This window comes from Aulonocara sp. 'chitande type north' Nkhata Bay, linkage group LG9 (assembly GCF_057382095.1).
Source record: "Aulonocara sp. 'chitande type north' Nkhata Bay isolate Kocher_YH1m ecotype deep benthic linkage group LG9, A_spYH_male_GT1.1, whole genome shotgun sequence".
Taxonomy (NCBI): domain Eukaryota; kingdom Metazoa; phylum Chordata; class Actinopteri; order Cichliformes; family Cichlidae; genus Aulonocara; species Aulonocara sp. 'chitande type north' Nkhata Bay.
The window spans coordinates 33,049,514-33,177,388 of record NC_141352.1 but is presented as its reverse complement, the minus strand read 5'-3'; the positions used below and the strand labels follow the sequence as shown (position 1 = coordinate 33,177,388).

General features: G+C 40.8%; 6 protein-coding genes across 8 annotated transcripts in view; 5 read left to right on the top strand and 1 right to left on the bottom strand.

Annotated features, from left to right (window-relative positions):
• LOC147322573 (uncharacterized) overlaps positions 1 to 4,433 on the top strand; it is a 10,350-nt gene extending 5,917 nt beyond the window's left edge. The window contains exons 6-7 of the mRNA XM_086307037.1: positions 3,901 to 4,026; positions 4,128 to 4,433. Coding sequence (XP_086163163.1) covers positions 3,901 to 4,026; positions 4,128 to 4,186 — 185 coding nt within the window. The 3' untranslated portion in view covers positions 4,187 to 4,433. The remainder of the gene's footprint in view (positions 1 to 3,900; positions 4,027 to 4,127) is intronic.
• Positions 4,434 to 10,126: 5,693 nt separating this feature from the next.
• LOC147322572 (immunoglobulin superfamily member 1-like) lies at positions 10,127 to 15,234 on the top strand. Its single transcript, XM_086307036.1, has 6 exons — positions 10,127 to 10,350; positions 11,032 to 11,307; positions 11,415 to 11,708; positions 12,239 to 12,562; positions 13,822 to 13,947; positions 14,041 to 15,234. Exons 1-6 carry the CDS (start codon positions 10,242 to 10,244, stop codon positions 14,307 to 14,309), a joined length of 1,398 nt encoding a protein of 465 aa, XP_086163162.1. The 5' UTR covers positions 10,127 to 10,241; the 3' UTR covers positions 14,310 to 15,234.
• A 1,663-nt stretch (positions 15,235 to 16,897) lies between these two features.
• LOC147322571 (leukocyte elastase inhibitor-like) lies at positions 16,898 to 27,335 on the top strand. 2 transcript variants are annotated; one of them, XM_086307035.1, is made up of 9 exons: positions 16,898 to 17,254; positions 17,623 to 17,804; positions 18,858 to 18,998; positions 19,269 to 19,386; positions 20,710 to 20,852; positions 21,389 to 21,466; positions 21,594 to 21,683; positions 22,875 to 23,055; positions 24,941 to 27,335. In XM_086307035.1, the coding sequence occupies exons 2-9, from the start codon at positions 17,628 to 17,630 to the stop codon at positions 25,177 to 25,179; spliced, it is 1,167 nt and encodes a 388-aa protein (XP_086163161.1). In that variant the 5' UTR covers positions 16,898 to 17,254; positions 17,623 to 17,627; the 3' UTR covers positions 25,180 to 27,335. The 2 variants fall into 2 exon arrangements, with proteins under 2 accessions (XP_086163161.1, XP_086163160.1); XM_086307034.1 differs by having other exon boundaries at positions 16,898 to 17,264.
• An 8,708-nt stretch (positions 27,336 to 36,043) lies between these two features.
• Positions 36,044 to 44,946, top strand: LOC147322570 (leukocyte elastase inhibitor-like). Of its 2 annotated transcripts, XM_086307032.1 has the most exons (10): positions 36,044 to 36,170; positions 36,659 to 36,840; positions 40,420 to 40,518; positions 41,259 to 41,399; positions 41,575 to 41,692; positions 41,878 to 42,020; positions 42,711 to 42,788; positions 43,562 to 43,651; positions 43,740 to 43,920; positions 44,069 to 44,946. In XM_086307032.1, exons 2-10 carry the CDS (start codon positions 36,664 to 36,666, stop codon positions 44,293 to 44,295), a joined length of 1,254 nt encoding a protein of 417 aa, XP_086163158.1. In that variant the 5' UTR covers positions 36,044 to 36,170; positions 36,659 to 36,663; the 3' UTR covers positions 44,296 to 44,946. The 2 variants fall into 2 exon arrangements, with proteins under 2 accessions (XP_086163158.1, XP_086163159.1); XM_086307033.1 differs by lacking the exon at positions 40,420 to 40,518.
• A 545-nt stretch (positions 44,947 to 45,491) lies between these two features.
• pigm (phosphatidylinositol glycan anchor biosynthesis, class M) lies at positions 45,492 to 50,244 on the top strand. Its single transcript, XM_086305220.1, has 8 exons — positions 45,492 to 45,864; positions 46,690 to 46,863; positions 47,006 to 47,132; positions 47,216 to 47,465; positions 47,723 to 47,826; positions 48,039 to 48,193; positions 48,290 to 48,391; positions 49,199 to 50,244. Exons 1-8 carry the CDS (start codon positions 45,694 to 45,696, stop codon positions 49,364 to 49,366), a joined length of 1,251 nt encoding a protein of 416 aa, XP_086161346.1. The 5' UTR covers positions 45,492 to 45,693; the 3' UTR covers positions 49,367 to 50,244.
• Positions 50,245 to 55,958: 5,714 nt separating this feature from the next.
• Positions 55,959 to 117,977, bottom strand: LOC147322568 (uncharacterized). The gene is made up of 9 exons (XM_086307030.1): positions 116,715 to 117,977; positions 116,141 to 116,233; positions 114,117 to 114,298; positions 71,547 to 71,665; positions 66,549 to 66,638; positions 63,447 to 63,591; positions 62,414 to 62,547; positions 60,934 to 61,142; positions 55,959 to 58,754 (listed from the first exon to the last, which is right to left on the bottom strand). The coding sequence occupies exons 2-9, from the start codon at positions 116,200 to 116,202 to the stop codon at positions 57,611 to 57,613; spliced, it is 2,085 nt and encodes a 694-aa protein (XP_086163156.1). The 5' UTR covers positions 116,203 to 116,233; positions 116,715 to 117,977; the 3' UTR covers positions 55,959 to 57,610.
• Positions 117,978 to 127,875: the final 9,898 nt, after the last annotated feature.

Genomic DNA, 127,875 nt, shown 5'->3' with positions numbered 1-127,875 from the left:
TTGCTTGAAGACGTTTCACCTCTCATCCGAGAAGCTTCTTCAGTTCTAAGGTCAAATGGTGGAGAGTCCCAGATATAAACCTAGTGGGAGTGACCCCCCACAGAGGGACAAAAGGACCCCCTGATGATCCTCTAATCACCTGAGCCAAGGTGTGAAACTGGGCGTGGGTCCCAATCAGCCAGAGTTTCGGGTGTGTTCATTGTGAAACCTGGCCCCACCTTATCATGCGAATTCCTGAGGTCAGATGGCCCAGGATGTGAGTGGGCGTTAAGGCGTCTGGGGAGGGATCTCAAAACTGGATTATAGATGGCAGACAGTTGGTGTCGTAAACCCCCGCCTCTGTTCAAAGATGGTCGCTCACAGTGGACATAGATGGCTTCTTTCACTCCTCTTTCAAACCATCTGTCCTCTCTGTCCAAAATGTGAACGTTGGCATCCTCGAAAGAGTGTCCTTTATCCTTAAGATGCAGATGGACTGCTGAGTCTTGTCCTGTGGAGGTGGCTCTTCTATGTTGTGCCATTCGTTTGTGAAGTGGCTGTTTGGTCTCTCCGATGTAGAGGTCTGGGCATTCCTCACTGCACTGAACCGCATACACCACATTGTTAAGTTTGTGTTTTGGAGTTTTGTCTTTCGAGTGAGCCAGTTTTTGTCTGAGTGTGTTGCTGGGTCTGAAATGCACCGGAATGTCATGCTTGGAGAAAACTCTCCTGAGTTTTTCTGATACACCGGCTACATAGGGGATGACAATGTTGTTGCGTCTGTCCTCGATCGCTGGTGTCTGGTCTTCTTTTCTGTGCCTCTTTGCTGACTTTAAGAAAGCCTAATGAGCTGCTGGAATTACTAAAGAGGCTCAGTGTTTTGTAACTGAAAATTGTGAACAGGAGTATTTTTGCAGCTGGCCTTATGGCATATCACTTTAACAACCTGCTCAACCAAATGGTCGAGCACATTTATATTTCAATAAGAAGAGTGCCTAACTTCACTCCAACTAACTGAGCCATCTCTACTACTTAGTTAAGGTATGCAGTGCTGAAATAATCCACCAGATGTCACTGTGAATGTAAATGGTTGATTCTTCTTATCCCTCTCCCAACCAGGAAGTGAGAAACCAAAAAACCACCTAACATATTTTGAGTGTTTTTGATTAAACTAAGGTAGGAAGGTATAATGTTTTGGATATGTGATAGTGTTAGAGGACTTACTGAACAGATTTATGTGACTTGATAACATTAAAAAAATTCTTAATGTGTAATCGTTTTTTGTGCTCAAAATTTGTCACTTTATGGTGCTAATGCTAACATTAACCTAAATGTTATTAAATGTATTATTTGCCATAAAATAAACACATCTGGACCCATTTTGTTTATCCACTGCTGTTGATAAATCACATTAAGTGTTAGCATAGCAAGAATATGCTGAAAGAATTTCCACAGTAAGTAATTTTTGTAACTTTCTGAGTTAATATGGAAAACTCAGAAAGTTACAAAATTAAAAAGAATAATATGGTAAAAATCAAGAGTAACATGTGAAAATTACAAATATCACAACTAATTACCTTTTAACTAAATTACACTAGCTGGTAAATTAATATTACTAAGTTGTCAAAATTATAATTGTATACTTTACAAGTACTAGATGGGCGCTGAACAATTGAATGGCTCATAACCACATGCTCCAGTGGTGGATTCGTGAGTGGTGTCTCCTGATACCATCCACTTTCAAGCACAGTGTGTTTGAGGTCATGGTCTCACATGAAGCCACAAGGGCTGCCACTCTCCGCCAATATATTGCCAACAAACTCTTTGAGTGGGGTTTTAAATTGTTCTGCCAAGTTCATCTGGATTATCGATAACTTGGTGCCGTAAGGCAGATCCACATTCTTCAATGCTTCCCTCAGTGTAGAGGAACAGAAGCTACCTCTAGAAGCCAAAGTTGTAAAAAACATTGTGCAAACCCATAAAAGAACCACAGCTCTTCACAAGTTTCAGCTTGGTCCAGAAGTTGCACTCCTCCTTGGGTGTCAGGTGCACTGGTACTCTATGACCAAACTGCACTGGGTGGAGCTCCCCTGATGGCAGGCAAAGACCTAATGAAGAAGGGCCATGGAGGTCTGAAGAAGGTCTGATTGCAGTAAAAAGGTTTGACAACAAATATGTCAGCCTTCTAAGCAATGCCTGTGGGTTCATGCGTCTTTCATCTGTTATAGGATGTAGCAAAGAGTCCAACGCAAAGATCACCATTTCATGCTCATCACTCATCCCTGCAAATAAGTAGCATATGGACAGAATTGACTTTTTTCAACTGTATTTTCTACTGTACTTGTATTAACATTACATTTCATAGGTAAACCATTAAGTGACATCTCAACTATTTGGTAGAGATCAATATTTTAAAATGGCCTGTATTTATATAGCGCTTTACTAGTCCCTAAGGACCCCAAAGCGCTTTGCATATCCAGTCATCCACCCATTCACACACACATTCACACACTGGTGATGGCAGTTTTTAAAAACTATAGGGTCTTAAAAAAATATTGATTGTGGCTATTACTGACCCAAGTCAATAAGAAATGCAAACCAGTGGTCCTCCTTGGGCTCTTGCACTCTGGGGCCTCTGGAAGTCTGGGGCCTGGATCTCCTCCATGCCTGCTTCATGCCCTGGGGGACGAGGCTATGGCTCCCCACACCCTCTAGCAGATCATTACACGGAGAAACCTTTTGAATACAAGCGCACTGATCCACACAGGTGTGCACACAGGTGTACACACGGGTGTTAACTGTTCATAGACACAAACCACATCTTCCTTGGCTGATACCTCAAAGCACATTGTGCGCTGTCGGTCCTGCGTGCTGCACTACAACAATCATTATTTAGTATTTACTGTTATTTACACTTAGCTGGATTAATGAGATGGTGTTGTGTTTACTATGCTGCTTTCTTTTTTGCTTGTTTTCTCTTATTTTTTCTGTTTTCTCTTTCTCCTTTTCCTATCCCCCAGCCATGTCTGTCCCATCTGTAACAACTGAAAATAAAAATAAAATAAAATAAATGACAATAACAACAAAAGTTGATCAATTGGACCAATATGGCAAAGCCGTGATGATCCACTTGGTAAAGTAAATCCGTTGGGTATCTTTGTTGGCCTTCAGACAAACAAAACCAAACCGGACAGGCAAAAACCAAACAAACAAAAAAGAAAGAAATGCAAACAAAAAAAATTTCCATTGCTTTTTTTTCTTGGTGGGTTAGCTAAAGGGATATGTAGTTGTAAGAGTTTCACTTTCAGGAGCAGAAGATTTAAATGAATTGAAAATTGAAAAGTCTGCATCACACAATTTTTGCAAATTGCACAAACGCTGAAGCTCAAGTCAGATCATCCTGTCATTGCAGCATCGCAGTTCCTGGGCGGCCTTTCCTCATAACAGCCATCCCTCAAGCTTCTCTTCATTTAAAGCAATGCATTATCAGAGATTGTAACATCTAGTCCTTTTACTGAATTGGAAAAATAGATAAAACAAAGATTATAACATTAGAAGACAAGATAGAAGGATCAGAACAGGAACGTAAACAGGGGTTAATAAACTAAAGCATTACCTAAAATGGGGAACTTAAGGCACAGATAACAAGAAATTCATAAGCACAAGGAAAGTAAACATAATACAATAAATAGCAGGTAGTGGAGCTTGAATGTAAACCGTTACCCTAATCCTGTATCAGGCTTAGGTAGATAAAGCATACATACATACATCAATAAGAACGATTCAAAGATAATCAAAAATAAAAAAGGAGAGAAAACCAAAACATCCCCAAAACCCTGAGTCAAAGATGCAGGGACAACAATAACTCATGCAGAACCACTTTCTATCTTGCATATTTGACAAAAACCTTTTCTCTCTTAGTTCCTTGGATGCGGCTGGTCTTGTCTGCAGTTACTGTGGTCCTGTTGCTCCTGCTGGTCTTGTTGGTGGTCTTCCTGGTGCTCAGGAGAAGGAGGCAAACACAGCTGGGCTACGTCCACAACAGAAGTCTGTGCTCACCAGAACAAACAATATATTACATGAAAAAACAACAGCTTTGTTTTGAATATGATGTCCACATGACAGAAATCTGCTCTGTTGTCTTTCAGTGACTCTAACAATCTGTGATGAAGATGATGACGTCAGTGACAAAAGATATGGATTCTGAGAGACTGAACACCAAAGAAATCACACTGAACAAACAGGAGGAGCAGAGAAAGAGAGAAGAAAAGCAGATGAAGATCAAAGCAGTAGTGATGAAAATGATCATGTATTTGTAACTCGGTCATTTGATGAACAAACTGTGGACCTTTGTAGAGAACAAGAAGATATTTATCAAAATTATTCTGCTTGCAGCCCTTTTGAGCAAGTAACAAGTGACAACAACATTCTTCAAATCTCCTAATAAAGATTGCTCTCCCAAACTGAGTGATGGCACACCCCTTTTTTTCAGGCCAAGTCATCCTGAGTTAGAAAGACTTCGGTTTGGCAACTAGAAAAACAAACAAACAAACCACAGTGGCACTCACTGTGGTTCGCTGGACTCCAGACTGTGAGATCTCAATTACTTTATTTTTCATTTGTTCCTGAATTTCCTTGGATCACGGAATGAAGTTTGCTCCGCTTTGTCAGGCAGGTCCTATTTAAGTGATTTCTTGATTGAGAGCAGATGTGGCAGTAATCAGTCCTGGGTGTGGCTAAAGAAACTGAACCCTGCTAGTGATAAATACATTAAGTGTCATCTAACAATGCTCCAAAGTCACATGTCAGGAGTGTTTCACGTGTTCCCTCTTCAAGCGCTCCAGAGAGGTCACAAGCATTCTCGCTTTTTAGATTACATAACTGAGTGGGTTTGTAATTGTAACACAAAAAGTCAATATGAACAAAAGGACGAGCCATCCATCCAATCACGGGCAACTCTGCTGAGAAGATGATGTCTAACGATATTATATATGTATTACTCTTAGACTGATCTAATAAGTATTTTTTTTAACTATTTTCCTACCTGACAAATTTCTAATATTTCCAAACTAATTTTGAAAAAGTTCCAATACTTTGTGAAATGTGATGAAAATTGATAGACTGTCCCAGTAATAGTGAGTTACACTCAACAAAAATATAAACGCAACACCTTTGTTACTGCTCCCATTCCCCATGGGATGGACGTAGAGACCTAAAATTCATTCCAGATACACAATATAACCATCCCTCCCAAACAGTGGTCACAAATCAGTCCAAATGTGTGGTAGTGGGCACATCTGCTATATTGAGATAATCCATCCCACCTCACAGGTGTGCCACATCAGGATGCTGATCTGACATCATGAGTAGTGCACAGGTGTACCTCAGACTGCCCACAACAAAAGGCCACCCTGGAATGTGCAGTTTTGTCTCACAGCAAAATGCCACAGATGCCACAAGCAATGAGGGAGCGTGCAATTGGCATGCTGACAGCAGGAATGTCAACCAGATCTGTCGCCCGTGCATTGAATGTTCATTTCTCAACCATAAGCCGTCTCCACAGGCGTTTCAGAGAATATGGCAGCACATCCAACCGGCCTCACAACCGCAGACCTCGTGTAACCACACCAGCCCAGGACCTCCACATCCAGCAGGTTCACCTCCAAGATCGTCTGAGACCAGCCACCCAGACAGCTGCTGGAACAATTGGTTTGCACAACCAAACAATTTCTGCAAGAACTGTCAGAAACCGTCTCAGGGACGCTCAACTGCATGCCCGTCGTCCTCATCGGGGTCTTGACCTGACTCCAGCTCGTCGCCGTAACAGACTTGTGTGGGCAAATGCTCACATTCGATGGCGTCTGGCACGTTGGAGAGGTGTGCGCTTCACGGATGAATCATGGTTCACATTGTTCAGGGCAGATGGCAGCTGAGAATGTCCCAGTTCTTGCATGGCCAGCATACTCACCGGACATGTCACCCATTGAGCATGTTCGGGATGTGCTTGACCGGCGTATACGACAGCGTGTACCAGTTCCCACGAATATCCAACAACCTCGCACAGCCATTGAAGTGGAGTGGACCAACATTCCACAGGCCACAATTGACAATCTGATAGACTCCATGCGACGATGTGTTGCACTGCATGAGGCAAATGGTGGTCACACCAGATACTGACCGGTTCTGGGTCCCCAGACCCCCAATAGTGCAAAAAACTGCACATTCCAGGGTGGCCTTTTGTTGTGGGCAGTCTGAGGTACACCTGTGCACTACTCATGATGTCAGATCAGCATCCTGATGTGGCACACCTGTGAGGTGGGATGGATTATCTCAATATGGCAGATGTGCCCACTACCACACATTTGGACTGATTTGTGACCACTGTTTGGGAGGGATGGTTATATTGTGTATCTGGAATGAATTTTAGGTCTCTACGTCCATCCCATGGGGAATGGGAGCAGTAACAAAGGTGTTGCATTTATATTTTTGTTGAGTGTAATAAAAAAAAGAGAGTTTGTTCTGTTTACAGTATTAACAAAACCTTTTTTAAATTTTGCATTCCTAAACAATGAAAGTTAATGTGCAATGACAGCTGTCTAACGAGAGCAGGGATGTCGAACTCGATTGCCGGTGTGCTGCAGGTTTTAAAGGTCAGGTCAACACGCCTGAATCATTCAATTAGTTCATTACCAGACCTCTGGAGAACTTCAAGACATGTTGAGGAGGTCATTTAGTCATTTAAATCAGCTGTGTTGGATCAAGGACACCGGCCCTCGAGGACTGCAGTTCGACACCTGTGAACTAGAGCATGGGTCTCAAACTCCAGTCCTCAAGGGCCGCTGTCCTGAAACCTTTCCATGTGTCCCTGCTGCAACACACCTGCATAAAATCTGTAGGTCATTACTGGATGCCGAGGTGGCAACCCCTAACCCTACTCAACTAAATTTAAATAAAAGTGTAAGTTTAAAAAAAAAAAAAAAGAAGTACTTCTAAATCTACTTTTATTGCACGTTCATTCCCTCATGAGCTGCTGTGACATTATTCAAATGGCTGAAATGCCACCTCAGCATGCAGCGAGGTTCTATAGAGTCTTACTAATGACATACTAATTGTATTCAGGGGTGTTGCAAGAGGGACACATGGAAACGTTTCAGGACACTGGCCCTCGAGGCTTGGAGATTAACTCCTGTGAACTGGAGTAAAGTAAGACAAAAACGTTATTGGGCTGTGTAACATGGAAATGAATATAATGGAGTGATTCAAGTCAGTCCAATGGTCTCCTCCCATACACAAAGACAGAGACAAGAAAACAGTGAAAGACAGCGAGAAATTGAACACAGAGGGAACTAACTAACACAACTTTACAAGTCATCAGTGACTGAAACCAACAAAAAAAAATGAAGACTCAGTATTTCAAGGAATACAAAAGAGAACAAACTCAACAAAACAAAACAAAAAAACAATTAAAGAAGAAAATAAAGACATCTAAACCTCAAAAAACACAAGGTACTTAACTAAGGTTACAACTCTTACAAATAGTAAACTATTTGTAAGGCTAACTAAAGAAAAACAAAGAACCCAAACCAAGAGACAGCCTGTAATACTAAACCCAAAAGACAGACTAAACATATACAGAGGACACAGGGGAGTCATATTAAACAACAAACAAAGAGGAATATGGACAATACAGTCACAGTTAATGGAAGCTGACTGTGTGGAGTGAGTAGGACCCAAGGGCAGACATGCGAGAACAAAACTTAATGTTAACAGAAAGCGAGACGTTTATTAAAGGCAGGTTTTAACAGCCCAAAACAAAAGCGTGAAATCAATTCAAAGCTAAACAATAATCTAAAATCGGGAAAACAAGAAGGAAAACATGAAATACCCTAAACATGACAACTGGGCATGCATACATGAAGACCTGGAAACATGTCATGACGTAGCAGACGCTTGGACATGAAATGAATGAAAACACAGAGGATAAATACACACAGGAGGTGATCAGGGGGAGTGGAAACACATGAGGAAACAGCTGATACGAATGAACATAGTGCTGCCACAGGGGAAGTGAAATTGAACACACGCTGAACATGGAAACACAATGGGAAGCAGACATGACAACATGAGCTTGACAACATAGGAAACGCAGAAATGAAGCAGAAATGAACCGACGAGGAACACGCACACTGTAACTACACACAGAGGGGAAAGGGGACTGGAGATGAGACATGGACATAACTAAGCACAAACAGAACGTAATGTGTGGGGGGAAACACACATGACAGATGGAACAGGTCACAGGGGAACTTGTAAACAAGAGGAGGGGACAGGAGACAAAGACATCACTGAAACAGATGAAGGGTGAAGGAGACTTAAACACAGGGGTGAAGACACGAGGGGAATCTAATAAACAATGAAATATAACAGGGCAACGTAGGAGCTTAAGATAAGTAAATGAACTTGAACATAAACCATAAAGCATCAAAATATATGAAAACTCAAAACTCTGGATCAAACAACCCAGGATCGTGACAAATACAGGCTAAATACTCTAACATAAAGAGGAACCAGAAGCACAAATCATAAAACTACAATAACAGTAAAAAATAATAATAATCCATATTTCCACAAAACTCAAAACTCTGTTTCTAAGACCCATGACATGACAACCTGAGCTGGCTCGACTGAGTTCCTCACTGGCTTTGCCCAGCTACCCTATGGAGGAGCTCGTGTTGTCGACTTGTATTTCATGAACTGTGTCTTTACTTTTGTAAAGTGTCATCATATTTACTATAAGTGTGTCTGAGTGTACAGATGCATATGTGTCCATCTATGGTCAACAGAAATTCAGTTGGTCATCTTGCAGCATCGTTTGCCAGATACATAAAAGTATATACACATTCATATACACGTGCACACTAAAGCAGCTGCACTGTGAAACTTTAACCACTAGCTTCTCCTTTCCTGGCACTGAACCACCTCCTGTCTGTGAACTTTCTGTGAAAAACCAACACTGATCGTTTTTACTTCTTTGACATTTTCCTGAATATACAGAAGCAAAACTGTTATCAAACCCTTTAATGAATTAAAGATCACGTTTTAGTTATGAGTGTTTATTATATGGAAACACGTGTTGTTTTCAGTCATTTAGTTTATTAAAAAGAAGAGGAACCACAGCTACAACATGTGAAGCTCAGACCAGGGAAGCTGGTGGAGGACAGAAAATAAAATGAAGTAAAATGCTCAAGAATTGCTAGAAAACATCAGGATAAAATGTTTTTATTAGTTTTTAGAAATGATTGATTAATTACACCGTAGATTCGAGCTCTGTTACTGTGTCTTTTATTTTTTATGTTTTTTGTAATTTTTTCATTTTCTATTTTTTTTTTCTTTTTTCAGGCAGAGAGAGTAATGCCAACATTCAATTTTCTTACACATGATACCTCAGAAGTTTTGATGCACATACATTCACACTGATGTACATAAATAAATCAGGTGCATATAAGGAAAAGGTTTGTATGTATTTTCAAGTCCAGAACTGGTAAATTTGTTATTTGAGTGCTGCCGTTTGCTTTTGTTGTTCAGTATTAGTGCTCTGTTACTTTCAAGTAAGAAAAAAAGAAAGAAAGAAATCAAAAGGAGAAGTGTTTCAGAAGGATAACCAGTGCAAAGTGTTTTTGTAAACCACAGGTTTTAGTTCAGGTTTCTGTCATCTGTTCTCATAAATGACATGAAGCAGCAGCCTTTCTTCTCAGTCATGGAGGGCAGAGAGAAGAGAGCGCTTCATTTCCTGATTCTTGGTAAAACAGATTTTCCATAATTTTCAGTGCTTTTATTTATCTATCACAGAGACAGTCTGGATAACTTTACAACAACTTTTCTTAAATTATTTTTAGACTGAATAACTTTATGTCTTGATAACATTCCATGGTTTAATTTTCCCATAGTTGTTTATCTCGTGGTGTCACCTTCACCTTCTGCAGGTCAGTCTGTTCTAACCTGTCATACTTACATTTTCAATTTAAAGCCATTTTTGCAATATAGTTCATATTTTCTTTTTCCTCATAGGTCGGATCAGATTAGCTGGATCTCGGTGCTCTGGAAGAGTTGAAATCTATAACTCTTACTCTTACTCCGGGGGAAGAGTGTGTGATAATGGCTGGGACTTAAAAGATGCCGAGGTGGCCTGTAGAGAGCTGGGCTGTGGGATAGCTCTGCAGGCCGGTAGGTCTGCTTACTTTGGTCAAGGTACAGGGACTATCATGCTTGATGATGTGGACTGTTCAGGAAGTGAAACTTCTCTAGATTATTGTAGGTACAGCATTAGTTATTCCTGTAACTTTGGTCGGGACGCTGGCGTCGTCTGTTCAGGTAAGAAAACTTTTCTATAGTGTTTATGGTCTTATCACTTTATAATAGCTGTTTTTTTCTTGTACTTGTCAATACTTAGATTCTAGTAAGATCTCATTCCATCATATTTTACTTTCGCAGAAAAGATGTTCAAATGTTTAAAACACACATTTAGTTGTTGTTTTATTACACTCAGTCTTTCTGTTGAACATGTTTGCAGTTTGATGCATATTTAATGAGATAACTGATTTGCATAATTAAACATACCATGTTAACACGTTTCTTACTGAAGGCTTGTGAAGAACTTTGAGCTCAGACTTCACTTAAAGCCTAATTTACAGACTTTTTATCTTGAAAAAGTTTGCCATCCTAAGATCCTAAAAATGTGACTGTTGACAGTATTTTTTAATTCATGTAGAGTTAAGAGAAAGTCATTTTTCTTTCAGGCAGCAATGTGTGCAGCACAGTATTTTCAGTGCTTGTCCAAAAAAGTGAACTCTTTAATTTTTAGCAGCAATAACCTCCAACAATTGTATTCAAAGAGCAGCAGGGTCAAAAAAAGCTTCCACTTAAGCCCCTCAAGTATTTGAGGTTTTTCATTTGCATACATAAAATGGTATCAGCTAAGCCATCAGCCACTAAGATTATCTGATCAGATCTTGACTGTGTCCTGTCTTATCTAATACTGTATCATTTCTTTAGAAACCCTCCCAGAGCCCACCATCTCCTTATACAGTAATGAGGTCACCTGGGGTCAGGACGTCAGCATCACTTGCTCAGTTTCATACAAGTTCTCAGGTGGAACTTTTATCCTCCAGAAGACTTCAGGCTCATTCAGCCAGAGTCAAACATCCTCTATGAGCTCTGTTACATTCAGTCTTCACAATGTGAACTTTGATCATGATGGACTGTACCAGTGTCAGTACATGAAAACAAGTAGAAGGTTCAGCTCTTCCCCTGTCAGACTCTCTGTTACTGGTAAGAAAAAAATCCACTTTGCCAAGTTCTTTGTTTCATTCTCTTCTTTCAATAATAGAATCAGTAACCTGGTGAGATAATGCTTTGATATGTTGATATTTTTTCAGTGAGGTTTCCAAAACCTCGTATCTCCATTTACCCTGTTGGTGAGGTGACCTGGGGTCAGACTGTTGAAATCACATGTTCAGTCTCAACTCAGGTTTTAGGTGGATCGTTCACTCTGAGTCAAATTCAGGGTTCATTCAGGAGGAGCCAAACCTCCAACACAAACTCTGCTACCTTCAAAATTCCTAACGTGGACTTTGATAACGAGGGATCTTACCAGTGTCAGTATAAGAAAAGAGGCTCAAGTCGTGAATTCAGCTCCCCATTAAGTGATTCTGTCAGACTCTCTGTTACTGGTAAGAAAAACAAAAACAAGTATGGAGTAACTCTTGGAACAAAGCGAGATAAGAGTGACATGAATAAGAGAGTACTGCATTTTTATCACAGATCCTTTGATTTTTTTTAAAAAACTCTGTAACAAAGTAATTGAAAGAGTTTTTCAATCATAGCTTTAAACTTATTTAATTGTTACATATAAAAAGAGTGTATTAAAGATGGAATCTGCTGCTCTATATAGTTTTTAGTCACTTTATTTATCTGATATTTTTACTGGTTCATGTTTTTTGGCCATTATCAAAAATGCTCTCAAAGCCCACTGTAGCAAGCAGCAACTATTAGAGGTTAATTATGGGAGACTGTGGAGCGTTTAGCAATGAAAGAATCAAATCCAGAGTTTGCAAAGACCTATAAGATCATTCATCAAATCAAATTCAGCATAACAATAATATGTTAATGCTGCTCCATACCTACTACATTTATGAACAAGAAACTAAGTGTTGTGTTTGATTCTGCTTCCTTCTTAATCCTGGTACCTTTTATTCCCCAGTGAGACTGCAGACACCCAGCATCTCCCTGACCTCTCCTGGTGCAGGTCTGGTCTGGGGTCCTGAAGGTGCAGAGATCACCAGGGGTTACAGTTTTGTCTTCACCTGCTCTGTTAACTCCACATTTTCCAGTGGACGGTTCTTTCTCATCTTCTCTGACTCCAACATCACAGAAAGCGAGCCAGCAGTCAACAACTCAGCCTCCTTTAGTTTCCCTGTAGCTGAGTATGAACACCAAGGCAACTACAGCTGTGTGTATGAAGTCACAGAGTCCACACGGACATTGAGTTCTACTGCAACAGCACCCATTACTGTCATCATTAAATGTAAGTATAGCATTGAATTTATGTTTTGTACTGTCCTAGAAGGACAGTCTTAGCCCAGACTGACCTTCTAGGTCTCAGCTAAGGGACAAACAAAAAACGTTGTCTAATCGTGAGAACCTTCAATTTTGTGATTTAAAATATTCAGTCACTGAACCTTCATACAGAGTAAACATTTCCAAAATCTGAGGTAAATATAATTGTAAGTCATCTACATAGCAGTGAAAAGAGATATGCAAAGAAAAAAACCCAACAAATTTCAAATAATGAGATCATAACTGCTGATGCAGAGTATTTTTTGATGTTGACTGAGAATGTCCAGTGTTTGTTAAGCTTTAAACCCATTTAGACCTAAACCTTAAACTACAACGATCCAAACACTCTGTGAGCAACTCATGATCAACATTGTCAAAAGCAGCACTCAGAAGCACCAGTAATAACAATCAACACAATCTGGATTAAGAAGAGAATCATTTGTCATTTTAAAGGAGCAGACTCAGTACTGTGAACGGCCCTGAAACCTGACAGAAAGGACGAAATGTTGTTCTCATCTAGGAAAGACAAGAGTTGATTTAAAACAACTTTTTCTAAAACTTTAACAAAGAGTGACAGTTTAAAAATGGACTGATAATTACTCAGGACACTGTCTTGTGAATAGATTTTTGGGGATTATCGTACATTTTTTTAGCTTTTTGACACATTCATCCCTTACTGCTTTTGCATTACAGCAAAGGTTCATGCTTAAATCTTTAAACTGGTAAATAGTAGCCAAGTAAAAGTAATAAACCAGACTTCGTAAATGCTTTACAAATTATTTATTTGATTTCAATATCGGAGTCTTACAAGATTAATCCAACGCAGTATTAGACTGAGGAAGATCATATTAAATGCTGGCAGGTGATATGATAAACACTGTTGTCTCACAGAAGGTTTGGGGTTTGTGTGTGTTTGTTACCTGAGCTAACTGTGTTTGCATTTAGCACCTTTGCCTGTGTTTTCTGTGGGTGCTCAGATCCCTCTAACACTCCAAACATGTTAGATACAAATGTCATTCTAAACAATAAATAAAAGACTCCATACGACTGTAGATTCATCAAAAGTCTGTAATTAGTCTTAAACTCATTTCTGATTAACACACGTTTGCCAAACAAGAACCTCCTTACTATGTAGAACCATGATTACAAAGGAAATAGGAAGTGCCAATAAATAATACAAAACCACTTTCTATCTTTCATTTTTGACAAAAACCTTTTCTCTCTTAGTTCCTCGGATGCTGCTGGTCTCGTCTGTAGTTCCTGTGGTCCTGTTGCTCCTGCTGGTCTTGTTGGTGGTCTTACTGGTGCTCAGGAGAAGGAGGCAAACACAGCAGGCCCACATCCACACCACAGGTCAGTGCTCACCAGAACAAACAACATATTACATGAATCAGCAGCTTTATTTTGATCATGACATCTAGAAAAATCTGCTGTGCTGTGTTTCAGTGACTCTAAAAACCTGTAATGAAGAAGATGACGTCAGTGACGAGGAGAGGATCTATATGAATGTTGAGACACTGAACACCTACAGGAATTTTACCAAACAAACAGGAAGAGCGAAGAGAGAGGAAATATATGAGAAAGAGAGAAAAATGGAAGCAGACGAAGAACAAAGCAGCGGTGATGAAAATGATCATGTATATGTAACACAGATGTTTGCTGAACAAACTGTCGACCTTTATGAAGAACAAGAGGACATTTATCAAAACATTTAGATTTATAATGATTAACATCGATCCATTCAGATTAACACAGTCAGAATAATATTTAATACATTTTAAGATTGGAAGCTAGAGGCTCCATCATTGATCAGAACATTGCAGCCTTTCTGGCTCGTCATCAGTGTAAATATTGTGGGGGGATCTAGTTTATCACAGATTACACATTTTGAATTTCTGTCTTTTAATAATACCCTCTATAAAATGTCCGTGTAGATGAGTTGGTGAAATTATAGTTCAGAATTGGTTTTAGTTAAAAATAATTTCTTTTTAAGCACATAAACACAGTGTGGTGATAAGTGTAAGTATAAGAACGTTGAAAAGATGGTTCAGAAAGCTGCATCTGGTCAGACACAAACTCAGAAAAGCTGGATTTGTACAAAATGAAATGGCTTAGCGATAACTTTTGTGCTGGACACTGGTTGTTAGTTTATTAGTTTAGAGGTGGTGCAGAGGTGCACCTGTGTGTTTATGCTGTTGTTTGCACTGAAGACCGTGAACGCTTAAAAAAGATGTTCCTGAAATCATAGAAATTTCACTTTGGAGATGTTTGAAGCAGCTTATTCATTTTGTTGTGTGTAGAAATGTAAAACAGTTTTTCAGGTACAATTCAAATATGTACAAGTGTCCTTCCTGAAATACCAGCAACAGGGAATAACATGTTTTTCTGGCCAATGTGATGTGTTGAATTTTCTCACAGAATCACATCAATTAAAGGTTGCATGTGATTTTACTCTAAATTGAGCTGAATGTCAAGAAAAATGTAAAGTTAATATTTCATTTCTTGCTCATTTGATTTATTTTAGTTGTATAAGGCTGTTTTGCTAAAACTCAGTGTAGCACTATTGATGCAGAGTATGTATATTTTGTATATTCTTTTTAAGTATAAAGTAAAAGAATACATTAGGCAAGTTTTTATTGTGAAGCCAAGCTAATCTTTGTATTTCTGATGATTATTTAAATGATATAATGCAAATAAATTTGCAATAAAAACAAAAAACAACTTGTTCTTGGAGTATTTGGAAATTAATTACACAATATAACTGCAACTATCTCCAAAACAGTGACCTACAGCGCACACCTGTATTTATCATTTAGCCACTGACCTGTCTGACTGTTACATACATGCATTAGCAGTCTCAGTCTTCCTATACGTTTTGTAGAATGTATCTTTAACTTATTCAGCATGAGCTCTTACTCAGTATTAACCACATATTTCAACACATATACACAGAACTATTCACACACGATGACTTGTGCAATTGCATTATGAAACCTTTCAAGCATTAGCTTCTCATTTCCTGGCATCAGATCAGGATTTGTCTGTGAATCAACAGTGGAAACCCAAACTGCTGCTCTTTGCTCTTTTGTCATTTTTCTATTTTTTAAAGAGAAAAAGAAAATGTTAACCTCTTTAATTAAACATTGTGTTTGCTTTATTATTCGTTGTGTATTAATGAGAAACGTGACTGTTACATACATGCACTAGCAGACTAATGTATCACTGTGATATGTATGTAAGTATGAATGCACAGCACGTATCTGTATCTATCTGTAATCAACAGAAATTCAGCTTGCTCATATTTCATTAGATATACATACACATATTCACGCATGCATCCCCATATGATTGTGATACACACTGTGAAACTTTCAGCAACTAACCGCCTCTTACCTGTGAACTAGCTGCGGAAAGCTCTGTGGAAGCTCCCCCACCCAAAACAAAAATATATGAAGACATAAGTAAAGTTAACTTGCTGTAATTCTTAAAAATCAGACTTATTTTAGTAATCAGTGTGTAACGTGTGTGTAGGAACAGGTGTTCGTTTTTATCTTTTTTCTCATTTAAAGAGAAGTGGAACAGGTGGCTTTGGAGCTTTAAAAATTGTCATTCGTAAAAACACAAAGATGAGATATCGCACACTGACCATGTAAAGCATTAATTAAATAATTAATTAAATATTAATTAAATTATTATTATTATTATTATTATTATTACGTTTATTTTGTCTGTGTGCCTGTAAAGAAACAGGAAAAATCTGCAGGTAAGTTTTTAGTGAGTATAAAATGTGCCAGCAACTGGCATTGCCCTTAATGCTGTTTCGGGCTTGTAGCAGCATGCTTCTATACAAAATACGCTCACCTGTTGAACATGAAGAGGAGGATAAATGGAACATTCACAAATAATATTACTTCCAGATTTACACAATGGTTATTAAATCTCAAAGACATAATTTACACCTGCGTAAATAAATAACTGACTATATAATTAACATGCTTCCCAAAGACCTTTAAATAGATAATGAAGAACTGAGGTAAACGAATTAAATTAGTTGCTGTTTAAAACCTGGTTAGTGTCATTTGACCCAGCGTTTTGTGTTTATTATTATGATCTTATGTTCCAGTTTATTCTGTGTATGTATTTGGGTTTAGACTTTTTAGTTGTTAGGGTTTTGGTTCTGTGCTCCCTCTGTTCCTTGTCTGTACCGTGTCTCTGAGTCCAGTCTGTGTATTCTGTGTATTTCCTGTTTTACTTTGAAGGTCCGTTCCTGATGTCAGTGTATTCAGCTTGCGTCCTCCCTGTCTCCTCGGATTAGGTTCAGCTGGATCTCCCTCCTGTATGCTGTTTCCTAGTTTCCTCTGTGTGTATTTATAGTATGTGTCCTCTTGTGTGCGTTATTGGTCCGTCTTTGTTCCTCCATGCTGTGTTACCTCCCTGAGTCACTCCCTCCGTGTCTTCCTGCGGGTTCAGGTTTCAGTTTTGTTTTATTAGTTTTCCCAGTTCGGAGTCGTTCTTAGTTCTGTTTCTCGCCACCCTCGCTTTTGGTTGTATATCACTCTGCTTCAATAAAGCATCTCGCATCAGCCTCTAAGAATTTAGATTTCCTGCTAATCATTTACTAAGCCAGAAAGAATCCTGACCGTCTGACGACGAAAGAAAAGTGAGCGTCAGTAAGTCATGTAACTTTATTCAGTTTTTACAAATCACGTCTACGTGGCGACTACTCATAAATTACCCGTAAACAGTGTTTATATCTTGTGTGTATAACTATAATCCTGTTGCAGATTTTTTTTCCATGTGCGCTCAAAGAGTAATGCTAACCCTTTCAGCTGTTTATAACTCACTGACTTCTCTGGGAGCTTTGTGACTAAATCTGCATACACACCATGAAGGATGTCGTTTTAAACAAAAACCCTGAATAACAGCCACCATAGTTTTTGTAGTTTTTAGGTAAAGTGAAGCTCAGTTAGATTTAAATAATCTTACTTGGTGCATTAAACAACTCACTGCCCGACTTCTTTGTACCAGAAACAATGGGATCTGCAATCTCTCTGTCAGAGGCAAACAGTGCCTTCTCTCTGGCTTTGCTCAAACAGCTGAGCAATAACAACAAGACGGGAAACATCTTTTTCTCCCCGTTCAGCATCTCTTCAGCCCTGGCTATGGTGATGCTGGGGGCCAGAGGCAACACAGCCACACAGATGTCAGAGGTACAGTACACATGCTCACACACTAACACTAAAATTATAGTGCAGAATAGTTGTTGTAGTGGTACTCATTTAACACATGCAGGATGCTCTGGTGTTAATCTGGGCAGCTGCTGGAAACCACTGTGACCATTATAACTGTATAAATGACCCTGACTTGTCTCCAGTGTATCAGTGTGATATTATTATAGTCTGAAACCTAATGTGAGCGACTGAGCTGGTTAGACATGAGGGCACAGTAACTCATACAAAAGTGATAATGTCGGACCCTTAAAAGAGGTCAAATAAGCTAAACTCAAGTCAACATGACAACCTAAATGAGAAAGTAACTCCAGAGTAATGTGGAAAAATAAACTGAGACTGAAACCAAACCAGTTTTCTGAGATTTATTAACAGAAAGTTCAAATCTTTCCAACAGGATCAATGCTGCACAAACAGTCTTCCTACTAGCTTTGAGAAATACACAAAATAATAACAGCTCCACTGTGTGGATACAGTCTTTGTCTGTTCATCTTTAAGGAGCTGAGTTACCACAGCCTGATATGAATGAAGACACAAAGTGCATCATGAGCTTGAATGCAGCTTACAATTAGTTGTTTTTCCCGTTTTCACACACTCACAACGTTTTAAAAGGAAGTTACAGTTACATACTGTTACTACACAGAGGTTAGGAGAGTGAAACACATACTAAGAAAACCTTGTCAATCAATAAAATTAATTTCATTTTCTTTGTTGAGAAACTAAAGTTATTTCTGTCTCCTTTAGGCTGTGACACAGTAAGCTCCGTTTTTTGTTATTTGTGACTTTTATTGGATAGTGAAGATGGAAACGCAGGGCTCATGTGAGCACTTATTGCTGATGTTAGGCTAAGTGAATCCAGATAACAGAAAGGTTCCCTGGGGATGTTGAAGAAGCTGGGCACTGAGAGGAAACGAATAATAACAAATCATCTAACAACAAAGAAAGAAAATCAAAAGTTAGTTTCTTTGTTTTAGATCCAGTCCAGAATTTTCTTCTGTGTCCTTCTTTGAATCCACTAAAGTGTTTTGTCCACAGTGCTTGCAAACCGAGGATTGTTGGGGTGATGTTCACAGCAGCTTCGCCCAACTTCTCACTGTACTCAACAGGACAGATGCTCCATTTACCTTCAGTGTTGCTAACAGACTGTACAGAGAGAAGTCCTGCCCCTTTACTCAGGTCTGTTTCTTCTTTTTATGTAGAGTGTGATTCTTCATGAGCTCGTGTGTTTTGGAGTAAATGAGAGGCAGAGAGAGAAATGCTGTGAGTTCTGACTGATCAGAATCTAAAACTGTGTTAATGATTGAAATGAGGCATGTGTGATTCAGCATGTGTGTTCATGTAGCTATAACAGTCTTTTCTTATCATGTCAGCCTGAAGAAAATCAGAATCAGTGATGTCAGACACTTTGCTGGAGTGAATTTACAAATGTGTCGTCTGTGGTTTCAGGAGTTCTTAATACAAAGCAAGAAACATTACAGAGCAGAGCTGGAGTCTGTGGACTTCAAGACCAGGTCTGAAGAAGTCAGGATTGATGTCAACCACTGGGTGCAGCAACACACACCAGGTGGATCACATTTACACATGTAAATGGTCCCAGTCCGTGAGTCGTTTGGTACCGGGCCGCGAAAGTTGAGGCTCAGGTGTGAAATGTATAGTTTTCAGGGTTTTTATCGGTTTTCAGCGTTATTTTGTTATCATTTTTATCGTTTACTCTGTTTTCCTGGGTCTTTTCACGTGTGTTATGAATAAATTTTCTTTTTTTCGGTACCGGTACTAGTTTTATTTTGTTGTATTTATCCGCGACACCTTAAAGGCCGGTCCATGAAAATATTGTCGGGCATAAACCGGTCCGTGGCGCAAAAAAGGTTACTGAATTTCTTTTCTCCTTCTGGTGTTCAGAAGTGATGGTAGCTGTACTTAACATAGTTTTAAAGAGTGAAGAAGCTTTACAGACCTGTGACCAGGGTTTGTCAAAGGGCTCCTTCCACCGTTAATCCTGATTTAACCCACAGTGATTCAAGCTGTTTCAGCAGTGATCTCTGGATCCCAGAACCACCTTCCTCAGTGTCTGCACAGTCCTGTTCACTTGTTTCTTTTCAGCCAAATATGCTTCTCATATTTTTTAATCTTCTTGTTTATGTATCTTTTTATATTTTATCTGTCAAACTCTTCCTGTCCCAGTCTCTCAGGTCAATATGAGTTCAGGTAGTTGAGTTTAATGAGCTCTGTGAAAGTTAGACTACAGCACAGCTTAAAATACCATCAGATTTTAATATTAACTCTTTCCTTCTATGAAAAGCGTTTCTGGCTCCCTGCCTGTTTGTGCTGGCACAGCATTAATGGTAGTCTCATTCACTTCCAAGGTGGCTGCCAGGCACTCCATAAGGCACCAGAATACTTTGTTTACATCCAGATGTGTTGACCTTGACTGAAGCTCAACTCAAGTATATGCCGAGCGTTGAGAATTATGAAGAAATATAGGGAGGAGCGCCATCTTGTGGAACAGCACATTAATGTAACTTTACCTGCTTATCTGATGTCCCTTGTTTACCTCATTCATCTTATCTCGTGTAGAAAAGCAGGATTTATAAGTACTTCAATAATGAGTTGTTACATGTGTGCTGTAGTCATTAGCCAGAGTGGCTGTGCATCCTTACTTGTTCTAAATATTCACATGTTGTGCTGATGAATAATATCTTCGGGTTTCACTAATAGTCAAAGAATATATTAAACAGCATTTGTAAAACTCATCATGTTTCTCTGGCCTACAAAGGCTGAAAGAGTGTGGGGTCCATCGTGTTCTCATAGATTTGTGGATGAAAACTTTGCTGCAGTCTTTGAAGCTTTACTTCTCAATGTTTACATTTGGTTTTACTTTGGTCACCAGGTAACATCACAGAGGTGGTGGATGAAGATGATTTGAATGAACTGACCAGGCTGGTGTTGTTCACTGCCACCCACTTCAAAGGCTACTGGATAAATAATTTCTCGTGGTCTGAAACTTATGATGCTCAATTTTGGCTCAACAAGGTAAAAGTGCTCATCAAAACAGAACACTGACTATGAAACTATAACCTTGTAAAGTCTATTGTCATTGCAGTTGTGGTTGTTCAACATGGACAGTTTCAAATCATGAGCAAATATACAAGTAATATCTGTGAGCCAAAGCTCAGATTTCAGACTGATGTTAAGGACCGGTTTCAGTTTCTCTGCTCTGCATGATGTCAGAAAGATCAGCCCCTCCCCTTTTGTTAAAGAGGGACAGCCAATCAAAATGGCCTCAAGAGGAGGGCGCTTTAAAGATGAGGAGCCAAAATTATTAATGTGAGACTGCATTAAGGCCAAGTGTGAGATAAATAAGATTTATTTGGGAGTGTACGACATACAAAGCTTCTTTACGAACTACTTTAATTAAAAGTCATGAGAATACATCTGTGACTGGAAATGAGTCTTCATGACACACAGCATCAAAGGCAAAGTTTTTCAGAGTTATTTAATTCATTTTTGCATCCAAGACATATTTCAATGACTATATTAAAAATGCTTTTAATTTCTTTTGTCTTCAGAATGACTCAAAGCCTGTGGAGATGATGAAACAGGAAGAAGACTTTGCGTTTACCTTCATCGAAGAAGCAAACTGCAAGGTAACCATCATATTTATTATATTTGTATAAATCACTGGAATAATCAGATTTCACTGACAGAGTGATTGTAATGTAAATGTATCAGTAGATTTATGTGCAGTAATGCTTGAAACCCTCTGCTGGACAGATTCTAGAGATGCCTTACAGTGGGAAGGAAGTGAGCATGCTTATCTTTTTACCTGCAGAGATAGAGGATGATACAACAGGACTGGAGAAGGTAGAACACTTACACACTCGTGATGTTCCTGGTGACTCATTTCTAAGTCAACTAAACGAAGAAAACAAATCAGACTGACCAAATAGTCTAAAACTGACAAACACCCAGATATTAAGTCAAATCTGAAAAGTGCTCGACGTCCAGAACTGTGTAAACAAAGTGATTTGAAACTTTTAATGACATTCTTGAATGAATCATGTTGCTTAACTGTGCAGCACCTCGCATCGCACGTTTACACTACACGTTAAACTCCAAACAGACGACAAAGAAGAAAAACATTTTAAATATATTAACTATGATATGAAAACATGTTTCTACTAAAGATGCTCATTCATTACTGAAATATGAAAAAGTAACAACTGAAAAATAAATAAACTGCAGCTGAAAACTGTGGCACATCGTGCCGTGCATCGTGAATGATGGATGCCGTTCGAGAATTCATGACAATCACTTGAATAAAAGTTTACATTTAAAATAACAAAACAATAAATCATCCATCAATTTTCTTGTGCTTATCTGATGTTGGGTAGCAGGAACAGCAGCCGAAGCAGAGAAGTCCTCCAGCTTATCTGGGGAAATGTTAAGGTGTTCCCAGTCCGGCCAATAGATTTATTCTCTCCAGCAGGTCACAGTGTATGCCTGGTGGGAACACCTTACCCTGGAGGTGCCCCCTCAGCTGTCTCCTTTTAAGCAGTGGCAACTCTACTCTGAGCCTTTTTTGAAAAACTGAACTCCTTTTAGAGAAAGCTATTTTCTGTCGGTTGCAGGTCCTATTTTTTCATCTTGTGGTGTCCTCGGGATTCCCATATGCTTGTTTGCCATTCACCTAGCGACCATTTTTGATCCGAGGACACCACAAGGGTTACGTAGCAATAATAGGTAATTAAATAAAATAATGTTAACAGAAAAATCAGGCCAAGATTAACGAATTTATGGCATTTCTCACCAACACTGCTCTATTTGGTGGCAGATGGCTGCATAACATTTAGGACACAAAAATGTAAAATTTATTGATAAATTTATTTTATCAATAAAATGTAAACAGTAAAACTGATTAAATTACTAGTACATCTGATACTAACTAGTGACAATAGCAATGATTACTTGACTAGTTGCACACACACACACACACACACACACACACACACACACACACACAATCTCTAATAAGTGATATTGTTTCCATCCCAGCTGGAGAAGGAGCTGACCTACGAGAAATTTGTGGCTTGGACTCATCCAGGCCAGATGCAAACATATCATATTGATGTGAGGCTGCCTCGATTTACACTGGAGGAGACGTATGACCTGAACACAGTCCTGAGCAGCATGGGCATGGTGGATGCCTTTGATCACACAAAGTGTGACTTCTCTGGTGAGACATACGTTTGCAGTTTGTTGGTGTTTATGAACAGAGTGTAGAGCAACAATGCTCCAGCAGTGAAAGAGTTCTCCAAAAGACCATGGAGCTGCTTATTTCAGCAGATTGTTTGTCTTGTTTGATGATCATACTACTGTGAGATTTTGAAAGCAGGATCTAAGCTTTGTTGCTGGGTTTTGAATGGACTGGTGGACTTTTACATGACAGTCCTGATACTTTTATTGTAGATACATTATCTGAATTTCAGGAGTGGGACCACACCTCTAAACTTGGCCTTTACGGTTCTTATCTATATATAACAGCCTCAGCTCTACAAGCTGTTCATTCTCTGCCCTTTTTCAATTCTTTCACGTCTCATTAGCACATGGGGATCTGCCTGGCCCAGGAGCCGCCGCCAGTCCCCTCTGAGGTCTTCTCCAAACTGCTATTAATATTTTTAAGTCATTTGCCTTTATTTACTAAAAACGCTGTCAAAAATAAAATGAGGAATTGGCCCAGCTAGTGAAATATTATAATACTGACAGACAGTCAGGGAGGTGTTCTGGCTTCCTCCTGCCTAAACTAGACGTACTCTCTGACACTAATCACCAGAGGTGGGACCAAGTCATTGTTTTGCAAGTCTCAAGTAAGTCTCAAGTCTTTATCCTTAAGTCACAAGTCAAGTCTCAAGTCACTGGTGTAAAAGTCCGAGTGTCTTTACTCGGACTTTGAATTTCAAGTCCTTTCGATTCTTTAAAAAACAAAAACAAAAAAAAGAATGTTGCAGTTATGCTAAATGTAAATATTAGACCATGTAATTTTTAAATCTCTATTTTTCTCAACACATGACAAAATAGTGAACTTGGAAAATATACACAAATTGTGAAATTGCACCTCTATAAAATGCAGCTCAATTAAACCTAGCTCCAAGAATAATTTTCACCGACAGTTCTGAGATAAGCTGCATGTTATTCTTGGATGTGCTTGTAGGACCGGCTTTAAAATAGCATGACAAAAATATCATACACATTAAAACCAAACAGTATCATCAACGTAGCCTGGACAACATTTGCTCGTTAGATGAAGTCAGCTATCCCATCGTAGCAAAAGAGAAGGACCACCTACCGTTCTTTATGCAACTTCAACTGTCGGAGAAAGTTGGAAGTTGTTCCATCTCTGTCTGTGATTCTCTTCTTGCATGTTTTGTATATTGCATTTCGTTTTTTTTTTTTGTTGACTACTTCATAGTTTATGTACCTGAAAAAAATAACTCCTTGCAGCATTTTTGAGCATTTTTTTTTTTTCTTAAAAAAAAATCTGGTTAATTTGATTGGCTGTGCTACAGCTCACGCACACATACGTACGGAGTGTGGTTTGAATAAATGAATGAATGAATTGAATTAATGGTGCACACTTTCTATATAATATGCGTGTTAAATTTTAGATTTGGGGTGAAATATCAAGTCTTTTCAAGTAAACCGGTTCAAGTCCAATTCAAGTCCCAGGTCATTGGTGTAAAAGTTCAAGTCAAGTCTAAAGTCATAAAATTAATGACTCGAGTCCAAGTCATGTGACTTGAGTCCACACCTCTGCTAATCACTAATGACAGGCTGTTGAAGTGACCTTATTAAGGTTTATTTTTGAGATATCACACTTTGACAGAATAGTAGAGAGGATAAAAGGGAGAGGATGAGGCATGCAGGAAATGGTCTGGAAACACTCAAACCCAGGATCCTGCAGATCTTTTGGTATTTTAGTTGTCAGCTCAACCAGGTGATCTATATCACCACCTAGCCTTATCAGAATTTAATTTGAAAAAATCCTCTCAGATAAAAAGAAAAAAATGAAAATGCAGCATTATGTTCATTTAAAATGTTCTCCTTTCACTTCTCTGTCACAGGCATGTCTGGGCGCAAAGATCTGGTACTTTCAAAAGTCATCCACAAGGCTTTTGTGAAGGTCCACGAGAAGGCAACTGAGGCTACTTTTGAAGTTATGGGTTGGTGTGAGCTTCAGTCGGGCAAGATAAGGCGGGCCAATTTAAAATCCTTCATCGCAGACCACCCCTTCCTCTTCTTCATCAGACATAACCCCACCATGAACATCCTGTTTGCTGGTCGGTTCTGCTGCCCTGTGTGAGCTCTGTGTCCTTTAGAGCAGCTCAGTACCAGAAGTCTTTAGTGTTTAGTTGGAGAACCTTTCAAAATCACTGCACAACAGCGCTGTATTCATATTAATATACAGCTCTATACTATCCGTTTTTTCTGTGTTTTGTATTTTCCTATTTTCAAAACTTTATCATCTTTAATGTTATCTGTTCCGATGTTTATATCATACTCTTCAAATGTCCCATCTCCTGATCAGAAATTTATCAAAGAGTGTTTAGTGGCTGAAATGAGACGAATTGCATGACGTATAATTTATGTTTGAATCTTTATTTCTCATTGACATCACACTGGCCAGTTAGGGACCACCAACAAGCCAGATGTGGTCCAGTTGCTAAAAACATCTTTAAAAAAAGAAAAAAAAAAGAAAAGTAAAACATGTCATGTTAATTGTTTCTGCTCTTACTGTCTTTCTTTAATAACAGTGAAACAAAATCACTATATTTATTTAAACATAAAAGGGACGCAGATTTATATATATGATTTGGTTAAACAAGGGCTAAGTTTTTCCAAATGTTGATGGAGGGGAGCCTATTGTTTTATTCCACTCATCTCGTGTCAGCCAATTGCTGAAGCTCTAGCCAGCTCTTGTCCCTTCTTAGCGCCAGCGCCCATGTTTTCAGTTTCTTGCTTTCTACAGCCGAGCAGAGCAGGCGGGCTTAAACGTTTTGAATTGGTAAGCTGGAGAAATGAACCTCTAGAGAGTGAAATACCATTTAAACTGGTATTGTTCACGAAGTACTTTTTTGCTTTTGTTGTCGTAAAGGACGGAGTGAAAACGAAGGGTTTACTGAGAAATGCCAGAATCTCAGGTTAAAGCTCACAAAACTATTTTGACAACCACCAAACAGCTAAAACAGTAAATGAGAGCAGGTAAACGGATTCCTCACAAAGGCAACGCGGACCCGACGCATCAGAATCAGTGAGATGGGGCTTTCTCACCCGATGGCGCATACGCGGACACGCCGTCAGTGCTGAAAGCCGACAGCTCACTGATTCTGATGCGTCGGGTCCACACTTTGTGTTTACGTCTTTGGGATTTTTTTGCACTAGATTCTGGTGCTGCAGGTTTTGTCTCTCTCCAACCAAAATTGACTGAACCAGCAGCAAAAGAAGATCAAAACTAAGCTTCACATTTGATAAACATCGTCATTAATTCCCTCTTACTTTTGCTATTTTGCTTTCACCATGATAAAAATCACACTTCCTGCACAGCTTTCTCTCTCAGTGTACTGCAAGAACAGTTTCCCATCCTAAATCTATTTTCTGCATTATTTGTTCGCTTATTACGCACAAGTCATGTAGAGTGCGTCAGCCACTGGTTTTGTTTTCCCCAAAAATGACCTCCAACAAGAAAGCCTAATTTCTGCTGTTTAATAGCAAAGAAACTCATTTTTAAAATTATGCCAAATTGCAAAATGCTTAGCTGTGTCTTTAATAAAACCTCTGTAACTTTGCTCTGCTTCACTTCAGCAGCATCAGGTCATGTTCATATGTTGATTTGTTCTGTTGCAGAATATTTTTAGGGCAGTTATCTGCTATAAAAAGCCAGGCCTGGAAAATCTCCTTCATGTTTTTCTGTGTTTTATCCTCAGTTACTTTGACACAAAGACATCTGCTGTGATGCTCACACCTCTGATGAAGTCTCACAAGTGTCAGTACTGATAAATGATCAGAATTATAATATTTTGGACTGTCTGAGGCAAAATTGAATCGAATCGGGACCTTGCGACTCATAATCGAATGGATTATAGAAATCCGTGACGATACCCAGCCCTAGTGAGGAGCCTAGGCCGGACAGAAGTGGATGTAGCTGTGGGTAATCAGAAAAGATGAAAAGAACGATTGATAACGTAAGTTAAGGCCTGATCCATCTGAAATTCATAGCCAGTGCTCTGACATGGAGCCATCAACCTCTGAATGGTGAAAAAGCACAGTATATCCAGAAAACACATAATATGCCGCAATAAATGCACTGCCCAAATGTCCCCTCTCCTCAATGCCTTTCAGCGGCAGGCAGCAGCAAACAAGTCGATGATGATTAAGTTTAACATTGTCTCAAATACTGCCAAAGCACTTTAAGCACAAGCACTTATTCAGTAACGTCTTTCTTGTAGAACTGGGCTCCAAATAAAGAACTTTGTGTTGACAAGATTGTTATTTAATCATTTACAAATCAATATTGTCTGTATGGACACCACGACAGGCACCAACCACCTTGAGGCCGCAGCTCAGTGAAGCAGCTTCGGCAATGGCAAAGTCCAATAATGAAAAACTACTCGGGTTCAGCTCAGGGAGGCCATTCCTCCCAATCACGCCCTTTCAGGTACTGTCGTTGCCCACATCAGCATTGAAGTCGGGCGGTGGAAGGAATACTTCGAGGACCTCCTTAATCCCACTTATGTGGAGGGAACAGAGTCTGGGGACGAGGGGGATGACCCACCAATCTACGGGGTCCATGGTTTGGCTGGAACGTTCTGTCAGGGTTGACGGAAACTCAGGTGCAGACTTAAGGAAAAGAGCAAGGAGAGTTTATTTCCATTTAAAAAAGCAAAACAAAAACAAAACTGATTGACTATATACAGAATGTGAGGGGAGTTCAGGGGTTCTGGGGTTCCACGGGGTAGGTGAGGGGAAATTCCACACATTCTCTCCAGTTCACTCCCAAGCTGCTCTTCGGCCACGCCACACACGCTCTGCTCCTGCCACACAAAACGCTCCTCTTCACTTCACTCACACTCGGGAAAACCAGGGACGAGAATCAAGGACCAAATTAAACCAGAGCCACTCTGTGCTATCTTTGATGTGGTCTAGAACCTGAATCTGCCCAACTCTAGACTCAAACTTAAACTTTTCATTACTGCTGGCCAGGCGAGCTATTTTGCTTTAGTGGGAAGACTCTTGCATGCGCAATGGGTAAAAGATATAATGTCCTGTATGGATTTAGAAAAAAATTTAATATACAGTTTGTGGGTCAAAAAACACATTTTATAAACTGTGGTCCCCTTTCCTGGGCTCCTTTAAGCTGAACACAGCTTCAACCGTCTGTTTGTTGTTAGTAACGCCGTTACTTGTAACGCTGTTATTCCCATCACTGTTCATATTTGACTAAAACCTTTTCTCTCTTAGTTCCTCGGATGCTACTGTCGCGGTCTGCGGAGGCAGACCATGCGGTGGTGTGTGTGGTGGACCCAGGTGCGAACACACGAGAGTAGACTCGAGTAAACTTAACTGAAAGCGAGCCTTTATTGTGGCTGGTGACAGGGAGTGCAGACAAGGCAGAAACGCAGTGACAAAACTAAACTGGGAAAGTAAAACTAGGAAAAAACTATGAATACTAAGACTGGCTGTGACAACATGGAGGGTGGAACACAGACGACGCGACAATGACATTCAGAAAACAGAGGACTTAAATACACACATGAGGTGATCAGGGGAAGTGGAGACACATGAGGAAACAGCTGACTAGGATAAACATAATGATGCACAGGCAAGAGTAAAACTAACCACATGAACACAGAACATAAGCCCCTTTTCAAAATAAAACAGGAAACATGCAGACTTAGACACGACAACACAACTTAACAGGCCTAACACGTATGACAGACTAGACAAGGAGCCAAACATAACCACAGAGACAAGACACATGAACCAGGGAAACTTAGTACAGGGGAGATGACATAACTAAGAAACAGGACTACACAGTAATCTAGAAATTAACTAGGTGCACTAAGCTAAGGCACAAAATAAATATAAAAGATACATAAACTCAACACTGGGTCGCTTGACCCAGGACCATGACAGCTGCTGGTCTCGTCTGTAGTTCCTGTGGTCCTGTTGCTCCTGCTGGTCTTGTTGGTGGTCTTACTGGTGCTCAGGAGAAGGAGGCAAACACAGCAGGCCCACATCCACAGCAGAGGTCAGTGCTCACCAGAACAAACAATATATTGGATGAAACAGCAGCTTTGTTTAGATCATGATGTCTAGAAGAATCTGCTTTGCTCTGTTTCAGTCATTCTAAAAACCTGCAATGAAGAAGATGACGTCAGTGACGAGGAGAGGATCTATGAATGTTGAGACACTGAACACCTACAGGAATTTTACCAAACAACCGGAAGGAGTGGAGGAAGAGGAAACAGAAGAGAAAGAGATAAAAATCCCATCAATAGAAGTGATTTTAGTCTAAATTGAGCTGTACCTATAGTGTACTTACATTTTTTTAAAGTGTAGAGTAAAATAATACATAAAGCAAAGTTGTTTTTATTGTGAAGCCTGAAAAAGATTTGTCTTTTTGATTATTAGTAAAAAAAAACAAAAAACTTCTTGGAGTATTTGGAAATTAATTGCACAATATAGCTGCTGCTATCCCTAATACAGTGACCTACAGCACACACCTGTATTTGTCATTCAGGCCACTCACCTGTCTGACTGTCACATACAGTCTCAGTCTTCCACATCATCATGCATCTTTAGCCAACTTAGCATGAGATGTTGCTCAGTATTAACCACATATTTCAACGGATATACACAAACAGATACACACAAGCCAGCGTGCATTATGGCACCTTTTAACCAATAGCTTCTGCTTTCCTGGCATCAAACCACCTCTTTTCTGTCTTTGAAAAATTCAAATTACTGCTTTTTGCTTCTTTGTAGTTTTCCCAAAATATGAGTAGATAAATAAGTTAACCCAGTTGAGTTATTACAAATCATGCTTATTTTAGCAGTCAGTGTAAATTATGTGTGCAGGAACAAGTGTTGGTTTTGACCATTTCTTTTTTTATATTAAAGAGAAGTGGAACAGGTGGCTTTGCAGCCTTAAGAAAATCTTCATTGATAAAAACACAAAGCTTAGCTGTAACACACTCACCTATGGAAAGCATGTATTTATTTCTATTATTGTAGTTATTTTGTCTGTGTCCCTGTAAAGAAATATGAAAAGCCAGTATGATTTTCACATTCCTTTTTGTTAACTAGAACATTCAAACAAAAATGTCAATTAGTTTTTAGGGAGCACAAAATATTCCAGCATGCAAAATGCTGTGAAAGAATTAACAACAAACCAATGAAATTCTACAATAACTGTAATATCGCTCAGGTAGCAGGTGAGGTATTTCAGAAAATCCAGCTGAGCATGCTGCAGCTATTATCCACCGCTAATACCTGCTGCTTACTGAATTTGACCAAGAAGCTATACTGCCCTCAAGTGGAAGAGAATGTAACTGTTAGGTCTACACTTATAGTGTCACGGTCCTGGGTCTCCTGACCCAGCGTTTTTAGTTCTTTGTGATGTTTGTATTATTGTACTTGTGTGAGTTATTCTATGGTTTCTAGTTTCGATCCCTTGCCCTTCATGTTTCTCTATGTCCCCTCTGTTCTGTGTAAGTCTGTGTCTGCATGTTTGAGTTCCCCTCTGTGTCTCTCGGTTCTTAGAGTCCTCTGCCTTATGGTTTATGTCTCTGTGTTTCTTAGTTGCTGTCTCCACTGTGTCAAGTTCGCGTCTCTGTGTGATCCTTCCTGTTTTACTTTGATGGTCCGCGTCTTATGTGAATGTGTCCTGCTTTCCTTGTCTCGTCAGTCCTGATTTCTCCCAGCTGTGCCCTCCTTCTGTGTCTCATTCCCCTCGTTACTTCCCAGTGTATTTTAACCCTGTGTTTCTCTGAGTCAGTGTCGCGTTGTCCCTCATGCTGTGTGGATCGCCCTGTGGCTCTCTGTGAGTTCTTAGTTTGTTGTTTCCCAGTTTAGTTTGTTTGTCCTACCAGCAAATAAAGCTGTGATTTTTGAGTTCATCCCCTGAGTCTGTGAGTCTTGCATTTTGGGTCCAACTCCTGCCTGCCGCACAGCGATTCATGACATATAGACCCTGCTAACTCAGACTTCTTCGTGTAAGTTCTGCACCCTGCTAATCATCTTGCACAATGACAATCATATTGATCCACAATTCTCCAACATTAACTGTTCTGCCTGACACAATGCTACGCTCGCTCGGAGTACCAATCAGGTGAATTTGGATAATCTTCCATGGCAGCAGTGGTTGAGAAACACTGCTCTATAGACACAGACCCTCTGCATTTATTTTACTCAAACTTTCCTATATATTTTTTATACAATGCCATTTGTCTAGACCTCACTTGTGCTCATTTGAGGTCATGATAGAGTTGACGCATGCCTTACATTTATGGCTTTAAAATAACAGCTATGAAGCAGTGATGTGTCATGTTAGCTGCTTGACTGGTGGGAGCTCAAAGATGCAACAAAGAGAGGAGGAAAGTAATTGGAGATGTAAAATCTGAGAAGTGAAAAGATCGTGAATGTTTTGTTTCCTGCAGTTGTTCATAGTTTACTGATAAATGTACACTCTTCGTGGAAAATTTGAAAGTATCAGAGGTCTGATCTGAGTGCCTGAAACATTTGCACAGTGCAGCATGTTTTTGGGACAAGTCTTTGCTTTTGAGTAAGTTTGTCGTCATTTCACACTGACTGGTCTGCTGAGCTTATGTTTTACTATAGACTGAGACGTTGCTGTGCATCGGCTCATAGTGCCAAACTTTGCTAATTCGTACCTCAATCATTACTTGTGCTAATTTTAATTATTTGTTAATTGCTGTCCAGTATCTCTATAAAGTAAACAGTTTGATGATGTTTTGATTCTTCTTTTATACTTTTAATATACTGTATTTGTCTGATTTGTGACTGGCCATATCAAATAAAGATATGTTTGTGCTTAATCAAAATATTTACAAATGAGATTTAAATGTCTCTATAAAGCAATAGAGACATTTAAACTGACTGATCTACTGATTCTTTACTTCCTTTTTTGTTAGCTAAACTATATTTCTCTAATGGACAGGTAAGGTAGAATGAAATTACAGGAAAAAAGTCAACATAACAAACCAGTGACCAATAACCTCTATTGGTTGGATGGTTTGTTTTAGCTCGGAGGCTCAATGACTCCAACAAACAGAGGCATGACAGTCAGAATCTGGTGTCAGTCATCCTACTGTGAATTAGTTACTGACACATAATACCAGACATCTACAAGCAGGAGGAGTAAGTTTTTCAGTGTCCTACAATACTGTGCCAAAGTCTGGAACCACTCTTCATTTTTCAGTATTTTGTTGATAAAATGGGAAGTACAGATTGTGTACAGCTCTATCAAGCTTGAATACCTTTATTCTTCAACACAGCCTGAAATCTCTTAGGCAGCTTTTTTATCATTTGTTTAAGTCATCGGGAATATTTCCCCAGTATGAAGCTAAATGTGTTGCAAAATATTCTTGAAGGACATTCAAAGCTCTTCTTTGGATGTGAGGTAACTCTTCAGCCATATAGTTTTTTGTCCTCAACAGTTTGAACACAGCAGCTCTTTTAGAATCACGTTTTTGTTGCAAAAAACAAAACAAAACTGTTTAATGTCTTTGTTATCTTTGGCATTTTTCATAGATTCAACCAAAGAAACTGTGACAAATTGTGTTTTTGTAAAAAGCTGCTAGGAACTGTCTAATAAAACAATTTAAAGCTGTTTCTTGTTCTGTGAATACACAACACTAGTTCATTCTCAATGCATGAATGATTCATAAGTCTGTGTTAACTAGCTTGAACATTTGACTACTTTGAGTTGGATTTGCGCCTCCTAGTGGTCAATTCAAAATCATGTTTTGGTAAATCAAGTTATTATGAGTGGAAGTAAAATTCCCCAAGTTAAGATTCAATTTGAAGCCACATCAGTTGCTGTTGCTGACTATGTAAACATCCTGCATTAACATGCTGTTCAGTGTTTCATTATCCCGGTTTACTGCCCACATTTTTTTTTTTGGGGGGGGGGGGGTGTAAACCTGACTGACAGGTTCTCTTTTAGCATGCATTGTATACAGTGACAGTAATACAGTGTGCATTCATCTGTTGAGCTCTTCCTCTGTTGAAAATGCAATTCGAGCTAGATGGAAGAGTAAAACAAAAGAAGTCTCTGAGAACCACAACATGGAAAATGAATGCATGAGGCAAAGTGTGGGAACAAAGAAATAGTTTTCTGACAGATGAGGATGCAGGAATTTGGAAGTTTGAACTTTTTGTCAGGCATAAAAAAATAAATAAATATAACAATAATTCTTCCATTGTTATTTCCATCCTGCAAAGTGAGTTATGTGGACAAAATCTATTAACACGATGAAACAATGAAACATATTTCTGCAGAGGGAAATAAAGGAAAGCATGATACCAGTCTGTGTAAGAGCAAATAGAAAAAAACAGGAAACAGCTTTCACATTTTCATCTGTGACATCTGTACAAATTGGTCCTCTTCATTCATTTAAATTCAGCATATCTGTTACAATAAAAATAAAATATACACTTTTAAAAATTGCAGAAAAACGTAACACAAAATGAAATCAGCAGGACGCTTTGACACTGTGCTTCCTGTTAATTACAACTTCTTTGCAGACTAATAAGAGGTTTATTCACCTGACACTAGTGCAGCTCCTAGAAGCAAAATATTAAGTATTTCACTCACAGCAAAGTACTCGATGGTAGTGTGTATGATCAGTGTTGGGGAGTAACGGAATATACGTACTGGTGTTACGTATTTAAAATACAAAATATGAGTAACTGTATTCCATTACAGTTCCCGTTTAAAAAGGTGGCATTCAGAATAGAGTTACTTTGTTGAAATAAATGATTACACGGCGGTCTTTTCCTGTTTCATATGTTAGGCTGTCCCCTCTCTATTTTTGGTAATTCCACACCAGAACAAAACACGCATTAAGAGGCTCTAATGCCTTTGTCTCAATCTCGCGGACCATGTTAGCTCTACTTGTGGCCCACATTATGACGTGACGAAATATTTTTAAAAATTATTTAATATGAAGGCAATAGGCAGAGTGTTACAGGCATAGACCTAAAGAATGTAAGTGCTATTAGGACTCGACTGTACACTGTGTTCGTGTACATTGCACATTGTTCTTTGCAGTAGGAAGAGTTCAGTCTTTGTGAGCTGCATGGATGACATGCTGTACAGGCTTCCTTTTATGGGCGTCTAGGTTAATGTTGGGTGATTCACATTAGCAACCACTGCATTATTATTTTTAGCCTTCATTCATTATACTGCAGGCTGTGGCGGTTGAACAGGTTAGTTGTGCTGCGCTGTGCACCCTTTGCATCTCTTCTTGGTTGTCATTGCTTGCCTTGAATCCAAAGAATCTCTCTTCTTATGTACCAGAAATTTGAATTTCGTTGCATAACTGTGTTTTAATATAGTGTCACTTGTCCAAACTATTTCAGAGCCTACGATGCAAGTTCAGTTTAGCTTGAATAACTTTATGTGATCTGGATTTACCTAACCTAACATAGGCAATAAGGATCATTTTCCACTGAATGCTAAAACGAGGGTAGTGCAGTGGTTGATACTACAGGTCCTGGATTTGAATCTAGTCTGCATGCAGTTTGAATGCTCTCTCTGGGTACTCTGGCTTCTTCTGGTGGTCCAAAGACATGCATGGGGTTAGATTAACTGTTGATTCTAAATTTCCTGTAGGTGTGAATAGATGTCTGCCTTTATGTATTAGCCCTGTGACAGATTGGTGACTCATCCAGGGTGTGTCACAGCTGGGCTTCTGCGACTCTGGATTGAATAAGTGGAAAAAAATGGATGGATAGAAGATAAAGCTACAATATTAGAACATATGAAGAGGTTAAATATACAACACAGACTGAAAGCAACACAGTTGCTACAGACAAATCACCAGTTTGTGAGTGTGTGAGAGGAAAAAGCACTGTGTGAATGTGTGAGCTCTTTAAGACTGGATAAGATCTGCTTTATGAATAAAGTCTTGTTTATGTGAAGCAAGGAAAGAAAGCCAAAAAAAGAGAGAATAAGATATCTGATTGATTATTACTGAATATTTCATAAATGTTGTAAAGATTGTTTTAGTTTTTATTCTTTCACGTCCTACCTCAGTCTGAGAGAAAGTACAGAAAAACAGAATTCAAATAGTCAAGATGCAAATTGGATGAAAGTGCAAATATAGATTGTAAGAAAATATAAAACAATGAAATTATGAAATTGTCTGCAACAACAAAAAAAAAATTATACATTAGAGAACTGAGAAATGTCTTGAGGCTATTGTAAGACTCTCCCACGCTGCACACAGATGTTTGAAGGATCTTTCAGGAATAGTGACACTATTTTCCAGACAACTGATTGTTCATTAGGTGGTATACCTGCTGATCCAGAATGAGTTACCATAGTGAAATACGCAGGCAATAAATCAACCACCTAAACCCAGGGTTAACCTTGAAGTTGCCTGGAAAAGACAAAATCCAGCTTCTTGCACAGGCCTCTGCTAGAGGTGGACAGATCACTCCAAATGTCCATAGTATTAAGAAAAATGCTGGTATTGGATTGATAGTTTGCTTCTGTCCTCTAAGTTCACTATGTTATCCACTGAGTTTTGTTAAAAGAATAAATGAATATTAACTAAATAAATATTATTATTGAATGAAGGAATACTGGCCTCATATCTACTTGGTATTGGATCGACACTAAAATTTGCAGTATCGCACAGCGCCAGCCTCTGAACTTTAGTCGTCAGTCCCTGCAAAACGTTTTCTCCTCGAGGTCGCATGCGCTGTACCTCACTGACTAAACCTCACTTTAAACTTGTACTTTAAAGTATTTTAACTGGAAAAAGGTTTCACCCCCTTGCATTGAAGGGGTACAATACAATACAAAATTGTATTGTATTGTACCTAAAACTCCCAGCAGGCGTTACCCCTGCTCCTGTACAGTAAGTGACGAAGTGGTTTTTCTCTGGAATTTTTCCATTCGGCTTCCGTACAGTGATGTTCGAGAACGCGGAAGTTCACGTGGGGCGTGCCGATTTGTAAATAAAAAGCGATGCTTCACGCAGAAGGCTTGCCATCACAGAAAGACTCCTGATCGCTTGAAGACCTCGACAAAAGTCCGCGTTGGTAAGTGACAGGCTGTGCACTATGGGACGCATTGTTTTTATCTGGTGTGCAGATGGTTGGTGTTACTTGAATGCAGCACAATAAATTTCAGATGACGTCAACCAGATATGTGGAAAAATCCAAGTTATATAGTCGCTCAGATTATGCAGTCCCTGTACTGAATTTAAATTCTGTGTAAAGAACTTTAATCATAGTAATGATCGATGATAGCAATATAAGATTTCTTCCCCCATGTGCACTCAAAAAAAGGGATGTTTATATGTGACTGACAAATGTGGAAGTTGAACTGTTGCTTGGTGTATTTGCAGTCTGCAGGTAAATCTGCATACACACCACCAAAGATGCACGTCATTCTAATTCCCGAAACAATAATCACATCTTTTCTGTTGTTGTGTTTTGGGGGTTTAGGTAAAGTGAACCATAATTCACTTAATTAATCCTACTTTAGTGCAATAATTAACACCTTTGCCCTCTCTTTTTTATACCAGAAACAATGGCATCTGCAACCCCTCTGTCCAAGGCAAACAGTGCCTTCTCTCTGACTTTGCTCAAAGAGCTGAGCAATAACGACAAGACGGGAAACATCTTTTTCTCCCCGTTCAGCATCTCTTCAGCCCTGGCTATGGTGATGCTGGGGGCCAGAGGCAACACAGCCACACAGATGTCAGAGGTACAGTCGTGCAGCTGCCTTTGTTGAAGATTGTATGCAGCTTGTTGAAGCTGGTTCAATTCTACCCTATGAAGCTTGTTAGCTTGCATTTTGTGATGTGTTTCATTGCTTTTCTGCTTTACGCACTTGTGGATTTCCCTCCAAACACCGTTAAAATCCATGGCTTCTGAAATGACCCCTTTCATTTACTTAAAGAGCTCTGAGAGGCCGTTTCAAGCAACGTTGAACATTAAAGCTCCATGATGATAGGGCGTCGAATTTGATCTTTTGAAAGCCGCCAAAGCTACTGTGTGACTCACCAAGCTCTGACTTTCAGTGTCAGGAAAAATGACAAAGATCTGTACTGTTCAGCCTTTATGAGGGTCAGCCCTGTGCTGCGTTACTCGGGGAACAGGATCCATAAAATGGAAGTGTAAGGGCAATAAAGCTTCAGGTAATCCGTACGGGTTATCAGTTCCCTTTGTGCAGCGGGCGTGCCCATTTGTCTGGCTGCCTGGATTTCATAAGCAGGCACTTGTCCAAGCTAAGGCACTAAATGGAAACGGCTGGAAGAATATTTGACGCAGTCTATGAAGAAGTAATACACTACCCTAACTAAGACATATCAGGCACTGAAGCACATTTGTGGAAACATAAAATGCATTTGAACTGTTTATAGAAATTAGAGCTGTGCTTTTAGCACCTTATGGAGAAGAAGGCTCACGCTGTGGAGCATGCCCTGCATTTCAAAGGTCTTTAGACGTGAGATTGACAATCAGTGTATTGTTAGAGTAAAAATTAAATAAGAGATACTGAGGGATTTTAAAGAACTGCCCATCTGGTTAAATAAACAGCAGAGAGGCCTTATATTCAGCAGGAGTAGCTGGTATGGAAGTGACAAAAGATTGTGACAAAAGGATTCCTGAAGTCAAGCCACACCCAGCTAAGTCAAGCTAGTGGGTGTGGGAGAGAGAGGGCCTCCACGTGTATCTGGTCATTTGAAATGATAATGCTCTGAAAGATAATGGATTTATTAGAGAGTACCTTGAACGAAAAGTTTGAAGAAATTCCTTGAAAACGATCACAGCAGTTGACATAGAAAAGCAAGATTAATGCAAGCTGTCTCTTTTCTTGTGTAGCTGTAGGTAAACAGCTACTTTTCACACAGATGTGGCTTCTGCAACTGAGCTGCACCAAGAGTCAAAGCAGGGAAGGAGCTAAAAGATAACTATCAAGGCTAATAAGAGTAGTAATTGAGATTTGATGCATAGTTAAACTTTCTGTGGGGTGTATTTATAAAAATAAAAAAAAAGCCTGCGGCAGAAGTTCAACTGGAAAAACAAAGTGCAATCACATTCTTCATTTTGTGAGTAAGTGTCAGTGACTGTACGATTGTTGGGCAATCGTTCGCTTGACAAATATTGCAGTCGATTGGAGTGCGTAAGAAACTGACGTTTCCTGAATTTGCACACACTTGTCATTTATCTCCTCAACAAACAACATTAGTGCAATAATTCAGTCCTGTTTAGCAATGCACGTACGTGGGCGTGATTACTCAATCAGGGTGTAGCTAGAGACCACCCACAATTCTGAATCTATGAAATAAAATATGTTTTTGCCTCACACATACTGGAATATATTGGATAGGCTCCAGTCACCCCACCCCTGCAACCCTGTATTGGAAGAGAATGGATGAATGGAAGCATTTAAATAAGTTTAAATTTTGACTGAATACAGTGACAAGCCACAACATTAAAACCAAGCCAAAACACTTCCATATCATCGACAAACGAACTCCATAAGACCTCTGAACGTGTCCTGTAGTAGGTGGTAGTTTTCAAAGAAGCATCCACATAAATGTCAGGATCCGAGATCTCCCAGCAGAACTTAAAGAACCAGTTAAGAACCATCCACATGATGGTGAAACCTCGTGAAACTGCACAGGCCAGACTGTGAGACACTCGTGACTCTTTCACTCGTTCAGTGGTTATCTTTACTGGGCCTCTCTTGGTAGGTTATTGAACTTTCGTAATTCTGTAAGAACATCAGGACAGAACTGTTTCTTAAGCCAAGTCACACCCAGTGAAGTCATGCTGGTGGGTGTGGGTGTATATGGGAGGGAAAGAACCTCCACCTTTATCCAGTCATTTGTAGTGATAACACTCTGAAACATAATGGATTTATTAGAGATTACGTGGAAGAAAAACTTTGAAGAATTTCCTCGAAGATTATCATGACAGATTATCATGATTATGATGACAGATGATATATCGGACATTAATCTGTGTGTTTTATGCCGCCTGTTTTCTTCGTCCAACACTGTTGCCTGACATTTCTTTTCTCTTGATAGATGTGATTGTGTTGAGATGATCTTGCCATACATAAGCCAGTGGCTTGTGGCTTATGTATGGATACAAGGTGTCCTGTTTCACAGTCTAACTGGGCGGTTCCCAGTTTACTCTGTCTGTTAAATCGGTATTTATTCAAATCATTTCAATAATAAATACATATTTGAGGAACTTTAACTCACCTCAGACTGCTCTGGTCATTGGCTGACTAGTCTGTTATTTAACATAACAATATTCCTATAAACAAGTTGCTCTTTTTTTTTTTTTTTTTTTTTTTTTTGGTTAGTTTGCACAGCAGCTAACTACAATCAGCCTTTCCAGAGCAGAGACACTTCCCGAGCTACAAGCACCCATGGTTAGGATTCATTGGTTCAAAACATGTGGCCAAATAACTTAAATTGGAGTTAATTATTGGTAAGAAACAAATCCATAACCAATTCTGTCATACATTTACGGAATGACGAGATGCCCGTTTAAATAATGATGTACCCCACAAAGTCATGCAGTAAATCCACTGCTGTCAAAAATGACTTATGTTAATAATCCAGATCTAACACAGTTGTTGTTTTTTGGCTTACATTATTTCTCTGCGAGTTGGTACAAGTAATTTTAAAAGAGCGACTTACTGTAAACGGTGTTTTCCCAAGCACAGTTTTATACACTACTGTGCTAAGTGCAACCAGACACGGCTGTTGGGTGTGATTACTCTGAGTCAGCTTGGCTCAGCTGTACCATCACAGAAAGATGAGCCTGGCTCAGAGGGGCATCTGGGGACCTACTGTAAGGACAGTTGGCTGCCTGTTACCTTATTTGAAAGACTGTATATTTTGCTGGTTTAATTTTAAGTAAGAGTTTATAACACAAAATAAAATGTTGTAATTACTTAAAATGATAATACTTTGATTCTGGCTAAAATGTTTTGGTTCTCAAAAAATTCCTCTGTAGAGGAAATATTCTTTATGCTTAAAGCAAATGAATGCAGGGAAGTTATGGTCATACTGTTTATAATTGTTTCTATTGTTTGTTTTGTTTTTTCAACTGAGGGGTTTGTCACAACTGTGTAAAAGTGTTTCATTGAACATTATCAGCGACTCATTAGAAGATTTCTTGTTCAGGTATCAGATTGAAGTCTACAACTCGGCCAACACATCAGTTTAAGGACAAGCTCATAAATTACTGTTTTGTTTTGTTTTTTAAAAATGGAAAAACAAACGTTGAACGTAACGGTGAGCACTTGGAATCGCACTTCTAGGTTCTCTGCTTCACCAAGGCAGAGAAGCCTAAGCACGCACCGGCGGGACAGATGCACATGCAACAGCAGGCCCAGTCTGCGCTGCCGAATCTGAGGAAGGTGGTAACAAAGCAGCAATACAGGAATTGCACACTAACAAAAGGGGAAATATTACTAACAGCTGATCTAACAGTGCCGTGTGGTGAGGGGATCAATGGAAACAAAGATGTTAGAGCTTCACAGAGCATTTCACATCTGTGTTTGTACTCTGTTTTTGCTTTGCTGATGTCCTTTATGCTGCTGTCTTGAACTGTCGGGTAAAAGCAGCAGTGATATGTTTACTGAAGGTTTAATGTGTATGTGGCGAGTCCAACAGCTTCAAACCCCACAGCATTACATAATGCATATGAATATAGCCGTGTCCTTTTATGACCTCTTTCTGTGTGTTTTCTTTCTTTTTATCTCTTATTAGCAGATGCTGTAAATGTCACTTGAGCCTTCAAAGTTTGAACCTATGACAGCGCATCACTTTTTCCATTTCCTGTTTGTGTAATTCCAGAGAATCACTCTTGTATAAAGAGAGAAAACTCTGTTAACAAATTGAGCACCCAACATTACAGCCGTCTGTGACTTTAGCTGTGGATGTGCACCATGTAAAAACACACTCTACTTCGTTCTTATTAAGCAGTTGGACTTGAAGATGACCACATAAATGATAACACGGTGGTGGGATGGTGTGGGTCTTTATGTGCTGTAAATGCTTTGTGGAAAGGCTTCTCTAAGCTTGGGTCATGGCTTCTCTGAATCCAGTGCTTTTTTTTTTGTTTTGTTTTTTGAACAGTTGTCTGCTTTGTTCACAGTGCCTGAAAACGAAGGATTGTCAGGATGATGTCCACAGCAGCTTTGCGCAGTTGCTGAGTGTGCTCAACAAGTCAGATGCTCCATATTCTCTCAGCGTTGCCAACAGACTGTATGGGGAGCAGTCCTACCAGTTTGTTGAGGTGTGTGTGTGTCTCTGTTCGTGTGGCTTGTTTTTTTTTCCTAAAGAATGAGAGAAATCTTTAAGCTGTGGAGGAAAGAATGAGGTAGTTGATTAGGCAGTAAAATCCCACAGAGCTAATAGGTTATTTTGTTTGGGTGTTCAGACTTTATAAGTGTGTCATTAACTGATTTCAGGATTTCTTGGGAAAAACCAAGAAGCATTACAATGCTGAGCTGGAGGCCGTGGACTTCATCAAAAGCTTCGATGCTGCCAGGCTCAACATCAACAGCTGGGTGGAGAAGACAACACAAGGTGGGTAACACACTAAACATGTCCACCTTCCACTGATATGAAGTTAGAAGTTGTAATGAAAAAACTTTTATAGTATTAGTGTGTTGGTTAGTAGTCCTGCAGAACTGTTCTTCTGTGAGATGTTAGTAGAGTATTTATTACATACGTCTGTGTCGCTGCTTCACACGTGTCAACGTATCCTTCAGGTAAAATTAAGGATTTGCTGGCTCAGGGTGTTTTGGACCCCATGACCAGGCTGGTGTTGGTCAATGCCATCTACTTTAAGGGCCTCTGGAACAAGCAGTTTAAGCAGGATCAAACACAAGATGCTCAGTTTCGAGTCAACAAGGTAATACAGCAGCTGCATGAATACTGCTGATTTTATTTTTTATATATAATATATCCTGACAGTGTTTGTGGTAAGGGTCTTTTTTTTTTCTTCTTTTTTTTAAGATCACATGGTGTTCAGTCACATTCTTAGCGGCACCTCTCGATCAGATATTTCTGTTAGCTGTGATGAAACACAGTAAAAAACACATTAGACTTTGCTCAGAGTGATAAAAAGTCATTATGCTTCGACTGGCTGACAAAATCCTAGAACTGCATGAAGTGATGTTAAACCGTCTCATGACTTAAAGAGAGCAAATCTAACTCAAGAACAAGGCTTGTTATATCTCAGCCTTTCCAGCTGTTATTATTAACTTGCCAGCAAACAGTTGGAAATCTAGAAGAAGTGGGCTGGCAGTGGCAGTGGTTTGCTCTTCACCTGATGAGTGAAAGTCACACTCTCACTGCTGTTTGTATTTCTCGAGTAGCTCAACAAGCCTTAAAGAAACAACTATTTTTAACATTATTTATTTGCAAGCCAATGATTTAAAACTTCACTTTTTCTCCTCGAGCAGGTTCGCTTCTAACTGCGGTTGCTCTCATACACTTCTGTATACACTCAACACCAATTTCAGGTTGAACTAGTACACTCGTGACAAAGTAAAAGATTTCAGCTGGTGATGTTTCACATGTTATTTTTTTCATATTTCAGAATGACACTAAGCCAGTGAAGATGATGTACCAAAAGTCTAAGTTCCCTTTGACCTTCATCCATGAAGTCAACTGTCAGGTAATTTGCAGTAAATCAGTCAGTATGGCCGGCAACCCATCACCTGTTAACTTGGCAGCATTTAAAATAGTTTGATTTGAGAGAGTGACACACACACACAACCATAATGTTGTCTGGTTGGCAGCTCAGGCTGTTTCAAAACCTTGGTGGGTTCAGCTTTAGTGGTTAAGTCATGTGGACTAATGCTCTCTGCATCATCATGGATGCTGGTTTGTGAACTGCACATACAAGATGGTTAATCGTTTTCCACTTCTCCTCAGTCCAAGGAAGGTAGAGAATAAAGTTGGATTTGCAGAAATGCAGGAATGAACTGTATTTACTGCCAACGTTGGTTTGAAGTCTTCCAGAGCCTGTGAACTTGTTTTTCTTGCAAAATCATGTCAGTTTTGTAACAGTGCAATCTGACGAGCCAAAGATTGTCGCCAACATCAATTTGTTTGTTTGTTTTTACCCTTGACTCTTGTGCACAGGGATTTTAGTGCCTTTTGAAAAGTATTTAATGGTGTTGTTTTTTTGTTTTTGTTTTTTTTGTTTTTGTTTCTTTTTTCTTTTTAACACCACACTGTTGTAAGCTTAATGGTCTACAAGTTATTTTAGTGCTATGTTGCCCCTGTCCCAGCTTTCTGGATTTGTTTTTGTATAAGTTATTGTATTACACGGCATTGCATGTTAACATTTTTGGAAGCAGGTTATAATAAACTAAGATGATTAAGTCTAACAGTTGCATAGCCACTATTATATATTCACGCTAATGTTTGAAACCTGTGCGACAGATCATCGAGTTGCCTTACAAAGGGAATGAGCTCAGCATGGTCGTCTTTCTGCCCCAAAATATCGAGGACGGCACAACGGGTCTGGAGAAGGTATAACAAGCACACTTGGATAATGAAACCTATGAAATACATAAACAGTGGATGATTTTTTTTATTTTTATTTTTTCCCCATCTCTAGCTGGAGAAGGAGCTGACCTTTGAGAATTTTGTGGAGTGGACTAATCCCAATATGATGGATGAAATTGAGGTCACGGTGGGCCTGCCTCGATTCAAGCTAGAGGAGAATTACGACATGAAGACTGTCCTGGTCAGCATGGGCATGGTGGATGCCTTTGACATGCAAAAGAGTGACTTCTCTGGTATGAAGTATTCTTGGAACATGCCGCACAATAAAACGGGAGCCCAAAACATGAACAGACTGCTGCTGTTCTCTTAAATCACCGTAATTTCCATCACCTCCATATTCTACATAAATCAAATATGTTATTTTGCTTTGTTTTGTGACAGGCATGTCTCCTGCCAATGACCTGGTGCTGTCCAAAGTCGTGCACAAGGCTTTCGTGGAGGTCAACGAGGAGGGAACGGAGGCTGCCGCTGCCACCGCTGCTATCATGATGCTGCGCTGCGCCAGGATTCCAGCCAGATTCATCGCCGACCACCCCTTCCTCTTCTTCATCAGGCACAACCCTTCCTCGAGCATCCTCTTCGCTGGCCGATACAGTTCCCCCGTGTGAGCGCGTTTAGAGTGGTGTTTCTCAGCTGGAGGGAGGTTACAACATGACTGGTGTAAAATCGAATTTGGTGTTGTTGCTGAGAGCTCCTGCTCAAGAGTTTCATTATGCTAATCTCACCCTATGTTCCTGGCCTGTATATCAACACCACCAGGATGAGGAATTAAAAATGACGGTGTGTAATTTTTATAAAAAATTTCACCCCTTGTTTGTGTCTCTTCTCTGAATACTGTCATCTTGCACTGTTTAACCTAATTTGATCTTTTGATTTATGTCGTAATGCACGTATGGCCCTGTTTGCTGCAGTCATATACCCTATTTTATCTATCTTGAAGACTAGATTGTTATCATATGCCTTACACCTTAGGAAAAAGTTTACAATGTGCCTCTATTAACCTGCTGTACACCAGCTGCACCTTTTTTGGTTAAAAAAATGTGCTATGCATTTTATCTGAAAACATGCAATATCATACTTAGCTTAGCCAAAGATAATAATTTTAACAGTGTAATACATTTTATATGGAATTATAAAATGCATATAATAATTGGAGAATTTATAAAAACGTACATAAATGCTTGAACTGGCATTGAGTCCAGGTCATTTTTATGTATTCCTTGACTTACATGTGGAATAAAGTGTGTGGTTTGCAACTGCTCCATGTTTAAAATGCCTTTTACTCACATTTTCCTTTACCTGGTTCAGCCAAGTGTTATAGGATGGGGTTTCTAATGCTGTTTAACCATTTAATGTAGAATTTTTGGTATTACACTTGTCACCGTCAGTCACTCTAACATCATATTAGTCCTTTCAAATGTTTAGGGGGGGCATTTTGCCATTGTTTTGTTCCAGTAGGAAAAAAGGAGACTTAAAGCAGTTTCGAATTGGCCACTGGATTACTTTCTACACTTCTGTTAAAAAATAAAAAATATTACCTATGTAACCAACTGAAACAACAAAAGTTGTATCAGCCAAGCCTTGGGCAGTAACTTTCAATCCTCAAACAAGTTATTCATTTTGTTTAAATGCAATATAATACTTATCTTAACCAAAGAGAGTAATAATAATAATAACTGTTAAAAATAGCTTCATAATTTCCAATTTTAAATAGCAGTCCCACTCCAACACAGTAGGTGGTGCTATTGCATTAACCCATTATTGCTCACTGAAGCCCTTTGTAGAATTTATACGAAGAAGACAATTTTGCTAATGCCACTTCCGGATAACTTCCGTGTTGTCATATTTGAAATTGGGGCATTCAAATTGGATTAATACTCGCTAGTATTAATGTTTGATAAGTCCGTAAACTAAATAGAAAGGATATGGACGCGAAGTAACGTTAAACATAGAAAAATAGCCAACGTAGCTCTCAGTCATACCTGCTAATCACTCCGTGGCTGGTGATGGAGAAGCTAATATCTAAACTCACTGAAAAGCATTTCCTTTTCACGGCTTCCTTCGTTATAAGACTGGCTTTGGTCGCTTATGGAGACTACCAGGACAGGACAATGGCGGTGAAGTACACTGACATTGACTACCATGTGTTCACAGATGCTGCGAGGTTCATTACTGAGGTAACAACTGTCTCAAAACTGAATGTCCTGCTGATATAACGCTGACAATGAAAAATAGTGAGAAGCACCAGTTGTATAAGGGTGGTAACATTACTTAATACTGAGCTAAATGGAGAATTTATGAACTAGGATTTACCTGGAATTGAAGCTGTTTGGTCACCAAACCAAAGCTTAGTATATTCAGTTCAATGCAGGTTTATTTTTATAACGTCAAATCGTAACAGGATTCCCCTCAATGTGGTATAAAGCGCAGTTATTCGGGAGAAAACAAACAACTCCCCAAAGCAAGCACTTGGAGACTGTGGGAAGAAAAAAATCCCGTTTGACAGGAAGAAGCCTCCGACAGAGCTAGGCTAGAGAGTAGCTCTATGGCACAAGATCGGTGGAAGGAGAAAAGAAAAATATTAAGACACACACACATCAACGAGAATGCCTGACTTTTAAGTGAAGTTCAGACAGTTTTGGACACCTGGATATTTAACACATGAAGTTAGTTGGAGTTGTATCAAATACAGCCAATTTATGGGGTTGTTGTTTAACTTTCCAGAGATGCAGAGAGTGAAACATAAAAATATATTATTTTTATGTTAGGATATTTTTTGTAGTGAGGTCCTTATTACATTTCTATGTTAACAAAATAAGCTATGTTTAAGATATGATATTTATTCTAGCACTTTAAGAATGGTGTATGAAACCGTCAACAGAAGACAAAATTTCTGTCAGGCTTTTGGATGAAATGGCTGTTTTAGCTGGTTATCATATATAACCCCTTTATTTAACCTAATATCACATTCAGCATTTTCATGTGGGGAATTCCTTTTACAGGGCGAGTCCCCATACAACAGGTCAACCTACCGTTACACTCCTCTGCTGGCCTGGCTTCTCACCCCAAACATCTATCTTAACATGGTTTTTGGAAAGATCCTCTTCATTGTATGCGATGTGCTGTCAGGACTGCTCATCTACAAAGTCCTCTGCCTGCGAGGTCTAAGAGCTGAGGTTTGTGACTGGCACTCTTTCATCATGTCTCTCTCTTTTTTTTTTTTTTTTAATTAGATGAGCTATGGGGGGGTATTTTTTTTCTTTTTCTTTTTTTTACAGATAAAAATACAAAAATACATTTTTGCTTGTTTATGTTCAGACTGCACGCTGTGTTTCTTCTTTGTGGCTTCTCAACCCGTTGCCCATGGGCGTGTCCAGCCGAGGGAATGCTGAGTCAATCCTGGCAGCTCTGGTGCTGGGGACTCTGCTCTGCATGGAACGCAGAGGTGTGGGTTAAATATATCAGCATTAATTTGATCATGTGTTTTCACAGCTTCTGTGTTTATTGGCTCCTTTTGTTTTCTTCCAGCTCAGCGTCTGACCTGGGCAGCGCTGCTGTATGGTTTATCGGTTCATATGAAGATCTACCCTGTTACGTATGCTCTGCCCATTGCCCTGACCCTTCGCACAGCTGAAATCAGGGTAGATGAAGCCAAAAAGGTCTCAAGATTCAAGAAGCTTGTCGGCTTTTTAGTTGGTTTCTTCAACCAAGATCTGCTCCTATTTGCAAGTGTGGCTGGCGGAGTCTTCTTTACACTCACAGCACTCTTCTATTACATGTGAGATGGACACCACAAACCATTTTCATGATTTAGAAATGACTGTTCTATTACTACAACTAATGCTATTGGAATTAGCATTAATGGTTAATATTCAGATGCCATAAAAATTACTTTGAAGATGATAAACTGTTGTTTAGGAATGACTTTCAACAATGCTAAGTACTGTTTTTGATTTGACTTAATGCTAGCCTCTTGTGACCCATTATTTGAACCAACACTCTTACTCACACGTGTGTCCTCTCGTACAAACGCAGGTATGGTTGGCAGTTTCTTTATGAGACCTATTTGTACCATCTGACCAGAAGGGACATCAGACACAACTTCTCTCCATACTTCTACATGCTCTACCTTACTGCAGGTATTTATCCATCCAACCATTCACGCCTGTATTGTGTAGCATGCGAAATGATGAAGTTTGAAGGCAATAAAATGCTTGTTAAATCTGATTTATAGGTGTGTTGAGTTATTTTCCTTTGTCTTGTGTGTTATACTGAGCAAACGTACAGCGGGAAATACAGCTTTATTTATTTATTTATTTTTTAAATGAGCACATTTCTTTCGGCCTTGCAGAGAGTACGTGGAGCCAGTGGCTAGGCTTGGCAGCATTCCTGCCGCAGTTTGCCCTGCTGTTGGTAACATCATGGATGTATTACAAAGACCTGGCCTTCTGCTGTTTCCTGCACACAGCCATTTTTGTTACCTTCAACAAAGTGTGCACTTCTCAGGTACATACCTAACATAATTTCACTTTGTTCCTCCTGTCCTAGACATAACACACAGACTTTACAAATTTAACAATGTTTCTTGTAATCCTTTCACAGTACTTCCTCTGGTACCTGTGCTTACTTCCTCTGGTCATCCCTAACCTGAGTCTGACAGTAAAACAAGGGCTGGGACTACTGCTCCTCTGGTTTGCTGGACAGGTAATTAAGTTAAGCACATTTAAAATTACAGTTAAATATGAATTCAGATATACATTTGTTAATGTAATCAGATTTCATACCATAGACTGAATCTATGGGCTCTCCATTCAAAATCCCAGACTAGTAGTTTAATATTCTAATTTTAGTGTTTTAAATTCTAATATTAGTGTTTTGTAGCCAGAAGTGACCATATTTGTACAAGAGGGAGGATTGTTACACTATTAGCTAACACCTTGGTTAGCAAGGTGCATTCATGGAGTGTACAGGTGCATTGCACAGACACAGATACCGTCTGACGAGTGCTTACACACTAGAAAAATACTACAGTTTTACTCACCACTTAGTGTCCCTTACCACTCACTACAATCAACTACACAGCAAGACAAAATTTTGGTTAGCTACAGCTTGACAACTAGCCACGGAAATAAAATTTTTAAGCCTCAGAACGGCTTGATAGGATGAGCCTTGTACAAATTCACCCACCTGTAGTTTTCACAAAGGGTAAAACTGTCTACAAGGATTTTTTTTGTGCCAGAATGAAAGCAGAAAACTGTGTTTCTGCCTTAAACTTGTGCGTTTTAATATGTAGCTCTAAGAGGATTGACTAATGTTTAGAGCTAGCCTCAAGTGGTCACTATTTTGTAGCACCTCCTAGTTGGCGGTGTTTTCAGAGCCCTAAAGTTTGTTTTCTTGATTGTGATCTTGATCATGCTGAGTTGAAAGTTATACGAGTGATAGGATACATAGAACTGAAGTCATCTGGCAATGTTTTTAAAATAAACTGTCATATTTTTCTCCCCTAAACAGGCCATCTGGTTGGGCCCAGCCTACTTCCTGGAGTTTGAAGGCTACAACACCTTCTTATGGATCTGGCTAGCCGGATTGCTCTTCCAGGTCGTCAACTGCTTTATTCTGATCCAGATTGTAACTCATTACAAACCAACAAAAACTCCACTGAGACTGAAAGCTGAATAAAACCCAAATGTATTCAAAGTGGAAGAAATTTTGTCTTTGAAACTTCAAAGGATGCTCTTTCAGATCATGCACTGTGGATCCATGTAGACCAAAGTTTAATCTCCCCAGACTTTAATTACTTTCTCTAATAATTTAAATCACTTTAGCAAAGAACACTACGTTTTCTGAGCGACAAAGGCTTAGGTGGATTTTCAGTTTTTCTGAGTTAAACCTTTGGATTATATGCTCACCACTGCCGGTCAAAACACTTAAATCCACAGTGTATGACACGTAGCAGAAACTGACTGTTGCCCAGGTTTTTTTGGATGGTAACTTTGAAGTCTGCTCCACCTGTGGCCAAGTCATTTGTCAAAAGTTTGCTGATGGGGCAAAACACCTGCTGCAGATCAGAGATCACAAACAGTCTTAATAAACAGCTCTGGGTCAAAGTATTTAACACACCCCTCGGGGATTTTTTTATTTTTTCTGGGGTGGCATTTTGACCTCGTGGTGACGGAAAGCATTTTCTAACTCCAGAGGGAGAAATAATCCAATTGTATGCTGCTAGGAATCGAGAAGCCTTCAGTCTGAGTGTCTCACTTTCATGTTGACATTATTGTTGGTACTTTCAGCACTTGAACTATGGATTAGATTGCACCGAGGAGAATTACCATTACAAAATCCAGCAAAATCTGTCCTAAATTGTGTCGTGTTTTTTGTCCTGACCGGTGTAAATTGAGGCTGACCTGCACATTAATCTGACAGGTAGGAGATAGTTTCTTGGTTTGAGGGAGAATATGTTAAATAGTTCTACTGTTAGAAACGGTAAACAAATGCACTGTTGTCTTTATGTCTATTTTTTTACAGTTTCACAAATGAATAAAATCAAATAAGTAATTTCCTGAGAATGCTGTTGTGTAATTTCAAATCCTTGGTTACGTCTCGGACCTAATGATTTCATCTGTGTTTACTATTAACACTGTAAGAAAACAGACAAGCACAGTATTTACAGTCTAGGCCACTAATGCATAATCTTCTGTCAAGGCAGCTGTTTGACTTGCAGCTTCTTTGGCTGCAGTTTGCAGCTGTGACCAGTAGGCAGGAGCATTTGCAAGCAGAAGGGACAGCTTGAGCAAACATCCTCATGTAACCCTCGCAGATTAATCAGTCAACTGGAGCATGAACACAACCTAAAACAAACAGAGCTGGCAGTGGCTCCATAATCTCACTGTACTCTCCCTCTAATCTCACATGGAAATTATTAGAGCATTCACTTTAGCCCTGTTGGTTCTGAGCGTGTCTGTTGATCCTGGGACTGATAGTGGAAGTGCATAATAATTATAATATACTGGATTCGCATTATGAATGCTTGAGATACACAGCAGGTTGGGTCAAATCGGTGGCTTTCCTTAGACATTTGCACATTGCTTTGCTTTTCTGTACGAGTATAAGGTCTTGGTTGTGTGTTGCATATGTGCATGCGTGTGAGTCATGGTCAGCTGCAGCCTGCATATCTAGTTTCTGAATCACCAGGATGCACCCAGTAACCTTTCAACTGGCTAGTTGCCCCCCAGGCACATGCATAAACCATCTTATTTTAAAACTGACGGCCACATTCGGGGGTTTATTTGCAAATTCTTAGGATTACAAATTAATACGAATATGTTTTTCCCCTATATTACAATTTCAGTTTTTTGTGGCAGCCAATCCAAATTACAGCTACTTGTCCCCTTAAGAGTTTCATCATACCATCATAGTTGGTGAACTATGGAGGCAAACTAAAACCAGTTCAGATGAACCTGATGTGTCTGGTGAGTGAAGGGTAACAGCACTCTGTAGGCACAACAGTCTAAAAAAGGTGGAAAGCACTGTTCTGCTGCTGGTGCGCTGATGTGGACAAATAAAGAAAACAAGGCGCTGCGTTCACTGTATATTTGTTAATTGTGCTCAGGAAGCAAGAAGTGGGAAGGTTGAGGGGGTTGCGTGACTATGTCCCATATGCTAATGTGTATATGTGTGTTTAATGAAGTGTATGCATGTGTATGCAGATGCCTGTTTGTGCCAGACCCTGAAGAATTCTCCTCATTGTCACTGGGGGGGATGTATGCATGTATTTGTTCATCTGCCTTTATCTCTGTGTGTTTTTTAAACGTGTATGAGAAAGATGGAGCAAGAGAGGGAGTGACCAGTTAGGCCAAATGGTGTGTGGAGCAGAGAACAGCAGGGTATGAACGGTCACGCAACCTTGTATGGTATAGGATTATAGGTTTTGATCTGCACGCACACACACACACCGTGGCTCACGGATCAGCTGTCAGCAAGCGTCAAACACGTTGGTTACACTACAGTTGCCTTAAAGCACTACTCCTTTTTTTTTTTTGCCCTTTTCCCAAATTGACTTCTGTTTTTTCTTCTCTCAAATTTATCTCACTTCCCTCTCTTTTTTTTCTCGTCCTCATCCTTTCCCCTTCCTGTACCGAACGAGCATTGTACAGATGGCGTGATCGAAGGTTGCGTGCATGCGAGTGAATATTAAACATTTAAAGTCAGCCTCAGCCGCTCCTCCTCCCTGTCATTGTCACAGCATCTGATATGAAGCTACAGTGAGACAAATGGCTCACTGAAATCTTGTAGCAGTATCAAACACTGCGTCACGAGTTACTTGTTACTCGTCATGAAGAGGACTTTATGCCTGAATGTGATTCCTGTTATGCAGTTTGATCCCTGCGAGACGAGAGCAGAATGCTTTATCGTTCAGAGTATTTCTAACTATTTAATTAAGGCTGTTTCCATTATTCTGTTTACAATTTAGTGTCAACAGTCTGAGTGCAAGTGGATATCTTAACATGCAGTGCGTGCATGATCTGCAAAGATTACCTGGAGTTTTGTGGTAATAGTATTGTGAGTAAAAGCCTCCTCAGTACTTTTGACGTAATATGCTTAAGCAGGCTTTGCGTACAGTAAAAGTGGAGAGCAAAAGGGAGCATGCATTTACAGGAAAGCAATCTTGAGAAAGACACTTGAGACTTTTTCAACATTATTATGCAGCACAGTCACCTCACTGCAAGATTGTCCTGGGTTTGAATCCAGTCTGGGGCCTCTCTGTGTGTAGTTTGCATGTTCTCCATGTGGGTTCTTTCCAGGTACTCCAGTGTCCTCCCACAATTCGAAGGCATGCAGTTAGTGGGGTTGGATTAACTGGTGATTCTAAATTGCCCATAGGTGTGAGTGGTTGTCTGTATCTATGTGTTAGCCTTGCGACAGGCTGGTGACCAGTTCAGATTGTGTACCCTGCCTCTTGACCTGTGGTAGCTGGGATAGGCTCCAGCCCTTCTCTGACCCTCAGTTGGATTAATGGAAGAGAATGGATTGGAGGATAATTATGGTCTTGAAGAGCATAAATGCTCATCTGTCACAGGTGACCCCCGACTGTCATCCATCAACTGTGAACACCAAAAACCTTCAGTGACGGAATAAAGGACTGAATGAAGAAAACATCAAACCAGTTGCTTGAAATGCTGTGAGAGCACAGGCATCTTGGAGGAGTATGATCATCAGTGCCATTTGGGAAGGTTCTTAGAAAAAGAAGAAGAAGATTAAAAATTAAAGGACAACAGATTGAACAGGAAGTCCCAAAACATTAGCCTGTGTCACCAACAAGGCTTTTTGGGGCCAAAGCTATTGACCTATTGGCACTCTGCATACACACTATTTATGAATCACAATGGGTTGTGAATAGCGTTTACACTTTCTCCTACACTGTAGTTCCTATAGTTCTGCTAAGTAAAAACATAAAAATCGCATTCATTTTCTCACAGCCAAAACAACCTAGCACAGGTGGCCCTGCACTTTTGTATGAAAAACATGTTGCAAATGCAGTTTCCTAGAAACATAAACACATTGTGTGTGAAGCACCAATGGGAAGTAGGATCTTAATTTGCCTTTTGTAAGTCAAGAGGAAGAAAGGCATTCTGTACAACTGTGCGTGTAAAACACATCAGTACTGACACACACATGGTAATTGCTCAATAGGACAGTATCAAAATACAATTCTTTAGAAGAATTTATGGGAAGTGTAGTTTATAATGTAGAAATACTAGTTCTGGAGACTGCTAATTATACACTTTCACAGTTATGTAAAAATGTCGAGTTATTTCCCAAATACAGTAAAACATACAACACTGGACACTTTATAAGATGCATCTTACTAGCACTGAGTGGGAGACTATTTTGCCTCCAGGACTGCCTTCATGGCACAGATTCAACAAGCTGCTGGAAACATTCTTCAAATATTTGTCGGCTGCAAATCTATGATGTGAATCTCCTGTTCCACCACATCCCAAAGGTGCTTTTATCGGATTAAAATCTCTTGACCGTAGAGGCAATTTGGATACAGTGAACTCACTGACATGCTCAAGAAACCAGTTCGATATGATCTGAGCTTTGAGTCAATGGACATTGTCCTGCTGGGAGCAGCCATCATTAGATTGGTCACTTTACGGTCACTTTTTTCCTGTTTTTTTATCTTTATTATCACCAAAAACCTAATAATGAAACAAAACAAACTGAATAACCATTATTCAGTGTTCTGGATCTGTGGTATAGCTGAATGCTGGCCCTAGACCTTATTTTTGTAAATACATAGTGGATAATGGTGGAAAGCATAATAGGATTTCTTGTGCTTTACAGACAAACATAGGATGTGACTATGTGGCGCTTACTTGATGTACTAGCATGCACACAAACATGCACAAATGTATGTACACACTCAAAATCATCCTACTGGCTGATCCTCGTGTATCCCGTAATTCCCTATAAGCTATACTCTCCCCACAGCAAAACAAACACAAGCTTCTGGGGGGGATTAGAGGGAGGAATTACGATACTGTAGTTGGCAGTGGGAGAAACTAGTTCTTTCTTACCAGTATGTGTATTTGTTGCACAAAATCTCAATTCTGTTTCTGTTTGACGTTTGCTTGATCTGGAAAAGTTTTTTCCCCCTCATCCTAAAAACTATTGGGCAGCAACCAGCTTGTAAACAATAACAAGAGTATCCAAGAAAAACATTTATCCACTGGCCAAGTGGACATACTAATATAATTTTAAAAAGTCTTGATATTTCATGATTAATTTTAATTAACGGACAACCTCTAAAATACTATCACTGATGCTTCAGATTGTGGAGTGATCAGCCATCATAGTGGTTTACATCCATCTTTTATATACAGTCTACACTAACATTTACTTTTAAGTATGAAGCGCGTATCATGAAAGTTCCCATGGTGTCCCAGGACCCAAAGGTTCGACTTTGGCCAGTTTACCAAATAGCCTAATTGTTTCCGGAGTATCAGTTTCTGTAATTTCTGATATTACTTTCATTTTTAGTTCCAGTGCTGCAATTGTTTGTCTGGTGGATTTCCTCCATTCTTGATGCTAAATTGTTGTGTCCCATTATCTGCAACCACTTGAATTCTGAGTTTGGCCTTCAAGCCACTTATTATTTACTCTTTAAATCTGACTGATTTTTGGACAAGCAAAAAATCCAAATACCACATACTGCACTTCTACAGTCACATTCAAAGGAAGCGACGCTGAATGAATACCTATGATAATTTTAGTAGATGAGCATAAATGTTCAGGGAGTACTTTAAACCATATGTGCCAAGTAAATACAATTAACTGCCTGGATGGACTGGAGTCCAGCTCTTCTGGGAATCCCACAGGGTCGGGATCTAACCACAGCTTTTAGGTTACATCTCTTTCCCCTCATGTCCACTGCCTCTTTTTCTGCCCTCCACCTTTTGGTGACCGCCAACATTCCCCTGGCTCTAGCCCTCATCCCAGGCAGTGGTGAGAAATGGGGAAGTTTCCCAGATCGTGTGAAGCAAGTTGTCGCGCCAACTTTGCAGCACATTAATCATACAGGGCATGTGGTTAGAGATACTCTGTATCCTGTTCTGCTGAATATTTATTATTAATTGAGAGACAAATCTGAAGGATGAAACCATATTTGGTGTGCGTGAAAAATTCAAAAGCTGCTAAAAAGACAAGGATGTTAACTGAACAGCAGAATTTGTGTTTTGATGATCCTAGAAAGAGCTGGAAATCATGAAGTCTGGTAAAATGACCTCTCACTGTACATGATTTCACATTAGCTCTGTGATGATGTTTGTCTGATGAGTGTAGCTAGGACATTTAATGTTATTCTTGCAGTAACTAAAAAAAATGACCACCTGGAACAAATTTTTCATATAAAGAAAAGATTTTTTAATAGATAACTCCCATTTGCAAAAACACTTAGAAACATTGGAAGACACTGCACATACATATATATACATACATATATATACATACATATATATACATACATATATACATATATATACATACATATATATACACATATATATACATACATATATATACATACATATATATATACATATATATATATATATATATATACATATATATACATACATATATATACATACATATATATACATACATATATATATATATACATATATATACATACATATATATACATACATATATATACATACATATATATATATACATATATATATATACATATATATATATACAAGCCATATTTATTTACGTTAGTAGAACAGAAACAAAAAAGCCTTCAAAACTGTAGTTTTTAAATTATTTGCGTCTTACAATAAATACAAATCCTCAAACATTTATTGAAATGAACACACACAAAGAGAGAGAGAGAGAAAAAGACAAATCCAAAACAGTGACACCATGTACAGTTGTGCGTGTCGACTCCAAAACCTTTCTGGATAGGCTGAACTTCAACTGAACTATTCCCAGTAGTGCAACTTAGCTTCACAAAACTGAGACTGACATTGATTTAATTTGGTGCTTTTTTTAAAAATTCACTAGTGCAAAAATACTGATGTGAACACAAGGTCCAATGTTTCGGGGCTGAAAGGACGACGTGAAAGGCGTCATAACCCGGAGGGGGGGTATATGAGCTGAAATGCAGAACTTGTCATGAACACTCACCTATGCTGTACAATATTACCTCCAAGAGAAGGTGCGACAGGAGTTTTATGATCTAAAATGATGACGTTTGAAAGATTTTAATTAAAATATTTTACTGTTTGACGATTAAAAAAACAGCAGTTACATCATGATTTCAGTTAGTATCACTTTTGAATTACCAGCCTTCTTAAACTTTGATCTTGTGCACTCTGAATTTCATCTTCCCGTTATCCTTTTTCACAAAGAAGCCCAGCAGCCAGTGCAAAGCAGCACACTCACAAGGTACCAATCAATGCCTTGCTCATGGAGACTTCAGCAGGACACACGCCACAGGGCTTGTGTTGGAGGTTTGATTCCCTGCTTGCTTCTATGTAATCTGGCTGATTGTAACATACAAAAAAAATATGCTTAAAGTTTAAAGCTTTGGCTCTACTGATAGTTTGACATGTTTTACACTATGCAGTATTAATTGGTCTCTAGTTTTCTGAACAGTTCTGCAGCAAGCAAGGATCAGTTTTTAAAACTTTCCAATGTTGCATCGAAAGCTACGCTTTTAGACGATTCAGAACACAAAACAAACGGGCATCAAAGAAGATTTTTCATGCATTAAAATATCCTCGAATGAATGAACAAGTGTTTTACGGTGCTTTAAGTATTATCTTGTGGCACCAATTTAACTTTGCTCACCCTATTTGTTTTTTTAAACTGCCCTGGCAGTAATTTAAAAGCATGAAAACATGCAAAAATCACCTGTTTTTCTCATACTCACTCGTCATCTCCCTTGAGACCAGCGTAGGCGTAAGTCGTCCCCTGTGTGCAAGGTTAAAAAAACCAAAACATTTCTCGACAGCTAAATCTTTGTTTCTTCCACAAAAGTCAGGTGTCCACAACATATTAAAAAAAATAAAATAAAACTGTGTTTCAAAAGTCTTGTCGTCGCTAAATCTAAAAGTGCTTGGAACCAGCTACAAAGTTTAATCCTTACAAACAAACGAATCTATGCATAAACTGGATTCGTATTAACTTTGATTGTCACAACACTAGAACCTGAGCTTCTTCGTCAAACAGAAGAAGTATGTGACATCCTGGGAATCCCTTAAAAAATAACTCTTCTCTTATAATGCTGGTGTATGAAAACGATAAGACAAAGTACTTTAATGCACACTGATTTCTTTGCGTGTACAGAATATGTATGTGTGTGTGTTTGTGTAGAGGGTAAGTATCTGCAGATGTGTTGACGTGTCACTTTCACGGCATGTAAATATATGGACTGGACTTGTGGTGTCCTGTGCTCATCACGCATGGCATAACGTTCCTGGAGCCGACCATTATGGACTGGTTCATGTCATGGCCGCGCTCAGGCCACGGCGGCGAGTCTATGGGCTCCCGCTTGATCGAATGGATCAGGCTGTGACCTTTGAACTCGTAGGTGCCATGCTTGTTGTAGTCAGACTGCATGTAGGCCTTGTGTGGATCCTGTGAGTAGACGTGCGAGTCCATGAGGTTGACGGATTGGCTGCTGCATAGAGAGTCTGAGTGTGGGAATCTCTGAGGACTAAACTGACTGGAGTCATTGTTACTGCCCAGGTCTTTGTCGCACTTTAACAGGCGTGCGTTGGCGTTCCCGTTGTTCACTGCATAGTTCTGATAGTTACCGTTGTTGTACGGCGGGCTGATCCCAGCCTTCCCCCGCTGGCAGGGCGAATACTGTGGATCGTAATAATCAGCTTCGGATTTCAGCTGCAGGCCAACGGTGTGGTCATATAGGCCGTTACCATAGCGACGGTCAACGGGCACTTGGTCGCGGCACGTCCAGGGTCGGCCGTACGCGTCGCAGCCGTTCTCCGAATCAGAGTCGTGCTCGATCTTTATGGGGGGCATCTCGGGCATCAGGTGACCATCGAAGCATTCTCCGTAGCCATTCTCGCTCTTCACCAGGTCCACGCAGTAGGCGTCTGGGTCTGTGGGAATCTGGACGTTGCCGTACAGCTTGGAGACAAACACCTCACCACCTCTGCCGCTGTGACAGCTGGGCGAGAGACGGTACGGCTTCCCGTACTGGCCGGTCTTGTTCATGCGGTTAGAGGGGATGTAGCTGACGCCCTGGCCTGCCCTGACGGGTCCTGAGTTCTGTCGCGGAGGCCAGCCGCCACCCACGCCTGGGCTCAGACCTTTATGGGGACCCACGGAGGACTTGCAGTAGTTTAGGGGCTCCTCCTGGTTATAGTAACCGTCCGGGCGGAACTTGAGGTTGTCTTTGGAGAGTGGGGTCCACGGAGTGTGGTGACCTCGCTGGGTTGCACCAGGAGTGGGACAGGAGAGCCGGAGAGAATCTGCAGCATCACCCATTCCTCCATTGAAGGAGTGTCTCCGGAGGTGTTCTCCACGCTCGCTGTGCAGGGGGAAAGAGTGGAAGTGGAAAGAGAAGGAAAAAAATAGATCATTAGTCACAAAACAAAGACACAAAACTTACAAAGTTTTACTGTTTTTCAACAAAGTCCACGAAGAGCCATTCTCTACCCATGTATCCATATGGCAACCACTGCATACTCAATGTTTTTGTTTCTTTTCTGCCGAATGACTCAAAGCATAAAAATTCTAAGTTTGGTTCAATTTAGTTCACGAGAGGATCTTTCCAAAAGTGACTCATCTTTTCCGGGATGTGTCTCATCTGAAAATTGAGAACAGAGTCAACATCCAGAACCCCAAAGATCAATGATGGCCCGGTCTCCTAGTTTATAGGCAGCACAATGCAATATATCTTCATGTTTACACAGTGCAGTAGCTGAACCCGAATGTGTTCAGTAACTGCATGAAAGTCTTTTCAAACTGTATTTTCTTATGATTTTAAGTTTGAAATTCATCTTGTTGAACGCTGAGTAAGCGATTGATCGAAAAAGATAAAAGAGCTCAATTATATTTATAACTATTACAGCATTCTGATTAATCAGCATTCATATGTTAAATGCCTTTTCCAGTTTTTCCCGTACTTGTTTGACTTGTTTCTGTGGCTTTCTTCGTGCCCCCCCCCACAAAAACAATAATCAAAATATGTTTTTTTCCCCTCTTCATCTTTTCAGTCTTTATATGGAAACCCAATTACAGTGCATGGCTACAGTGGTAATAACAGGGTTTAATTTGCGGTTCTGTGAGTGATTATTCAGGAATTCTAAAGGCAAATGTTTCTTTTTGTTTGTCTGCTTCCAAATACGTTTCTGCATTTTTCCTATCTTTCAAATATCTCTCAACCTGAGCACAGCACAGCTGAAGGTCTTTAATACAACCAAGCTGTGAGTGAGTATATTCTGTAGCATCATATGTGTAAAATGAGTCTTTTCTTAGCTCTTAGATTGTTCTAGCAGTAGCTACAATTTCACTATAACAGGCTCGCAAAGAAATGAACTAAGGGACATGTTTTCAGTGACATCTGCCGACTAGTGACACGAAATGACCAAAAAGAGAAGTATTGCTTTCTATTTTTTGTTATAATAGCCTGACGCAGTTTCACTGTGTTTCCTAGTTTTAAAAAAGTCTACATATACTCAGAATTTAGAGCAGAACCGGAGATCGTTGTGCAACAATAAAGTCAGCAGGCTTTCGGGAATCTGACTGTAAGTTTAATCCAAGTCATATTAAGTCTCTCAATATGGCAGCAGACCCAGGCGCTACATGTACTGTACATACTATACACTTAATTCTGAACCTTAACCCTAAGAAAGGTTTAACCAATCCAATCTGCTGTCAAGTTAACCGGTTTATCGTTACATTATCCACCATGTTGCCTTGGATGATGTGTGAAGGAAGAAAGAAGCCTGAACAGCAGGAGGGGTGGAGGAGCTCTGCTTTACTGACTACATCCCAAGTCTTGGCCTCTCTGACTCCCTAAAGTTGTTAATGATGCATGAATCACAGAGGGCCTTATCCAAGCTGAGACGCGTATTTGCTCCTAATTGGCCACAGGTAAGGCGTCCAGCGCTTGTTTGGTTTGGTATCAGATCCTACTGGGTGAGGAGAGGGCTTATGTTTGTGTTGGTAACTGGGTCTCAGTGTAAATGCTTGTGTGTTCATAAAACTGTTGCTGGGCAATAAGTTGGTATCTGTGAAAAAAAGACAAACCTCAAAAAATCAATAAATGACACATGAGGGCTGGAGCAAATGGATTTTCTCACAGTAACTCCAAATAATTACGTTTCCTGTGCCCGTGCGATGTGGACCACAACCGAGGCAAGAGGTAATCTTAGGACATGTAAAGTGTATAATAACAAAATAAACACGTCATCCCTTATGAACTGTGAGCTGCTGTGACCTATGGACTCTCAAATGTTGACCTTTACTCAGAGCTCCCATAAAGCCAATCAGTGTCGTTCTCTAGAGGCTATAACGAGATGCCAAAATGCATCAAACCTCAGTGTTAAGACTGTTAAAACACTTCACCTTTAGTTACTACATAGTACCCCTATTAAAGCAATCAGTGTCCAAAACTGTGACACAGTGTCAATATGCATCATCTCTCCTAACTTAGTTAAAGCTGTAAAGATGCTGCGCATGTGTGAGAGTTTATTCCTTCTTACCCTTGCTCCAGTCCGGAGATGATTCCTCCTACTGCTCCTTTATTCTTTCCCCGCATTAACATGTTCTTCATTTTCATCTCCGTGATGGAGGGGAGCAGGAGGGGAACAGCTATGCAGAACAAAGCCAGCTGTGGGGCCACTGGAGCACCAGAGGCTGACTTCTTTTTCTGCCCATGGAGGAACTTCAACCGACCTTGGAACTGCATCGTCTGGAACAGAAGAAAGAAAGGACCCATCCAAAGGCCTTGATTAACATATAATACAATTACACAAACATCTAGGCTTTATTTTTCTGCCCTTTTACAAAGGCTTAAAGGTATCGACTATTATAGCGACCATTTTTATGACCAATCAGTGGCAAAGAGGTTTCATATTGTTGGCTAGGCTTCTGCTAGGTTTCTCCTCTTTTAATCTGAGTCACTGAACTGAACCTCTCTAGCATATCTGCACTGTTAGTGCCACTTTCAGACAAATAGTATCGGTTCCTATAAAGTCAGTTGTGCCGACACTCCATCCATTAAAGCTAAATTCTAGTATTTTATTCGTAAGCTTCTTGGCTCAAATCAGGAGGCATCTGTGTCTGTGGCATGCACGCGTGTGGTCTAAACATTTAGCTAGCCAAGCTTGTTAATGTTAGCTAACTTAAACCTGGTAATCCTCCCCTCAAGTCCAGTTTAACCAAGTTTAATTAGATGTTGTGTGCAGTGTTCAACATCTTGATTAAACCTGTCAGCTAACTTTTATTAGCCAACACTGGTGGACATTTAATTTTTGGCTAACACTGTGAAGGAACTGACTGACTTTCCTGTCCATGAAATAAGGCTGCTACTGTGTCTGAAAACACTCGTAAGTGGTCCAAATGTTATGAAACCGAGACTTTCTTGCCAGATTATTTGTGAGCAGATTGAGCACTGTGCGTTACATTACAAATTGTTGTGTCCTAACTGTAATTATGTTGACTGATGAGGAAAGCCTCCAACCAGTATTTCCTCACTACTTGGCTACCAGCATCTACAGTATATGTAGAAAATTGCCATCTAAAATTTCAGTTGTGCGGCCAGCTTCAGTGCAACCAGAGAGGACTTGGTGACAGTAAACTTGACTGACCCTGATGAAACAGTCCAAACCCATATTCTCGTTGCTCTGTCATCAGGGCCTTCAGCTTTTCCACTGCTGGTCTCCAAACCACTCTAGTCACAGCCATGAGGGATGAACCACGCTCATTCTCTGCCACTGTGGCCATGCACCCAATTACCTTATAATTCTGTCAATACACCTATAAATAACTGCACATACTACAATTATATGTGAAGTCTTGCGGTACCAAGGGGTTATAACACTTTTTATAGCCCTGGGTCTTCTTCCAGTGAGTGGGCAACCCCTGCTCAGTTTTTATATTTTGCGTAAACTTTAATGAACTGAAAACTGAAGTAACGTTGTTGGGGTTTTTTTTTGAGTTTGAGTTGGTTCAATTACTCACCAAGAATCCAGAGGTGCTGTCCAAAAGGCATCGGACTCTGGCTATGAAACATCTGTTGAGAAAGCAGGAGAGCTCGGGAGGGATTTCCCCTGCCTCTGGAGAATGGAACAGGCTGCTCACTACAAAGTCTTCACCTGTAATTTAGTAAAGAAATATGGAGAGGGTATGAGTAATACAATTTGTACTGCAATTTGTGTAATAATACAGGAGAAAACAAGATACATATGTATAAATATGATGACGTTTTAAATGACAACAATATTTATAGTTAGCAAATGACTGGGACAGACTTCTTTTTTGTATTTTTATTACTTACCTGCTTTTATGAATAATACACTGCTGTTTAAAGCATTTATCTGTCAGCACTGTATCAATTTTAATTAATGAATCGTTAAAACTGTTAATAACGAGTGTAATGTGAGACAGACACCCTTAAGATCAGGCTTAAAACTTTCCTTTTTTGATAAAGCATATAGTTAGGGCTGGATCAGGTGACTCCGACTCCTCCCTCGGTTACGCTGCAATAGGCTCCTGGTGAGCTTCCCATGATGCACTGAGTGTTTCTTCTTCAGTCCCCTTTCTCACTAACTATGTGTTTATATGCCTCACTGCATTTAGTTATTAGTTATTATTAACATCTGGCTTATTTCCACAGCTCGTCTTTGACCTGTCTTTCTCCCCTCACCCCTAACCGGTCGCGGCAGATGGCCGACACTCCCTGAGCCTGTTTCTGCTGGAGGTTTCTTCCTGTTGAAAGGGAGTTTTTCCTTCCCACTTTTGCCACGGGGGGTCGTCTACTGATTGTTGGGGTTTTCCCTCTATATTTGTAGGGTCATTGCCTCAATTTGGCACTATATCAATAATTTTGAACTGAATTGAATTGAGATTGACAGAATAGATGGTTCCTCTCATCAACATCATACAGATCCAGGAATAGAAATCTCAGCAGCTGACCTCATCACCTCAAACCTATTGCATTGTTCGATAATAAGTTTTATATGTTCCCATACTAAATTCATAGTGATCTACCCACCAGTTCCTGCAGCTAGCTGGTTATCTTGGTGTGCCACCGTCCCTTGGTGCTGTGGAGGACACATGGCCCAGTGGAGCTGGCGTCTGAATTCCTGACGGTCGTCTATGTGGATGTAGTCAAACACATTCTGGTGCATCACGTCAGTCTGTGGGGAGGGGATTCGGACTGGTTTGGTTAATCAGTTTTAATTTTTAGTTTTACATCCGGTTTATGACTTTGGACGACCGAGTTTTGCTTCCATTCTTGTAGCTGACAGCTGTTCGCCGCTCTCAGGGCTAATTCTGCCCCACCATTCCTGGGGAGGTCAACGCTATACATACAAAGTCGATGAAAGTCAGACAACCAGAGCACTCGCACAGTTACATACACATGCAAAAAGGCAGGAGAATTGCCCCAGTACAGTAACAGTCTTAAGGGCAGCTGCGGGGCCAGCGAGGGCAGCTGTGTTTGTCAAACATCGCGTGACACCAGCTCCCGAACGGCAGTCCAGCCCAGCTTTCTCTCCACATCCACACAAACACACAGTAAGTCGGGTTCCAGCCCGCTCTCGTCATTCCTCCCTCTCTTTTCCAGCAATAGCTGTGTTTTCTGTCATTCCATGACAGATTCCTCACTAAAATGTTCAACCTTCTCCTCTTCCCTCTCCCCCTCCTCCCTGCCCTCGCTCCATAATTTCCACACTGGTGGCACGCGAGGCTTTTTGATCGCCTGCCTCTGCAAACACAATCTGTTCCCACTGTCTTCGGCGAGCGCTTCGTCCTGTGGTTGGGTTCCCTACCGGCAGTCAGGCAGACAGAAGGATCGAGTGACTATTGTTTATGTTTCTTGTAAAAAAACTCAGAGAGGAAAAGAAGAGGGGGAGGAAAAAGAGAATAAGTGATATTTTCAGTGACCTTCAAAGGCTAACTGCCCCTGTAACAAATTGGATCAAAGGCCAGTGGAGGTTTTCTGCTCTTCTGTGGCGCTTTCTTGTGGTGCTACTTAGCAAAGCCATGTCTTTTCTTCTTTATTTCCTGTGGTATATTATGGATAAGTGTCTTTCTGAATACAGCTGTGGGCTCAAAATTATGTTACATGCTGTCAAAGCCTGAGAGGCAAAGCATGTGGCTTAAAAACAACTAACAGCTCCTTTGCAAGAGCTGAACATGTGGGAAAGTATAAAAGAATGTTTTCATGACAGTCTGAAAATACAACACGCGGATCTGTGAGTATTTAAAAAGCCATATTTTTAATGTAGAAAAATGTAGAAAAGCTGTCAACTACCCGTTCACTCCTATTCATCTTCTCTGTGCTCAAAGTCACCTGCATTTTGCTTTTCACTTCTAAATATGGCCATTGCTGACTACAAAGAACACCTGATTTGAATTCTGAGCTCAACCTTGAGCTAATGCTGATGATACATTCGTTTATCACACCAAATGCTTTGCATGCTGCAGTGCTATGGCTCACAGCCAAACCTGTTGCGTGGTAATTCCTTTTCTTTTTCTTTCTTTAAAATAACTGTTTTGCATGTACGCAATTTAACGTACTGCGGTGACTTGATTCGCTTGATCCGCTGCCAAGTGTCTTACATACAGTCACTGCCGAGATCTGAGCACACAAAGGGCCAGTTGTGATTCTACTAGTGTGAGCTGGTAAATTTACATCTCTTTAATATTTAATCAGCAGCTAACATGTCGCAAAACGGTCCCGGTCCTTCCTAACATGGATACGATTTTTGCTAATTCTTCGAGCACTTGTTGCATATTGAATGAATGTTCGTTTTTTTTGTTTTTAACTGTGCTGGTCACATGTGTTTATGAAAGGCAACAACTGGATGGCAGCAACTCGACTCAACGCTGGGATGGTTTGCTGTGAAATTCAGCCAAGGCCATATTCAGGTTCTGTGCAATAATCAGCTCAAAACTGATATTTTTTTCCATTACTTTGGTTTGATTCCTGCAAAATTATTGACATTAACTTTTCGCTCGGGTCGTTTGCTGAGCACGTGACAATGAAGCTGGCATAAAGTGAAACCTTAGCTAGCAAAATCTGATCATTTGAGTGGAAATTTATGGGAACAAAGAGCAGACGTTACAAAATAAAAAGCGTTGACTGAGCTGCTAAGACACACGTGCATACGCAAATGCCCCTTGGAGTTTTAATTTCCTTTGCCCGGTGGTTCCGTGCCAATCTGTAGACACACACACACCTATGCACATACTGTGGCAGGGCGTCTCAGACCACTTTGGGTTTCATGTCAATTTCATGGCCGCCCCTGTCTGCTTGTAAGCCAAGTGGGAGCGCTGCAGAAGAATGTCTATCGTGATGTGTGTGTATGTGTGTGTGAGAAAGAGAAGGCATGAGGGCAACAGGAGGAATTTTAACAGTGAAAAGCACTTTATTTATGGCTTTGAAGGAGAGCGATGATTTCAGCATCGAGGGACAGGCGAGCCCATGTTGACTTCATTCATAATTAATGACTGGCTGGGTATAGCCACTGGAAAGGAAAAGAGTTAAACCGTCGGTGACTTATCAGTGCCCGCACACACATAACAGACGCCCGCAGAGTGTATCTCAGGGTGAAACAGAGGTCTTCACCCTTCTGTGGTCCCCTTAGGTGTAACCTTCTGGGTTTACTTTGCCCTCTGAAAGAGTTATCAGGCAGCAGGAAGTCAGAATTAAAAGAAAGGCAGTTTACTCCGGATCCTAAACTGGATGGGATGGCAACAGAAGAATGGAGCGTACTAAAAACGGCAATTGTGACCTTGTTGAATAATGACAGCAATGAGGTCCTATGAGATTTGCAGATTCGTAACCTTAAGAGGGTTTGTGTGCTAAAACACTTTCATGGATGCTATCATCACAGATTACGAGGCCATGTGACCAGCTGAAGTACAAAAAAAGGCAACTCATACCTCATTTTTATATTTTATATATTCTGGCTCAAAGAGCACATTTCCTACTGATCTGTTGGAGTTTTGGCACACTGATTCCCCCATCTACAGAACAGTCAAGGCTTATCAGCTTATCTATGGATAATCATATGTACAGCGTGCATTTCGTTTATACATATTAAACATAGATTATACAATGTTTTCACTGTATTCGTGTTCAACTCACCTGATGAAATCCCAGATAGTCCACAATGGTCGAGGAAGCGTAAAAAACCATCCCGTCACTGCTCACCACCAAGGCAAAGCCTGTCAGAGACTACACACACACACACACACACACACACACACACACACACACACACACACACACACACACACACACACACACACAGAAAGAGAGTCAGGGCAGCTCGTGCAGCAAATAAACTCAAATGCAACAAACACACACATGACTTCTCTATTCTGTCTGTGAAAAGCGTAATACAGGTGTAAGAATATAGATACAATATAGTCAGATGTTCTAATTTGTGACCTAACCGTGGTTGAAGTTATTACTACGCCCTTAAAAAAAAGAATTTTTGCTTGTAAAACCTTTAAAAATGTAATATTCAACTTCTTTCCATAATTCTCAGAACAGCAGAAAAACTGTAAAAATGGAACAAAAGATAGAAAATTACAACACAAGAGAGGGAATGAAAAACAGATGGTTGTGTCACAGAGCGAGCCAAATAAAACTTAGTGATTTAGACTTTTTTCCTCATATTCTCTGGTTAAAACTGTATTTTTTAAAGCAGTTAGCTCGCAGATGACTTACGCGCCTATTTGCGCTCCTTTAAAGTTACACATTTCATAAGCTCGAAACTCTGATAATTAAGTCTGTTTGACTGGTACAGCTGCTTTGATTTGTCGTAGCAAACACACTGATTAAAAGCAGAGAAACTCCAGACACAAGCACACTTCTTCCCACTTTCCCTCTTTGCTCACACACCCATCCACACAAAGCTAGGGAGGGGGGATAACGTGTTTGGCCAGCGGAGGATACAGAGAAAGAAAATGTTAAAAAAATACACAAATGGTATCTGTTAAATGAGGAGAGATGGACAGATGGAGAGGAAAAGAAAGAGTGCGAGAGATATATTTAAAAAAGGCAGCACATGAAGGAGAAAAGCACAGGAAGGAGACGGGAAAGAGGCCTTCCAGTGTGCAGTGTGCGCACAGCTGTGATAGCGTGACAACTGCAAGGCTACTTGACTTGCGTGACTGCTGCTGCCAGAGTCTGTCACCTCTATTTTACTGCGAGACTATGCAGGTCTTTCCTGGTGTGTGTGTGTTTCTGTGTGTTTCTGTGTACTTTATAAGGTAGAAAGCCCAGCTGCCCCTCACTTCACCCCAGTGCCCACTCCTTCCACGTCTCTCTCTGTCACTTACACCCAGCAGTGATATGATTGCCTTAGCGAGAGGCGAATGCTCACTGTACGCGCCCTGTCCTTACCTGTCCCATAAACTCCTCTCTGTGACCTCTCTGTGAGCAGAGCAATTTGCAGCCCTAAAACCTATCGGCGTAAAAGCCAAGCTGCAGCAAAGCAAAGCCTCTGAGAAAAAAATATTGAGACACTGACATGATGACATCTGAAACCAGTATATGAAAGCATGACGGCAGCAGTGGAGACTGGAAGATGGGTCAAGTCCTCTGTGGCATAGATGCAGATGATGTTTGACAAGTTTAACTGGCACATGTTCAAATGTCGGGGGGGTACACACAAACACACAAACACACATAGATGCACAACTTATTCCAGCATTCAAAACAGATGCAGATTAGTTGGAAATAAAGCACACTGATATAGCATCTTTCCTCTGATACTGGTCCTCACTCAGCATTTACTGTGCAACATTTGTACAAATTAAAAGTCTTTGTTACTCGGACCAGCATTTTTGGAGCCCTCTGGAGGGTAGCGATCAATCAACATTAGTGGATTAATATTTAATGTAGCTATGTAATGTATTTAGTACTTCAATAAACATCTGGGAACAACATGTCAATGCCAGATGTGATATATTTACGTCTAAATCCAACACCGCCAACGCTGTGTCGCGGCAGTTCATCAGATAGTCACAACATCTAATGTACTTATTCGGGTTTCTGGACATAATTACCCACCCTTATCTTCGTATCCCTGAAGACATTTTTTCACCTGTCTGGCCTCAGATGTCCTGATTCATGTCCGTGTACACAAAGTGAATATTTTCCGCTATTTGAAAGGGTGTCCCAGACGGGGTTGGCCTTGGATTGATCATTTGACCTCAGTTTGAGTCATGGAGTGACATTATTTATATTATAGAAAATGCTTAGCAGCACGTTAATATGAAACAATATTTTATTGATTATCATTAAAAACGACTTGTTGAGGGTGACGATATAAAAACGAGTTGGTTACGTTTAGGCTGTGAAGCTGCGGTTAGGTTTAAAAAAAGATCCTGTTCTGGGTTAAAATACAACAGCTGAAAGCTCTCATTTCTTAGCAATAATAGTTTCAATGTCACGCTGACTGTCACAGAAAAATATGGCAATGCATGACCATGAACTTGAACAAACAGATTGCTTTTTCACGACTATTTCACATGTAGCTATAAAGGTCTCAAGCATGGATCACTTGAAGGTCTTTGGATCATGTGTCCAAAAACTCATGAAAACATCCTAAGCATGCTGGAAAGCTAGGTTGACTTTATGAGGTCGTACAAGGCCATAAAAAGGTCGACATTTACATGTAAGGTTCATTTAGATTTATTTAGCCCATTCACCTTTCCCCACTCCTCTTCCAAGTCAGTGAAATGCCAGTAAATTTCTGCAACCCAAATTCTTTACAAAAGGACTTTGACATTTTTATTCTTCTGGAACAAATAGGCCCCAGACCTGTGACCTGAAAGAGTATGCACAAGCAAAAAGTGTATGTTCTAAAGCTTTAATTAGCTTTTTTATGCCTGGCCCTGCAAATTTATTACAGATAAATACAGTGCATTTGTTTTTTACATGTGCAAAACTTCAAGAGAACATCCGTCATTTATGCTGGAATAGAGCAGCTTATTTACTACATTTCCAGTTAAAGAGCTGGAAGGAACATCAGAACTCTATTACTCAAAATAACAATTAGTGTTTGGTTTTATATAAATAAAACCAAACACTTTATATGAATCAGCTAAATACATCTAAACACTGCCTGTTCTTCTGTTGTTGTAAACTAGGCAACAAAAAAAAGTTCCAGAAACAGAAATACTGTTATGATATTGGCTGCACTGCTGCATGCTGTTTTTGTGTGTTTCTCCATTCACATTCCCCTCAGTTCCTTGCATACTAAAGCCTTTAGGTAATGGAAACAGGCACCTGCTGCTGGCCTGCTCCACCACATATCTGCAACCGCAACGCCCCCAGCTCTCATAACTGGCCCTGGGAGACTAAAAGCTTTGAATTACAAATCTTAAGAGGCCCTTTGCACGCAGAGCCCAAAATAAAATATATGTTCGCTGGACTTGGAAGCAGCAGGGGAGCTGTAGGGCGATTGGGGCGGGAGAAGGATGTTAGTGGCGGGCATGGCGTTATTGCCTTGTATCAATGTTTCAAAGGAGTTTCTTTAGTTTTCCTGCTGTCTTGTGTCGACAGTGAGAAATGAGGGGAGGTCGCAGCAACCGTGGTGATACACGCAATAGGGTTGCAGTAATATAGGATCGTGTTGTATTGACTGATAGTTAGAAAACTTTTGATAAGCCACTCAAACCAGAGTCACACATGACAAACATTTTTCATTAAAAGACTAAAAGAAGTGGTCTGTCCATCAGTCCACTGCGTTACTTCTGACTGAAATGTGTTAAAATGATATAAAGAGTTGCCTTTTAATGCGGGAAATGTAAAATATTAAAGACTTTGTTAGTATCTTTGCTTCCCCCTTGAACCTCTTTTGAGTCTAAACAGCCATTACAACACATTTTCGTCTATTAGCCTTGGTAAGTGTTGATAATTAAATATGAAAAAAAAAACATGGATGGAAATATGTTTAAATGTCCAAAAACACTGCTGCGGCACAACACGGCACAACATCGTCCTCATGTGAATTCAATTTATGCAATAAATCCTGCAACTTCCAGCACATTCGATCTGCATCAATCTCCAAAGAATTGCCTTCAGACATTTGCAAACACAGTTCATATGCAAACAGATAAACATGTACAAACACATATGCGTACAGACAAAGACATGCAATCTCCCCCAGACACACGCACACTCAAATATCCGTCTCTTCCCTCTCTTGGGATCTCGTCACCATAAGTAATGTGCAGTTTGCTATGAGGCTCCGCTGCAGGTTGAGTCACGCAACAGGAGGCAGCACATCACTACGGTCAATCTAACCTTTTGTTTCCTGTCCCACTGAGAAGCCTGACACGTTAACAGAAGCATCAGTGGATCGCTTCTGAACTCCGAATGAAGATCCGTGTAGTTTTTGTGCGATAATCTCTGTCATAATTTACTGCTTGACCGAGAGCCATGGGAATATTGCGTGGAGGCAATGACGACCTAATGCCCGAGCAATTCCCATGTAGCGTATGGCTACGTGCGTTTAAACGAGTCACACAAACGGCTTGTCACATGCTGTTTGTTACTCCACGCGAAATAAATGCCCTCGTAAAACGTGCTGTTAAAAACTTGATTAAAGGTCTCGGGTCAAGTGAGTGCTGAACAGACCTCCTATGTTCTCTGATAAATGTCGACAGGCTTGACGCCTTCTCGCTCTCTACTTCTCGCTTTCTCGTGCTTTCGGCCGGAGGTCCGACCACACACAGAAGCACACTTCCCTTGGATGCTCAAGCCGCCAACATGTGAGAGTCCCCACCTAATTCATCAGCTCTGACACTCCTGTCTCACCCATATGTCACGCAACAGCACATCCCTGCAAAGAAGGCAGGACCAAAGGGCAAAGGGTGCGCACACACACACACACATGCAAACAAAATCCCCCCATGTCCCAAATTCCCAATCACTAATTCAGAAGCAAATGTATGCAAACCAGAACATGGCAGGAAAATAAGTGCCAACCAAAAGGTAAAATATGGCACATAGTGTGGTAACAGTTGATATTAATACAACTGCTTTGGTGCTGTATTTACAGATGTAGCATGTTAAATGTTCCACATGATCGCCACACATACAGACAACACCCATGTGGTTTCTTACTTCCAGGAGGAGGCTGCTTTCATTCACGCCTGTGCCCAGTGGAAGGCTCTCTTTCCTGGGTTCAGGGTTAGAGGATGCTGTGCTCATGATGTGCTTCCTGCTGGTCTTGTCTTGGCTCGCTGTAAAAAAAAGAAAAAAGAAAATGGGTAAACAGGTTGGCACGAAGGACTCGCTTTTGTTTAACACAATAATCCAAAAGCCACCGGTCGGTTTGAGAATGTTAAAAATGAGAACAGAAGAGGTGGAAAGAACATCCCCAAACAAAACGAGAAGATCACACACGCTGGACACAGCCCTGATTTAAATGTATCCTTATAGGGTTATGCGCTCATATGTGCTGTTGAAGGTCTGAATTCTTAACCTAATTCAATGCACATTCAGAATACAGAGCATATAACAAGGCCTGTGTCAAAACAGGAAACAGTTGACTTTAATAACAATAATAATTCTGTTTTCTCTGATGTGGCAGCGAGAGAACACGACCAGCACTCAGACATGTGGCCGACACATTAACCGTATCGGTCTCCCTTTCTTAGGCGCTGCACTAATGCCAGGTATTACTCTGCGTGGTTGGCTGGTCTAACAAGACAAAACACTGGAAGATTTCATGACTTTAGAGGATTTCTTACACACGATACAGCCACATGCACATGCAAATCTCACTGGGCTACAGAAAGCCAGGCCAAAAAAAATTGAATGCTTTAGCGACATTTGAATGGGAAGTGGTTAACCAGACATAGAGCATTCACTTGTGGATGCTCATGCTCTCTGCTTTTACTGAACTGTGCAACAGGTTCTCAGTCAACAATAACAAATATACTCAGCTGCTAAAATAAGAACATCTTGTCTAAGCAACCCCCTGAATAAAGCATCATAGTTTTTTTTAAGTTGACTTATGCAGTTGCAGTTGTGCAGTTTTATACATTAAAGCTGATTCGTACTACATCACGAGAATAACACAATTACATTTTGTACTATTTCACATGTTATAACATAGAGGCACAATATGACAAAGTTCTTTGTGCACGAAAGTGTCGTTGACGAATAAGTAAAAGCCTTCTGGTTCCAGTGACTAACTAAGCCTGACCTCTGGCCTCTCTGTGGCTCACAAAGAGGGCTCCTACAGGCCGACAATGTAATGAGCGGCCATTCAAATCTCTCGCTACACTGTCTCGTAACTAAGCACAGTTTTAACCTGGGTCTTCAAAGGTGAAATATGCCACCTGCATGCTTAAGCCCATGCAATTAGCTTACATGACTGTGGCATGTCGATTCGTCACATGTGCATACGTGGTTATGTATGCATTGCGTGTCGAAGGCATGTTTGCGTGTTTCTCTCACAGGCGTGCTGTCAGGGAGCATGCAGCTCACTCCGAGTGACCGGCCCTTCACTCCATCATTCATTGTAGCAGGCACGGATTAGTCATGCCTGTCATATTAAGCAAACTGTGTCACCACTGACTGAGGCTAGGTCACCTGCAATACCAAATCTCTCTCACTAACAGATGCACACACACACACACACACACACACACACACTGAGAGCATATAAATCTATACATCTACTGATGCTTCATATAGCTCCCACCCCCACTGAGTAACCTCATTACAGCTTCCATCCTCCCCCCTCCACCCCATTCGCACTCCTTCAACTGCCCTCCTCCTCTCTCCACCCCGCCTTTGTTTCAGTCCATCGACGACTGATTTCACTGATTTTGTTGGAACAGTTGGCGTTCTCTTGAATCCACACTGAAGCTTGCAAACCCTTTTTTTCTGCGCCCGTACAGTTTGTCAGGATGAATTTCTTTCACGTGCAATAATTCATTCCCCCAGTTGGAAAAGTAGGTTTATTCAAGCTGTACGAGGAAATAAATGCCCTAACGTGTGCAAGCGCAAGAGCTTTGACAGACAGCTACATTTTTAAAAAGCCAGTAATAATGTTAAGTATTTTGTCATCACCTCTGCAGGTGCAAATGCATGCAAACAAACAGACTCAGACAGTCACACACGCGAACACACACAAAACCCATTCTGTCCAATCACCGCAACATCATCCAACCAGTGGAAACCACTGCAGAGGGAAATGAATCTAATAACCGTCTTTATTTTCCTCCTTCAACGCCTGGTGCATTTTTTTGTTTTCTCTCTTACGGCAGCTTTTTGGAGAGGATGCAGCGTCAGGAAAGACAAACATACGGGATGATTAATTATCGGCACCGGTACTTCCTCTGCCAACAATACGGGCTTTATTCATCGCCGCTCATGTCTTCGGGTTTGCTTTTCTTTGCCTCTATTTTCTCCCTCTCTGGTCGAAAAAGGAAAACAGAGTAGGTAATGGTGAGGCGTTTATGTGCTCCGCGTGAGGACAGGGTGTTAAGTAAAAAGTGACAAGTAGCGGGATGTAGATGGTGCCAAAGGGTGAGGCTGAAAGTGTTTAGCTCCTTTTTAGTCAGCACCGTCTGTCTTTCCACTTTCACTGAGAATCTCAGGACCACCCGCCAAACACCGAGCATAACACAGCATGACTTCATTTTCACAGTCTAAGGCACAATTGTCTCAGCACTTCAATCACCAAACAGAACTTCTGGGATGACTGACGAGAGGAGCTTATAGTGATATTAGATGCGTTATGAGAAGCGCTGTAATTCAGAGGGAGCCAAAGGACTTTCACAAAACTTTGAACAACCTGCTGGATGCCGCCTGTAAGCAGAGCAGAGCCCTGTGTGGAGCAGGTATTAACTTAAACGGCCTCTAGGGGGTGAGGTGAGATTTGGCACTGTAGCAGACGGATGTGTAGAGCACAGGCTCGGTTTGTTTGTCTGTTTTCAACTGCTTCTCCTCTAAAGCCACTTCCTCCTGTAACACCACCAAGAACACCTTAAAAAAAACAAAACAAAAGAAAAAGAGAGAGAAAACAGAAAAGAGATAAAAGAAGAGGCTGCATCCAATAAGAAGAAAAGACAGGGAGAGACAGTTGTTTCAGCAGAGGGGTGTAACATTTCTGAGGGCTTGACATGCTTTTTTTTTTTTAATAATGGGGATAAAAGACAAAAAAATAGTTACAAATTGATGCCAAATGCTGAATCAAAGATGTCACGACATTATGCTTAAAATTAATGCTGCAGAAGAGTTTTTATGACTATGCAAATTTATGAATTGCTTCAAGTCATGCACAAGGGTTGGTCTACTTTTAACATCATGTTCCTAAACAGAGCAATGCGCAGTGAGGAGCGAGTAAGTGTTTTTACACGGCTCATAGACACGAAACCAGCAGGCATCCTGCTCCAAGCTGAGTCAATAAGGTGGTTATAGCTGCTGTTTCTGTAGTTTTTCACTATGTTACATTTAAAGTAAATGTTAGTAGAAGTTGGTCCAGTCAATTTTAGCGTTACGTTAAAGCTGTTGTAGGTAACAATATACACAACTGTTAAAATTAGCTTGACTAACTATCTACAGCAGATGAACAGTATCTGAGAGTCTATAAAAATCCAGCAAAGATCTGACACAAGACATAAGATGTGTATCTGGCCCTTCAACCGGTTACTGAAGCCTCATTAAAAAGGGTTTCAGTGGAGGGGCGGATGTCAAGAAGCCATTCTTAATGACAGAAAACAGGGAGAATACACAATAGCTGGACTGAAAACCAGTAGCAACAGATCTGATGGGAGTGATGAATTCGTGGTTTTAATCTCTGTTTCAAACTGTCATCAATATATACGCAGGAAGTCGGGAGAGATGTACAACAGTGAGTTTTTTCAGCCATCTGCAAAGCACGGCAGAGGTGCTGTCATGATTTGGGCCTGCATTTCAGCCACAGGTGTTTGAGATCTTTTGAGACCACTGTGCCACGCCATCTGGAGAGCATGTGATCTGCAACAGTTTCATTTTTCAGTATGACAATGATCCGAAACACACCGTCAATGCAGCAAAAGCATACCAGGATAGTGAAACACTATCACGCACAAGGCCTCCCAAAAGCTTGGAGCTCAACATTATTGAAGCAGTGTGGGATCATCTTGAGAGAGAACAGAACAAAAAGCAGTCAAGGTCCAAAGAAGAAGAAGCCTGGAGAACTATTCCTGAAGACTACTTTACATTAAAAAAGTTACAAGAAAGCTAAGAGGGTTCAGATTGTGTTGAAGAATAAATGTGGTCGTACCAAATATTGACTTTATAGCCAGTATTTTTGCACATTTCACTAAATCACTGCACCTAGCAAAGTATTAAACGAGAGATACTAAAAATATTTATTCATTATTTATAATCAATGAAAAAAAAAAACCCAAGAAACTCCCAGCAAACATCACTGAAAAGTCATCATCTATCAGGTAAAATCTCATTTCTGGTGAATGGCAGGGACACCTACACCCATTCGTCTCTGTGCGCCCCTCATTGGAGTAGCAGGGGTGCCATCTTTTGGCAGCTGATCCACGGCTGTGCCAAGAAGAGCTCCAGACATGAACATGGGAGCGCAGTACAGCACAGCAGTTCTTCCCCTCCCACAAGGCTTGCGTGAGTAGAGAAAACTATGTGTGTGTGTGTTTTCATATGTGTGTGTGGAGGCTGGGTTGGCTCACTGCCACCTCCTTTGCCTATTCCCGCCCCCTTCCCTTAGCACTCTTCTCTCTCTCTCTCTCTCTCTCACTGCCGGCACAGGAAATCCACAGCAGAGAGAGCAATACTAACAGAGAGAGAGAGGCAGCGCGAGAGAGAGAGAGAGGAGCTGGCTGATCAAGGGCTGGTTGTCACGCGAGCGAGCCGTCTGTCAATCTCCCCCCCTTCCTCCTGACAGACTGCTGGCGGACAGCCAAGGCCTTGCGTGCAAGCCGACGAGCCACATTAGCCCATAAAGAATTTCATAATAGCAACAGCTGTTAAATATTGATGACTGCTGGCAAGCGCTCAATGGCGCTCTGCAAAAAGGTTAAGCCTCCTCTGTAATGGAAGCTAATACTTCATTATGCCAGAGATCAAATGTCCGGATCTCGCCTCGTCTAAATTTGAACTTTTTTTTTTCTCTTGTTTTTGCAATTAAAAAAAAAAAAAAAAACACAAAAAAGGATTTACAGCTAGAAACGTTTTGGGGCATTTCCCTGCTGTTCTAAAGACAAACAGAAGCAGACTTTTCCACTGCTTTTAACTGCAGCAGATGAGGAAACATACAGCACACTGACTCAATCATCCCACGTAACAATATTAACTTTAAATATGAGCTTCGTAAGCTCACCGATATTGTTTTAGATGAATGTTTTGGTTCCCCTGTGACCTGCTATGTAAGATTACATTTAAATGAATGGAGAGATTTAGAGCGACTTTCTTTGTCTGTTAACAAAACAACAACTACAAACAGCACGTTTGTTGGAGGCAGCACAGGACTCAGAAATATTTACCTTTCAGAGGAGATTATAATGCGAGCGAGTAATTTTTATTTTCCTGGGGGAGCATGCACATGTACTGTAGTTTGAGCAGCTAGGGGGAAGCCTATCTCTGAAGCAGGAAAAAAACAGAACCCTGATTCCTGAATAGAACGTAAACAAAGGCCTTGGTTGTGCGCCTAGATACTGAAGCAGAAGGGAAGTGATATTATGACAGAGCAAATGGGATCACACAGAAGAGCACAAGATGTAAACTCAATTGTTTCCACTTCTCTGTTTTGGTTGGCAAGCAGTCGCCACACTCTACAGGAGTAATACGTCTCCACACATGAGCCTTTGGGCAAAACATACTTGCATGGTAACTTCTTCACTACCGCTACTATATGTGGCTCTGTCTGCATGGTGCACCATAAAACTGGCGCCACGCACCTTTTCCTTGCAAACACACACACACACACACACTGGAGAACTATTATAGCGATCATAATTTGAAAGTCATCTAATTGCTTCTATAAATAGAGGACATGACTGATTGTGGCGCACATGCTTTATATGTGAGCGCGATGTTTGTCTGCTGGGAAAATTGCTTTTCTGATGAATCCGCTGAAATGAGCGACGCACAAGCGTAGCCAGCGAAAGGGCTGTCTAAACACTCCTAAATTTGGCTCGTCAAGCCCTAGGAAAATTAACCGCAACATCAGCTCAATGTGGTGCAATATTTATACAGACAATTAGAAAAGCTAACAGAATGCAAATGGACGCAGGCCCAAGGAGAATGTGCTTCGGCACGAAACGACGTGCTCTCTCTCCTCGCACGCACACGCTGCATTCAGGCATGTGTCGCGTGAGATGAGCCAGTTATGCAGGAAAGCTTTTTATTTGACTGTACCCAAATGAATGCAACAGTGTGTCTTCTAATTGAAGACAACAAGACGCTGTAGTTTTCCTCCCGGGGCCGGCGATGTTCCACCAGCTAAACGTCGACCCTGGCCCTCGGTAAAGCTCCACGGGGTTGAACTCAGGATATAAACTCCCTCGTGAGTCACACAGTATATTCCAGCAATAAAACTGCCAAGAGGCAGAATGACAACATGTGTGTGAGCACTGCATGTACACAAACAAACACACACAGTACAAGTGGATTTAGGAGGGGAAACCTCACTATAAGGCGTATTGTCTTTTCCCTTCAATTTGCTTCCTTTGCTTTGCTGCACTACTGTAGGAGGCATCAGCTCTTGCACGCATATACAGTATGCGTTTTGCATGGATACCCTATAAATAGCTGTTCCTTGGATTCCTGTTTTGATGAGGATGGTTGTGGCCCGCTGCTCTCTCAAGGAGCTTGTGGTTAATAAAAGTTGCATTCAGGAACACCACCTGGCCACAATAAAGCACAGGCCTCCTATTTTTGTACTCGCAAAATCTCCGTTTTCATGAGCAGTCTGAGATTCAAGAGCTTGAAGTTGCCATACAGTGTCCTTTAAACTCTAACGTTTATGTGCAAGCTGCTGTAAAGTCCAAATTGCTGACTTTACGTTTAACTGTGGGTAAATTTGTAATGAAAACGTATCCTCTTTTTCTAAACAAACAGAAAACTCAGCAAACAGACGTGCCACGAGGTGAATGTGTTGTTTTAAGAATACAGTGAAAAGGGAGAGATAATGAAGAGGAAGAGAAAGAAGAGATGAGGCCTTGGTGCAAAATCAAGCTTACAATGTATAAAGTAAGCAACTATAAAGTGTTTCTCACTCATTCATCCTTATTCTTACTGAAGAAAGAAATACTTGAGACAAACTTGGGGAATATTTCTTTGTCTTATATCCCTAAACTTTGGTTTCTCTGAATTCTGAATGAGAAGAGAGGAAGGCAAGAGGAAGACAGAAAGCAGATCAGAGGTAAGAGTCTGCAGCATCATGTGCGCTGCCACTTTAAATGAAATGGTGGTTTCTTGTTTGGTGTGCCAATTAATGTCATTCTTACTTAAAATGAGAGGGAGTGAAAGAACCACAACAAGCCCAAGATTATCACTCTGGTATTCTCCTCCTTGTTTAAGAGCCAAAAGCACTCCTCACTTCAGTCTCCATAAACAGGGAGTTAAGCAGGTTTCTGGAAAAAGAACCACACCTTTTTTAAAACCTTGATTCCTTCAGTGATCCAATTAGATTTTATTTTTTTCATGTGTAAAACCTCTTCATAACGAAAGGGTAATCTGTTAAAAAGATTATGGTACCGTTTCGGCCCATTGAGGCAAGTAATAATGGGCAGATGGTCCCTGAGGCTCAATCCATATGGGAGGGAAACTACACTAATGCCGCTGTAGCACGCAATGCTAAACAAATGCTAACCACTGACTTGTGGTGGGAAGACTGTTTAAGACAGCTTCAGAAAATACGTGTTGCTTAAATTTTACTGAAGGAGACGGTTGTTAGCAGGGAAGAGAGTGAGTTTGGTGAACGCAGAAAGTGGCTCAAAGCTGTACGTTTTAAAAAGTTCAAGATCAGACAATGGTAGCGCTACCATAGCATGTAATGCTGCTAAATGTTAAAAAGAAGGGAGTGGAAAGAGAAGTACAAGAGGTCTCTACTCCTAAAGGGTTTTACCCTGGTAGGAATTTCTTGTTTAAGCTGGTGTCGTCCGAGTGGTTACCCTGCACCTAACGGAGTAGCTCCAGTAGTTAGTTGCAGTTACCAGCCACACCCGGTGCTCTTCCTCTAATGACTGTGCTTCAAGATGATCTGTCTGCTCATGGCGAGGACTAGAGAAATACCAGTCCTTTATTACAAAGCATCACTTTTCATACTCTTTTGCAAAAATCTACTCCCCACTGAGATCGCTTTTTACGCACATGACTCCAGTTGCAACACACTTTCTTCCGCTTTTTGAATATTCGTCTGAACGCAGTGACGCCGCTGACATCCTTTTTATAACATCACTGCTTTTCTTTCATTCATTGTTTTCACTCATTTTACTACGTCTGCTGTTTTGAAATATTGCATTTCGTACAAGATTAGCATTAGCAACAATCACGTGTGTATACATTTCCGAACTCTTTATTTTATCTAGCATCTGATGGCGCTGTGGTGTGATGGCAGCATATCATCAATGTGTAATTAAATGGGTGTGAGATGGTTAATGAGCCAAGGGTTGAGGAGGATCAAGTGACCCATGATGGTGATCATCCTTAATGCATGAAAGCCATTAACCTGTCAATCACTAGATGCTACCACAGGTGTTACATGTCCGCTGTGTCAGTGTGATCAATCTGTGAAGCGGGTAATCAAGAGCAATGGCTCCATAAAGTATTTATTTTGGCATCGGTTCACTTTATCTTTACCACTCTTTTATCATAAAACTCTGTCCAATAAAATTTAAATTGAAAGAAATATTTCAGACCATGTCGTCCTTTGTAGTTTTAAAGAAAACAACATTTCAGCGAGTGAATGAAGCGGCTTTAACCTGATTTGACACTCGTTTGCATCACCCATTACCAACATTTTAACACTCATCTCCTTTTTTTTGTTTTGTTTTCCTCACTAAAAATATCACAAACCCATTTGGCCAGTGACACTCTAACCCAACAGTAATCTGATTATCCAACACCTCATCCCATTAGGCTAGGGCGGCAAGAAAACACTGGGTGTTCATAGAAACACCCTTAAGACATTTTGATTGCTTTGACATAAAAAACCTCAAATTCACAATGAGGTTGACTGGAGTGGTAAGACAAAAGAAAATACTACAACTGTTTAAATTTGGCGTCTACCTCACTATTGTTAAGATAATAGTGGTGGACTGCAAATGAGGCAAAATGTTTCTACATGGCTGTTCTCCAATAAGACGATGGCAAGCATCTATTCATTTTAAGCTGCCTCCACATGTAACAACTTGCTCTTTTAGAAAAGCTCAAGTGGCAAAATATCCCAAAGAGCCCTTTGGGATGACTTTTATAAAGCTTGTTTTGAGAGACTATTTTGTGTCCACCATGTGAAGAATGAGCTTTTTTTTATTATAGAAAACTGGGAAGTTGCTGTAGTTATAATCCCTCAGGGGAAGGGCAGGTGGAAATATGATAGCTGCTGTCACGTCTGGACATATCGTGACTGTACACTTCACATTTTCCCATCCATGCCCACTTGCACGTCACAACTACGCTCCAATCCAAGCCTCTTTATAAGTGTTTGCTCCTATCACTTCATTTGGCACAGCGAGGGAGGACGTATTCCCCCTGTGTCGTCGCCCAGCAGGCAATATGCTACTGTGTGTGTGTGTGTGTGAGAGAGACTGGATATGGAGTCGGGTAGTGAGATGAGGAGGGCTTAAAGGGGAGTGATGGTGGGATCACGCAAGCTTGCTGAAAGAGGTAAAGTCGGGGGCAAGTCACGGATGGCAGGACTCGCTGCAGATGCTACCTAGTCACCACTTTGTTTCCTGGCATCTGGTGTTAGTGTGCTAATACGAGTTTATATATGTTTGTGTGTGTTATGTTGAATTCCCGACCAACTGATGAGATTTGCAGGGTGTAAACAAACACGGACTTGTCTGGCCTCTCTAAACAGGCTGTTGCTCTAAATAGGAAGACTATTTTTGTGACTGAATGTGCAAAGCTGCAAAATGCAGCACACCAACCTGTGTGAAGGTTGGTGTGCTAGAAGGCAGCACACCAAAAAGTTGGAGGACATACCTTTTTATTTTAAGGGGCACTCCACCTGCTCCACCTTACCCTTTAATGTGAGTCTTGTGAAAACAGTTGCATGACAGCAGGTCTTTGTCAAGTCTGGGGAAATGACCCATGGTGATATCATAGGGATGTCACTACTGCTATCTTAGCATTTAGCAAGATAACACTTGCATATGGCATGACTATATGAGCATATAGTAACTGTAGGAGACTTTCTTTGGGGAGACCAGGCACCTTATAAAAGAGCGTCCTTTCTAATAAAAAGAAGAAGAAACCCCCACTCCATTTCAACATAAGACCTGCAGCTCAGGAAGTCTCAACTGTTTACTAGACATTAACTGAACAAGACAAAAAAATGCATGGGTAGCTGTACTGAATTCCTGCGTGTAGAAAGCAAAGCTGTAGTTACAGTAAAACAAGCCTCCTGCCAACATATAAAACGTTTTATTGTGCTGATGACCTGAACAAGCTTAGCAGGTTTAAAAACAGAAAAAGCAGATACTCCAAGTGCCTGTGAACTCGATCACAGGGCTGAAGCCACTGGGCTGATGGCACCTGTGTAACACAGCTTTTTAGCTCTTGCCACAGCGCGGACTAGAGCTACTTTAAGCAGTAAGCAAATGAGTCTTTAAAAAAAATTACAGCACAAGGACCTTGCGTGTGTGTGGCTTTGTGAGTCATTACAGGCCAGGATTCATTTTTTTCGCAAGTGTTCGTGCATATGACACAGCAGTTGTTTGTGTATGTATGTTTTAGCTTGGTAATGATCTCATCACCATGTGGTAAAATCCTCCTTGTCCACTAAAATAAGAGCCTGCTTCTCACGGAAGCAAGGTCGGAAGCGGTGACGAGCGCACGCGCGTGCGTGTGTGCATGCTTGTGTGCGTATCTGAATCAGGGAGAAAGAGGGATTGTTTTAGACAGCCAAGCAGAGTACAGTAGGGCGCAGCAGGGTCAGCAGACAGAATCCAGTGTCTCTATCCACTGACCCAAAAGCCTCTGCGGCCCAGAGTCACACACACAGAGAGAGAAACTGCATATTTCACTGCCTTCAATGTGCAAAATATATTAAGTCTTAAGTGTGTTTGACTGGAACTTAAAACTGGGATATCAATCTTGTGTGCTAATGTACGTCATCTTTGATTTTGGCTAACACAAATGGAAATATTGCATTTAAACTGATGCTGAAAAGCAAGAAAGTACAAACAGATATTGGGGATAATTCTTTTTAATGAGTTATTATTGCACAATGATCACCTTGGTTAAAATTTGACCTAGGCTCGGGCTAAGCTATAGATTTATCTGGATCCTAAATCATGCTTTTGTGCTCCTGGCCTATAAAGAAATCTGCACATGGTAAAGAGCAACTCTGTAAATCTGAGGCAAAATAAATGTGGAAAAACTTTTCAGAGAAAATATTGCTAGCTAATTTGATTTATGGGAATAGTAGGCAAGATTCATTCATTACATAATTCAGTTTGTTGAGATTTATGTTACTTATAAAGACATCCTTTGAATGAAAATGCGAGATGAGATCATGTGTATCTGATATTTGTTTTCAAGCTGCAGATTGAAATGTAATCAAACAAACATGCATCTGTCAAACTCTTTTTCTTTTTTAAACCAACAATGGTCGGGTACAGAGTCCTGAAGTGACTTTTGGAGGTTTTATATTTGGAAGAAGTCAGAGAATTCTGGAGAAAGGCTAAAAACTTGCCGGGAATCCTTGCTGAAATGCTGAACATCGGGACCTGATGTGTGGCACACTCCTTAAACAACCCTTGCAATTATCGCCTCTGCACTAATGAACCTCACATTACACCCGTGTCATTAAAACCGCCTTTTAGGTTCGGCAACATATAAACTTCCACATCGGCCCTTTGGTGGTGTCCTGCAGCTGAGACCTGCGGGTAACACTGCCAGACCCACGCCCACAATCTGCCCATCTAAGGCTGCAGATCTGGCTGCTTTCAAGCCATTTCTTATTTTATAGCATTCACCTCACGGTGCTTTAACTCTCATCTACAAACGCTCTGCTCGCAGACAGCAAACTCCAAGTTTCTTCTCTTTTCGTCTTATCACCTTTACTCTCTGATGTTGCAACCCTGTTTCCTCACAGACATCATCAGAGTTTTATCTAATCAAATCTAACTGCTGTGCTGCTTCAGATGTGACATGGCAGCATTCATGAGATAAAGTTCTCCTTAAAAACAGGCTGAAGTGTTGTAGTTTGAAACCCTGACCCAGAAACTGAAGCAGCTGCTTTGTCCATTGACAGCTTCTATGTAAACTTGACTAAAATAATTTTAAACCTTGGAAATCACTTGTTAGGCTCCAGAATTTGTTTTTTTAGCTTGTTGCTTGAAGTTAACTCTGCATATATGAAAGCACGTATGCAATCTACATCAGAGAAAATGCAGCAAGACACATCAAACATGGTGAAAGTGACGAACATGTGTTTCCAGAGTATTCCATGCAGGGCCATGCTGTGCTGGACTGAGCGTCACACTGCAGGCCAGTCCTCCTGTGTTTTCTGCTTGACTTTTCAGCTGATTTATGAGCAGGACCACAGAAATTCCTGTGCAATAGCTTCAGGATGTCTCCACAATAAGAGGATTTCTGATTAGGGAAAGTATTAGCAGCTCAAAAACACGGCCGTCACTGCGAGCGGCTCACGCAAGTCAATGCAGATCCTCATCTCCTCTCTGCTGAACAAAGATTTACTGCGCTTTCTGCTCTTTTATTCATCTCATTGTGAATATTTGATGTAGCAACTCCCTATGTCAGCTCGGTGCTTTAATCTTCCTTAAATTATGTGTCATTTTTAAATCGGTCAGGTTTTTCAGTGTCCTGGGATCGAAATCAGTGTCAGAGAAAATATGCAGATGCACTTACACTTAATAATGCACACACACCTACTCGCACGTCAACACACTTCGAGCAAGTGTGTTACATTTTTAGCCGTTTGGGGATATGGTCTTGCTCGAAGACACTTCAGCGCACAGCTGCTGCTGCTGGGTTTGAACCACTGTCCATTCGGTAGGCAAGTCTCCCGTTAAACCCAGACACACGTGCACACACACACACACACAAAATAAACACACCAAACACCCACATCCTCCTCACCCAACAACAGTGCTGCAACTGTTTCTCATGTGACAGAAGAGTGGGGGGGTGGGGTGGGGGAACTGCTGAGTCGAGGGAGTGGCGAGGAATAGCGTGCGAAGACCTAATGCAATGTTTCAACCCCAGATGGGTCACATCAGTAGCCCGCAATCAACAAATTTGGCCCTGCCAAGTTTACACGCTTTCCATGTCAAAAGGGATGGAGGAGAGAGGAGAGAGGGAGGATGAGAACCCACCCATCGCCCCCACCCCTAGGCTCCCTTTCAGTGCCATCACAGGTTATAGTTATTCATCGCTGTGACTGAAGAGAAGAGAAGAGAAGAGAAGAGTCCACACTGTGGGCAGGAGGAGCTCTGTGGTCAGCCAATCCATTTCCTCACTGACACCAGTGATTATTCGCGCCACCGCGAGCCCATTTAGGGCTGGAAAGAAACCTTTGTATCTGTCTGCAGTAGTTAGGCCGAGCCAAGCGGACACCTGGCAAGTAACTTTAGACGGAGGGCTTTTCAATGTGTTCACAGTAGTGATATTTAAATAAGACTGATGATATCACAGTCTCTGGAGAAAGACATCTCGAGATAGCAGAAGTTTCAGCATCCTGCTCCGAATTATCAGTGACAAATCACACCCATGCGTGCTTGAGTTTGCATAAACGCACACAGGAGCACCATAGCGATCTATATGAAATCTTTTGCACAAATAGACTGGGAGAGAGAGCTCTGTAGAAGTCTATTCTCAGATCAGTGTGTGGTCTTGTCATTCACTCTTTGTTTCCACTGTGGCCTCTCATCTTTAAATAGCCTGCTATAATCTGTCCATCCAAGCACAGACACATCGAGTTTCAGACCAAATTTTACACTGCACGGTGCCGTTTGACGTCTATCACTGGGAGCCGGAAGAATGATGCACATAATGATGGAGCCTTTAAATAAATGGAAAGTTCACTTTCTCTCACGCTGGAAGAAAACCATTAACGTTTTGTGAAGTATATGTAAAACCGGACGCTGTTTCCTGTTAAAGTACATGTACTTTTAAAACTGATAAAAGAAAGCTTCCTGACAGTCTGTGGGCTAATCCTCATGACTGTCTTGTTTGCGGAAGAACAACTGAATTTACCCTAAAGGGTGGCCGAATATAGTGCTGCGACACCAGCACCAACTCACATTCCAAGCTAAGAAAGACACGGGAGGAGGGTAATAATAAAAGAATGGAATTCCTTTGCAAGATAAAAAAAGAGAGGGAGGGAAAGATAAAGAGAATCCAGGATGGGAACTATCATAAAAAAGAACAGAGAATGAGATTCAAAGTCTTTTTCCCATCGGACAATAAAACATGAAAAAGTGTGTGTGTTAGAAGGAAGGAGAAATCCTCTGTGGCTCCGCCGTACTGTGAAGGAGAGTCAGAGAGAGCTCCAGATGTGTTTCAAACATGCTTCAAGTTTCATTGTGATACTTAGTTGGTCTTAGAGGAGCGGGCCTGGGGTCTGCATTAAACCCAATCCAGCCTGGCTTAGGTTCACGTGCAACCAGATGGCTAACATATGAAGCATAGTTTGACATCAACTGTGCAGTTATCCTTAAAAAAAAGAAAGAAAAAAAAGAAAACAAAACTATACACAGCACCCCTCAAATTATTTTGATTTATTATGTAGCTACCAACTAGATGCCAAACACCATTTCCACAGCATCTGTCAGCAGCTGTGGAAACTGATCTATAGCATCCAACCATCACGTGTGGATGTGAATGCTCAATTTTAATTTTTTCTGATGCACATGTAAAATACGTCTAAGATCTACAAGTCAGAGATTCTCAAAAGCTAACAGCAAACGCAGGATGAGGATGCGGTGACACCTCTCCCTCGGTTTCAACACTTCAGCGTCTGACATCACCTCTCCCTTCCTGCCTCTGTCTCCTCCTCTCTGTCCTCGATGCTCACAGCTTCTCCCTGTCCAAACATTTAGTGTCACTGTGCCACAACAGAGAAGCTCACCTTTGATCATCGGCAGTGAATCACCGAGGCAGCGAAAGGTCAAGACAGCACGGAGGGACAGATTATGTAAAATAAATATATGAAACTGGAACCACCTTGTTTAGGCCATTTTCAGGAAATTAGTCTGAGGATCAGAGCTGATTTTATTTTTTAATCAGCAGAAATATTTACTGATACATCCCCTCTTTAAAGTAAGACTACTAAAACACTGCATCAAGACAAGAATCGTGCACACTGCTTTCCAAAATGCAGTTATTGTAAACATTTTCTCTGCTCTTGAACTTCTTTTTGAAATAGAAACTTTAAAAACAGAAACCACAATTGCTGTAGCTAATTCTTTTAAAGGTCCTTTCCCTCACATGTCAAACATGTACTTAGAAGACGGCTGGATTAAAACACAGCTACAGTTAAAGAAGCCATGGCGGCCTTTCTGTATCTCCAGTTCCCATTTTCTTGACCCAGAGCCAGAGAAGCTGATTGATAATCTGCCAACTGGAACGTAAACTGTTATGCTAAAGGCATTTTCTGTGTACTACTTTTGTTACTTTTAATTTGGCACATGATCACACAGCAACATCAGCTTCAGTGCTCTTGAAATAAAAAGAAAGATACGCCAACAACGGAAGGAAGAAAAGAGGCAGAAAAATGTTGCTTCTGATGGCTAGCTCCAGGTGAAGAGTGTGTGTGTGTGTGTGTGTGTGTGTGTGTGTGTGTGTGTGTGTGTGTGTGTGTGTGTGTGTGTGTGACTGATCTTATCTGATCATTGTTTGGAAAGACACCTCGCATCCTCGTGGGATCTGGGGAGAGTCTGTGCGGCGCTGTATCTATTTATTTTGTTTTGTAACTAAGCAAAATGTGCGTGTGTAGGAGTGCCATTCTCATGAATACCTGATCAGTGTCAACTACGTCAGCAGAGTGTGTGTGTGAGTGTGTGTTTTTGTGCATATGAATATGTATGTGTCTATGTGAGAGGGAAAGGGCTGGGATTCCCTAAAGCATTTTCAGTAAATCCTCAACCAGCACGGATTCCCAGGCATTGCGTGCGGCAGGGCGGGACTACCAAGCGAACCCACGCCTCCCCACGCAAACTGCGAACACACATACCTACTCAGGAGGAACGGTAACACGGACCAGCGTAACAGTTAGGTGTAAGGCTTGAGCTGGTGCCGTGGGGAGGGTTAATGGACTTCATCCATTTATTCACCTGTCATCCCCAAGCTGGTCCTTCCGTGACCAAATGAGACCTTTTATCTCTATTACAGTCTGCATCTGGTTAACCTCATCAGTGGATCCGTGCGCATCAGTGCATATCCCCCCCCCCCCGTACGGTCTCAACAGCACTTGTGGAAACAGAATGATACTTATCTTATAAAAATGAGAGCAACGATCCTTTGCAAAGAATATCACTGAGCTGATCTTCAATGTGCTTATGATTTAGCCACGGCAGAAACACCTGAAGACTAATGCGGTTTCATGGGTTAAAGAACAGTAAAGCTGATGAGTCTCACATGTAGAGGAAGCTCTGGTTGCAGTGTGGGTGGTCAGTCCACAACAGATCAGAGGACTGACAAGAAAAACTTGTTTGAACTGTTTCTATGCGTGTGAGGCTGTGTTTTAGTGGTGGTTGTGTGTTTGAGGGTGAGAGTGCAGCCTATTATGGTAGACTACACCAAAACATGTCATTGCTGAGAAATGGTTGGTTCTCCACCTCCAGACTATTTTCAGTGAAGGCTTTTGATTTCGAGTGGCATACTGCAGACGTCCAGATAAACAAAGGCTGCTTCTTGCTTTGAGTATTGAAACATTTACTGGAGAAATTGGATTTCAAATTGGAAAGTGCTGAAATATGAATCCCAGTGGACGGTGAGTTGTTAGTACAAATGCTCCCGTGCATTTATGTGGCCGATGAGTACGGCTGTAATTTCCAAACTGGGGATCCGCTGGCATCAAGGTGACCAGCACTGTGAAGAGATCTTTACAAACTGTGCTGCAGAGAAACCACCAGCAACTCTACGACTTGCAGGACGATTAGTTGTTCTGTGTTCTGGACACAAGCACCTCACATTGAGAGGAACTCACTGTATAATTGATGAGCTATATCGAGCACTTGCTAGACAGTAACGAGATAATATGAGATCTCGACAAACATGGCAACTATTTTGGAAGCTTTGAAATACTGTTTTCCACTTGTTAAATTAGACATTCTTATATTTTATTTTATTAAGTTTAATGTTTATGAGGTTCAGCTAGGGCTAAGTCAAACAGATTGGTGGGTGATCGTCTGGCAACCTCTGTTTCTAGTGAAAATGTATTCCCCAACCAGTTGTTGAGTTGTTGCTGGTAAAACTGGCTGCAAAGAGGGTTCTACACCAAAAAATGTGACTCCTTTGGTCGCTAGAAGATCTATGGTCCTGTAGTTTGTACAGAAGACGGCGGATTGTTTGCATGCACTCACTAGCTATGAGACAAGAAGCAATTTGAAAAACTGCAACAAAACCGGAAATAATTTACCTTCAAAGTAAAAGTTGTGCCTCAGCACTGCAGCTAATAGATTTCAAAGGTGTAACATTTACTTTGAAGGCAGACATTCTCAGTTTCTGGTGTGCATCACACTGTCGCTCAAAGAGTAGCTGGTGAACTTTTACAGACGAGTTGGCATCTCACATGCAAACTATGGGTTACTGTGGTAATCTGCTGGTGGCCAAAGCAATTGCAAGAAACTATTTTGTTGCAGCACTGCTTACCTCTTTGTGACCAATTTAACCTAGCGACTGCCAGGAACCCACCAACCAGTCGGAGAATGCAAATTTCTCCCTCGCAACCAGAGTTTGGCAGAAAGTCATCGACAGGTCTCTAGGTCTGCGTGACAGCAGCCTTAGTCATTTGACCATACATCGTCACATGTTCAAAATGGGGGACAAATTCTCGTTATGTAGTCGTTGGTCATGTGACTGCAACAGCTGAATAGCAGTAAAATAGCTGACTAGTTGACATAAGAAGCCCATGTCATCAAAAAATTTATATACCACGTTCTGGTGGAGGTATATCTAAAAAATATTGTTAAAACTTGGTCGTATTTCGAGTTGTTTTTCCTCAACAAAAGTCTGAAATTAAGGTTTAACTGATCTGAAGACCACAAAGCGAAACACGTTGGTCAAGTAATGAAGCTGCTCTTCATACCACAAGTGTCGCTGAGGCTTCAATCTCTTTGATTGATTTGTTAAACAGACACCATAAGTCAGCCTCTGCCTGGAAATTAATACGATTAAGAAAATGATGCTATTGAAAGCGTATATCCTGCACAAGCACGAATGTGTGTCCATGTGTGCAGCCTTGATGTGTTAACCTGACACTATTACAACACGGTGATGCACACCACCTGTGCAAACAGCACTACAAAGACTTCCTTGTTTTAATGGGCTGAGCCTTTAATTAGCCTTTAATTGGGCTAAAACTCCCACCGTTAGGACAACGAGAGACAACCAGCCATCTGTGGAATGAATGCGGGCAGTAAAAGAGATTAAGCACATGAATGCCTGGAAAATTACTTTTTCCTACATCAACCACTCAGTATTCAGCATTTCTAAGAACTACATGCATTAGGATGCAGGATCTTTAAATTCAAAAGGTTATCTTGATTAGAAGAAGTAGGCTAAAGTTTTCAGTAAAGTGTCTGTCAAAGCACACACACCTCTATACCCAAAATAATCCACGACTTACAAACCACATCTCAGAAGTTATGCAATGTTCAAACATGTGGCCTGTAGTGAAAACAAACCATGGCACGCAATGGGAGAGAGGTCATTTTATTCACTGTAGAGTCCTACCGCATCCATCTACCTGCTCCCTGTTACTCTTCCCAAAAGACTACATGCACATTTTAGAGGGAAAGCGGTCAAATATTATTACCTCAGCAACATGCCACTGAGTTTTTCCTGACATACGTCAAGACCTTAAATAGACTGAACACTGGAGCAGGGATACACAACGTCTTACTCCTGGAGTCACTGAATAACAGGAGGAATCCGTTAACAAGTTGGACTAGACAGCAGAGGGAACAGAAAGTGACAATGCAACAAAATGAACTGGAACCAATCCTGATGATGAGGTGATGATCCCTGATGATGGGAGGCGGCTGAACTGGAGTGTGTACTTAATGACTGATAGGAAACATGTGGCTGCTTCTTTGAGGTCTGTATGTTGGGTCATTTTCATGTAATAGCTAACACATCAGGGTGGAAGGAAGCCAGACAGAGGGTTGTCTTTTTCCTTTTTTTCTGCTTTGTAATTATACACCAATACAGCTCACATTCGCCAGTATTTTAAACACCAAGATCAGCATTTCTTTCTATACTGACAATAATCTTAGAAAAATCTAACATTCCTTATTTGTTTTGTCTTTATAGACAAGCTTGAAAGCTGGGGCAGCAGGTGATGTGAGACTATAACAGAAGAAGAGTCAGCAGCAGTAAATAAAATGAAAGCACCATGTGTCGATCCATTGTTCTGAGTTTGTCTGTGTGTGGATCTAGACAGCATCCTGTGGAGAAGCATAGGGAAACCATACCATTGTGTTGGTGTGTGTCGACACCTCCTTCCTACCTCCCGCCTCACCAACGCTTTTACTGAAACGGACATACAACAATAGAAAGTAGGAGTTTTTTTCCCCCTCAGCATCTGCACTGAGTTCTGGAGATCTATGCGCTGTAACGCTGATAGATCTGTATCACTGGATCACAAAAATGCAAGGCAAGTATGAGTCATTTTGGGGAATAAACAAGAAGCCAGATTCCTCCCTTCCTTCAGCCTTGATTAATTTTAGCAGTCATTCTTCTTAAAAAGTTTCACATTTGAACAAAAAAAATACACTATGTTTAAAAAACCCCAAAAACAACATATTTTCCTTCTCTTTTTTTTCCTTCCATGAGGGACTGCTGCTGCTGTTTAAAAGAATACTTGGAAAGGCTGTAGAGAGCTTCAACAAATTCAGAAGAAGACAAATTATAATTTGATTAAAATACATCCACATTGTAGCCTGCTGCAAAACACAAAGCATCCATGAGAGCAGATGAGCCTCAAAGCACAAATGGTACCAATACAGTTAAATGTAGCGAGTGAGCAGTTGAAACAACTGTTTTAGCTACGGTAATATCATCATTTCTGCTATATGTACAGAAGGAAAGGCTTTATTATTTTTCTTCTGTGAAAGTTAAAAGTTACAAGCTTTACTTTGGACCTATCCCAGGTCTGGTAATCTACTTAATGTTTTTAAAGACACAAAGCTGGGGAATCACCTTGAGCAAAGAGTAAGCGAAGTACTGAATATCATCTTGTAAGCCCTGGGACAACAGAGGAATGCCCCTACAGTACGTACAAAACAAACCGCACGCCAGTGAATTTGCATTTAGCCACGTTCCAGCTGCATGCAGGAGCTGTGTGAAGAATTACTACATGCTGTACATGCAAGAGGAACGGGGGAGAGAGAGAGATAGAGGACAGGGGACGCATATGGAGGGAGGGATGGAGCGGCACGAGTGAGTTGCCAGTAATGTATTGCTTCCACAAGATGCCCCGCACGCTCAAAACAAGCTATAATTGGCCTTGATCACGCTCAGCCATTGAGACATACAGCAAATGTGACAGGCAGCAGGGGGAGAGAGGGGGGGAGGGATGGATGCACAGAGCGAGAGAGAGATGGTAAAGCGCTGTGACAGAGTGATTTTGTAGAAGAAGATGAACTGTAAATATTGACCCTGAAGAGGAGGGTAAAACAGTCATGCTGCACCAGCAGGGAAAGCATATCACACACACACACACACACACACACACACACACACACACACACACACACACACACACACACACACACACGGTTCTTCACTCATGTGGAAAATGGCTGATGCTATGAGTGGAGATAAACTTCATGTTAGTTTGAGAGCAGTTCCAGTTACAGCAGAAGTCATTTAAAGATTTTCCTGATAGAGCCATAGAAACATCACAGACTTCAGACAGTTGGTCTTTATAGCAGATTTGAGATTTTAAAACATGTATAAAGCGCTGCAGCTGAACTCTAAAGCATTTATAATTGAAAAGGCTGAGGCGCTCTCATCCACCCTTCTTTCATGTCTCTAAGCAGAAGAGTGATGTTAATATGCAGAAGAAAACCTGCCTGAATTCTTCTCGACCTATCAATGTGCACGTGTGTGAAACTGCATGAGCCAACCAAAGACAAATTCCAAACTCTGTATCGCTACATCAGATGACCCTTTGACCCTTTGCTCCCCGTGACTAACCCATTTTGTAGGAATGAGCTTTCAATCCCCACCATCTATGAGCACCAATGTTTAAGTATTTTTAAGGAAGGTATTACTTTCTCCTACTTTCAATTAATCCTGCTATTGCTTGTTATTTGCAGGCAATTTAACCACATCGATTAAAATACATAAGCCTGCCCTTTGATGAAAGTATGATAACAATAAAAATGTAATAATTTAAGCAGTGAGATATTCAGTTCACTCTCCTTCCTCATTAATAAAGGGTATTTTCTACACTTGATTCTAGGATTTTTTTTCCCACAGCTTTAGTTTTTTTTTACTAAAAAATATGAAACCACAATCACTAATACACCGACGTTGAAGTGGCACGAAAAAAAATCTCTCAAGTGTTTTTCCACAGCTCACCTTTGTTTTTATAATTACACTTTCCTTGATGTAAGACCTGCATGGTCTGATGGGACTGAGCCAAAAGCGTGAGAGTTGGCAACCTCGTACAAAACAAAGATCACAATTGTCATGACTCAGACTCATTCAGCCTCCTCCTCGCCCCTCGTTCTCCGTCTCTCTCAGCCCCTTGTCCTGGTATGCCCTCCCTCCCTCCGTCATGCTGCTGTCCCTGTTGAGCGACTCATACTCGGATACAATGTGCTCTTTGAAGGCGAGCATTACTGTTCACACGCTATCTGCACCAAACACCGATATATTTTGCCCGCTCTTGTTTTTCTTCTCATCTTTTGCCACATCTGTGTATGCTCCTGGTGATATTTAACCTTCTACTAAAAGAAACATTTGACAAACTATCCATGCCTTGATTTTTTTTTGTTTACTTTCTAAAACATTTATGAGGGTAATGAAGGAAGCCAAAAACTTCTTACAGATGCACAAACATTCGGAGGAACATTTACGTCTACTTGTTTTGGTTAAAGCTTGGTCAGCAAACGTCTCCTGCGACAAAGAAAATTAAAAGCTTACATGTTTCTTTGATTACACGGTTCCAGGTTTACCGCTCTGCTGCTCGCCAAGGAATGAGCCCAAACACTCGCTGATCCTAACACAGTCAGATTGTGGAAAGATTTCAACAAACAGGGACATTACATCACTTTATTTTTATTTCAGGAAAATTTATATTCACATGTTGATGGCTGCTCCAGCCCCCACCGCAACGCTTAAGTGATTAAGAAAACGGAGAGTTTCCAAAACTTCAAAATGTCAACACGCTAGAAACAGACACTGAATCACATTTTCTAAATTCCAGCATTACAATAAATGCACGGGAAAAAAGAATGGATGCAAATTGAGCCATCTTAATTGGACAGTATATACTGTAGTCCTTACAGTCCTCTGTCGGTCTCTGATTGTTTCCATCTGGTCAGCCTCAGGAATCTCTCCTGGATGTTCAGAGCATACCAATGCCACAGTAGGAATATGATACCTGACTTTCTCTCCCCACCTCCCTCCTGCTTATTTCCCCCACTCTCAGTCTCAGTGACAAAATACTCCCATTCCTTTATCTCTCTGGCTTTCTTTTAAATCTCGGTGTATTTTCTATTGCTTCTGTCATGCATGCTATCTGCTCCCATGTGTGAACTGGGTTTTAGTGGCATCACCCCCTGGCTCTAAGCGCTATAAGCACAGCACAGTGTGTGTTTGCTGCATGTGCGTATGCATTCAATACCATAAATATGTGCATGTGGGGCAGCCCTCAGTGCCACTCGGTGATAGTGCAGGGTCCAAATTAACTAATTTCTGCAGCCCTGCTCGCTTATTCTCTCTCTCTCTCTGCCCTCTTTACTGACTCCCTCCGTTTTTCATTCACTCGCTCACTCCTACTCCCTCTCTCTCTCTCTCTCTCTGCTTGCTTCGACAGATCGTTTTCATAACCACTCTTCTGAGGTCGCAGCCTCGTCTGCAGTAGTCACGCAACCCCTTCGCCTGCTCAGTCAGCTTTACATTCTCTCCCTCTCTCACACACACACACACACACACACACACACACACACACACACACACACACACACACACACACACACACACAGAGTCTATGCACGCATACTCACACTACCACAGCAAATACTACACTATGCTACACAAAGAGCCCTGTCTTAAAGAGACAGTGTGCATCTCGCTCCCTGTAGCCACAACATGTTACGGGCTCTGCTTTTAAAGGATCAGCATGTCTATTTTTGGCTCTGTGCGCGCTCAAAGCATTCCTGCGCTCGCTGGCAACACACACACAACCTGTGGATGCAGCGTGGAAACGTAACACTAGTCAAAAGCCGGTTTCCCTAATAAACCTCTGATTACAATCGGTGCCAACAATTTTATGCTTTCTTTAGAATGAAATGGAAACAAAAAAAGAGAAGACAACAAAAGATTTTCATGCACGCAAAACACGTATTCAGTGGATTATTCACACAGTGATATACATGTTACGTAATATTGTGCTAAAAAAGGATCTCTTCGTGTGGTTAGAGCACACTTAAGACACACTATTTTTGCCTTTACCTTTTAACCTCAAACCTCATTTGAATCAGTGCTGCAGGCTGCTAGAGCAGGTGAAAGTTTTATATTTACATGTTAAGATCACTGAAGCAAAACCAGAATGAGTTTTCAGTCTTACTCTGTGAACTCTTTCTGTGTACTTCCAACTTGATTATGACCACACACAGAAAGAACTGCATTCTTTCAGATGCCAGAAAACAGAATTGCACACTGTCCTGTCCTGATCAGGACGTATTTACGTTTGCCAATCTGTGTTTGCCCTGCTCCTGTCTCTGTCTCGCTCCTGTTCCCAACACCTCTCCATCCTCTCATCACCTCTGTACTACCAGGATAGCCCAAGGAGGAATACAGAGTAACTGGGAATGACAGGGAGCCAGAGGGGAAAGTGTGCACAGAGAAAGTGAGTGCTAGTGCTTCTGAGCAGACAGCATGAAAGAGAAACAAAGAAGTCATTATTACTGCTGGTCTTCTAAAATGCTTTCAAAATCCGTACAAAGCTCTTTCGACTTACAAATCTGCAAGGGCAACATGGCAACGCAAATCTAGCAGAGAACCTCGGAAGTGAAGTGACTTGAAAGCTGAGCACGCGTTGACCACACCCAATAAGTCAAAGCTTGATTTTCAACAGGTAACAAAAGCACTGATGAGCAGCTGCTCTTGTGGCATCGTGGCCTATATTTCTAACAAAGAATAGCTGCGGTCACAATAATGCAATAAATTTCTGTGAATTCCTCTTTCCTGTTTTCTTTGTGCTCAGACGTAAACAGAATATAGAATAGAAAGATCTCTGTCTGTCCTGTTTAGGATGCGAGTGAGTAGCTGCAGGTTTATGTTCTTAGCTGGTAATTAAGTGAAAATTCACCTCAGGCCATGTAAATAGTGTAATGCAAAGGTAATGTGATGAGTAGTCAAGCTAATTAATTTCTTCAAGGTCTAAGTAGGTAGAAAAACACTTTGCTTAGAAAATAATGCATTATTCTAAAAATGTTTTTAAGATACTCAGCATTTCAGTACTCATATATAAATTTCATTACTTTTAATAGTTCCTAAAATACTTCTTCAGGTCATTTTTTTCATATTCCATTGCTAAGCTTTATATATCTCTGCCGAACTGGACAATATGCAGCCATTTAATCTATTCTGCTAAATGTCTTAGCTAGCTAATATTAGCTTGCTAGCTAGTCGAAAATATTGTTACTTGTTGGCTTTTTGTTTCAAGGAAACTACCTTTACAGTGAGAACTATAAAAATGATGTAAACTTTTTGAATGAATTTACTTCAGAAATTAACCAGACAGCACTATAACTTTAAGTTTTAAATAATGGTGACTCGGGAGAGCAGGTCAAATCCATTAACATTAGCATTAAGTGAAAAGGTTAGCCATAAATGGCTACTTTCATTTTTTAAAAACTATGTAACTGCATTCTTTATCTTAAGAGTAAATTTGGGTTGCTTTACTAAAAACTGGCAGGTCTTAGCTTATATAAAATCCTTTAAAATATTTAATCTGTTGCAGTTTTTTTCCTGTATTTCAGAGGATAAAATAGAAACCAAACTACACACAAACTATACTACAACAGAAGGTATTTAGCACAAGCCCAAACACAGAGATTCAGAGTGCCAAATCCAAATCCCAACAGCCCTGCCATGCCCTACTAAGCTAGGACCGGGTCAATCGTCTTAGATTTGCCTAAAGATCTCAGCAACGTCCATTTGTCGCATATAAGCACACACCCAGCAGTGTAAATGCATAGACATGCGTGAACACACACAAACTTTGTTGAGTTCAAATATTATTACCTGCGCTGTAGTTGTATAATCAAAGCTGACATTTTGACACATACTCTATGCAGACTGGACAATAATTCTATACAAGCTGGAATGAGATTTTCCAGCTCATCAAATTTCAGTTTGTGTTTTTTGTTATGACATCACCAGTGAGGGAGTGGAGGCCACCATACAGTCTCAATATGGCCTGGAAATTGACAGAGAATTTGGCCAGGAGAGGTTGCATGAGAAGGGGAAAGACTTGAAGTAGCAGGGAGGGGAGGCTTGCCAAAAAGTAAAGGCTCAAGCCTGAAGGCTTTTGGCAGGTGTTTTGTCTCTGCTATCCATCCAGCTGCTGACTAAAAACATGGGAGGTGTTACAAGAAAATCTATTAGCTGTACAGACAGACTCTAATCTCAGTAATCTTCTGTTCTAGCTACTTTTACCAACTACTACAGAGTGACGGCAAAGCATATCGTACTGTAAAAAGTGGGACATTTCTCATGTCTAGGTTGTTCCAATATATAACAGGTATGAAAAGTCAGTCCAATCGGAGAGGATGCAGCTCCAAAACAACTCCATGAAGATCTGTTACCAAAAAAAGAGTTGAGTTAGTGGATAAACAGAAGAGTCAACCAGATGCAAACTTTCAGCAAATGATTAAGGTCATTTTTCTGGAAATCCTGAATCATAGTTAATTGTCTACCACAGCAGCGCCAACCTCATCAGTAACGTCTGCCAATTAGGTCAAGCCTGTTTCTACATGAATTAACCCATCTGACATTTTAATAAAGATGGTGGTCCAGTGATGGATGAACGGAGAATTGGTGTTGCGATGGCCCAATGAATTATGCACGACAATTTCCCTCCTTTCCGCCTTTTATTTTAAACCTCCTTTCATATGTTTCCAACCCCCCACTGACCTCTCTTGAACACCACTCATAGCGCTGGGTCTTGCGTGACGCGTTGACCTATTTGTAAGATGCATCCGGTTATGCAGCTATGAAATAATTCTGACTTCTGTCTATTTTTCCTCTTTACTGGGAAGCGGGAAGAAGTGCAGGGCAACAGGAGAGGTGAGGGAGTCAAGTAAGGGAAAAAAAGAAAGCGTGTGCAGCTTCAGTTACTGGGAAAAAGTGCGAGAGAGGCAGGCTGAATCCACACCAGCAGGCAGTCAGGCTGAGGTTGTCCAGGCCTCCAGGCCAAGGTGTGGTGGCACCACAATAGAGGAAGGATTAAATGGGAGATTAACAAGCTCAGCGTGAGTAAAAACAAAGACAAAAAAAAACACCTGCCCGCATGTCTAGGATATAACTACACACAATTATAAATTAAGAAATGAAACAGTGAAAGTGAAATTTTAGGTGTAACACATGGTTTTGGTTACATTTTTTTCTATCCCTGTATAAAATAATCAGTGTTTATCTCAGGTTAATCTGCATGCCAGTAATTCAAATTGGTCTCCTAGGCAAACCTGTGTATCTGGATAAGATCAAACATGAAAGACAACAGATTCCCATATGAACAGATGGTAAGGGCGATCTGTTAGCCGCTCAAAGATCCGACAGCAGCTTCAACTCAAGTGCGACACACTGACAGACACAATCAGTATTCGCTGTTGCTGCATGTTTGTGTGTGTGCGCGCATCTATGTGTGCGTGTGCGCATGAGAGCGGGTATTTATAAAACTATCACCACATTATCATGCCTAAGACATGTGAGCAGGCGCGGCATCTTCATCCTTAATTCGTTTAGGACATATTGAGGTCATTTTCCCCGGGTTTACACAACATTGCGTGAGAAGGGAAGGGTATCTGGTGGATCCAATTGCCCTCTGTGAGGGCGGCAGTGCCTCCATGAATGTGGCCTTTGAGTGGCGAGAGACCAGTAGACATGTAGACAGCCTGTACTTACTGTATGTGGGAAACAGGCCCGATGCGACTTCAAACGTCCACAATGATGTTATTATGGTGCCCCCCCCACCACCACCACCACCACCACCACCCAACCCCCCCTCCTCCCTGAAGACTGTTTCCTTCTCTCTCTTCTTTCTGAGAACTTGTTGCTCATGAGTCACAAGGAAGGAGTCTCCAGTGATCTGTTGTTTATCCTCATATTACTCATGGTAGGATTTGGACGAATTCCCGCTTCAATTTCAAATAAGATGTTTTTTTGTTATCACTCCCTCTAGAGATGGAAACTGAATTATCGCTATGACAATCCCCTTTTCTCCCCCTGTCCCGTGGCCAAACTGCATTTACAGCATTTATTTCAATGAGCAAAAGAATGCGCAGAACATTGGGCATCATGGCCATGTGGTTTTCAGCAGAGGTGGGGGGGAGAAAGTCATCCCTGTTTTTAAAGGTAAACAGGGATAATTTGGTAGGGTGTAATGGAAAAACACATGAAAAAGTTCTGCTGTGATAATTTGGCTGTTTTTAAAGCGATAACCTTAACCAACCCTAGCCACAAAAAAAAGCATTTCACATCCCTTCATCCTTAAGTGGGCTGTCTATATCGTTGAGCCAGTAAAGATTTGAGAGGCAATCATTTCTAAGTGGTAGCAAAATTTAACTTTATCCCCAAGCAAAACCAAACTTTTTACAATATTTTGGTTTGCCACAGTAAAAGTATGTGAAAAGAGCTTCTCTGAACTTGTATCAGACAGCTACGGACGACGAGTGGATGTGACTCAGCTTTGATTTTTGTGCTATATTTACTCGGGCTTTCAGCCTCGGTGCGGGCTGTCATATCAACATCTTCTGGGTGTCAGAATCTGTGCTGGGCCAGGCTGACTTTTGACAGCAAGAAAGTGGGTTAAACATCAGAATGGCTTTTTTTTTAGTCACATTAATTTGTCAAAATTTTGCCTTCTTGAGTGTTAGGTGCTGTAAAGCAAACAGAGGTGATGATGTCTTTCTTCTTGTCTCTTTATCTTGTGTTAAGCTTTTCTATAGTATATCATAAACATATGCATGTGTTTCATAAAGCAGAGTCATCAAACAGAGAATCTGAAAGGGGAAGTCTCTGCATTGTGGCTTTAACAGTACACAAACATGCCAACACACCACTCACTTTTCCCATTAATCTTCCAGCGCTCACACTAATTGTGATTCCACATTGCATGTATTAATTTAGACACGGAGCCAAGAAAAGCACTGAGCTCCGTTATAGTCAAAAGAATCCTGTGTAAGAAATCAAATATGATTGAAAAATTATGGGAGTGGTGTATGAAAAATAAACATGAGTGGAAGCCACTTCCAGCTCTATATTTGACAGATGACAGTGTATGAAAACACAGATCAGACAGCGGCGGGGCTCCGGCTAGATAAATGTGACCACATTTGTGTGTGGGGGGAGGTTTTATGTGTGTTGTGTGTGTGATGCATATTTAAAACGTTTGCAATTTGATGATGAAAACAAACCCTGGCACATTAGCATGGATAATTTCCCAGCTCCGCACGCAAACTTAGAGCAGGGGAGGGCCCCAGTGTGAGAGTGTGTGTCTGTGTCAGTCTGTGTGTGTGTGTTGCTGTGGGTGAAGCCAGCAGCTGTTTAAATCCACTCTAACAGTGCTCTCTCCACAACATGCCAATTTAAACAATCCTCAGGGACAGAAACAGTCCAACGCTTCTCTTCACCATCACTTTGTCATTTTCGCTCTTTTTCTCCTTCCTCTTCTTTTTTTTTCATGCTGTTGAAACTATTCGCCGTGCGCAAGTTTCACAGCGTAAATCGCCTACATTGCTGCGGTATACATGATGAGCTCATGCACCTGATTTGACTTGATCTCTTTGCTCACTGTCATGTACTGTCTTTAAGAGCTCATGCCGCCGTGCCTGATGAATAATAAGTCATGAGATCAGTCCTGCACTTATCCCTGGAAGATCCAGAGCCTCGCTGCCTGTGGCTCCACTTCTACTAAGGTCACGAACCATGGTGACGGGAAACAGCCGTGCCCAAGTATTTATTACATAAAAAGATCCTATTTAAGTAGAAAAGCCCAGTTTTGCTCCTTGCTCAAATATTTCAATACTGCAGAAGCTTGAATGGAAAGTGGCGCTCAAGAGACAAATACTGAGAAAGGTTCAGTTAAAGTGCGAGTGATGCTGTGAAGTAAATGTGCACTACAAGGCTGAGTACAAAGTTAGATTTTAATCACTGAAAGGAGCTGAAATGTTAGCTTAAGGAGAGAAACTGACACGGACGTCGTATAAAGTGAAGGAAAACACGTATGTCGTATCAAGCACGTAGGTGAAAAGACGGCGTCAGCTGAAGCTGGCCAGAGTGCAAACAATGAAAGCAGCTGTAGTAAAAAACAAAGGAAGTTTGTGAAAAAAACCTTCAGAAAAGCTGAAGGAGGCTTGTTTTTGGTAGCAGAGATCTGACACCCGCAAGGATTCAACGCGTCAGCTGAAGCTGAAGCGTACTTTAAAGAGATGAAAGGAGTGGAGATGAAACACTAAAGAGAGTACCAGCTCCTCACTAAAAATATTTAAATCTCCTTTAATATAGCATTAACACTGACAGGCTTTAAAAAAAACGTGTGTTAAAGAATCATTAAGTGATGGGAAAAAGAGTAGCTTTTATATTTTTATTCACAGGCATGTATTTGTAGACTCCTTCTTAAAGAAATAGTTCAAATTCCTGCCTTAAAAATCAAATAGTGTAAAGACCAGAGTGAACCAAAGCAACTCCCCTCAAGATAAAACTGCAACGCAGCTGTTAAAAATAGCATCCTTCCCCTTCATTATTCAGTTATTACATCTTTTATGCTTTTCTCCTTTTCTCTTCTTTATTTTCAGTTGACACTGGAAAGTTCAGAATGCCCAGAAAGCCCCAGACAGCTTTCACCATGAACTCCCACAGTGGGCCTTTGGTTTGCTAGTGATGTTAGTGAAAACCTCCAGTGGGGCCCAGTACGTCCAGCAGCTTCCTTAACAGGAAAACTGCCCTGGTTTCAAGCTCTGCAGAGGAATTAACTACTGTGAACCCAGTTACAAATAAAGCAAACACTTGTTTGAGTTTCCTGCTTTAACAGCATCTCGCTAAAGATTTTGCAAAGTCTGTGTTAAATGTGCGGTCGTGCTACATTATAATCCCCACTTTAGCTCTTCTGAATAACTTTACGATGTCATGTCAAGTCCAGTTAACACTCTGGGGATGCGAGATGAAACTCCCTGCCCTGCTGATAGTCTTGTTTGCGCACACATGCACACAAATGTGCACATCCCAAATAAATCCCGGTAAGCATTAGGGCCCCCGTCACAGCTCTGTTTACTGTAGAACACTTAAGATATACCTTCCTTTCTCCTGGCTAACAAATAACACCCGGAGGGCTTGAGGGCTGAGCCAAGCACAAGTCACGCAACTGCCTCTCTCTCTCTCTCACTCAGTTGCTTCTTCCCTCCCACACACACACACACACACACACACACACACACACACACACACACACACACACACACACACACACAAACTTTCATCTTCCTGACTGACTGAATACCTGGCTGCCTTGGTGAGACATTTGCCCCTGCAGAGCCTTCCCCCTTTAACAATGCGCCTGGACGCTGTCAAGTCACAGACGATTCTGCAGCTGTTAACTGATGTTCAGCTTCCCTTCGTCTTTCTTTTGCTTTGGCCGTGTACAAGTGAATGCATGTGCGCATACGTGTGTGTTTGTGTCTGTGAGAGATAAAGCGCCCTACCATTACCCTCGTTCCCTCTCACTGTACCCTCTGCTTGCGTCTATCTCCAAACTAAAAATATTTTGTCAGGCTCACTCATTCGATCATAATTCGGTAGAGAGCAGGAGTTCACTCAGAGTTCAGTCTGCTCTGGGTGCGCAGAGTGCAGCAACGGCCTGCCAGCCAATAAAAAAAAAAACACACACACAAACCCTTTTAGACACCCTCTTGCATCACATTCTCTTGTCCTCTTTAATTAGCTCTTACTATGCCCTTTCTCACTGGAATATATGCCTTTTATAGGAAGATGTTTTCGCTTAGTATTATTTCAATTTGTATGGTTGAATCTGCAACACACTATGTAATTCTGAAAAAAAATCTTCCCCCCTCTGAAAGCTTCTCCAAATAACCCTAACTTTATATGACATGATCCAAGGAACTATTTTTCTATTTTTACTCAGGCTGCTGTTTTTCCCATATCACATGCTGATGAAAGGGGACCTCATCTGGCTGACGGTAGTTAGCGTATCGAGCTGTATCGGGTCAGATGCCACCTTTGGTTAGTGATCTTTCCAACCGCATGGAAACATATCGATTTACATTAGGGAACAACAGCAGGGACCGGGTCTGGGCATTGTTGCACACTGAAGCATGCTTCAATTAAGATAAATGGAGGTGACAGACAAAACAAACGGTCTGATGTACAGTATGCTCGGGAGACCAGAGCATAGACACAGCCTGACGACATGTCGTACACGTGGTAGTCGTGCCATGCCACGATCGTTATCACTAATATTGCTTATAACGAGCATATGCTTTGGCTCCTTTGCATTTAATCCTCAACGCATTGCTTCTGGTGCTTGTAGAGCGTTACCAGGTTCAGGAGTCTGTAATGACGATGCATTTAGGCGCATCTGTGGACTACATGTGTGTTTGTTGAATTTGACCTTAATTGTGTTATTTTGATATTTATTACCAGATTTTCTTGGCATAACATTGACCACTCATTCACTAGCAACTGTAAAGAGTCTCTCAGTTTGCCATCAGGCACTCCCTGTGGTCAGTCCATGAAAGCAGGATGCTTTGATTCCTGCCTTAATATATATATATATATTTAAATTCTTTATTTTTTTCTTAGTTCCCTACCAGCAGTGTTGCAAAATCGATTTAGTTTCTGAAATCCGGTAATTCCACAATAAACACATGCAAGACTTTTACAGGAAGACGTTCTGTTGAAATGCTCGCATGCCACAAAAGAAAAAACCAAATAAACAAAAAAAGCTTAATGAGTTATCAAATGGGCTTTCAACATGTGGCTTTAGGAAGTAGTAAACCTGTAAGCCATATTCCATGTTTGCAGGGACATCAACATTGTCTATTTGTTTGTTTTGTGAAAGAATTAGCATAAATTGGCATTTCAAAAATATTTAATCTAATCCAAAAATGAAAAAGGGTAAAAGGTTGCAAAGCATTGCAGGAAATGCCTGCTTGTAACAATAAATAAATAAATGGCACAGTGCAAACCCAAAGAAAAAAACGCTTTTTAATGAGAAATAAGTCTGCCAACAGCGTTACCATACTGTTACTGTAGATTCACTGCACAACCAGCAATCTTTAAATACCATTGACTTCAGAGTAGCATGTTAACATTTCTAATGGCATGCAATAATATTGTAAACGATGTAAAACACCAGCTGGGCTATGTCAGCGTGTTTGTAGCTGCGCTGCTTCCTTAAAGTGCTCCCATAATATTATTATCATCTTAATCTCCAGGGGCTTTGGGTTGCTTGCTGCCTCCCTCCTTGCCCACCCGCCCCCCTCTACCCTCGCTCAGGCTGCGTATCGCACTAAGCGGTAGTTGTGACAGTGATTACACTAGACAGCTTCAAACAATAGTGTTGGGCCAACAAAGGCTGCTGCTCCCTCTGCATGAGCCCTGACTGTCTATTCACACTCACTCAAACTGAAACACACACTCTACCCGTCAGGCACGCACACACACACACACACACACACACACACACACACACACACACACACACACACTTACACCTCCCATTGCTGAATGGTCTCCACTAGCTGTTACAGTTGGCGTCTAACGGGGCTCCTATTCTGCATTGATTTGAGCAATTCACTTATGGCCTTCAGTGATCCCAGGGGACTCTTGGGGGGCCCCCCAGGCCTACAGACTCCAACTCCACTCAAGTGAGTTCAGTGTCTCTGGCACAAGAGGCCAAGCAGAGACAAAGCCAGTGTCATGCTTTAGATTCAAGCAACTAATGAGTTAACTGTGAGGATGCTGAATGCGTACGGCGACATTTCCATTCATGGTTTTTGACATATACAAGGGATTAGCATGGCTGGCCAGTCGCACTACTTAACAGCTATTGTGTGGCTGATTACTGCAAAGGGGGGGGAAACACATGCACGAGGGTGGGAGAGAGAGCTGACATGCAACTAATGCGCTGCTGAACACAGACTCAATGGGCAGACAATACCTCTATGTTAGCCATAAAACTACTCAAAGCTAAAAATATGCACGCATCCAGGGCAATTTTTCTTTTACAAATTGCCTGGATTATGCAATAAAAATGGTATCACCCACTTAAGGTGCTTATCCCACCTAAAACTATTTGATTAGTGTGATTTTAATGGTGAGCTTAATGGCAAAAAATGTTAAAATTAGTCCAAAGATTGGGACAATAACAGACTAGTTTAAGTTGGAGCGGACACCCTGTAATCTCTTATGTTGTAAAGTAAACAGTAAAAAACACTAACAGTCAGTCAGAGCAATTCCTTATCTTGGATTAGATTTTTTGATCTACAAGTTTTCTACCAATGGGTGCTAGGGAAAGTTACATGGGTAAAAGTGCTCACATTAAAAAACAAAGACTGTCAGTAGAAGTATCTTTGTCACTATACTGTGTATAAATCCTTCTGTCAAACCCTTTCCCCATCAAACCAGCTGGATTTTTGCATGCCAAAATAAATGGAAAGAATGATAAGAACATGAGCACAGGCTCATAACAGTGAGAACACCTTAACATTTACACCGGAAATGTATTAAGGGGCCATACATCTACCTTTGTATACAGACATCGCATGCAAAGGAAAGAGGAAGAAGAAAAAAGCCTGACCACTGGCATTTAGCTCGATCACGCACTCCTCATGAAGCAAAAATGGAGACGAGAGGTGAATTTCTTCCAAAGAGGTCAGAGAAAATTACAGGAGGGCAGAACACAACAACGGGGGAAAGAGGAGAAGACAGAGATAAAAAGAAAGAAATGTTGGGCAAAGAAAAAAGACAGGGATGGGTAGAAAAGAAGGGGTGGGGGCTCTGGTGGATGTGTACCCTCATTTGAAGATGATAATCTTGCACAAGAGCAAATTTTGTCGGCTTCAACAGCACACACGGAGATGTTATGACCCATTATCTCCATGGATGCTCGTAATCAATACACACAAGTAGCTCTTCTGAGGATGTACTGATGTGTGCTGATCAGAAAACGATGAGTAGCTGCATGAAACGCTTTAATGAATTGTCCAGAAAAAATAATCGTGAGAATGGAAGCTGCTGGCTCGAGCTCTGGTTACTGTGTGTCACGAACGCTCAAAGGAAGCTTTTGTCCACTTTCAGAAACATGGCGTTCACACCATCACCTCTCACTCTCCTACTTTTGCTCCTACTTTTAGAAAGTCTTGGAATCCAGCAGCTCGGCATGAACTGGAGATTTCATGCAGCTGACATCAGCAGAGCAGTCAGTCTGTATCCGTCTTAAGGCTTGTTGCGACATGTGACATTTAACTGGCACGAACGGCAGATTCATGTTAACGTCCACGCTAACATTTTATTGCTTCTGATGCACTTAAACATTTAAATATACGCAAACATGGCATCTTAAATCAGCTCGTAAGACTTGCTTTAGCTACTCAAGAAGTCAAGAGTCAAAATAAATGAATTAATAAATAAAAGGGGTTTAATAGAGGGTTTAATTGGAGATAATTTATTTGAATTTTAGGAGCACGACCACACCTCCATACACTTTTTTTGGTTCTCTGACTATACAGGACCCGCCGTTCCAGCTAGTGAAGTGTTTATTTAAAACACACGCGCGCACACACACAAAAACTATAGATAAATACAAGATGAATATCGAGCTGAGCAGCAAAACCAGTCAGTGTATATGCCCTCAAGCTAACGTGTTCAACATCTTCATCTTTTATGTGGGTGACATTCTGATGTTGTAGTATCTACAAAATGTGGTTTGGCATTGTTTTGCTAAAATAAGCAAAGCCTTCCATGAAAAAGAAACCTGCATATATTACTCCAGACTGTTATATATATTGTTTAGCATTGATGAAGGCTTCGCAAAGGTGCAAGTTACTGAGCTTGGGCTCAGACGAGACAGTGGCTTTTCTTTGTTTCTACATGCTTTTAACTTGAATTTATAAAAACACTGTTAGTTTTCAGAACTGTTCCCAGGCTCGTGCTGGGGTTGCCACATTAGAAAAGTGTCGGTTTTTAATGCTTGTCCAAGGATCACTTCATTCAATATTGGTTCTCGGCCTTCTCCCTTGTGTACAGAGATTTATTTAGCCTCTCTGAATCTTTTAATGATATTACGTACCACCGATAATGAAATCTTCAAATTCTTTGCAATCTTATGTAAAAAAAACATCAGTCTATCTGAGCACCACAGGGGTGAAAACGCCAGCCCACCTTTACTTCTGAAACACTGAGCCTGTCTGTAATGTCTTTTTATACTCGCTTATGTTCCTAAGCTGTTCTCAGTTAACCTTGTTTATTAAGAGATGTTCCATCGCAATTACAGGTTACAGTTGCTGGGGCTTTTCAAAAATATTTTCTGTATGGTAAATGGTAAATGGCCTGTATTTATATAGCGCTTTACTAGTCCCTAAGGACCCCAAAGCGCTTTACATATCCAGTCATCCACCCATTCACACACACATTCACACACTGGTGATGGCAGCTACATTGTAGCCACAGCCACCCTGGGGCGCACTGACAGAGGCGATGATGATGATTACACAAATCTTTAGGTTTGTAGCTGCCAAGTCCGCAACATTTTTGAAATTAAAAAACAGGAATAGTCTAGACAGGATAGACAGATTAAGGCACAAATATGTGTGTTGAGTCTAGGATGCTAACATCTACAGACCCATAGATCTGTACTGCGCTGGACTAAATGGGTCAAATACAAATTGAACAAGCTGTTGATACTTTCTAATAGCCTGGTTTAAAAAAGGGAACAGCTGTGAACGCCGTCTATGATTCACCGGAGAAGCTTTTGGAGAAAGCTTTTTGTTTCCTAAACCGCAATAAACTGACCACATGCTGACCTTTTTGTTGCTAAACCTTTTCAGTTCATTTACAGTCTGCTCAGATCACCGATTTGTCTCGGACTCTGCCTCGCCATCTTGTCTGCCTTTGGGTTGCAAAGTATTAAGGAAGGAAAGAGTGTGGGGTCACTCCGAGTTTAGTAAACACAAAGTCCATCTGTAATGTGACCTGATACACATTTTCACCCATGGGCAAAGACTCCATTCACAAACGGCTATCACGCAGCAGCACTTCCCTCTTTGGGAAATCAAATGGTCCGCACTTTTATTACCCGGATTTGATACAGACTTGACATAAAAAGGATTAACCCAATTAGCAATGAAGACCGGGCTTACGTCCGTGAAATTCTCCAAAATTAGGAGGTGATCTAATAAGAACCTGATTGTTTTGTGCTGTTCCATCCTTCCTCATTTGCACGGCGAGTTACAAAACTGTCTCCTGTCTGCTGGTTGACGTCACAAATGGTGTGCGCCTGGCGTGAGTCTGTGGGTTCTGTGGTCTTTTTTTCTCTTCCTCTTTTATTATAGCTCAGCCAGCATTTAGAGTCAGACAACACGCATATATAAACCTGTCTGCTATTAGCAGATCTGCGCATTGATGGCTGGTAAACAAAACTCAGTATACCAGCGGGATGGTGGGCACATCCCAACTTGGCGTAAACTGGTAGACTTGCACTGAAGTCTCTCGTTACATTGTCTGGGTATGTTCTCATACGCTGTCAACACCCCGACCGGACGACAGCTATGAGGGACGGTTGGGTTTTAATTAAGGACTTCCAGAAACACACACGCACACAGATTTCTAAATATACTTCAATGCAGTGTGGATACATTTACACCGCAGGTATTTATATTTGGACTGAAATCTGTTTTTGGTGGTAACATTAGGGAGTGTTATGACATGCACTCCTAGACAGTGCTAAGTTTTCAGATCAGATGATTTAGCTTTACAGGTTGCTGAGAACTGTGTGTAGAGGCTTTTTTATTTCTAGAATTAAAGAGAAGGATCCATTCTAACTCTGCTGACTCTATCTATATTCAGTATTTATCATGTTTTCGATTAAAAAAAAGATTTTGTAGTTGTAACTCCTTTAAGTACCAAGAAAGATGCAGAAAAACTATTAAAATAACTGTTGTTCTACCAAACTTTGTGATAGTTTTAGTTGTTTTTCATAAAGTTGATTGCCGGCATGAGGCACGAAGGCATGAAGCAATATATCCTTGGCAGGATTGCAGATGGATTTAAAAACAAAACAACACACACACAAATCCTATAAGCACACTGGATATCATTCGGTGATTATATTTTAAAGTGCAAACAACTTCCCTGCTGCATCGAAAGTACATATTGGCGCCAAAAAGTTCATTTTTGTCCTGTTCACACCACAGAAGAACTGTCTAACTAACTAACAACTGATACATATCTGCATTATCCATACAGATTTAATATAGGTTTGATAGTCTACGTGGTAGATCTGAGTACAGAAAAAGGCTGCAAATAATAGCACGTAGGAAACGAGTGTGGCATAATTAACTGTTTATTTACAGAGGTTCAGTAGCAAAAGGTTTAAGATCATATTTATTCAATGCCATGTTCTCTGGTTAGGAGAACGCTTCCTGATACAGTCAGGTGTCTATTCTTGGTTACTGGGAAAGTGTGGTGGTCTTAGAGCCTTGTTTGCAGGCACAAAACACCAAGAGAAGTTTCAGGACCAACTGAAACAGTTTTTTTCTTCACACAATTCACGTTTGAAAATGTTCCGCTCGATCGGAGACACGCTGATGTGGAACGGGGCTGCAACAGTATTTCAACCACAAGCTGCACTCCAACTTGCAAACGTGTGACCACATTATAAGCAAACAAAGACCACAAACAGAGCATAATGATCCCTGACATTTTTAAAATATAAGTCGTACCAACAGCTAGTATTAGTGCATTGTTATGAATTACATCAACCGATATAAAACCCATAACAGTGCAACGCATTCAGCCCTAGTTATTAGAGAGGCAGCATGTGCATTAGCAAAGAAGATGCTGCCCAGTTTATTATTATCTCTAGCTCTGTTGACTTTCCACTCTCATTAAAGGCAGATCCAATTCTTCCAATATCTTCTCAGAGGAAAGTGGGGGTGAAGAGTAATAAAGGAAAAAGAAAAGTTATTGAACACCATTAATCAAAGCGATGACTCCTCATCCAGCTTTATTTTATCAGGATCCCTTTAATGTCATTGATATAGAAAAATACAACCCCCTGCCAGCATCTCTCAAAAAGGGAATGTTCCCTTTAAGAGTTGCCTTTAATTACCTAATCCCTGAAAAAAATGCAGCAACCTTATTAAAATTTAAAAAAAAAAGAACAAGAATATTCTACTTTAAAATAATGAGAAACACAATCACACAAACAGGGTAAAACACATATGCACCGGAGGAGAAATACAGGCAATCGGGCCAGAAAGACAAATGAGGAGAGATAGTTAATCCTAAGGGTAAATATTTAACAAGCTCAGCAATTACAGCTAGGGCAGAGAAAAGAGCAGAATTACAACTGCTGACTGTCAGCTCTCACATACGTTCATGCGGACCTACCTGATTGGACATCTGCCTAAAAAGGCAGGAAAAAAGCCTACTCTGGCCTTTAATCAAATTTAAATGAAAAACATGGGACAAAGAGTTCCACGCAGCTGTAGGCTACAAACTGATGACTTTCTTTCCTTTTTTAAAATTTATTTATTCTTATTATTTTTGTTATTTTTAAAGGAGAGCTTTGCCCCTCTGGGGCCATTTTCACTAGCTCGGCAAACTTTACTGCTAGAGTAATGGTTTATGGAAAGAGGAGAATATGACTTTTTGCCGCGTCCCGTCTCGACTCGGGGAAAAATGTGGCAGCAGAACTCAACTTTAACAAAGAAAATGAAACTAGGCCACCAGTTTTCAGTTTTCACATGGATGTCAGAAGACGGGTACATTTTATAAGTTTATAATAATCAATTAAGTAATATTTACTTACAATGTGCCTTTCACAGACAAGGGGTCACAAAGAGAGTAAAATAAATCAGTAAAAGTACCAACAAAACAAACCTGCTTAAAAAAAATAATTTTTAAAGGGCAAATGCTTGCACAGTGGTGGTTTCCATTAGACAGTAGCTTCAACTCTAAAGTTACATTTCTAACAGTGTCCCTTATTTTCTTATCTGTAAAAACATTTGGTTGTTAGGCCCGCTTGTGAAAACGTTCCTGTGCCATGCATCTGTCTACAAGCAGACAAAGAAAAAAAAAGTATAGAAATTGTTTATGTATGCAAAATACTTTCACTCTTTATTTATTTATTTGCTAGTTTTTCCTCTATTATAGATGCATATGAAATAGTGCATGTAGTGATCTCAGTCATGGGCCTTTAAACAAATCATCTAAATTTCCAGTGAAGTTCTGATCCCAGTGGAATATGATGATTCAGGCAAGCTTTTTATTCTCACACACACACACACACACACACACACACACACACACACACACACACACACACACACACACACACCCTTAGGGTATATTTGCATGAACTACGTGGCCACACACTGTTCAATGAGCTCCACCTTCGAATTGTCACGCAACAAAGACAACCAGCATAGAATCTCAGGGAGCTTCCAGAACACCTGCTGCTGCACGGTTTCCCTCTCCTCCTGCCTGTCTGCACCTTTCAGCACACCTTGCATGACATACCTGAATAGTCTCAGATCAAGTTGATAAACTTATGCTTTTACAAAGATAAATGGTATAACTGTAGTCAAATTTCCCACCCACTGCTGTATCTGAACAAACTGAAAAGGATATCAGCCATAGCTCAGCTCAGTAGCAGCTTCACACAGTCCCTCCGGTGGAAATACAGAGTAACTGCACCTTAAAAAGTCTGTGCTTCCCCCAGAAAAAGTGGTTATAAGAACAAATGAAACTTAAGGTTGCTGGTTTCATGCTTTCATAATGTGTTTTCGTCTCAATGACTCACTTTTGAAATGAAGAAAGAAAAAAAGAAACAGACAAATATGACGGTCGCTGAAAACCACAGGGAGGATGTGGAAACTTACTTGTTCATCTCCAGATTTATCTGGAAAAGCTCTGATCAACACTCCATGTGTAAATATCAGTGGAAAGCCCGAACGAGTTTATCAAATGAAGGAGGGCAAGACATTCCACATGTATACCAACTCAAATCGCACTAATTAATCTCATTACCAGAGCATCAAAAGACAGATAAGCCGGTCACAACTGCCACTGATAACAAGGCACCCAGCAGAGGTGGGGAAAACAGACAGAAGCCTTGGCGTGAACCCATCTTCAAAGAGTTCGGAATAAAGGATCTTAAATGATCTTTTCCACATTTACCTTTTTTGTAATGCTTAAAAAAACCCTGCACAGATATATTCAAGAAAACTCCCCCTTGTGAGCGTAGTTTTCACCCAGCAGCGTTGCCACTCAAGCCAACGGCTTCTGCACACCTTTCAACACTTGCACCAGCCTCCACACATGACTGAACTGAACCGTCTCCTTCCCTTTGCAGCTCTCAGATGGCATCGACAGTCCTCGGCATCACTCTTCGTTAAAGCGGTGGTTGTGGTCTTTATCTCTGCGTGAGCCCTGATCTGGGAAATGCCCCTTTAATAACTCCATTCAGCACCTGCCTGCCAACTTTGTGTGGTGGCTAAGCTGAATAAGGCAACAAATGATCGAGGTTAAGCGTCAGAGGAGGATCAGGAGGAGGAGGAGAAGGTTAAAGACTAGCTGCAAAACTTTGAGGACACCAGAGCCTCACAAATTCATCTGCCGTCTCCTCGAAGAGAGCTTTCAGTGAGAATTTTCTTTCAGCCCCGAGGGCAGGCTAGGTAGTGAACCTCTCGGGAGCTCCGCTGCTGCTTCTTCTTCACTGCCCTGCCTTTCCCTTTTATCCTACTAATGCTTTTTCTCCTTGCAAGAGTGCTCGTTTTTTGTAATAATAAAAAAGTGCCTCTTGTTTCTAGGCCTGTCACATCCAGCTGTGCCAGTAGCCGCTGTGTTGATAAGGCAGCTGCCAAGGCCACTGGCAACAAAATACTTTCTAAAGCAGCGCATAAATATTTGAAGCAAATCGTGGAGGAACACGAGGAGAGGACGGGAGGCATTCAGTTGACAGTGGGAGGGTGGGAAAACTCAAAATGCCTTCTAATTACATGCGTTTAAAAGAGATAAAGGTCATAATAGTTATTTGCGGTTCCTCGTATCTAGAAAGCATTTTCACATCGTAAATCACTGTAATCTGAAGTGTAATGGCAACATGCACAGATCTTCTTATCTACGTTTTTGCTACGGAGCCTTGGGGAATCTCACTCCTGAGGCCGACAGAAAGAGTGCACAGGTTATTCCAACACACTTTTTTTTAGCTCAGTATTCTGACATTTAAAGCCTTTGAAATTACAATTTACATGTCAAAGTGTTGCAAAACACTATGCATTCTTTCCATCTGCTGAAAGGAAGACATTACTACCTATAGTTCTGTTACCACTATTTCTGTGTTTGCATAGTAAAAGTGAATAGGTCACAACCCTCCGCTTTGCTCCAATAATGTCCAGGTAACTGAATCAGAAGTGGACAACAGAGGCCTCTATGTTCATATGCAAAAAAAACAAAACAAAACAAAACAAAGAAGAAAATTTAAAGCTATTTATTGGCCTGACCCACATCCACTCAGGAGCTTCCAGCTAACTCAAAGCCACACACTTCCACATAAGCAAAATACCTAAACCACTACTGCAACAATGCCGCCTTTTGTACCTCCTTTACCTTGGAAGAAACTCTTGACGCGGAGGTAGGAAACAGCAAGACGGAGCACTGACAGCTTGTCCAGCTTGGAGATGACATCTGGGTGGAATGGCAGCAGGCTGGCCAGGCGGTCCAGTTCAGCATTCAGCCTGTCCCGGTGCCGCTTGGATGGGTTGGTTTTCTCATTGGCAGAGGATGGCTTCCTGATGATGAGACGGATATAAGGTAAAGACAGATCCCAGGTCTGAGAGGACATCGGAGTGTGTGTGTGTGTGTGTGTGTGTGTACGTGCGCAACACTCCCCAAAAGCGACAGCAGCAGCACGAAGAAGAGGATTAAGTTTGTTTAACTTCACATGTTGGAGCTACGCTACTGGTGAAAGCAAAGACGGTGGAAACGACATGATGCAGGCCTTTTTTACAGGGCGCACACACACACTTGTTGATTGTATCAGTAATATATGAAGTATGAAGTGTGGCACCAAGCCAGTTTTTAACACGCTATACCGCAAAAACGCCAAAACACACTCATATCAACACAGTGTCAGACTCTCTGAGGTTACAGTAAAGTGATTACTGACTCACTGTTTGAAGACTTTTTTGAAATAGATACCTATTGTTTTTTTTTTTTGCTAAATAGCTGTTCCTCATTTTGATGACACAAACAATAGGATGGTGTTTTGCCTTGTTTACGTATGGCAAGCATGGCAACTTGCAAACCAAGGACAGACACATGACCAGATAAACCACACAGTGTACGAGTCCGTTTTTCTTTAAAACCATAGTTCCTTTTGACTCAGCCTTCAACAACACAGCATGCACATCAATCATCTCTGCTTCCCTTTAAAAAAAAGAAGAAAAAAAAAGATGTGTGCATTCACCACCAGATAAAAGGAAGCGATTTGGGCATTTTTCTGATATCAAGCGTTTCTGTAGCTTTGTAGAGATTAAAGAGATTAAAGAGTAGCATTAAAGAGATGTGACATTAGAGGTACCGCACAGACGGCCCGATCTTTCCCTGAGAGCATAAAACTCTCCTAGTTATTTGTGAACGTTAGTATGGTGTACCACGGCTTTACCTTAACACGATCCACATACGCAACGGTCAGCTCTGATTTCCACAGCTGAGAGTTTAAACTTTTCAGCTCACGCCGCGCCGAGACGTTTACATTAACGGTCGAATATATTTTCCACTTGTTGCCAGTGAAAAAGTGCGTAAAGAAATATGTTTAAATGTCACGGTGTGGTCTAGACTACAGTTTAAATCGCCTGTTACTTACACAAACTTTGAGTTGCGCAAATTCAGTATTAAATAATAATTAAAACTTCCCTTTAACTATAACTCTAAATCCTCAAGACTCTAATGGCAGAATTAGCAGGCTCGGTTTGACGTGGCAAAGATTTCCCCCTTGTATTAGCAGCACTGTCAAAAACGCTACCGGCCTCGTTAAATTACCACTTCCCTCTTCAAAATCTTATACAACTTGCCAACCACTGCTCATGACATCAGCTGACATAACTGTCCAACAAAAAGTATCCTGGCATTAAAAGCCTTGGACATTTAAAACAGTGAACGAATGATACCGTGACTCCTGTGACTGCATTAAAACTATTTTGAAAAGGACATGCAAGGGTTAAAAAAAAAGAACCTGAAAAAATTCAATTAATTTTAATCATTGATCAATCAGCCCCATTTGTGCGTATTTGGAAACAAGTCCGTAGGAAACTTTGGACAGCTCACAGAGGGCAGTCAAATTCTAATTAATTAACTTTAAAGCAGGGTCTGCACCAGATCTGCTGACAGCAGTGTTAAATGAAAGTTGTGATAGATGTGAAGTCTTCTATTAAAACCCATACCAACTTGTGCTATAATTTGCACACTTTCATGCTAGAACCTCAATTACTTCCTGTCATTCATTATAACCTAGAATCACAGGGCAGAGAGAAGAAGTTTATTTTGAACCAACAAAAGTGTGCAGCCTCAGGAAACAATGACTGAACAGATGTGAACACATAAACAATAAATACTGAAGAGCGCTCCTTAACTGTTTCTGGATGGGCTTCCTCCTCTTTCTGCCCGCATACATGCAGTCTCCAGGAGGGATCATGATCTCGCGCTCCGTGGAGGTAACAGGTGCGCTGCGGAGGACACAGAATAACTTTACGTGAGGCTGGAGAAAGTACCCTGACCCACGCTGGAAGGGAGAGTGCATTCAAATATATACACACTCGCAGTTATATGTCACTGAAAAGTCCTCAGTTTGGAATAAATACGCAGGAAATTCCAGCATCCCTAAAAGTAAATACAACAATCCACTTAAAACAGCCTAAAGTGCTTTAAAGAAAAAAATATTAGGGAAATTGCAAAATAGGTTTAATATTTTTATTATTACTCGATAGTGATATAAAAAAATAGCAAACATCTAATTGAATAAAACAAATTAACCAATAATAAAATACAAAAAAAGTAAAATAAATAAGTAGAGCACGCCGGTGCAACTTGGATAGCCTGTATGCAAAACTGCAGAAGACATGCTGAATGCTTAAAATCAGAAGAAAATTAAATAAAGAAACTGGAAATTTAAAATGACAAAAAAGCGCCACAAATGCGAGCACTGACCTGAGATATGTGCGGCTTTCTGTTAATTCCAGTATAGTGTTGGCTGTGGAGTCACATTCACTTTAAGTGCTGAAAAGAGATGCGTCTCCCAGGGTGCACCGACTCCCAGCGATAAATCCAGGGGAAATCAAATAAATCTGAGTGGTCCTGTATGAGCTCCGAGCTGATGTTTTCATCAGCTTTGCACTGCTCGGGGCAGATGTTGGCTGATGCTTTATACCCAATTGAGTCGCCTTCACTTCCTCGCGTTTCAGGTGGCGGATTCCTCTGAATGACATGTCGAGCTCTTCGCACGCAACTCTCTGCCTCACAAACACGGCGCGAGCGCACACACACTAGGCTTATGTTGCATTCAGGCCCTGTCTGAATTTGGCAAACAACTTGTTTTGTTTATGTATTTTAACATGGCGGTTTTTTTCGTAATTGAGTAAATAATTATGGATGAATAATAGCTGAATATTATTCATTTTTTAGTTATACATGCGGGCTACTTTCAAGACTTGAAAGGAGCATGAAAAGTTACGTGTCGATAGGATTTTTTTCTGTATTCTGCAGAGCAGAGCTTCTGTTCGGTTTCATAAAATCACTAGAGATAAAAGCTAATGTCTACATTGTGGTGGTGCTATATTTGTTTAAATGTATGTGGTTTTTAGCACAGTTATTCGAAACTCGTGATATATTAGCAAATTTACGAAGAGTACTCAAATGCACCATTAGCCCAACCCGACCTGAGAGTAGTAGAGAGGGGAGGGGTCGCACGCGAAGGGCAGAGGAGGCACAAATCTGCCCCTTAAAACCGAGGCTGATGGTGGGTCAGGGCGCTCGCAGATCGGAGGGATTTAGCTAACTAAGGGCTAAAGGAGACGTACACATTTTGCAAAGAAACCCCAAAATATCAAAGTGTAATGTGCGCTGGACTGGACTAAGCCTTTTCTTACTAAATTAGCGGATGCAGCTTCCAGAAACGGGCTCTGCGGGACCGGTTTGGCCGCTGCGTCAAGTTTTGTACAGACCGACAGACGCCATGCTTACGCCGGAAATTAGGCGAATGCGTTGTCAAAATAAAAGTAACGACTGATCCGCTGGATTTCGCTTGTACAATCTCTGGAATTAAAGCCGAAACTAGTGAGAGGATTTTAAGCAAGATCGTTGATTCATATTCAGTCTGTTTTAATTAATGGAAAATTTCGAGTAAATGTGGTCTTTGTTTTAAACCGGAAACGCTTAAATCTGGACAACCTATCGGATTTATGATCCGCGTTTATATGTCAATTGGATATAATTATTGTTTATTTTTAAGTTAAAAAGAAATACATACGAAAGCAAGGCTTGCAGTGAAAGGTGGTTTCCAGGTTTTATTTTTGCTTGAACGAATCGTCCTTAAAAATAAAGAAAATCAGATTTTTCATTTGAGCTATATTATTTGTGGGCTATAAAACTATCACTACCCGCACAATGCTTACAAAACGAGGCAGCAAAGCAGAGTTTGCAAGGATTTGTTGCTGCAGAATCCCCCTCTCGGTCATATTTTGCATTACTGACGATGTCCTGTCAAATATCGCAATGAACATGTTTTAAACGTACTTGATGAATGTAGTAATGTATTCACTGATTAATCGTTGTTTGTGAAACTGTACCCTAATAAGTATACTGCCTCAATCTACTGTCACTGAAACGCATCACACTCACTAAACACACACACGTAGATGGTCTACTCTGCCGCACCCTAGTGTACAAAGCATGCACAGCAAACTGAAAAGCACAGTAGCTCACTGTGTATTAGTGTGTAGTAAACCATGCAAGCCAAATTCCACCACAACACAGTTCTTTTAAGAAAGATGACATAGTGCAAGGGAAAAACCTTCAGCTGTGATGTGCCACATACCCCAGACATTATGTGAAGTCACTTTCCTCCAGTGTTGATGGGACAGCTCCCATTGGAAAACTCAATTTAGCAATAAGAAGAGAGAAAAAAGAAAAGGGACACGTGGCATTTAAACAGAAATATATTAACTGCATTATAAACATACCAAGATACTCTGGAGCCACATAGACAAGATGTGATGATGTGGTGTGGCCCAACCTACCAGGGTTTATGTCACCCAATAGGATTACTTCTGAAAGGCTTTGAGTAATGTTTGTCTAACTAAAGCTTTAATCTGAGCTAATGAAGCCGTCTGACAGCGTACAGCAGCCCAGTGAGCGTTTTGGCAACAGGATGAGAGCAGAGTAAATCACTGTTTAATCACCACTGGTCCTCGGTAATGTCACAACTAATGTATGCAGTGTGTAAAACAGCAACCAAGGACAGTGGTGGCCTCGGGCTTGAGGGCTGACATGACAAGATACATTTGTCAGTCGTTTTCCTAGTCTCCAGATTGCTGTGGAATATATGAGATGGGTAACAAAAGTTAAAAAGAAAAACAATCCTTGTATCCTACAGTGAAGGAGACACAGTTACCCTTTTTTCTTATCCTATAATGAACCATAAAGGGCAAAGACATGAGGGCTCACTGAATGGTTTGATCACTATGAAAATGATGTTTCTCAACCCAGATGAACACCTGTAGGAGACTGTGGACTCCCTGCCCTCTTCAACACCATCATCAAAACACCCACTTAAGGAATATCTGATAGGAAACTGCTCCCCCATCCTTCTGGTAGAGTTCAAGACACTTGGAGACTCAATGCTAAGCTGCATTTAAGCTATTCAGGTGACAACTGGTTGCCAAACGGCGTATTGACACACTTTGTTGCTATGTCTTTGTCTGCTATAATTCAAAGTACACATAGAGTCAGACTGCACGACAGACAGAGCAAATGCTTGTTTAGCGTGCTGTTGCATGAAAGTGTCCATCAGGGGAGGCGTTTTATTTGTTGTGACAGTTGTAGTTGGGGATCTAAAGAGATCTTAAGGTGCTGTAAACATTGTCGGTGGCTACCATTAAAGCTACAGGGAGCTTTGATATCAATGCAAATCCGCTGGCACCACTATCCAAGCTGCCTTCCAGATTAGCCCAGGCTTAGAGCTCTGGCAGCGCTGCTGGGGCAGACCTTTGCACGCAACTGTTTACTGTGTGCGTGGGTGCACGCCTCTGCGAGCAAGCTATTGTGTGCATACATTAAGAAGTGCATGTGTATGTGGCTAAATAGTTTTCAGAATGACTGGCAAGCCAAATAGGACTTACTAAAAGCCATCTGCCAGGTGCAATAGTGTGGCTTTCATTGATTAAGATGTCTCTGTTGACATCAGTGTGGGATTTCAGGAGACATGGGGAGCTGTGACACGACAAGTCTGATTCTAATGGACATGTATAATTGATGGGAAGGTCGATATCGGAAAGTACCAAACATACACTCATTTCTCCTCGCTGTCACTGTCATTTAGACAAGGCTCGTTGTCCATTATGTGCTACATGAGTGCTCATTGTTAGGAATAACAAAAAGCACAACTTAAAAAAACACACATTTTATCCAGCAGATTGATCGGCACACCGGATAGCGTGCACATTAGGATTTTATTTGTTGTGCAATGTTTCAAGCACAAAGCTTCATCCCGGACATCATTTTACCCAATCCCTATAAAAAGTGATGTCAACAGAGGTGCTGACTCCACTTGCAGTGGAGCCTTGAACCACAGAGTACTAGCAGAGTTCATGGCCTGACAAATGCAGCTTAAAAGCACAATTGTATTGTCAGGATTTGTGGAGTCTGAGTATAAGCCATGACAACCAAAAGACCAGCTCAAGAGGTTGAGAAGTTAGGACCTGTGGGAAATACTGCCCAGGCACAAAAGTGAGCATGCACGCGCACAAGAACAATAGCGAGGTTTCATCTACTCATTTTCTTTTTTTTTCTAGATGTGCAGAAAAGCTGCAAGAATCACACACTGACCCTGAAGTGTTTAATACCACATTTGAACAGACTCGTGTTTATTTGGAGACAATGAACAGATCACCTTTGAACTTATAAAACCATGGATCACAAATCTGGGACAAAATCTGACAATAAAATGCAAAAGACACAGATTGAAAAAGACGATGACGCAGAAAAAAACACTCTGACAACGTACAACCACAAAACTTATCCACTGAAAATATGTGAGGGGTTGGTATCAAGCCCTGGTGACCATTTGAAGATGTTCCAAACACATGCTTTTGTGTACTAAAATCAATATTGCATTCATTTCCTTATCAAATTCCAGCTCACAGTAACATACATTATGGTGCAGCTCAGCATCAGGACAGACATCATGCTGCTGGTTACACACACAACAAAATAAAAAATCAGCCTGTGAATACATCTTCAAACTCGTGCGTTGCTGTCACGTTTCTGTCTCTCCCTGTATTGAGATCTGTGTCAATTGGTTTGAGAGGGAAAACTGTGTATTGGAACTGATGGGGATAATCTTTTGTTGATGTTTGGATTTGTTTGGTTTTTTTTCCAGAGGTCATTTTATAGCCAAAGCAAGGGTTAGATGGAGGTTGACTCCTTTTTCTGCTCCCATCAATCCCTCTGTAATCTGCTCCATCCCACAGCTGCGGTTCTGCTTCTATCTGAGTGAAGTGCACGAAAAAAAAAAGGGCACGGAGAGGCCGACAGAGAGGGCCGTGGTGTTGTGTAACACCCAAGATGCTGGGAAACCCTGCAAGCAAATGAGTCACTTTTGCAGTGATAAATGTTGACAGTGGAGCACAAATGTGAACTCAAGCAGCAACTGTTTACTTGCACATCGTTTGCACAACAATACACAAGGCTATGATATTTATGGACGCTGGTTTTTGGATGTACTGCAGTTTTTCTAAACAAACTGACAGGTCTTCAGTGGGCAAGTGAGCTAATTAAAAAACAGAGACTGTTAAGTAGAGAAAGCTCCAGAAACTTTAAACCTGCAATCATTGCAATATATAACACAACAGAGGAATCAAAAGATGCACATGAGGACACACACACACACACAGTAAAGATGCATTGCCTTAGGTGATGCGCTTCTGAAAACCGCACTGGCTTGTACAGCCAGAGGCCGATGGCCACAAAGTAAATTTCATGGTAAAGGAACAAAGCTTTTTGGGAAGACATCCAAACGCTGGGAAAATTCTATTATGCCTGTCATATTAAGCAAACTGTGTCACCACTGACTGAGGCTAGGTCACTTGCAATACCAAATCTCTCTCACTAACAGATGCACACACACACACACACACACACACACACACACACACACACACACACACACACACACACACACACACAGAACCATCATAAGATCATAAGTCATTAAGTTTAGGACTTTAGCTTTAAAAAAATATGTATGTCCTTTATGGGTTATGGGATGGGAAAGAGGTGGAAGGATTTTTAAGTCTTAGTTTATCATTTGAGTCGCCTTTTTCTAAAACTCTGAGAAACGGTTGGGGCAGCTTTGAGACGTTTCTTAAGATGTTTTTGAGATGATCCTTGGTAATCAATCGAAAGCAAGTTACTTGTCAAGATTTTGCAACACATTTTTTGACTCTGTCTTTGTTTGTCCTCGGCATCTCTGTTTAAGGGGAATACACAAAAGAGTACAGTTATGTGAAAAAAAAGTGTCCACAGCATTTTGTGCAATGCTGTGGAAAAAATAAGTACACCCTAACTGCTTTCACAGGAATTCGAATGGTTAGTAGCAAACAGGTGCTGCTAGTGTGAGAACCACTATAAAAGCAGAAGTTTTGGCAGTATTCAGCTGTATGCTAACACGATGCCATAATCTTTCCAAGTGTGGACATACATGCCAATTTGCCAAAAGGTCAGATCATGCAATGCTCAGAAAAATTGCAAACAACCGCAAAAGGCCTCTGTTAGTGTGTTAAATGTTACAGTTACAGCACTATTAGAAAAAAACTGAACTAGTATGGCATGTTAGCAAGTGTTAACAGCAGAAAGCCTTAGATGCAACTTTGCATCTAAACAAACTACAAAGACTTCTAGAACACAAGCCTTTGTACAGGTGAGACCAAAGTGAAGATGATTGGCCACATTTGAAGAAAACCGAGCACGAAATATTAGCACAAACATCTCACACCAACTATCAAGCCCAGTGGTGGAGGCGTGCTGATTTTGGCTTGTTTTGCAGTCGCAGGATGTGGGTACTTTGCATGTGAGGGGTCAACCATGAATTCTTTTGTATACCAAAATATTCTAGAGTCAAATCTGAGACTGTCTGTTGACAGCTAAAGCTTGGCCCAACTTGCATTTTGCACCAGACAATGATCCCAAGCACAGCACTGAATCTAACCCAGAATGCTTAAAAAAGAAACAAATGAAGGTTTTGCAATGAGCCAGTCAAAGTCCCTACCTCAAAATGGCTGAAATGCTGTGATGGGAGCTTACAAATCCTGCAAACCTAAATTAACTGAAGCATATTGTAACAAATAGTGGGCCAAAATTCCTCCACAATAATGTGAGATACTGATAAAGTCATACAGAAAACAATTACTTCATGTTATTGCTGCTAAAGGTGGTTCTTCAAACTACTTCAAACTACAAGAGTCAATAAAGCCTTTATTTGTCATATGTAAGTTGCCCTGCAGCGAAGACAGCAGGGGAGACAGGTTGGAGACGGTAGCATTATGGAAAAACACTGAAATGTACAAAACAATAGGCAAGTCGAGGAGGGGAAAAAAGAGACCTCTACTCATGCTGGGCTCCTATGGGAGGACAGCATGAGAACAGAAAACAAAACAAAAAAACAAAAGGGCAGGATTTAGTTTTCCAAAGTATAGCACAGTGCTGTGAAAACTTTCTTTTTCACATGAGGCCTTCTAAAGCAAAGCGCAGGGAACAGAAATCAGAAAACTGCCACTTAACTGAAACCGATCTCGACTGAGGATCTTCTTTTAAATCTAGGATTTAAAACAGACACTATGCTAAAACCTGGCTAAGATAGCCAGAATAGTAAGATATAAAGATTTAAAACTCAGTTTCTAATTTATTTTCTATCAAATAATAAAAGGTTTCTGTTGTGTTAATCATTTAAGCAACATTATTAGATCTATGTCTGTCGTTTATCACTACTGCATGACTACTATATTGACAGCTACAAACAATATTATTAAATGTTATTCAATCCAATTGAAACCTTATGTGAGTGAAAACAATTGGGAGGAAATTGAATGAGTCACTCCAGTTGCTGCCCGCATGCCACAGCGATGTTAATATATTCCAAATGTACTTCTCTCCCCACCAGTTTCTTACAGCTCACACATGACTGCGCACTCAATTTGCCACAGTCCTGGAGAGGACTGCTTTCCTCTACTGAGTGATGCTTTTCATTAAACTCTGCAGGAACCTTGTCGCCTGCCTGTCGGGCCAGTCTATATCCAGGTCATCAATAATGATTTCCACAATGCCAGTGCGTTGCTATTTGGTCATGTTTGAGGATCGTCTGTGTTGCTGAACCTCAGGGAATGTGGTTTGAAATGCTCGTCGTTTTAACACATCTTTCCACTGATCATTCTCACATGCTCACAGCAGTTTCATATCACAAAAATATCTGGCTTTGCATCTTATTACGTTTGATTGTTGAAGCAATGGCGACAGAGACCAGTTTTTGTCAGTATGAACATGGGGTAGTTATAGTTGCATACCCATAACCACACAATTGTTATAACAATTTGGTAACATTTATCTACTGCATGCAATCAGACTTCCAGATTTAAAGTTTCACTCTTGTGCATCATTCCAGCTTTTAGTTTTAAACACCAAGCTTTTAATTTTAATACCAAATATGATTCAACATTGCATTCAGACAGATGCCAGCTTATGCATGTAAATATGAAGTGCTCGTCTTAAATGAAAGTTAGCCATGGAGTTCCACAGGGCTCTATGCTGGTACCACTATTTTTTGCATTATATATCCTAAGGGAATTAGGCAACATTATTAGAAAATAATGCATAGATTTTCATTGCATTGATGACTATACCTAGTTGAAGCCAGATGACACAAAAAATAGTTAAACTATTGGCATTTCTTGAAGACATAAAGACCTGGATGACCTGTAATTTCCTGCTTCTAAATTCAAGTAAAACTGAGGTTAATGGACTCAGCCCTAAAAATCTTGAAACCATGGATTTTGAACCAGATACTTACTGAGATGGCATTCCAATCTTGGAGGTTCTTTTGCCCAAGATATATCTTTCAATGTGCACATTAAACGAATATGTATGACTGCTTTCTTTCATCTGGGCAGTACTGCTGAGATTAGAAACATCCTTTCTCAGAGTGATGCTAAAAGCTAGTTCATGCATTATTACTTCTATCCCAAAAGTTGATTCTGTTCATCTGAACGTAGCGTTTTCAGTGGGGGAAACGTTCTGTCACTGATCCAAGTGACTTCTTCAGTCTCAGCTGACTGCATGTTTCCCCAACCTTACAAACAATACACTTGCATAATGACTGAAACTAGCTCGACTGATGAACAATGGGCCGTGAGGTCAATTTAGGGCCACTGAGCAACAAGAATCCTCCAGGAGGCACAGAGCCAGATGCTCAATGAATGGGTGAAACAAACAACTTTCACCATTGATGTGCTAAAATCAAAAGAGGAGATTCTAGATGAGAATACTCTTCAAAAGGTGTTTGAATTCACTGAGAAGGCTCAACGAGGACAGCGTGAAAATTCTAAGACCAGGCAAAAAAAGAACTTTGACCTACTTGTTTTGCATTGGAAACATCAGCAAAATATGTACAGTGTCCTCAGTGGCCAGAAGAGGAACAGATTCCACACAAGTGGGACAAGTGGGTGAAAAATCTGTCTGACAGACAACTTACCCAAACAGTGAAAAACATCCTTGCAAAAGGGTTGAAATTTGCTGTGATGCCGAGACATATCCCGCTAGTGGAACTCATCATAGCACAACATTGCAGATGTGGAAGCAGAGCATCTGCGGAGAAAGCTTTAGCCTGTCTCAGCATTGCAAAGGATATGAAAAGTGGCAGGTTACCATTCTTAGACTGAGATTTCCAGCAGTAATGGGGGACAGTGATCAGTTGATGTGTACCGTAAACCAACGCATACAGATCCGATGTCTCTCATCATCCACTGGAGCACAAACAGGGTGTCATCAGGATGCTACAAGACAGATTGAACACCATCCCTACAGATACAGCAGCCAGGGAAGCAGAGGAACATCACATCAAGAAGGCGCTGAGTAAATGTGATTATCTCACCTGAACATTTGTCAAAACTGGGAAGGCACTTAAAGAAAGCTCCAGCCGATCCAGAAGAGAAGGACAACTGCTGCCTAAAAGAAAAACTGTAGTGATCCCGTATGTGTCAGGAGTTTCGGAACAGTTGCATTTTTGACGCAGTGTATTTTTTAAACCCCAAAATACACTGCGTCAAAAATTGGTCCACCCCAAGGATTGGGTCCCCCAACATGTGCCAGGAGGATTGCCATGATTTATACATCAGGGCAACCAAACAACCAGATGGCACAACACAGACAAGATACCTCGTCAGGCCAGGACTCTGCAGTCTATTTAAACCTACAGGCCAGTGGGCACTCTTCAGTGATGAGCATGTACACATCCTGGACAGGGAGGAACGCTGGTTTGAGTGGGGAGTCAAGGAGGCCATTTATGTGAAAAGAGGAAGACCATCTCTGAATCGAGGAGGGGGCCTAAGGGTCCATCTTTCATCATCCTACAATGCTGTGATTGCAGCCACTCCGATTCTCTGTGAATGGTAATTGATCAGTGGTCATCAATCAGTTGTTCTTGATAAATGGTTATTACAACTTCCATATTAATGATCAAGAAACTGACCTCACATCCCTGTTCGTCAGTGGTGCTAGTTTCAGTCACTGTGCAAATGTACTGTTTATAAGGTTGGCGAAACCTGTAGTCAGCTGAGACCGAAGAAGTCACTTGGATGAGTCACATTTTTCCCATTAAAAACACTACGTCCAGATGAACAGAATCAAGCTCACCTGGGTGTTTGAGCATGCCTGAAGACATACAAAGAAAGAGCATATTCTCCCATATTAACTTCTTTCTTTGGCTCCCTCATAAATACAGAATTTAATTTACATTTTTTCTCCTCACAGACAATGTTTTGAATAATTGGGCCCCATCGTTTTTTAAAGGCCTCATTGTTATTAACCTAATAGAGCACAGCGCCCTTAGGCTGGAGGATGACTTGTAGTATTTAAAAGTAATTCAGGAGACAGACTTCCTTTCTACTTTTAAGATGACTTAAATCTTTCCTTTTTTGATAATGCTAATAGTTAGGGCTTGACCAGGTTTCCCGAAGCACCTTTACTTGCTTTAATTAAATTGCTTTTAACCTTTAATACTGCTATAGGCTCAAGCTGCTGGGGAACCTCATGTGATACACTGACCATTTCTTCTCTATTTGCCTTCACTGAACCGTCTCTGGTGACAGCATGGGAAGCGAGGTGCCTTTTTATTAACTTTAGTTATATTCTCGGTAGTTTTCCCCAAGTTGCATCTAAATCATTTCCTTTACTAGTATAAAGTTTCAGTACTCTTATTAAGTTGGATCAGTTTGGTGAATTACTTTGTTTTGTTAAGCTGTGTTTTTAAAAAAATCCTTTTAGCAGACTTGTGTTCAGATGACGTCATCTATGTGCCCACTTATTTCTTACAATAGCATATTTTCTTCTGTAATTTTTATATTTTTGTCATTTTGGATACAATGTGCCTGTGAAAAAGAAGTTATTATTTACATTAGTACTTTTATAGATTTAAATCAATCCTGAAAGTTTCATTTTTTGACTCAGGTACCGACTTGGCTTCTTGGCCACTTTTTATGACCATTGATCGGATTAAATTTTACTTTAATGCATCTCATTTAAAAAGCAGAAGACACGATCACACACCTAAATCAGTGCAGAACAACATTACATGCTATTATACCGAGTATAATTTATTGCATCAACTGCACATCGCTGCCATCTTGTGGATGGGAGACTGTTTTTACATCATTTGTTTTCATATGAAGTTCTTAAACAAGCAAAGTTAGACCTTAAACCTGGTTTCCAGCTATAAAACCAAGGCCCCGCTGAATGCACTTTGTATTCTGTGTTTACTTCATTTTGTTGCATTTAATTATGGACACCCAGTTGCATTCAGTTTGTTTAGCGATTCATCCTCTAATTT

Excerpts from the sequence above, each read along its gene's own strand:
- LOC147322568 (XM_086307030.1), bottom strand. The coding sequence starts at position 116,202 with ATGATCCCTCCTGGAGACTGCATGTATGCGGGCAGAAAGAGGAGGAAG. Across the intron at positions 66,639-71,546 it reads AAAGCAGCCTCCTCCTGGAA|TCTCTGACAGGCTTTGCCTT; the intron begins GTAAGAAACCAC and ends GTGTGTGTGTAG. Across the intron at positions 61,143-62,413 it reads ACAGCACCTCTGGATTCTTG|ACGATGCAGTTCCAAGGTCG; the intron begins GTGAGTAATTGA and ends CTTCTGTTCCAG.
- pigm (XM_086305220.1), top strand. The coding sequence starts at position 45,694 with ATGGAGAAGCTAATATCTAAACTCACTGAAAAGCATTTCCTTTTCACG. Across the intron at positions 47,827-48,038 it reads CATGCTCTACCTTACTGCAG|AGAGTACGTGGAGCCAGTGG; the intron begins GTATTTATCCAT and ends TCGGCCTTGCAG. Across the intron at positions 48,194-48,289 it reads ACAAAGTGTGCACTTCTCAG|TACTTCCTCTGGTACCTGTG; the intron begins GTACATACCTAA and ends ATCCTTTCACAG.
- LOC147322571 (XM_086307035.1), top strand. The coding sequence starts at position 17,628 with ATGGGATCTGCAATCTCTCTGTCAGAGGCAAACAGTGCCTTCTCTCTG. Across the intron at positions 18,999-19,268 it reads AGTCCTGCCCCTTTACTCAG|GAGTTCTTAATACAAAGCAA; the intron begins GTCTGTTTCTTC and ends CTGTGGTTTCAG. Across the intron at positions 21,467-21,593 it reads TCGAAGAAGCAAACTGCAAG|ATTCTAGAGATGCCTTACAG; the intron begins GTAACCATCATA and ends TCTGCTGGACAG.
- LOC147322572 (XM_086307036.1), top strand. The coding sequence starts at position 10,242 with ATGCTTGATGATGTGGACTGTTCAGGAAGTGAAACTTCTCTAGATTAT. Across the intron at positions 11,709-12,238 it reads TGTCAGACTCTCTGTTACTG|TGAGACTGCAGACACCCAGC; the intron begins GTAAGAAAAACA and ends TTTATTCCCCAG. Across the intron at positions 12,563-13,821 it reads CATTACTGTCATCATTAAAT|TTCCTCGGATGCTGCTGGTC; the intron begins GTAAGTATAGCA and ends TTTCTCTCTTAG.
- LOC147322570 (XM_086307032.1), top strand. The coding sequence starts at position 36,664 with ATGGCATCTGCAACCCCTCTGTCCAAGGCAAACAGTGCCTTCTCTCTG. Across the intron at positions 43,652-43,739 it reads GCACAACGGGTCTGGAGAAG|CTGGAGAAGGAGCTGACCTT; the intron begins GTATAACAAGCA and ends CCCCATCTCTAG. Across the intron at positions 43,921-44,068 it reads GCAAAAGAGTGACTTCTCTG|GCATGTCTCCTGCCAATGAC; the intron begins GTATGAAGTATT and ends GTTTTGTGACAG.